Raw genomic sequence first — 130,808 nt, 5'->3', positions numbered from 1 at the left:
TCCTACCCTCCCACAGTACTGCATTGGGAAACATCAGCTTAGCTTTCAGTGCACTAGTCTCAACTGACTGGGCTTAAAACCTGACTTTCTGACTCAGAGTCAAAGGTGAGTATCACCGAGACAGAACAGACACTTCTAACCACTTTGGACAGACTTTTGTTTGTACTAAAAACAGACATTATCTCAAGAACTTGCTTTGTATAACTCACTGTTTGTCTCATCCTTTTTGAAGGGGCGGAGAAGAGTACAGGAGACAGAATTGACATCCAGTGCAGTTCATTGATGTAATTGTGAATTTGTTAGGCTGTAACTTCTTGCTGTACCTCAGTCAATGTGGCTTCTGGTTTTACCACTTGCTGCTATGCAGTCATCAAGCCCCAGGCAGCCTGGTTTATAACTGTTATGAAGATGTGGGCTTACTGTACCTTTAGGAAAGTTAAAAGCTAGCAGAACTATCTGACAGCACCAAGTGTTCTCAACAAGATACAGTGTGGCATGTGGTCCAGCAGTTCAGGTAGCTGGTTGCCTAGAGACAAAAACAAATTCAAATTAAGCCAATCAGTTTAAATTATACCCTGGAAAATATTAAATTCCAATCAAGATTGAATTTAGTATATTCACAATCTGAAAAGCCAATGACACAATCCAATGTTTTGGGGGTAAAAGACTGGAGAAAATTGTACAATTGAGAGGAAAACTACCATGCCACCAGCATGCAGAATAGCTGCCCAGAGAATTGCTCTCTTAAAGGTACCTGTATCGATCAGTAACCTGTGAAGCAGAAATCCCTAAGAAGAAAAGAAGATTTGGTATCTAGCTGGTTTTGATATTTGAATTTTTTCAGTAAATCATAATCGGCGGTGGGGAGGTGGGGTTTATCCTGCTACTGTTGTAGAAGGGGAAGGTATTTGGATTGGTTCGAGAACTGAGTTGTAAATAGTTGTTAGTTAATTATTCTCTGCTACACTTCAAGAAATAAAATTGTTACTCTGACTTTAACTAATTCTTGGCCTCTCGAAGTTTCACAGATGACTGCATCGGATAAATCTCTTCTGTGTTGCAGGCTTAAATTAAGCAGGAGGGATTACCTCAAGCTTGGAGACTTGTCACTAGGATTTGAATGATTTGAGGGGTTTTTGTCCGCAATTTAAAAATTTGCGTCTTGGACTTTGGATTTGAACTAGTTTAGACAGATTTGAAGGTACAAATGTTCCCAGCAGATTTTAACACTTGCAGATTAATGTCCGAGATCCTTAAATAAAACAGAGGTGAGACAATTTGTTTAATTTCAGTGACTTGTGGTTGATAAAATTAAAAGTGAGAGAAATCGTTCTTAAAGCTGCTAAAGAGCTTCTGGGATTTGAAGATGATTCTCAAATTTGCCAAGAAAGTCTAGAAGGAATTAAAAAGGCCACACTTTTAGAATTAGGAAATTAATTTAGTTTGGGTTTAACCAAGGACAAAAGTAAAGCTGTAATTGTAAGGGAATTACTCAAACACTGAGGTGTGTCAGAGAAACAGACAAGTGCAGGGGAGGTAGAGAAACTGAAATTACAACTGAAGAGAGAGAGAGGAAAAAGAGAGAGAAGGTTCTTACCTGAACAAAGAGAGAGGAAAAAGGAAAAGACAAAAAAAGAGAGAGTTTGAACTTGAGATGTTGCGACTGAGCAAAGTCAAGTTAACAAGATGGAGGTTAAAAGAGAAGGTAGTGATATGTACAAATATGTCAAAACTCTGCCACATTTTGATAAAATGATGTTGAAGCCTTCTTTATTTTATTTGGAAACTTGGCTAGGCAGATAGAGTAGTCTAAGAATTTATGGGTAATGCTAGTTCAGACTAAACTGGTCGGCAGCGTTAGTGAGGTATTTGCCGTGTTGTCAGATGAGGGGTCAAGAGATTATGAAGAGGTTCAATATGCTATTTCATGTGCTTGTGAATTGGTACCAAAAGCATATAGACAGCAGTCCAGTTACACAAAGAATGAACCAGGTCAGAGTTGAATGAACCAGGTTGAGTTCAAAAGAATTAAACATAGTCATTTTGATCGATGGGCCCGTGCTTGGAAAATAGATAGGACCATTGAGCTCTAAGAGAGATTATTCTGCTGGAGGAGTTTAAAAACTCACTTCCAGAGATGGTAAGAATTCACGTGGAGGAACAGAAAGTTCAGGAAGTGTGAAGGGCAGCAGAATTAGCAGATGAGTACATGTTGGTGCATGAGTCAAGTTTCCAGACAGAATGTCATCCTGTGAGGGACAGAAGTTGGGAGTTGGGGAGATCCTACAATACGAAATCAAGAGTAGAAAGCACTGGTAAGAATTTACTACAGGATAAAAAAGAAGCCCAAGAGGGTGGAAAGGAGGTGAAAGGCCTCAGGTCTTTCCACTGTGGTGAAGTCAGACCTGGAAAGTCACAGTGCTGGTCATTAAAGAAAGGTGCTGTGAGAAAAGAAGCTAAGCCAGTGGTATTAGTAAAGGTAGTAAAGGAGATCCCAAAAAGAGCCGAGAAGATGAAGGAGAGTGCACAGCCTAAGCAGGAGCTGGGTACGGTGTTGGTACTTGATCTCTACAAAGAATTTGCCTTTAATCAGAAAGAACAGGGGGAGAAGGACAAGAAGTTATAATTTTGAGAGATACAGGATCTAACCTGTCGCTAATAGTGAGGGATAAGCGAATCTGTCACCTGAGAGTGTGGTAATTTGTGGGATATATGGACAGAAATGTAGTGTTCCCCAATGTAAGACAGGTTGGAGTGCAAACTCAAGATTGGGGGAGTTACAGTGAGAGTGATTGACAGAATGTCAATTCCAGGAATTCAGTTTGTTCTTGGGAATGATTTGGCAGGATCCAAGGTTGGAGTGACACCCTTTGTTGTGGAGAAGTCCAAGGAAGTGAGGAGTTAAAACGGAAATATCCTAGTATTTTCCCAGACTGTGTGGTAATCAGATCCCATTATCATAAGTCATAGCACAAAGTGAAGGTGGAGGCCATGCTCAACGAGGACATCATCGAACCAGGCCAGAGCAAGTTAGTTCACCAATCGTCTTAGTTCCCAAACTGGATAGGACTGAACGATTCTGCGCGGAGTACTGGAAGGTCAACACCGTTACAAAATTGGGCTTATATCCAATTCCCACATTGGGGGAGTGTATAGAGAAAGTCAGACAAGCCAGTTACATTACCAAGTTGGACTTAATGCGTGGTTACTGGCAACTACCTTTATCAGAATCGGTGAGAGACATTTCTGCGTTTGTAACCCCAAATGGGCTATATCAATTTAAAGTGATGCCTTTTGGAATCATGAACAAGAGTTGTGGCTGGGTTAACAAACTGTGCAGTTTATTTGGACAATGTTGTGATTTTTAGTATGTTCTGGAAAGATCTTCGAGGAGAAAGTGAGGACTGCAGATGCTGGAGATCAGAGCTGAGAATGTGTTGCTGGAAAAGCGCAGCAGGCCAGGCAGCATCCAAGGAACAGGAGATGCGACGTTTTGGGCATAAGCCCTTCTTCAGGATTCCTGAAGAAGGGCTTATGCTCGAAATGTCGAATCTCCTGTTCCTTGGATGCTGCCTGACCTGCTGCGCTTTTCCAGCAACACATTCTCAGCTCTGGAAAGTTCACATAGTACAGTTGCCAGAGCTCCTTGAATGACAAAACGAAGGAAAACTGGTGCTAAACTTAAATAAAACTGAATTTGTGAAAGCAGAGGTAACATTTTTGGGACATAACATCGGCCTTGGAAGGTTGACCCCACGGAATGCAAAGATGACGGCCATTGAATAATTTCCACGACCGACCTCGAAGAAAGAGATGCCTCAATTCTTAGGACTCAGAAGACTCTATCGAAAGTTTATTCTAAACTTCAGCAGGGTAGTGACACTGTTAACCAATTTGCAGAAGGAGAACACAAAGTTTCAGTGGACAAAACCATGCCAGGAGGCATTTGACCATTTGAAAGCCATATTAATCACCAAACCAGTTGTAGCTTCACCAAACTTTTCAAAACCTTTTAAAGTCGCCATCGATGCTTGTGACATTGGAGTTGGAGTTGTACTCCTACAGGAAAATGAGGGTAGGATTAAACTGCCAGTTGATTACTTTTCAAAGAAGATTAACATCCACCAGAGGAAATACTCCACATCAAAAAAGAACTATTGAGTTTGGTACTGGCCTCACAACATTTCAATGTGTACCTCATGAAAATGTGTTCATGGTTGTGTACATGGGTCACTTAGAACGCTTTAAAGACCGGATTATGAGACTATTTCATTGTAGTCTTATGTTACAGACTTTTAATTAAAAAATCGTCCATGTTGCGGATCATAAGAATATAATCACGGATGTGCTATCGCGGAGTAAACTGATAAAGTTTAGATGAGATTTGTCTTTATTTAATGTGAAATACATACATACAGTTATATGGGAAGAAGTTAAAATGAACTTAGATTAAGGTTATCTGCATGTTAGGGTAATGTATTTAAGCATGAGAGAAAAGAAAAGCTATCTTTTCATTATGATTGTTCATTTTTTTCTTAAGGGGGAGGAGTTATGAAGATATGGATGTACTGTACCTTTAGGAAAGTTAAAAGCTAGCAGAATTTCCTGACAGCACCAAGTGTTCTCAGCAAGATACAATGGAGTATGTGGTGCAGCAGCTAAGGTAGCTGGTTGCTTGGAGACAAAAACAGATTCAAATTAGGCCAATCAGTTTAAATTAAACCCCCAAAAATGCCAAATTCCAAACAAGTTGGAATTTAGTATATTGACAATCTTAAAAGCCAATGACACAATCTGATGCTTTGGGGGGTGTAAGATGAGGAAAAATTGAACAGGTGAGAAGAGAACTGCCATGCCACCAGCATGTAGTGACTGCCCAGAGAATAGCTCTCTCAAAGATACCTTTATTGATTACTAACATAGAACATAGAAAAGTACAGCACAAAACAGGCCCTTCACCCCACGAAGTTGTGCCGAGGATTATTCCTAATCTAAAATAAAATAACCTAACCTACTCACCCCTCAATTCACTGCTATCCACGTGCATGTGCAGCATCGCTTAAATGTGCCCATTCACTCTGCTTCCACCACTAGCGCTGGCAATGCATTCCATGCATTCACAACTTTCTGTGTAAAGAACCTACCTCTAACGTCTCCTCTATACCTTCCTCCTAATATCTTAAAACTATGAACCCATCATGCCAGTCAATCCTGCCCTGGGGAAAAATCTCAGGCTATTGACTCTATCCATGTTTCTCATTACCTTGTATACTTCGATCAGGTCACCTCTCTTCCTCCTTCTCTCCAAAGAGAAAAGTCCGAGCTTAGTCAACCTTTCTTCGGAAGACAAGCCCTCCAGTCCAGGCAGCATCCTGGTTAAGCTTCTTTGCACCTTCTCCAAAGCCTCTATATCTTTCCTATAGTAGGACCCCCAGCTGGACACAATATTCAAAGGGTGGTCTCACTAAAGTCTTGTGGAGCTGCAGCAAAACCTCACGGCTCTTAAATGCAATCCCTCTGTTAATGAAAGTCAAAACACCATATGCTTTCTTAACAACTCTATCCACTTGGGTGGCAACTTTGAGGGATCTATGCACACGAACACCAAGATCCTTCTGTTCCTACACAGTGCCAAGAATCCTGTCTTTAATCCTATATTCAGCATTCAAGTTCAACCTTCCAAAATGCATCACTTTGCATTTATCTAGTTTGAACTCCATCTACCATTTCTCAGCCCAGCTCTGCATCCTGTCTATGTCGCGGTGCAGCCTGCAATAGCCCTCGATACTATTAAGGGCACCTCCAACCTTTGTGTCATCAGCAAATTTACTAACCCACCACTCAACCTCCTCATCCAAGTAATTTATAAAAACTACAAAGAGCAGAGGCCCAAGAACAGAGCCCTGCAGGACACCACTCACCATTGGCCTCCAGACAGAATACTTTCCAACTACAACCACTCTCTGCCTTCTATCAGCCAGCCAATTCTGCATCCAGACTGCCAAATCTCCCTACATCCCATACCTCCTGACTTTATGAATGATTTTACTGCTCCTCGGATGCTGGCTGAACTGCTGTGCTCTTCCAGCACCACTAATCCAAAATCTGGTTTCCAGCATCTGCAGTCATTGTTTTTACCTTTATGAATGAGTCTAACATGAGGAACCTTATCAAATGCTGAAGTCCATATACACCACATCCACTGCTCGACCTTCATCGACCTGTCTTGTCACCTCCTTTAAGAACTCAATAAGATTAGTTGGGCATGACAAAGAAGATTGACGAGGGCAGAGCAGTAGATGTGATCTATATGGACTTCAGTAAGGCGTTCAACAAGGTTCCCCATGGGAGACTGATTAGCAAGGTTAGATCTCATGGAATACAGGGAGAACTAGCCATTTGGATACAGAACTGGTTCAAAGGTAGAAGACAGAGGGTGGTGGTGGAAGGTTGTTTTTCAGACTGGAGGCCTGTGACCAGTGGAGCGCCACAAGGATCGGTGATGGGCCCTCTATTTTTTGTCATTTACATAGATGATTTGGATGCGAGCATAAGAGGTACAGTTAGTAAGTTTGCAGATGACACCAAAATTGGAGGTGTAGTGGACAGCGAAGAGGGTTACCTCAGATTACAACAGGATCTGGACCAAATGGACCAATGGGCTGAGAAGTAGCAGATGGAGTTTAATTCAGATAAATGCGAGGTGCTGCATTTTGGGAAAGCAAATCTTAGCAGATCTTATACACTTAATGGTAAGGTACTAGGGAGTGTTGCTGAACAAAGAGACCTTGGAGTGCAGGTTCATAGCTCCTTGAAAGTGGAGTTGCAGGTAGATAGGATAGTGAAGAAGGTGTTTGGTATGCTTTCCTTTATTGTTCAGAGTATTGAGTACAGGAGTTGGGAGGTCATGTTGCGGCTGTACAGGACATTGGTTAGGCCATTGTTAGAATATTGCATGCAATTCTGGTCTCCTTCCTATCGGAAAGATGTTGTGAAACTTGAAAGGGTTCAGAAAAGATTTACAAGGATGTTGCCAGGGTTGGAGTATCTGAGCTACAGGGAGAGGCTGAACAGGCTGAGTCTGTTTTCCTTGAAGCGTCAGAGGCTGAGGGGTGACCTTTTCGAGGTTTACAAAATTATGAGGGGCATGGATAGGATAAATAGACAAATTCTTTTCCCTGGGATTGGGGAGTCCAGAACTCCAGGGCATAGGTTTAGGGTTAGAGGGAAAATATATAAAACAGACCTAAGGGGCAACTTTTTCACGCAGAGGATGGTACACGTATGGAATGAGCTGCCAGAGGAAGTGGTGGAGGCTGGTACAATTGCAATATTTAAAAGGCATTTGGATGGGTATATGAATAGGAAGGGTTTGGAGGGATATGGGTCGGGTGCTGACAGGTGGGACTAGATTGGGTTGTGATATCTGGTCAACATGGACAGGTTGGACCAAAGGGTCTGTTTCCGTGCTGTACATCTCTTTGACTCTATGACCTGCCCCTCAGAAAGCCATGCTGACTGCCTTTAATCACTCTATGCTTTTCCAAATAGTCATAAATTCTATCCCTCAGAATTCTTTCCAAAACCTCGCTGACCACAGACATAAGACCAACTGGTCTGTAATTGCCAGGGATATCTCTATTCCCCTTCTTGAAAAGAGGAACAACATTTGCCTCCCTCCAATCCTCCAATACGACTCCCGTGGAGAGTGAGGAAGCAAAATCTTTGCCAGCCGCTTAGCAACCTCCTTTCTTGGTTCCTGGAGCAACATAGGATAAATCTGGTCTGGCCCTGGGGACTTATCCCTCTTAATGCTTGCCAAAATTTCCAGCACATCAACTACAACAATCTTGATCTGTACAAGCCTGTTTCCCAGCTCCTCAAAGTTCTCATTCACAACAAGATTCCTTTCCTCAGTGAAAATCGAAGCAAAAAACTCATTTAGGGCTCCCCCTAGCTGCTCATATTCCATGCACAAGTTTGTTACGCTATCCCTGACCGGCCCTACCTTCTCCCTGATCATTCTCTTATCCTCACACATGAGTAAAATGCCTTTGGATTCTCCCTAAGCCTCCTGCTAAACTTCGTTCCTGCCCCCTCCTGGCTCTCCTCAGTCAATTTCTGAGCTTCTTTCTCATAAGCCTGTAATCCTCTAAAGCTGTGCGAGATCCTTGCTTCCTCCACCTTACATAAGCTGCCTTCTCCTTTGGATGAGAAGCTTCTCTGTTCTTGTCATCCAAGGCTCCTTATCCTTACCCCTTTATGCCTGTCTCAGAGGAACAAATTTGTGCATTACTTGCAACAACTGCTCCACATGTCTGTTGTGCCTTTTCTGTGGAACAATTGCTCCCAATCTGTACTTCTCAACTCCTGTCTGATAGCGTCATAATTTCCTTTTCCCCAATTAAGTATCTTCCCTTGGTAACTGCTCCTTTCCCTCTCCAAGGCTATGTTAAATGTTAGGCAGTTGTAGTCACTGCCACCAAAGCATTCTCTCACCGCAAGATCTGACACCTGTTCTGGCTCATTGCCAAGCACCAAATCCAAAATGGCCTCTCCCCTCATCAGCCTGTCTACATACACAGTAAGGAAACCCTTCTGAACACACCTGACAAAAATGGCTCCATCTAAAGCATAACCTGTGAAGAATAAATCCCGAAGAGGAAGAAGATTCGAAATCTGGTTGGTTTTGAAATTTGAATTTTTTTCAGTAAATCTTAACTGGGGGTTTCATTGTACTAGTATTGTAAAAGAGAAGGGTAAAAGATAGTTAGAGGAAGGAGTTGTAAATATTTTGGGTGGCACGGTGGCACAGTGGTTAGCACTGCTGCCTCACAGCGCCTGAGACCCAGGTTCAATTCCCGACTCAGGCGACAGACTGTGTGGAGTTTGCACGTTCTCCCCGTGTCTGCGTGGGTTTCCTCCGGGTGCTCTGGTTTCCTCCCACAGTCCAAAGATGTGCGGGTCAGGTGAATTGGCCATGCTAAATTGCCCGTAGTGTTAGGTAAGGGGTAAATGTAGGGGTATGGGTGGGTTGCGCTTCGGTGTGGACTTGTTGGGCCGAAGGGCCTGTTTCCACACTGTAAGTAATGTAATCTAATTTGTCATTTAATTATTCTCTGTTACACTTTAAGAAATAAATTTGTGCTTTGACTTTAACTAGTTCTTGGCCGCTCGAATTTTCACAGATGGCTACACAAGAGTTTAATTCAGACTTCTCTGTTGCTGGTTTAAATTAAGCAAGAGGGTTTACCCCATGTCATAACATAACAGACCAGGGCTACACAGGAACACCATCTCTCTCTATTGTAATTTGGCACTGCTCATTCTCAAACACTGGGAAGTCCCAAAAATGGGTAACAATTTGGGGAATATAACATGGGACTAGCTGCCAATAGGCATTCTCCCTGGTTTTTCTAGGTTAACACTTGTTGCTCATCCAATATCTACAAACAAATTTAGTTCATTGTTGCTTTAAGGACCTTGTGGTATACAAATGGGTTACTGCGTTTCCTTCACTTTATTAGCTGCAAAGCATTCTGGGGTATCATTAGATTAGCAAATGCAACTTCTTTCTTGAAATAAAGTTTAAAAATTGTCAACATCTGTACTACAACCTGGTAGGCTCAATCAGAAGGTCAGGAGAAATAGGATACAGGGGAACTTAGCTGTCTGGATACAGAATTGGCTGGCCAACAGAAAACAGCGAGTGGTAGTAGAAGGAAAATATTCTGCCTGAAAGTCTGTGGTGAGTGGTGTTCCACAGGGCTCTGTCCTTGGGCCTCTACTGTTTATGATTTTTATTAATGACTTGGATGAGGGGATTGAAGGATGGGTCAGCAAGTTTGCAGACGACACAAAGGTTGGAGGTGTTGTTGACCCCAAATGGACAGGGTTGTTAAGAAAGCATATGGTGTTTTGGCTTTCAGTAACAGGGGGATTAAGTTTAAGAGTCGTGAGATCTTGTTGCAGCTCTATAAAACTTTGGTTAGACCGCACTTGGAATATTGCATCCAGTTCTGGTCGCCCTATTGTAGGAAAGACGTGGATGCTTTGGAGAGGGTTCAGTGGAGGTTTACCAGGATGCTGCCTGGACTGGAGAGCTTATCTTATGAAGCTCTTGACTGAGCTCGGACTTTTTTCATTGGAGAAAAGGAGGAGGAGAGGGGACCTAATTGAGGTATACAAGATAATGAGAGGCATAGATAGAGTCGATAGCCAGAGACTATTTCCCAGGGCAGAAATGACTAACACGAGGGGTCATAGTTTTAAGCTGGTTGGAGGAAAGTACAGAGGGGATGTCAGAGGTGGGTTCTTTACACAGAGAGTTGTGAGAGCATGGAATGTGTTGCCAGCAGCAGTTGTAGAAGCAACGTCATTGGGGACATTTAAGAGACTACTGGAATAACCACAAACTTATGTAAATTGTCATAAAACCCCAACTAGTCAATTGAAGGCTTCTTCCCCCAATCCTATCTGTACATGATTTCAGAAAACTAACAGTGGGCTGCATTGAATGGTCCACCACCCTTCTCTCAGATCGACTGGATGTGTCAGCTTCCTAAAGATGTTCAGATCTGAGGGTAAAAAGTTCCTTATTCCAGCACTTACTCAGAAATCTCAACACCATCCAGGACAAAGCATCTCGCTCGTTCAGCACTCCATCCACCACTGATGCTCAGTATCAGCAGTGTGTACCACCTGAAGGATGCACAGCAGCAACTCACCTTTGACAGCTTCCAAATCCCACCGCAACTTCCACCTGAAAGGACAAGGGCATCGGATACATGGGAACATCACACCCTGCAAGTTACCCTCCAAGACACTCACCATCCTGACTTGGAAATGTATTGCCATTCCTTTGCTGTCACAAGGTCAAAATCCTGGAATTCACTCCCTGATTGCATTCAGAGTTGACCTACAGCACGTGGACTGCAGTGGTTCAAGAAGGCACCATTTGTTGAGAATAATTAAAGTTAGGCAAACATGCTGGCCCAGCCAATAATGCCGACACTCAATGAACAGATATATAGAGAAAAGCTCATGTGGACTGCAAGTGCTATGGGAACAAGTACTCCCCCATAATTCTCCCAAACACACAGTATAAGCTGAAAGAGGAGAAGAATGTGTGTGGGCTATTTACCTCTCAAACCTGATGCGTCATTATGTTCAATCTTGATGAACAACTCCATTTACCCACATGAGTTCTGTAACACTTACAGAAAGACTAGGAGAATGTGAGGACTGCAGGTGCTGGTGATCAAGTAGGTAGCATCCGAGGAGCAGCAGAATCGACGTTTCGGCCATAAGCCCTTCATCAGGATTGAGGCTTCTGGGACGGGGCTGAGAGATAAATGGGAAGGGTGGGGTTTGGGGGAAGGTAGCTGAGAAAGTGATAAATGGATGAAGATGAGAGAGAAAGAGATACATTGGGGGGGGAGTGATGCACTGGTCTGGGGTGCAGTGCCGAGTTGGAGCCTTGGTAGTAGGATAATATGGAGGGAGAGAAAATGAGGAAGCTGTTGAAATTCACATTTATCTCATGTGGTTGCAGAATCCCAAGGTGGTTGGTCCCAAGGCAAGCTCATCCTCCAATTGTTGGATGGAAACGGTTTGGTGGTGGAGGCCCAGGATTGGCATGTCCTTGATGTGGTGTCCCAGAGATGTTCTTTGAAATGATCCGCAAGAAGGCGTCCTGTCTCCCCGATGTAGAGGAGTCCACACCAGGTGCAATGGATGCAGCAGATGACATTGGTAGAAATACAGGAAAATTTCTGACGAATGTGGAAGAATCCCTTGGGCCCTTGGACAGAGGTGTGGGGAGTGGTGTGGACGCAGGTTTGCACTTCTTTTGGTGGCGGGGAAAGTTGCCAGGAGTGGGTTGTGGGCTGATGTGAGGTGTGGACCTGACGAGGGAATTGCAGAGGGAATGATTATTTTGGAATGCTGATTGGGGTGAGGAAGGAAATATATCTCTGGTGGTGGGGTCCATTTGGAGGTGGCGGAAGTGACGGAGGATGATGTGTTATATAAGGAATTTGGTGGGGTGGAAGGTGAGGACCAGGGGTGTTCCGTCCTTGTTGCATTGGGAGGGATGGGTGTTCAAGGACAGTGGTGTGTGAAGTGGAGGAGATGTGCTGGAGGGCATTGTCAACCACGTGGGAAGAGGAGTTGCAATCATGGAAGGAGGAGGACAGCTGGGACTTTCTGAGGTGGAATTGATCATCCTGCAAACAGATGCAGTGGAGGTGGAGGAATTGAGAATAAGGGATGGCGTTTTTACAGGAGGAATGGTGGGAGGATGTATAGTCTCGGTAGCTGTGGGAGTTGGTGGGCTTGTAGTATATGTCTGTGGTTAGTCAATGCCAAATTACAATAGAGAGAGATGGTGATGGAGAGGTCCAGGAAGGGGACAGAGGTCTCCGAGATGGTCCAGGTGAATTGAGGTCGGGGTAGAAGGTGTTGGTAAAGTTGATGAATTGTTCAACCTCCTCGTGGGAGTGTGAGGCAGCCCTTTAGTCATCAAACTAAAGAGTGTCTCGTGGTTAATTCCTAAATCTTTCTTCAAGTCACAGTCGCATTTCTAACTGCGTGACGAGAGTTTGGGATGTGAATAGACCATGGCCTGAGTTGATGTAACTCTCTCTAGAAATGAGAATTGCTAAAGAGATGTCTGCTGATCTTTATGTAGAGGACACAGTGTTTAATGAATCCCAAAAAGAAGAGACATGGAAAGGGAGGGATAGCAGGGTGGGGTCGATTAAGTGAATCATCATTGCTTGAAGCCACTTTAGTCATTTATGTATTGACATCTGAAAATAGAGAAGTGATGGATAGTTTGGCACCAAGACTACAGCCTGGGGTCAGGACAGCTGAGCTTGTTCCAGACAGCCATGCTCACTGTGACTGAGATTAGCTTTCAATTCCAACTTTTAGTTCATTGAATTAAATTTGCCATATTGAACCCAGTTCCCACAGCATTAGCCTGGAGCTACTGGATTACTAATCCAGTGACACTGTCACTTCACCAGCATCACTATCAACTTGTAGCCTCAGTGAAAACTACATTACCATTTCCAACAGGATGAACCAGTAACCCAGTGGAACCTTGGATGTGAGTTATTGTGTTGACATCCTGTTAACTAGTTGACCACAAGAGTGAATATACAGTTATAGAACCATAGAAAATAGGAGCAAGAGTGGGCCATTCAGCCCTTCAAGCCCGCTCTACAATTCAATATGATCATGGGTGATCCTGCAAGTATCCCATTGCCTCCCTCTCCCCATACCCCTTGTTCCTTTTATCCGAAAGGAACACATTGAGGTCTCTTTTGGATATATCTAATGAACTGGCCACAACAACCTCTTGTGGTAGAGAATTCCAGAGGTTCACAACACTCCGAGTGAAGAAATTCTTCCTCATCTCAGTCCGAAATGGCTTACCCCTATTTTCTGTGACCCCAGTTCTGGACTTCCCCAATATCAGGAACATTCTTCCCGCATCGAGCCCATTCAGTCCTATCAGGATTTTACAAGTTTCTATGAGATTCTCCATCACATCTAAATTCCAGTGAATCCAAGTGCAGTCATATGTCAGTCCTGCCATCATGGGAATCAGTCTGGTGAACTTTCACTGGACTCCCTCAATAGCAAGAATGTCTTTTCTCAGATTGGGAGACTAAAACTTTCTACAATACTCAAGGTGTGGCCTCACCAAGGCCCTGTATAACTGCAGCAAGCCATCCTTACTCCTATATTCAAATCCTCTCGCTATGAAGGCCAGCATGCTATTAGCTTTCCCCGTCGCCTGCTGCCCCTGCATGCCAACCTTCAGCGACTGTTCCATCATGACACCCAGGTCTCGTTACACCCTTTTTCCTAAACTGTCACCTTTCAGATAATACCCTACCTTCCTGTTTTTGTCATCAAAGTGGATAACCTCACAGTTATCTACATTATATTGCATTTACCAAGTACTGGCGTACTCAGCCAGTCTGTCCAAGTCACCCTGCAGCCTCCTAGTATCCTCCTCACAGCACTCACTGCCACCCAGCTCAGTGTCATCTGCAATTCTGGAGATATTGCAATCAATTCCTTCATCCAAATCGTGAATATATATTGTGAAGAGCTAGCATCGTATGAAGTATGCGGCACCCTACTCATCACTGCCTGCCACCCTGCAAAGGACTCATTTATTCCAACTCTCTGCTTGCTGTCTAACAGGCATTACCTCCGGTACCATGAGCTTTCATTTTCCTTATTAATCTCTTGTGTAGAACCTTGTCAAAGGCCTTCTGAAAGCCCAAACGCACAACATCTACTGATTCACCCTTGTCCACTCTACTAGTCACACTCCCAAAAAATTCCAGAAGACTTGTCAAGCACGATTTCCCTTGGTGAATCCATGCTGGTTCAGATGCATTCTGTCACCGCTTTCCAAATGCTAAGATATTACACCCTTAATAATTAACTCCAACATTTTCTCCACTTTCAATATCTGGCTAACCAGTCCATAGTTCTCACTTTTTTCTCTCCCTCCTTTTTCAAATAGTAGGGTTACATTAGCTGCCGTCTAGTCCATTAGAACTCTTCCAGAGTCTCTGGAATGCTGGAAAATGATCACCAGTGCACCCACTATTTCGAGAGCCACTTCCTTAAGTACTCTGGGGTGCTCATCAGGTCCTGGGGACAATCGGGGTTGTACTCCCATCAATTTCCCCAATACCATTTCATGACTAATAAGGATTGCCTTCAGTTGCTCCTTCATGCTTGGCTCTCTGTTCCCTAGCATTTTGTGAAGGTTATTTGTGCCCTCCTTAGTGAAGACAGATCCAAAGTATTTGTTCAACTGGCCGGCTATCGCTTTATTGTCCAAAATAAATTCACCTGATTCTGATTACAAGGGACATTTGTCTTCACCAGTCTTTTTCACTTCACATAGCGCAAGAAGCTTTTGAGTCAGTTCTTATGTTTTCTGCAAGCATTCTACTTTCCCCTTCCAAATTAAACCCTTCGTCCTCCTTTGCTAAATTTTAATTTCTCCCCGCACTCAGGGCTTTGTCTGGCCAATTTATGTGCCTGCTCTTTGGCTTTAACATGATACCTGATTTCCCTTGTTAACCATGGTTGAGCTATCTCCCTTGTTTTAACCTTACACCAGATAGGGATGTACTATTCTTGAAGTCAATCATGTGTTCTTTCAATGTCTGCCTTTCCCTATCCACTATCAACCCCTGAGGTATCCTTGGTCACCTTATAGTAGCCAATTCATATCTCATACCATCAAAGTTAGCCTTCTTTAGCTTCAGGACCCGAGTCTCGGATTTAACTGTGTCACTCTCTACCTTAATGAAAAATTCTACCATATTATGGTCACTCTTCCCCAAAGGAGCTCACACCACAATGTTGCTAATTAATCCTGTCTCATTACACAGTCTAGGCCTGTTGTCTAGTTGGTTCATTGACATAAATTGGTCAATGAAACCATTCCTCATACATTCCAGGAAATCCTCCTCCATTGTATTACGTTCAGTTTGGTTTGCCCAATCAGTATGTGGATTGAAGTCACCCATAATAACTGCTACACCCTTACTGTACCCCTACTGTATCTCTAATTTCCTGTTTGATGCAATCCCCAACCTAAGTACAGTTTGGTGACCTGTACACAGCTCCCATTAACATTGATTTCCCTATGGTGTTCTGCAGCTCCACCCATACAGATGGCACATTGTCCAGACTAACCTCCTTTCTTACTATTGTATTCATTTCCCTTTCCTTTCTGACTACCTATCCTGAAAATTGAATAGCCTAGATGTTGAGTTCACATCCTCTTGGTTACCCTGGAGCTCAGTTTCCATGATCCCTAATGACAACATACGCATTCGCAACCGTCTGCACAGTTAATTCATCCACCTTATTACAAATACTCCTCCCACTGAGACACAGAGCTTTCTAGCTCATTTTGTTTTTGGCAATTATTGCCCTTTTAGAATTAGTAAAAATAATGTGGCCCTTTCTGATTTTGGTCTTTGGTTTCTCTGCCTTCCATTTTCCGTTTTCCCCTTACTGCCTTTTCTTTCTGTCCCCAACTTTAATTCCCCCCAAACTCCTGCATTGGTTCCCATTCCTGTCATAGAGTTACAGAGATGTACAGCACAGAAACAGATCCTTCTGTCCAACTTTCCCATGCCGACCAGATATTTTAATCTAATCTCATCCCATTTGCCAGCATTTGCCCATATCCTGCCCAAAACTTTGATTTTCCTGCTCCTTGGATGCTGCCTGACCTGCTGTGCTTTTCCAGCACCACCCAATCATGACCCCCATATTCCTCTAAACCCTTCCCTATTCATATACCCTTTTAAATTTTGCAGTTGGACCAGTCTCAACCACTTCCTCTGGCAGTTTATTCTATACACTCACTAACTTCTACATGAAAAAGTTGCCCCTTTGGTCCCTTTTATGTCTTTCCTCTCTCACCCTAAACCTATGCCCTCTAGTTCTTGGTTCCCCCACCCCAGGGAAAAGACTGTTTATTTATCCTATCCATGCCCCTAATAATTTTATAAACCACTATAAGGTCACCCCTCAGCCCCTGACCCTCCAGCGAAAACAACCCCAGCCTGTTCAGCCTCTCCCTATAGCTCAAGTCCTCCAACCCTGGCAACATCCTTGTAAATCTTTTTCTGAACTCTTTCAAGTTTCGCAATATCCTTCTGATAGGAAGGAGACCAGAATTGCATGCAATATTCCAGAACAATGTCCTGTACAGCCGCAACATAACATCCCAATTCCACAATACTCAATGTTCCGACCAAAAACAGAAAACATACTAAACACCTTCTTCACTATCCTATCTCCCTGCAACTCCATTTTCAAGGAACTATGAACCTGCACTCCAAGGTCTCTTTGTTCTGCAACACTCCCAGAGGCCACTGAGTGTGTAAGACCTGCCTCTGATTTGCTTTTCCAAACTGTAGCACCTCGCTTTTATCTAAATTAAACTCCATCTGCCGCTCTTCAGCCCATTGGCTCATATGATCAAGATTCTCTTGTACTCTGAGGTAGCCTTCTTCATTGGCCACTACACCACCAATTTTGCTGTCATCTGCAGATTTACTAACTATCGGCTTCCTATCACATCCAAATTATTTATATAAATGTCAAAAAGAAGTGGACCCAGCATTGATCCTTATGGCATTCCACTGGTCACAGACTTCCAGTTGAAAAGGAACCATCCGCCAACACTCCGTGTCTTCTACCTTTGAGCCAGTTTTGAATCCAAATGGCTAGTTCTCCCTGTATTCCATGAGGCCTAATCTTGCTAACCAGTCTCCCATTGGGAACCTTGGTAAACTTCTTATGAAGTCCATATGGATCACGTCCACTGCTCTGCCCTCATCAATCCTCTTTGTTATTTCTACAAAAACCTCAATACAATTGAGATATGACTTCCAACGCACAAAGCCATGCTTACTATCTCTAATCAGTCCTTGCCTTTCCAAATACATGTAAATCCTGTCCCTCTGGATTCCCTCCAATAACTTGCCTACCACCGATGTCAGGCTCACTGGTCTTTTCCTAACCATCTTTCTTAAGTCATGGCACCGCGTTAGCCAACCTCCAGGCTTTTGGCACCTCACCTGTGACTATCAATGATATAAATATCTCAGCAAGGAGCCCAGTGATCACTTCCCACAGAGTGCTAGGGTACACTTGATCAGGTCCTTGGGATTTATCCACTTTAAGCATTTAAAGACATCCAACACTTCCTCCTGTGAAATATGGACATTTTTCAAGATGTCAGCATCTATTTCCACACATGCTATCTCTTCCTTGTCCTTTACTGCAGTAAATACTGAAGCAAAGTAGTCATTTAGCATCTCCCCCCCATCTCCTGTGGCTCTACACATAGGAACTGTCAGTTAAATTTAAACCAGAAAATCCAAATGTGTGGCCTGAGCTATTTTCTTAGTTAGAGCATTGACAGAGCTAACAAGCTCATGGTTAGATTGAATAAGTTTCTGGCAACTCACAATTTGTGACAAAATCTTTTTTCAAAGTCCTGCTGACTTCTTGGGTCATGATGGGATGCAAATTTGGTCAATTTCTTATGGTTGGTAAATTTATGAAACTGACTGAGCTGTTTAACCTTTGAACTCAGATGTATTCTCACTCCAGGACTGGTCTTGATTCTCCAACCTGATGTCAACGTCAGTGAGGTGTAAAATCATTATTATTCACAATCCTGCTGAACAACATAACACCATCTTTATACTGTCAGTGTTCAGCAAGCGGTTAATATGGCTTTAATTATTAAAAGGTCTGACCTTACACCTCTTCAGTTAAATGTTGGACTGGACACTAGATGAAAATAGAAATTGCCAGATAAGATGAGCAGGTCTGGCAGCATCTGTGGAGGGAAATCAGAGTTAATGTTTCGGGTCAAGTGACCCTTCCTCAGAACTCTAGTTCTGAGAAAGGTTGACTTGAACCAAAATGTTAACTCTGATTTCTCTCCAAAGGTACTGCCAGACCTGCTGAGTTTTTCTAGCAATTTCTACTTTTGTCTCTGATTTACAGCTTCCACAGCTCTTTTGGTTTTTATCTGGACACCGGATCTTTACTTCAGCCATCTAGCTCCTCAGCTCTGAATCTCTCCTCCTTAAACCTCTCCACCACTCTGAATTCCTTTACTATGGACCTCAAAACACAGAACATAGGAACAGGCCCTTTGGCCCATGATGTTATGTTGAACATGATGCCACGTTAAACGAATCCCTTCTGCCTGTCCTTGGTCCATATCCCTCCATTCCTTGTGTATTCATGTGCTTATCTGAAAGCTCCTCAAAACACCCCTCTCTCCACCACCATCCCTGGCAGTGTGTTCCAGACTCCTCCCACTCCCTATGTAAAGAAAAAGTGGCCCTCACATCTCCTTTGAACTTGCCCCCTCTCACCTTAAATTCAAGCTTCTTATATTAGACATTTCAACTCTGGGAAAAAGATTCTGACCGTCAACCCTGGATAAGCAGCTCATAATTTTCCAGAGTTCTATCAAGTCTCCCCTCAACCTTCGCTGCTCCAGAGAAAACAACCCAAGCTTTTCTCACCTCTCTGTGTAGCCTCATACCCTCCAATCCGGACAGCATCATGCTAAACCTCTTCTGCACCCTCTTCAAAGCATCTACAACCTTCCTGTAATATGTGACCAGAAATGAACATAATACTCCAAATGTGGCCTACCCAAAGTCTTATAAAGCTGCAACATAATTTCCTGACTCTTGCACTCAAAGCCCCGACCAATAAAGGTAAGCATGCCTTACGCCTTCTTTACCACCCTATTGTCTTGCATGGCCACTTTCAGGGAGTTATCTCTACCTCGTTGACCAAGAATTTGCTCTCCAATGTTGAAAGAGTCCTCAAGTTGCTAAAATTTGGTTTGATAATACTGCCGTGAGTCAGCCTGGGAAGGTTAACTATGTGACTGGCGCTACATAAACACACAAATTTGCTGAGACTTTCCATGAGTCTTTCCATGAGTATGATTTGCAAGTGATCTGTTAGTGAGAGACGGCAGAAGGTAGCTCAAAGCCAAGAAAGGTTAATGCTGAAGGATTCTGGTGGATTTGCACAATTTTTTAACGCAGTTGGAGCTGTACAGTAGATTTCAGTGATTCTTGGGCCTTTTCCTCTGTCTGTGAGTTCATCCAGGGGATCTCTGACTTAGTTACAGGTCCATTCACCGTGTTGAGCATCTAGGACAACAAAATATAAGAGAATTTCAGAACTGCGCTCTCCTCACCTTGCAGCATCTAATCAATGAAGCACCATCGTTAATGCTTACTCAAGTTACATTCCTGTTTTAGCCTGGAGTCGACTGGTGAGGATAATCTCAGGCCGAGAATCAAACTGTTTCTTTAAATCTTCACCATCAAGGGTTATCCTCCTGATTCTAGGACTGCATGGTGGCTCAGTGGTAGTACTGCTGCCTCACAGCACCAGGGACCTGGGTTCAAATCCCATCCTCGGCTGACTGTCTGTTTGCACATTCTCCCCATGTCTGGGTGGATTTCTGCCAGGTGCTCTGTCAGTCCAACAATGTGCAGGATTAGGTGGATTGGCCATGCTAAATTGTCCATAGTGTCCAGGGATGTACAGGATAAGTGGGTTAGCTATGGGGATTGCAGATTTGCAAGGATCGGGTGAGGTGATAGGTCTGGGTGGAATACTCTTCAGAGGATTGTTACAAGTTTGACGGGCCAAATGGCCTCTTTCTGCACTGTACGGATTCTAAGATTGAGCTGCAATATCTGTACCAAGATTTGCTCCAGCAACTCTCCAGCGAAGTCTCCATCCCAAGATGATGATGATGTATGCCCATTAAACCCTATCTCAACAACTCTCCCAGGACCTGGGTTCGAATCCACCCTTGGGCAATTATCTGTGTGGAGTTGGCATGTTTTCCCTGTGTCTGCGTGGGTTTCCTTCAGGTGCCCCAGTTTCCTCCCACAGTCCAAAGATGTGCACATTAGGTGGATTGGCCAAGGGAAATTGCCCATTGTGTCCAGGGATATGTAGGTTGGATGGGTTATCCATGGGGAATACAGGGTTACAAGGTGGGAGTGGGTCTGGGTGGGATGCTCTTTGCCGGGTCAGTGTGGACTTGGTGGGCTGAATGGCCTGCTTCCACACTGTAGGGATTCTATGATGGAGGTAAAGGATATGAAAGGGGAGTTAGATTATGAAAGAAATCTTGTTTTGAGCTTGTATCTGTTAATCTGAATTGTCTATTTCTCTACTTCAAATAAGGGTAATGCTGCCTTAAAGTTATGTGACTGCAGAGTTGTTCTCTCATGAGAGAGAGAGATGACTGGTGGTGTTTTGACATATAAGTCACCCTTGACTCAAATACAATGTAAAAGAACAGGTTGTGCCTGCAGTTACTCACCGTGACATGGGATGTATTCATGGTATAAGAGCTTGATTGTGGCATTTCTTGTTTCTGTGGGCAGTAAATTCTCTGCAACAACTTGTGGTATTCTCTCCTTATCTGATAATATGAGACAATGCGGGAAATGCCTGGTGTTAATTAGACCAAAAGAAACACGAAACCGGAAGACAAAACTGGCTGCTAATGTATATTAGCTGGTGTTAAAGGCCATGTTTAATTGTACATCAACCTGTAAGATGTCAGATTGGATATCATGACGTGTTGAACTTTGACTTCCATTTCGATCACAACAAGTACAGACTATCAATAGGAGAGTCCCAGGTTCAGTTCTCCAGCGATGCACACACATTCAGACCATGTTGAATACTAAATCAGTGGGTGGGGACTTTTATTTACCAAAAAAGGGGTCATAGAGTCATAAAGCCATGGCAACAGACCCTTCAATCCACCTCATCCATGCAGACCAGATAACCTAAATTAATCTGATTCCATTTGCCAGCATTTGACCCATATCCCGTTAAACCCTTCCTATTTGTATACCCACACAGATGCCTTTTTAATGTTGTAATTGTACCAGCCTCCACCACTTCCTCTGGCAGCTCATTCCATACACGCAGCGCCCTCTGTGTGAAAGAGTTGCCCCTTCAGTCCCTTTTAAATTTTTCCCCTCTCATCTGAAACCTATGCCGTCCAATTTTGGATTCCCCTACCCTGGGGAAAAGACTTTACCTGATCTATGTCCCTCAATCTACTACAGGAGTCAAACCATTCTGTGCTCAAATGTAGCCTGCTGAAAAGGGGTGACAAAATTGGGATGGCCGATGTATAATTCTTGGCAAGAAAGTGATATCCAAATGCAATTGCAATGGAGGAGCAGAAACTTTCCGACAATGGGTCATGGAGATCCATAATTCTGCTCCCCAAAAAGATTATGAATGTTGCTGGGCATTTGGAAGTTTGAAGACTGATCGAGATAGATGTCTTTTTTGGGGGCGTAAGGATATGAAGGAATATGAAGCAAAGGCACCTGAACAGAGCTGACTTGCAGATTAGTCGTGATCAGACTGAATGGCAAGAACAGGCAAAAGGGGCTGAATGGCCTTCTCCTCTTCTCAATATTGCTAAAACAAATAAGTGTGGCAAATGCACAGACATGGCTTTGTCCTTGGTTATGGTTTACTCCATCAGGGTCAGCTTCATTCTGTCCTGTCCTGTGAAGATTTAAAAAAAATTCTTCGTGAGTAGGTATCACTGGCTGGGCCAGTTGCTAGTTGCTCCTTGAGAAGGTGAGAATGAGCTTCCTTTTTGAACTGCTGCAGTCCAGGTACTGTACGTTGACTCACAATGTCCTTAGGGAGAGATTTCCAGGATTTTGATCCAGCGTTATATTTCTAAGTCAGGATGGTGAGTGGCTTGGAGGGGAACTTGCACTTGGCAGTATTCCCGTGTATTTACCACTCTCGTCCTAAATGGAAAGACACTGATGGTTTGGAAGGTGCTGTCGAGGATCTTTGGAAAATTTCCACAATGCATCTTGTAGATAGTACACAGTTGCTGTTATTGAGCGTTAGTGATGGAGGGAGTGCTTGTGGATGTGATGCCAATCAAGCAGAGGCTGCTTTGTCCTGGATGGTGTCAAGCTTCTTGAATGTTGTTGGAGCTGCACCCAGCCAGTCAAGTGGGGAGTTTCCATCAGACTCCTCACTTTTGCCGTGGAAGTGCTGGACAAGCTTTGTTGAGTTACTCGCTACAGGAATCCTAGCCTCTGACCTGCTCTTGTAGTCTGTATATTTATGTGGGTAGTCCAGTTCATTTTCTCATCAATGGCAACTTGCAGGATGTTGACAATGGGGAATTCAGTGACGGTAATGCCACTGAAGGGAATAGTTGGATTCTCTATTGTTGGAGATGGTCATTGCCTGGCACTTGTAACAAAGTTGGTCAACTTAAACCTCTTTACTGAATAGAGGCATTCACTTTGTGGCACAGATGACCGAGAAATATTTTCTCATATTATGTTACAGGGCTTGTATTCCAGAGGCTTGAGCTAATAATTCAGAGCTGTGAGTTCAAAGCCCACCACAACGACGGGGAAAATTAAATTCAGCTCAGAAATAAATTTTAAACAAAGAAGGTCCATTCAATGATAGTGACCATAGAACTTGTGCTTAGTCATATCGACAAACATGCTCACACTCACGCAGACATAGATACAGGCACACACAAACATTAACATAAACTCTCACACATGCACACACACACGCGCGCACATGTGAACGCACACATAAATGTTAACGTTCATACACACACGCACATGCAAACACGTAAACACTCTTGCACATTCACACACACACAACCGTGCACACACACCCTTACACACACAAACATGAACACAAGCATGCACACATACTCTTACACACACAAACACAAACACAAGCATGTACACACTCTTACACACCACATGAACATACTCACACAAGCGTGCACACACACTCTTACACACCACGCGAACATGAACACGAACACACACCCACACAAGCGCACGCGTGCACACACATGCACACACACACACACATATTAATCCACAATTTCAACTATGTACAGGCACATAGAATACATTTTCACCAAAGAATGCCAATGTGCATTGCCACATAAATCTAACCAGGAATGACTGGAAATGTATCTGCGAATATCTATTCAGAGCAAATCATGTAAGAAAATTTGAAGTTGTCTACCTGTTTGTTTAGCAAGCAGTAAACACAGAAAATGAATACGCCCTGGAGAACATTCAATATGGTGAACAGGTAGGACATAACAATGGTCCCCTCCTTCAACTGAAACAAGCCGAAGACCCAGAAACAGCCGAGCAGAATAAACTGGGCCATTGCTTTGAACGTAAGTACCCTGTGAAGAAACAGGAGTTGACTTTAGGTTAGAGTTTCTCATTAAGCCTTCCAGATATTGATAGAAATTTTTCCATTCCATCTTGAAAATGCCGATTTGCAGAGGAGCATGGTTTTAGTAATAACAATCGCTAAGGTCATGCTGAAATGACCTTATTCCCCTAATATGGACAGGCTATTTGACAATATCAGGCAATCTCAACGAGACAATGTCACACAGATAGAAACAAAACAAGGAACTGTAAATTGCTGGAGATCTGAAACAAAAATAGAAACTGTTGGAGAAAACTGAAGAAGGGACGCAGAAATCGAAATACATATATTTCGAATACGTTTTAGTGGGCAGCACGGTGGCACAGTGGTTAGCACTGCTGCCTCACAGCGCCTGAGACCCGGGTTCAATTCCCGACTCAGGCGACTGACTGTGTGGAGTTTGCACGTTCTCCCCGTGTCTGCGTGGGTTTCCTTCGGGTGCTCCGGTTTCCTCCCACAGTCCAAAGATGTGCGGGTCAGGTGAATTGGCCGTGCTAAATTGCCCGTAGTGTTAGGTAAGGGGTAAATGTAGGGGTATGGGTGGGTTTCGCTTCGGCGGGTCGGTGTGGACTTGTTGGGCCGAAGGGCCTGTTTCCACACTGTAAGTAATCTAATCTAATCTAATCTAAAAAAAATATAATGAGCTGTGTTTCAGCTTTTCAGCTTCTGTGGTGAGATGTATCTTGGAGATCTAGAGAATTTAGTCAGAATCAGAATCATAACCAGTACGCTTCTGAAGAAAAGTCATATTAGACATGGGAAATTCACTTTCTCTCTCTCCACAGATTTTACAAGACATGCAGAGTTTCTCCAGTATTCTCGTTTTTGTTTCTTTCAGTTCTTCTAGCATTTGATATCCAATTATCATCAGGATTACTGGACAAAGATTCTGAGGTGAAACTCTCCACTAGCCCCTTTCCCACCTGATTAAGTACCTTTCCCAGCTTCAAGTAGAAAGGGAATTAATTTCTACCCCATCTCCCTAGGTCTTCACATAATCTTCCTATAGATTGGAAGCAGGTCATTCAGCCCACTGGGTTCATACTGACCTTCCAAAGAGGATCCTATCCAGACCCAACCCCTACCCTATCACATTACCCTGCATTTCCCATGACTGAACCACCCACTCTCCATATACCTGGACGCTGGGTAATTTAGCGTAACCGATCCACATAATCTGCACATCTTTGGACTGTGGGAGGAAACCCACACAAACACGGGGAGCATGTGGAAACTCCATCCAGTCACCCAAGGGTAGAATCGAACCTAGGTCCTAGTGCTAACCACTGAGCCCATTATGTCTTGGGCTATGTCATAGACCATCATGGACAGAGCAAGCTGGATAATTATTGATCTGTGCTGAGAATGAACATGATCTCACAAAATACTCAATCCTAGGATGGATAAATAATGCACGCCCATTTTCCCGTGGGGTGTTAACACCTACCTAGATTCCTTAATAGTTGAAACATCCGCATTTAGACTGGAAATCTTCTCTTTCAGGATCCAGAGTGATATTGACAACAGAATGAAATTCACCTGCAAAATAGGATTGTTCAGTTCACCCTGATAATCCTTTCTCAGAGGTATGGTGATAAAATTCACGTTATTAAGAGGTCATAAGCTGCGAGCAATGTTGAAGAAAAGATTCGATTGGTGTGGGACTCAGTCTGAGTCCTCAATTTTTGTTTTACTCATTCACAGGATGTGAGCATCACTGACGAGGCCTACACTGTACTTCCCATCCCTGAGAAGGCCACGATTGATTACAGCTATCTAAAGTGGGTTTACTGGGCCTTTTCAGAGGGCAATTAAGAGTCAAATATCACAACAGAACAGAGATCCACTGGAGAAACTCAGCAGGTCTGGCAGCATCCGTGGAGAGGGAAACAGAGTTACAGTCTCGAGTCCGGTATGATTCATCTTCAGAATTACTGCTCTACTTCAGTTCTGAAGAAGGGTCTCTGGACTCAAAATGCTAACTCTGCTTCTCTTTCTCTCTCCACAGACACTACCAGACCTGCTGCGTTTCTCCAGAAATTTCTGTTTTGATCTCAGATCTCCAGCATTCAGAGTCCTGCTTTCATACACACGTAAACCAAACCAGGTAAGATCTGCAGATTTCCTTCCCTTAAAGACATCAGTGAAATAACTGCTTTCTTTTTTAATGGCAGTGTGGTATCCTCTTACCTGTGCTATACATAAGTTTTTTTAATTCCAGACTTATTCAACTGAATTTGAGTCTCCCAAGTGTCAACATTTATGGATGTCTGTTCATAAGCTTGGATGCAGGGGAATATAAGGCTGGAAGAGCAGTTAGAATTCGTATTGGGATAACTATTATAGGATGTCACAGTGGTTAGCACTGCTGCCTCACAGTGCCAGGGACCTGGGTTCGATTTCAGCCTCAGGCGACTGTGTGGAGTTTACACATTTCCTCATGTCTGCATGGGTTTCCTCCAAGTGCTCTGGCTTCCTCCCACAGTCCAAAGATATGCAAGTTAGGTGGATTGGCCATGGGAGATGCACAGTTACAGCTGGTGGTTCTGAGTGGAATGCGCCCCAGAGGGTTGGTGTGGTCTTGATGGGTTGAATAGCCTGTTTCGCACAGTAGGGACTTTATATTTCTGTCAAAGGCATGTAGAATGGCTACCCCTGAAAGGGCAACTTCAATAATTAAGACTGTCATTCATAATGAGTTTACGTTTCCAGTATTCTCGCACCTTGCCAACTCAGGGCAACGTCCTTTTGTGCAGGAAGACTGCCAGGTCCACAGAGCCAAGTTGGCAAGGGAGGGGGGAGGGGGGGAGGCATCCAGATCAGAGGCTCCTTTTCACAATGAGCAAGCCCTAGCAGCATCACGTTCCGAGTCTGAGACTCAAACACTGACAGAGCTTCCCCTCCACTCCCTGGGACTGCTCTCTTGGCACTTTCTCAGTTGGCAGCTGATGCCTCCATGTCAAGGGTTTCCAAGCATTCCTCAGCAGCACCCTCCTCTCCCCAAAGGGATGCCCAGATTCTTGAGCGGCCAGCACTTCCTTATTGGTGATGGCGAAGGCAGTTCCCCACCTCCACCGACCCCCAACCGCTAATTTACCTCATGGAAAAGCATACGCTCAGGACCAGTATTTGGTTTTGACATTGAAGCTCCTGGGAATGATAGAATCCCTACAGTGTGAAAAGAGACCATTTGGCCCACCAAGTCAGTACCAACTCTCTGAAGGGAATCCCAACATGGCTGATTCATCTAATTTACACCTCCCTGGACACTATAGGGCAATTTACCTAACAAATGGACAATTTATCATGGAAAATCCACCTAACCTGCACACCTACAGACTGTGGGGGGAAACCAGAGCACCTGGAGGGAACTCACACAGACATGGTTAGAATGTGCAAACTCTACACAGACAGTCATCCGAGGGTGGAATTAAACTGGATCCCTGGTGCTGTGAGGCAGCAGTGCTAACAGTGCTATCTGCTGGATAAATCCTGCCCTATGAAACCAAATCATTTGTCCAAGTGATCAGTTACATAGGATAACCACTGTGCTACAATAAGCACCCACGGAGAGATGACAGTGGAGAGAAGTGGAGATATTATAATGAGACTGAACTAGTAAAGGAGAACTCCAAGCAAATCCAGTGTGGGCGTGGGTACAAATCCCATCACAGTAGCTACTGGAATTGAAATGTAATTGATGCATCTAAAATATAAAGGTATCCCAGTAATATCACCATGACAATGATCGCTGATGGTTGTGAAAACTCATCTGGTTTGCTTAAACCAGTTTAGGGAAGGAAATCTGCCATCCTTACCTGGTCTGGCTGGCACATGACTCCAGCCCCAAAGCAACATCGTTGACTCTTAAAAACCTGTCTACAATGGCAGACCAAGTCACTCAGTTTCAAAGGCAATTAGGGAAATAAATACTGGCTTTGCCAGCAACCTTACAGAAGAATGTAATGTTCTAAAGCAATTCTGAAGGCTATGAGCTGCACAGAGGGGAGTGTCATAGTTCAATCCACCGAAGTGTGGGAATTAGTTTTCTGTATGGTTCCAAATTTTGAGGGAGTCAAACCATATATCAAAACATTTTGTGGGATTCATTTATCTTAAGATGGACCTTCCATTTTGCTATATTTCATTTGATTCCATCCATCTTTCCTCATGCATAAAGCCGTGAGCGAGTCCAAATCCATGACTTGGCTCACTGGCTGCATTATCTGTGAGATGCCAACTGAAGTGTTTGATTGCTCTGTGCTCAATTATGGAGGTCGGATCACAATTGATGCTCACTGGGCTTGACTGGTCAAGCCTGGGTGTGGACTTTGAGAATAACATGCAAAGCTGTAAAAAGATTTGGATGTCTGAGCTGGAAGCAAGGGTCCAGGAGGAGATATTTCAATACCCTGCAAAGGAAGATCTTTCATACATCCAGACGGATATCACTTCTGCTTAGATCTGAGATATAACAAGTACAACAACAACCTCTCTGAGAACAAAGATTAATCCTTAGGACTGTGTAGTGGGCAGCTCAGGAGAAAATAACAACGATCCCAATGGGAAAGAGCAAAGAGGGGATGAAACTGGAGGTGGGGAGTCACCCAATGCAACCCCCAGGAGTAAATGTGACCAGAGTTAACAAGGCTCGGTGCCACATTATTGCCAAGACTTTGGTAAATGCTAGTTTTGGGAAGGTATTTGGCATGACTGTCATTCTGAAAGGATGAGAAACCAAGGGGACACAGATCCTCATTCACCCAAACCTCTCCTATGCTCCCAGTTCACGGGACAGGGAGCCATTCTGTTAGCAGAATTCCCTGGGACCCCAGAAACTTTGAGGAATCTTTTTGCAGCTTTGTTTATTTTTCTGGAAGTCCACACCCAGGTTTGGCCAATCAAGCACAGTGAGCATCAATTGTGATCTGACCCGCATAATTGAGCGCAGAACATTGAACCAGGGATGCATGTGAAATTTCCTTGGTGGAGGGAACAGAATATATGATGGCTCAAACACTTTCTAAAGATAACTTGGGCAAGAAGCATGAAGATGAATTGTCAAAGAATTAGGGCGGGTGCAGAGGAGACTGGCAAAGATGTTGCTGAAATGGAGAATTTTATTTAAGAGGAATTACTCAATCGACTTTTTGATTTGGAACAGAGGAAGCTGAGGGGAGATCTAACTGAGTGTATTAAAGTTATGACCATCCAGTATAACAGATAGGAGGCTGCCTCTCCCCTGGATTGAGAGGTTCATAACCTGGGCAGAGTAGATTTAGAATAAGAGGCAGGCAGTTCAGTGGGGTTCTGAGGAGAGATAGTGGTCAGTTGGAATCTGGAATTCTCTGCCTGAAAGAACAGTGGGGAGGAGGAGGGATCCCTGTTACGTTTCAAACAACATTCATGAATTTTGTACTTGAACTGTCATAATCTGCAAGATGGTAGACCAAGCACAGCTACGTGCTGTTTGATCACATTTGTTGAGGTCTGTTAACATCTTTATTTAAACAAATGGAGGTTGTTAATTAGTTGAGCACCCATTGGTTGCAGAATGAGAGAGGTAAGACTGAGCAAGTCAATCAACTCTCGCCATAAAGGAAAGGTCTATCAGTCTTAGTTTCAATGTTACCTTCTGCCTTACATTCTATTCACAAATGGGATTCTGCTGGAGGGCTATCTGTTGGTCTAGCCTGGCAACATGGGCCAAATGGATACCTTCCATCAATGTGTCTGCTTTCCAAGCTGATGGTAGATGATTGTTCAGCAGACCTTGCAAAAGGTAGCTTTAAAGAACCCCAGTTTCCATGATTTTTGCTTTGAACAAACCTGCCTATGTCTGACGTAATAATACAGACAATAAGATGAGGGAAGCATTCATTAAGGATTTAACAATCAGTTTTGTCTCCACAACTTCTATCAGCTGAGCCCTTACCAAAAGGATGAAGCACAGAGGTCCCAGGAAACTCCATATAAAGCCTCTTTCCAGGTTTAACCAACAGCTGGAATTAAAGGAATAGGTTCAATCCAGTATTACAATTTAAATTAGAATCCCAACACTGTAGAAGCAGCCATTTGGCTCATCAAATGCACACCGACCCTCTGAAAACCATTTCACCCAGACCCACCCTTTCACCCTAACCCCTGCATTTCCCATGGCCAATTCATCTAACCTGCACACCTTTGGAAAGTGGGAAGAAACCAGAGCACCCAGAGGAAATGCACACAGACATAGTGAGACCATACCAACTCCACACAGACAGACACCCAAGGGTGGAATTGAACCCAAGTCCGTAGCACTGTGAGACACCACTGAACTATTGTGCCACCCACAATCTGTTGTACATTTTTTAAAAAACTTCTTGGATCTATCGGTCTTTCCCACTGGAAATTCCTGCATCCAAGTTTATAATATACAAAAAATTCTACACACAAATGATTTATATTTGAATGTAAGAGGGTTGATCAGTAAATTTGTAAATGATACAAAAATTGATGGGGGAGGAGGATATCCTTAGTTTACAGAAGGATATAGACGGGCTGATCAGATGGAGTGATCAATAGCAAGTGGAATTCAACCTGAATCAATGTGAGATGATGCACTTGGGCAGGTCAAACAGGGTAATGGGATACATGATGACTGTGAGGATTCTGGGAAGCACAGAGGGTTAGAGGGACCTTGGTGACCATGTCCCTTAATGTATCGGGACAGGTGGGTAAGGTAGTTAAGAAGGTGTTTGGGATACATGCCTTTATTATCTAAGCCATAGAGTTTAAGAGCAGGAAGGTGACGCTGGAACTGTATCAAGTTTGGTTAGGCCACGGCAAGAGTATTTTGTGCAGTTCTGGAATCCACATTATAGGAGGGACTGGAGAGGGTGCAGAGGGAGATTTATCAGATGCTGCCTGGGCTGGAGAGTTTCAGTGAGTTTGGACAGACTGGGCTTGTTTTCCTTAGAGCAGAGGAGACTGAGAGAGGATGTGATTGAGATGTGCAAACTTATGTGGGACATATATAGGGTAGAGAGGAAGGGACTTTTCCCCTTGATGGAGTGATTAGTGACCAAGGGGCATAGATGTATGGTACTGGACAGGAGGTTTAGAGAGGGATGTGAGGTTACTTTTCACCCAGAGAGGATTGGGAATCTGGAACTCACTTGCCTGTCAGGGTGGGAGATGCAGAAATCCCCACCAGAAGTAATTAATTGCGATGCCAAGGCAAGCAAGGTTCTGAGCCAAGTGCTGGAAAATGGGATTTGAATAGTCCAGTGGCTATTTTAGATTCGCAGAGACTGGATGGGTCAAAGAGCCTTTTTCTCCATGCTGCAGACCTCAAATTATTACAGACTGTCGCACTGTAATTACACCTCCCTGCCATCAGGAGGAGGCATTTGCCAAATATTTCTGACACAATCCCAGTACCATCCCTCCTCAAAGTTTAGTCCATCTGACCGTGTGGTGCCAACAACTGCATTTATATAGCACCTTCACTGTGGCAACGCATTCCCAAAGGTAGCACTGAGCCTCGTCAGGAGAACTTTGTGCATACCATCAACAGGCCAACAAGGTTGGTTTTACACAACATGTTAAAGACGGAGAGGGACTAGAGCAAGGTAGAACATGATCTCCAGAGTTTCAGGATGTTTATGCCGATGGCATGGCCAGTCACTGGTGGAATGGTGAACATTCAGGATGCAAAAACGTCCATATTTCAAGGGGGCACAGAGATTTTGGGAGGTGATACACCTGGAAGAAGCGAGTGGAATAGGGAAGGCTTACAACCTAGAGGAAGGGAACATGTGGGGAATCCTAATTTTGACATTGTTGGAGTCAGAACCAATAGAGGGGGAGTGAAGACAATGCCGTGAGAGAATTGGACACAATCAATTTAGAACATAGGCTGCAGCAACTTCAATTAACAACTCGTTTTCACTAGTGTCGTGTTATGAACCAAACCAACCCCCCTTAAAATATTTTAAGGAGACAGCCTCAACCCTAATTTTTTCTTATTTCAAAGGCAAGTGCCAGGCATTTGTTCCAAAAGCAAATTGATTAGTCAAACTACCAGATTTGAAGCAAAGCACATTTTTTCCCTGACATAGTAGTTAAAATGCAGCAAAAGAAAGAAGTTGGAATAAGTTTGGGAGAAGATTTGTAGCTCGGGTGCTCGTTGTTGTGGTTCTGTTCGCCAAGCTGGAAATTTGTGTTGCAGACGTTTCGTCCCCTGTCTAGGTGACATCCTCAGTGCTTGGGAGCCTCCTGTGAAGCGCTTCTGTGATGTTTCCTCTGGCATTTATAGTAATTTGTACCTGCCGCTTCCGGTTGTCAGTTCCAGCTGTCTGCTGCAGTGGCTGGTATATTGGGTCCAGGCCGATGTGCTTATTGATTGAATATGTGGATGAGTGCCATACCTCTAGGAATTCCCTGGATGTTCTCTGTTTGGCTTGTCCTATAATAGTAGTGTTGTCCCAGTCGAACTCATGTTGCTTGTCATCTGAGTGTGTGGCTACTAAGGATAGCTGGTCATGTCGTTTCGTGGCTAGTTGGTGTTCATGGATGTGACCATTAGCTGTCTTCCTGTTTGTCCTATGTAATGTTTTGTTCAGTCCTTGCATGGGATTTTGCACACTACATTGGTTTTGCTCATGCTGGGTATCGGGTCCTTTGTTCTGGTGAGTTGTTGTCTGAGAGTGACTGTTGGTTTGTGTGCTGTAATGAATCTTAGTGGTCGCAGTAGTCTGGCTGTCAGTTCAGAAATGTTTTTGATGTATGGGAGTGTGGCTGGTCCTTTGGGTTGTGGCATGTCCTCGTTCCGTTGTCTTTCCCTTAGGCATCTGTTGATGAAATTGCGCGGGTATCCGTTTTTGGCGAATACATTGTATAAATGTTCTTCTTCCTCTTTTTGCAGTTCTGGTGTACTGCAGTGTGTTGTGGCCCTTTTGAACAGTGTCTTGATGCAACTTCTTTTGCGTGTGTTGGGGTGGTTGCTTTTGTAGTTTAAACCAAGCTTTTGTGAGTTTTAAAATATATAAGTTTACTTACTCTCACACATCTATCCCAAATGTAAATGTGATGTCTCACAGACTTCTCCCACACACAGGGACAGGGAGGCAGTGGTGATAATGTACTGGAACATTCATCCAGAATCTCCAGGATGATGTGCTGAGGATAGGAATCTGAATCCCACTATAACAGATGGTGTAACTTAAACTCAAGAAAATCTTGGACTTAAAAAAACTATTCTAATGATGACCATGTAAGCCCCACTGCCTGTTGTTAAAAATCTGGTTCAGTAATTCCCATCAGAGAAGGATGTTTGCCATCCTTGCCCAACCTGGCCTACACATGACCTCTGACCAACAATATAGATGAATCTTAACTATGTAATGAAATAGCCTGGAGGCACGATCAGTTCCAATGCAACTAGGGATGGACAACAAATTTCCAATGACACCCATATCCTGTATAGAAACAGAAAAGGTCCTGACAAACTGGAACATTGTGCAAGTCAAAGGTTATCCTCTACTAAAGGTTGTAGTTATCTCAGTCTCTCATTTACAGTCTCCCATGAAAGAGGCTTGGAATTTCTTGAATGGTTTAATCGCTTTGAAGTTGAAGCAAGTTTCCGGTCCAAGATGGCGGTAGAGTAGGACGTTTCAGCCGGAGCATGTCTGCTGGACCCGTTCTTTTTCCTTTCCGTTTTTTTCTCTCTCTTTGTGTTCTCTTCTCTTCTTCTCTCCTGGCCTCCAACACTCTTGGCCTCAGCGCAGACATGACAAGGTGTCCTTTCGGCCTGGCATAGCGGCCTCTTGGCCTGGTGTAGCAATCTCCCATACTAGTCTCCCACCTGGTGTGGCAGCATCTTGGCAGTGCAAAGAACAAAGAAAATAACAGGAACAGGCCCTTTGGCCCTCCAAGCCTGCATTGATCCGGATCCTCTATCTGAACCTGCCGTCTATTTTCTCAGGGTCTGTATCCCTTTGCTCCCTGCCCATTCATGTATCTGTCTACATATAACTTAAATTACGTTAGTGTGCCCGCCTCTAGCACCTCTGCTGGTAACGCGTTCCAGGCACCCACCACTGTCTGCGTAAAGAACTTTCCACGCGTATCTCCCTTAAACGTTTCCCTTCTCACCTTGAACTCGTGACCCCTAGTAATTGAGTTCCCCACTCTGGGAAAATCTTCTTGCTATTCACCCTGTCTATACCTCAATCAGGTACCCCCTCAAACTCCGTGTTTCTAATGAAAATAATCCTAATCTACTCAAACTCTCTTCACACCTTGAGCCCAGCATACCAGACATCATTCTGGAGAAACTTCTCTGCATCTTCTCCAAAGCATCCACATCTTTTTGGTAATGTGGTGACCAGAACTGTACCCAGTATTCCAAATGTGGCCGAACCAAAGTCCTATACAACTGTAACATGACCTGCCAACTCTTGTACTCAATACTATGTCCAATGAAGGAAACCATGCCATATGCCTTCTTGACCGGCGCTGCCACGTTCAGGGTACAATGGACCTGAATACTCAGGTCTCTCTGTACATCAGTTTTCCCAAGGGCTTTTCCATTTAGCGTATCATTCGCTCTTGAATTGGATCTTCCAAAATGCATCACTTCACATTTGTCCGGGTTGAACTCCATCTGCCATTTCTCTGCCCAGCTCCCCAATCTATTTATATTCTGCTGCATTCTCTGACAGTCCCCTTCCTATCTACTACTCCATCAATTTTAGTGTCATCTGCAAACTTGCTAATCAGACTATTTATACCTTCCTTCAGATCATTTAAATATATCACAAACAACAATGGTCCGAGCATAGAGTCCTATGGAACACCACTGCTCACAGTTCTCCATTTTGAGAAACTCCCTTCTGATACTATGCTCTGTCTCCTGCTGCCAGCCAGTTCTCTATCCATTGAGCTAGTACACCCTGGACTCCATGCGACTTCACATTCTCCATCAGCCTACCATGGAGAACCTTATCAAATGCCTTACTGAAGTTCATGTATATGCCATCTATAGCTCTTCTCTCATCAATCAACTTTATCACTTCCTCAAAGAATTCTACCAAGTTGGTAAGACATGACTTTCCCTGCACATCTCCTCAGTGGATACTGATGCAAAGCATTCATTAAGAATCTCACCCATTTTGCCTAAATCCATGCATAACTTTCGTCCTTTGTCCTTGAGTGGGCCAATGCTTTCTCTTGCTCCTTATATCCGAATTGGGATTTTCCTTAACCCTGTTTGTTGAAAATATGTCATGACCCCTTTCAGCCCTCTTAGTTCCTCATTTCAGATTGCTCCTACTTTCCTAATATTCTTCAAAATCTTCGTCTGTTTTCAGTTGCCTAGACCTTATATATCCTTCCTTTTTCCTCTTAGCTAGTCTCACAATTTCACCTGTAGGTGGTGATCTCTCACCAAGGCATGGCCTCAGTATGCCCTCAGATCTTGAGGTGATTCCAGAGCGATCTCCCAACCTCATGAAACCTGAGGTGAAGCCCAGTGTAGTCTGGAACCAGGGCTCTGCGGGGACAGGAGGCTCGGCCGATGTGGACTGGAAGCTAGGCCCGGTGCGAACTGAAGGCTAGGCCCGGTGCGGATTGAAGGCTAGGCCCGATGTGGTCTGGAGCCAGAGGCCACTGCGGACTGGAGGTTGGCCCAGTGTGGTCTGGAGCCAGGGCCCAGTGTGGTCTGGAGCCAGGGCCCAGTGTGGACTGGAGGCTAGGCCCGGCGTGATCTGGAACCAGGGCTTGGCGCGGACTGGAGACTAGGCCCAGTGCGGACCGGAGCCAGAGCCCGGTGTGGTCTGGAGTCAGGGCCTGGAGCACACTGGAGGCTAGATGCCAGGGTAGTCTGGGTTGGAAGACCGTTGTTCTTCTCTGTACCCTCTCCAGTGCTGTCACATCTGTCCTGTAAGGTAGATTTCAGAACTGTGACCTAACCAATGGTTTGTATGGTTCTGACATAACCTCCCCACCCTGAAACTTGATTAACAAACTCGTAGAGGCCCTTCAGCGCAAATTGTCCATGCCGACCATAATCCTAAATTAAACTAGTCTCACTTTCCCACATTTGGCCCATATCCCTCCAAATCTTTTCTATCCACATTACTGTCTGAGCGTTTGCCTCAACAAGTACGTGGACAGGCCTCTACCAAACTCAGTGTAATCCAATCTCTTCTTCCTCACTGTTTTTTGTGCTTTAAAGTTCTCAAAATAATTTTAAGTGAACTTTATTTTTCTTCTGCTCTAGAAAATACAGAGAAAAACGGCAAAAGAAAACTCCAATGCAGAGCAGAGGCAAGATTCACACCATTCTCCTTCCGCTACCTTCACACAATCAAAGATGGAACAATTAAACACTGCAGCCCAAGGGTGCTATATAAATGCAGGTGATAGGTTTCATTTTGCCCACTGACCAAATTAAAGCATCCATGGTGCTCCAATCAGTGATTAAAATGTTCACATTCCAGATCCACTCACTCCCATGTCATCAAAGACCCTTCCCGCCCCGGTCATAATCTCTCCCACAATTTTCCCACAAGCCGAAGATACAAAAGCTTAAAAACACATCCCAACAGATTTAAGAACAGCTTCTTCCCCACTGTTACTGGACTTCTAAATGAACTTCTCAAATTTCATGCTGACCTTGCTCTCTGCACACCATCTTTATAGCCATAATATTGTATTCCTCGCTCTGTTCTCTGACCCGAAAGCACTTTGTATGGTATGACCTGCCTGCACTGCACGCAAAACAAAACTTTTCACTGAATCTGGGTACATGCGATATTAATAACTCAAATCAAAATCAGTCTATGCATTGAAACTGATCCTTGACCTGTGCAATGATTAAATCCTCCCTCCACAGTGCCTTAACTTCAATGCATGTTGAAGACACACCACACTAGGTTATAGTCCAATGTGTTTATTTGAAATCACAAGCTTTCAGAGCACTGTTCCTTCGTCAGATGAAGGTCACTTCACCTAACGAAGGAGCAGTGCTCCGAAAACTTGCGATTTCAAATAAGCCCATTGGATTAAAATCTGGTGTGGTGCATCTTCCGGTTGTGTCCACCCCAGTCCAATACCGGCACCTCCACATCAATGCATAATCACTCAGCTCAGGCACAGAAGACGTCGGGGTAGTCTCTGTACTCACATCCGGTCGGTCCCGTAGCCTTTGGCATTTATCGCGGCAGTCATGATCACGATCACCGCCGGGCACCCGTAGCCGATGGGGTACATCAGTCTCCGGGGAATGACACGGGTACGGGAGAAGTTCACCACTTTGAGATTAAGCACCATGAGGCAGAGCTGGACAGCTTCCAGACACATCCAAAAGAAGGCAGCCAAGAACAAGTAGTGTAATCCGGCGGCAACGATGGCACATAAAACCTAGAGAGAAGCAATGTTCACTCAGTTCGATTGATCAGGTGTAATGAGCTCGTCCCTTTGACTCTTGTCATCCTGTGATGCCCACATTACCAACGATGGGTATGTCAGGGAATTACAGCCGACAGACAAATACAGCTGGTGTGCCACTCTACACTGGGCGCCTGAAATAAATCGTGGTTAGGGAACAGCTTTTCTCACCCTGTGGGTGGTTAGGGTCTACAGTACAGCGGCTCAATTGAAGTTGTGGCGAGGAAATTAAGAGTCTGAAAGAGTGAATTAATTGTCAGATAATTAAAGGGGCGGCGCAGTGGTTCAGTGGTGAGTACCACTGCCTGACAGCGCCAGGGACCCAGGTTCGATTGCAGCCTTGGGCGACTGTCTGTATGGAGTTTGTACATTCTCCATGTGTCTCGTGGGTTTCATCCGGGGGCTACGGTTACCTCCACAGTCCAAAGATAGACAGTTTAGGTGGATTGGCCATGCTAAATTGCCCATAGTGTTCAGGGATGTGCAGGTTAGGCTGATTAGCCATGGGAAATGCAAGGTAGTGGGGGTTGAGTCTGGCTGGGATGTTCTGGGTAGAGTCAGTGAGGACTTGCTGGGCTGAATGGCGTGATTTCACACTGGAGGGATTCTGTGAAAATGGGCTTTGACAACCAAAATCACGCCAGGTGACTTCAGTGTCTCAAGGTATTCCTTCAGAAAGTAGTGTGTAATTAAATGCAAAACATGATAACATCTAGAATTGAGAGGTGGAAACATGTGCTGGTCCTTCACCCTATTTCCACATGCAAGCTGACTCAAACATCTTAATTGGACACTTCACATTTCTCACTACATTCCCAATGGAACTTTCTTTTTCTTTATTCATAGGATGAGGACATCACTGGCTAAGCAGCATTCATTGTCCATCCCTAATTGGGCAGTAACCACATTGCTCTGGGTCTGGAGTCACATGTAGGCCAAACTGGGTAAGGATGGCAGATTTCCCTTCCCTAAAGGACATAAGTGAATCAGATGGGTTTTTCTGACCATCGACAATGGATTTAGGGTCATCTTTAGATTTTTCATTCCAGATTTTGTTTTAATTGAATTCAAATTCTACCATCTGCCTTGGCAGGATTGCAGGGAAATACTCTGGAAAATTCCTCTCGGACTTTCTCAAGTGAGGGGAAGCCAGGACCAAGTGTCATGATAGAGACCCCTGGTCCTTCCCAATCTGTCCAGATATATTTATAATCCTGGAATTCCCTTTCTAATACCTCTGTGGGTGCACCTCCACCACATGGACTTCAAGTGTTCAATGTGGAGTCTCATCATCACCTTGTGAAGGGAAACTGAGCAACGGGCCATAAAGATTCTTGAGAGGACTTGACATTGTAGATGTGGAAAGGTTGTTTCCTCTTGTGGAAGAGTCTAAGAGTTGGCATCATCTCAGAGTTGGTGGTGGGGGAGTCACCCACTGAAGAATTAAGGAGGATTTCTATAGTCTCAGAGGAGAGGGAAGCTGTAGAATTCTTTGTTGCAGGGAGCTGTTGAGGTTGGGTCTCTAAATATATTGAAGGCTGAGACAGACTGATTGATTATCTCAATTAATATTGGGAAGTTGAGGTTAGGTCTTCCCTGCTTTTTCCCTCTAACCCTTGATTCCCTCAATCTGTCTGTCTTAGCCTTCAATATATTTACTGACCCAGCCTCAACAGCTCTCTGCGGTAGAGAATTCCACTGAATCTCTACCCACTGAGTGATGTAATTGCTCCTTATCTCTGTCTTAAATGGGTGACCCCTTACATTAAGATTGTGCCCTTGAGTTTTGAGAATGAAGGCTAATCTCATGGAATTCAGCAGTATGGAAGTGAATCCGGATTTTAGGAATGAACATTGATAAGACAACGTCATCAAGGTACAAGGGGTCAAAACAGCCTTACCGTGTGTTTGTCGATGGAGCTTGCTACCAGGAATAGCAGTTCTGCCAAGAACAAACTCAGACACAAATGTGCCTTGATGGTGGTATTGATGTTTTGAATGGCCTGGCAGCAGAAGAAGGTCACAATTGACACCAGGAGGCACAGCAAGGATAGAGACAATCCAAAATAGGTGATCCAGCTGAGGATGGAGAGGTGGAGCTCGTCCTGAGAAACAATGGATGCAATGGAAGACAAGTTAAATACAAGACATCGGGTCATATCATCCCACATGGCTGAAGTCCAACTTGGTTGTGGGACATTTTCTGAATTTGTAACCCTGTGATATTGTATTCCAAAGAAGAAGTGCAGTATAGCACAGGAACAGACCCTTCGGCCCATCAACTCTGAGCTGACATATGATGCCTTTTTAAACTTGTGTCTTTACATGGTCTGTATTCCTCTGTTCCCTGCCTGTTCATACCTGTGAAGATGCCCCTTAAACATTGCTATTGTATCTGCTTCCATCTCCTCCTCTGGCAGCACATTTCAGAGACTTACCACCCACTGTGGGATTGCCTCTCACATCTCCTTTAAATTTTCAACTTTTGCCTGAACCTGATGCCCCCAGTCATTGAACATTTCTATCCTGGGAAAAATACTTCACCCAGTCTAACCGTGCCTCTCATAATTTTGCAGATCACCCCTCACCCTTCAAATGAAAACAAACCAAGTTTGCCCAATTTCTCCTCCTGCCGAATACCATTCCCACCAAGCAACATCCTGGTAAACCTTTTCTGTACCCTCCCCAACGCCTCCACGTCCCTCTGTTCATGTGGCAACCAGAACTGGCCACAATATTCCAAATGTTGCCTAACTAAAGTTAAATACAGCTGCAAGATGACTTGCCAATTTTTATACTCCATGCCCAGACCAATGAAGGTAAGATGCCATCTGGCCACCCTGTGCATTGGATTACCACTTTCAGGGAACTGCGGATGAGATTTCCTCTGAATGTTGATACTGCTAAGGGTTCTGATGTTTACTGTATACATCCCCCCTGAATTAGATCTTCCAAAACGCATTTCCTTGACAGGATAGACCAAATGGAGTGCTTAAGATGGTTAAAGGATTTGACAGGATGAGTATAGAAAGAATTTCTTTGTTGGGTGGTGTCTGGAACAAGGAGACAATGCCATTAAAATTAGGGACCAACGATTCAAAATGTGATCCCCTTCGTTACCAGCCTCCTTTCCTGAAAGTTTTTTTGATGGAGTTTGTGCAACACGAGCATTTGACACCACATTCCCTTTGAACTGAGTGGCTTGTCCTGCCTTTCCAGAGGATGGTTCATATTCAACGACATTGCTGTGGGTCTGGAGTCATGTCTTAGACAGACTGGGTAAGGATCAGAGCTGAAAATGTGTTGCTGGAAAAGTGCAGCAGGTCAGGCAGCATCCAAGGAGCAGGAAAATCGACATTTCAGGTATGAGCCCTTCTTCAGGACTGGGTAAGGATGGCAGTTTCCAGATGGGTTTTTACAGCAAATTGTTATTATCTCTGAGACTATCTATACGAACATTCTAAACTACCGTCATTACTGTTAAAGTTACAAGACCCTGGAGCAACCTTGTGATGATGTCATTGAGGTGCACATCATTGTGCATAAATAGTACATTGTGGGTGGAGTTTGAACACTATAGGAGAATAGCAGACTACACTATACTACATTAGACCAGAACATTCGAGATTATATAAACATGAACATAGAAGAAAATGGATTGATCATCACGCAATGTAACTCTAAGTCAGACACTAGTATATCTATGATGTTCCCAGGAACCAGAACCAAGGATCACAACGTAAGGATGCAGGGTAAGCTAATTAGGACTGAGATGAGGAGAAATGTCTTCACCCAGAGACTGGGGAGCCTGTGGAATTCACTGCAATAGAAAATTATTGAGACCAAAACATTGAATGTTTTCAAGAAGGAGTTCGATGTAGTTCTTTGGACTAAAGGGATCAAAGGGGAAAAAGCGGGAAAAAGGGACTGATGTGGATAATCAGCCGATCATACGGAATGGTGGGGCAGGCTATAAGGGGTCGAATGGCCCACTCCTGCTCCTGTTTTCTATGTTTCTGTGTTCAAGTCTCAGCTTGAAGACAATTCTTGGCTTTGCCTTCTCCTCAGACAGTTTGTCTCATAGTGTGGCATCAAACCACGCAATAAAAGAATTGCATGTCAGTATCTGCGGGTCGTGATGGTTCCACAATAAATCAGTCTCCCTGCCGCCTCTGCCCTGTGCTATTGGCAGTAACTGGACATGGACACGGCTCAGTGACCTGCATGTGGTTCAGTAGCAATGGGAGTTCAGTTCCTACCGTGATCTCATAGAGAGCCAGGAGCACTGCAAAGCTGGAGAGGACTCTGCATCTGCACTCCGTGTGAGTCGCATTCACGGCCACGAGGAAACAACTTGATGGAGACCAGTTGCCGCCTTCCTCAGAAGATTTCCAAGCAACGCAAACTTTAGCCCCTCGGGCAACACCTTCCTGCAAGAAAGCATCAGTTCTCATTCAGTGTTGCAGAAGCATAGAATGTAATTGGCCAAGGGTCCCATGAGAGCATCCTTCAGGCTGCAGAGTTCTTAGCTGCTGTCAAGGACAAGGCAGGTGTACATTCATGGAAGCTCCTGCAAGGTCCCCACTCACATAGACTCATACAATACAGAAAAGGCCCTTTGGCCCATCGAGGCTGTACTGCCAAATATACAGGCTGTGCATTTCAACCACCAAAGCCTGCTATCCATCCTTTTAAAATGAAGCCCCCCTCCCCACTTTGTTATTGACCCTGTGACTGAGGGGAAAATCTGCTTCCTACCTCCCCTGTCCATAATCTTATACACCTCTCTATCAGGTCCCATCTCCACTTTCTCTGTTCCAAAGAAACAAGCCGAGCTAAGCCAGCCTCTCTCCATTGCTGAAATGCTCCATCACTGAAATGCTCCATTCCAGGGAACGTCCTGGTGAATCTCCTCTGCACCCCCTCCAGTGCAATCACATCCTTCCTGTAGTGTGGGGACCAGAACTGCACACAGTACTCCAGCTGTGGCCTCACCAATGTTCCCGTACAACTCCAACATAAACTTCCTGCTCTCATAATCTGTACCACAACTGATAAAGGCAAGTGTCCTTCTGCTCTATTAACCTGTTCTCCCACCTTTGGGGATAGGTTGATAAATGCCCCAAGATCCGTTTCTTTGAGCTTCCTCATTTCCTGTCATTCATTGAGTTGGCTTAAAGGGAAGAGACAGAGAGTGGTGGTGGAATGTTGTTTTGTCGTCAGACTGGAGGCCTGTGACCAGTGGTGTGCTGTAAGGATCAGTGCTGGATCCACTGTTGTTCATCATTTATATTAATTATTTGGATGGGAACATAGGAGAAAAGGCTTGCAATTTGAAGATGACACCAACATTGGTGGTGGAGTGGAGAGTGAAGGTGGTTATCTCAGAGTTCAATGGGACCTTGATCAGATGGGTTAATGGATGGATGACTGGCACATGGAGTTTAATTTAAATAAATGTGTTGCTCTTTGGAAAGGGGAATCAGGCATGACTTACACTTAAGGTCCTTGGCAGGATTGCTGAATAAAGAGACTTTGAAGTGCAGGTTCATAGTTCCTTGAAGGTGGAGTCACAGCTAAATAGGATGTGAAGACGGTGTTTGGTACACTTCCCTTTATTGGTCAGTGCACTGAGTATGGGAGTTGGAGGATCATGTGGCAACTGTACAGGACATTGGTAAGGCCACTTTTGGAATTCTGTGTTCAATTCTGGTCTCCGTGCGACAGGAATGATGTCGTTAAACTTGAAAGAGTGCAGAAAAATTGACAAGGATGTTACCAGAGTTGGAGGGTTTGAGCTATTGGAAGAGGTTGAATAAGCTGGGGCTGTTTTCCCAGAGCTACGGAGTGAGGGCTGACCTTATGAAGGTTTATAAAATCATGAGGGGCATGGATATGGTGGATGGTCAGGGTAGGGATGTCCTAAAAGAGGGCATAGGTTTAAGGTGAGAGGGGAAACACTTAAGGTGCAACTTTTTCACACAGACGATGGCACATGTATGGAATGAGATGCTAGTGGAAGTGCTGGAGGCTGCTACAATTAGAACAATAAAAGGGATCTGTATGGGTATATGAACAGGAAAGATTGACAGAGATATGCGTCAAATGCTGGCAAATTGTACCAGATTAGTTTAGGATATCTGGTCAGCATGCAGAGTTGGACTGAAGGGTCATGTCGCTATAGAACTCATCCAAAGTGCATTCCCTCACATTTCTCAGGGTGAAATTCCACTTGCCATTGATCTGCTGTTCTGACTAATCCATTTCTATCCTCCTGTAATTTAACACTTCCTCTTCACCATCAACTACCCGAGTAATCTTTGTATCATTTTCAAACTTACTTATCATTCTCCCCCAAATTCTCATCTATGGACCCAGTGCTGATTCTTTTGGTATACCACTGCACACTGGGCTCCATTAACACAAACAGCTGCCTATCACCCACTCTCTGTCTCCTGTCAATAAGACAGTTTTGCATTCAACTTGCCAAGTTGATCTCGGTCCCCCCTGTTTTTACCTTCTTTATCAGTTTCCATGTGGGACCTTGTCAAAGGCCTTGCTGAAACCCATATTAACTCCATCAAACACCCTCCCCTCATTTACACAGCTGGGCATCTCCCCGAAACATTCCATTTGATTTGTCAAGCATGACCTCCTTCTGACAAAGCCACGCTCATTATCTCTGATCAAACCTTGCATCTCTAAATGGAAATTTCCTCCTTCACCATTTCTCCAGTAGTTTCCCTATCATTGATGTGAGATTTACTCATCTATAGTTCCCTAGCTTATCTCTATCATTCTTCTGGTAAACTGGGAAACACATTAGCTGTCCTCTAGTCCTCTGGCACCTCTCCTGTGGCCAGAGGCAATTTAACCATTTGGGTCAGAGCTTCTGTTATTTCCTTCCTTATCCCTACAGCAGCATGGAATAGAACTCACCCAGCCCTGGGGATTTGTCCACTTCTACACCTGATAAATCCTCCATTACCTCCTCGTTTCTTATATTCATCTGCTGAAGAACCTCACAGTCCACCTTCTCAAATTCTGTCCTAGTATCCTCCTTCGCCCAGGTATAGACAGATGAGAGGTATTTGCTTCACACTCCACCAATGTCCTTTGGCTTCACATACAGATTGCTCCCTTGATCCCAGACTTTACAGACTTTACTCTTTCCCTGGTAATTCACTTCCCCTTGATATACTTGTGGAATATTTTAGGAATCTCCTGCATTTTACTTGCCAGTGTTGTCTCATGGCCCCTCTTTGCTTACTAGTCAGGATTTTGTGGGCAGCATGATGGCTCAGTGGTTGGAACAAGGCACCAGGGACTCAGGTTTGATTTGGGTGACTGTCTGTGTGGAGTTTGCACATTCTCCCCGTGTTTGGGTTTCCTCTGGTTTCCTCCCACAGTCCAGATGAGGTAGATTGGCCATGCCAATTTGCATCATACTGTCTCAGGACAGGTGGGTTAGGCAGTAGGGAATGCTGTGGTAGGCTGTGTCTGGGTGGAATACTCTTCAGAGATGGTGGGGACACAATGGGCTGATGGCCTCTATCTGCACTATAGGGATTCTATCATTGATCCCATGTAATCCCACCAGATTGCTTTCTTAAATTTCTTCCCTGCACTTTTGATATTCCTCTCAGATCTTCATTGATTTTCTGTGTTTGTACACCGGTCCTGAATATTCCTCAATATCCAGAGTTTTCTGGGTTTGAAATTCCCCTGAATTTCACCCTAAAAGGAACATGTTGAGCCTATACTCTTGCTATGTTCTTCATGAACTCCTCCCACTCTTCTGCTGTGGAATTACCCTCAACCCGCTGTTCTTAGACTGCTTTAGTCCGTTACTGTCCAATTCTAATCAAATTGGCCTTACCCCAATCCAAAACCCTTTTTTGCAGACCACCTTTCTCCATAAGAAACTTTAAACTTATAGCGTTGTGATCATTCTCATTAAAATGCTTCCCCGTCACTTCAAACATCTTCATTGCCTAGAATTAGGTGCAGCACTACACTGTACCTGGTCAGACCATCTACGTGTTGATATCAAAAGTTCTACTGTGTACATTTCAAGAAACCAGTCTCTCACAACTCTGAATACTGTGATTATCTCAATTAATATTGGGGTAGCTGAAATCCCTTCATATAATAGATAATAAACAGGAGGTATGTGTCGATGGGCATTTCGCACACTGGAAATGAGTTGAAAGTAATTTTCTGCAGGGTCGCGGTGTTGGGACCCTTGCTTTTTCTTCTTTACAGGTCATTCTGCGCGTTTCACTATTGCAAATTTGCTCGAACATGATTGACAAATTGGGGATACTGTTTCGATAGCAGAAACTTTTAAAGCATGTCTCAATTATAACACGATTCCAGCCCCATTAGTGTAAATAGAACTGCTATTACGCAATTTTCTTATAGCCACAGATTGCACGAGAACAGAACCACCGTGTGACAGCAGAATCAACTCTATCTAAATCATACAATCCTGACAAGTGTGGAATCAGGCCATTTGGCCCGTTGAGTCGACAACAACCTCCAAGGAGCAACCCACCCTAAAATGCCCATGGCTAATCCACTTAGCCTGCACATCCCAAGATACCGTATGCACTTTAGCATATGGACAATCCACCTAACCTGCACATCATTGAACATCGGGAGGAAACCAGAGCACCCAGAAGAAACCTGTGCAGACCCAGGGGAATGTGTAAACTCCACAGAAAGAGCAGCCCAATGCTGGAATCAACCCGGGTCGCTGGCACTGTGAGGCAGCAGTGCTAACTACTGAGATACCGTGTCGCCACAAGCAATTTGGAAATGAGGGTTGATGGAAAAATCTCTAAACTTGCCAATGATGCCAAACTAGGAGAACAGGGATTTGTGAAGATGATGATTGACAACAACTGGTTAATGATCTACAGAAATCATGTTGATCTGTTAAAAAAATTCCAACCACTGACCTGTTTCCCTTGAATTCTGCTGAAAGTAATGCTCACATTTCCACTCAGATTTTGGATTCCTTTGTTCCCTTTCGTCACAGTTACCACTCTTGAATAAAACTCGCTGGGCTGTAGATTCTTCAACACATTGCTTTCATCATCCACAACCTCTGTACTGATGACGGAGTCCAAAGTACTGTAGGAGATAAAGGCGAGTGTAGCTTCCAGGACAGAAAAATAAGGAAGAAAGTCAGATTGCTGAACCATTCTAAGTATGAGGAGATCATGCAGAGTGTTATTATGAGCTGAGGGTTATTGGGGGGGAGAGAGTGCAGACAGGCAAAAGGACAACCAGGATCTCATTGAATGATGGAGCAGATTCAAAGGGGCGAATGGCCTACTCCTACCGTTGTGTTACGATCTAAAACTCAGCTGCTGTACTTGCTGGACTATTTTGACTTTAGCTCTGAGCAACGTTTCAATCTTCAACCCCAGTCTTACACACATGTCCTTCTCATCTCTGTAATCCTATCAGATCTAGGAGCAAAATGAGGCAGTTCAGCCCGTTGAGTCTGCTCCACCATTCAATCATGGCTGGTAGGTTTCTCAGCCTCATTCTCCTACCTTCTCCCTTTACTAATCAAGAACCTGTCTCTGTCCATCATAAATACACTTGCCTTCTGGGGCAATGGGTTCCACAGATTCACCACCCTCTGGCTGAAGAAACTTCTCCTCATTATAACCTCTTGAGATCTCTGCACTCCCCTTTATTTTAATCATGCCACAATTAGCAGGCGCACCTTCAGGAACTGTTAGCTCCAAATGCTGGAATTCATGCACATTCATAGCTCTCCTCTTCTCTGCTCCTTTAAGGCGCCCTTTCAAACCAAGCCACTTGGCCACCTGTCCTACCATCTCCCTATGTGTTTCGGTGTCAAAGTACACTCATGCAAAGCATTTTGGGATAGATTACAACTTTAAAGGTGCTGTGTAAATGCTGTTGGTGCCATGAACATGTTAATTTGGCACAGATTTACTCACAAAATTGACTCACTTATTTCTCAAAGGGCTTCCAGGAGGTCATTGATCATAGAATCCCTATAGTATGGAAGCAGACCATTTGGGCCATCCTGACCCTCTGAAGAGTAACCCCATTCAAACCCATTCCCCTGCCCTATTATCCTATTTTTGCCCCTGACTAACTCATATACACCGGAACACGAGGGTCAAGGACACATGGCCAATCCACTTAATCTCCACATCTTTGCACTGTGGGAGGAAACCAGAGCATCTGGAGGAAACTCCGCACAGACAGTCACCCAAAGCTAGAATCAAACCGAGAGCTGGTGCTGTGGGACAACAGTGCTAATCACTGAGCCCAAGGGATGTCTGATTGATGGGATGTCATGATGTATGGCTGTTTACAATGGGTTCCATGGTGTTTTATCAAGATGGGCACAATGTTACGTTTGGTCACTTATTACAACAGTCCCTTGTTAAGTGTCATTGTTGGCAAACATTCACCACGGGCCAAGTTTTAAAAGTGATTTTTGTTATTCACTCAGGTGCACAGGTGTTATGAAGATGTGGGTGTACTGTACCTTGAAGAGAATTAAAATCTATCAGAACTACCTGACACAGCACCAAGTGTTCTGAATAAGGTCACAATGTAATGCTTGGTCGAAAGCTAGATTAGCTGGGTTGCCTGGAGATGAAAAAAAAACAAATTCAAATTTGGCCAATCAGTTTATGTCCCAAAACTAAAACTCCAATCGAGTTTGAATTCAGTGTATTGGCAATCTTCAAAGCCACTGATACAATCCGATGCTTTGGGGGTATAAGATTGGGAAAACCTGAACAATTGAAGGAGAACTGCCAAGCAACCAGCATCAACAGACTGCCGGAGAATAGCGCTCTTAATGGTACGTTTATCGACCAGTGACCTGTGAAACATAAATCCCAAAGGAGACGAAAAGAAGACAGAGGAAGAGAAGATTTGAACATCTGGCTGGTTTTGAAAACTTGAATTTTTGGTAAATCTTAATTGGGGGTTTTATCAGACTCGTATTATAGAAGGGAAGGTAAAAGATAGGTTAGAGGAAGGAGTTGTAAATAGATGTTAGTTAATTATTCTCTGTTATACTTTAAGAAATAAAGTTGTTAATTTTTACTTTGAATAGTTTTTGGTGTCTTGAATTTTTACAGATTACTGCATGGGAAAAATCTCTTCTGTGTTGCTGGTTTAAATTAAGCAGGAGGGTTTACCCCATGATGTAACAAAAGTGAATAAAGCAGAGACATACCAGAGTCTTTGTCACCTAAAACCGTGTAGGGGTCAACTTTCAGAGTGTCTCCTTTGGCTTCTAATGTCACAGTTTTGTTCCCAGTGATGTTGTGCCTTTCAATGAAACTTATTTCAAGACCTGATTGGAAGAAAGGGAAGATGATTTTAATACTGCATATGTATTTTGGTGATGCTATGCTTAAACACAATTATACAGACATGCAGCTGCTCCTAGTCTGATAGATTCAGAAATAATGAGCCAAATTGAGATCCCACCATCTCCATGTCTAGCCCTTGAGTAAATTATGGCATCGTTATGCGAGCACCAGAAGTCAGGTATGAGAGATCCCACTCAGTAACCTCACCCATAAATTGAAATAATCCAGCATAGAGGATGCAATTTGGCCCATCTTGTCTATGTCAACCCAAAGGCACCCCACCATCACGACTGCTCCAGTGAGCTCCACTAAGGTCTACAGGTCACTGTGGTCATAAGAACATGTGCCCCTTTTCCTTTCAGGTGGTCAATGCCAGGGGTTTTGGCAGATGCTGTTGAATGAGAGTTGTGCATTGCCACAAGGTACTTTGTAGGTGGAACGTACTCCGACTGTATTGGGCCTCCAGTAGAGGAAGTGGGGTTTTCCAAATAGTGTATCATCTACCAAGCAAACAGGCCACTTACCCTGAATGCTGACAAACCGATGGAGAGTTGCTGTGACCTCAGTCAAACCAGGCATTTGGAGTATGTTGTACAAGGTAGCGGGGCTGAAGGAGTTAACATCGCAGTTACATTAGCTTTCCCCCAACCTGCTCATGCCAACCAATCTTGGGAGTAGAAACAATTCGTCTTCCATCGGATCCTGATCAGATGTGACATACCTGGCTCCTGATGTTAACTTTCCCTGTTGCAATCATGCAATTAACTACACTTTGTGGTTGTAGGAGTGAACTATACTTTGTAACTGTGGGAGTGAATTACGCCATGTAAATGCTTCTCCTTGACAAGAATCTCTAATGGTCTATCCTGTACAAGTATTAGACATGCCTTTAGCACCCAAAATGGTATTTTAATTCGAATTTGATTGGCTTCCTTTGAAATTTGACCTTGGAGTTGGCAATGGCTCAGGGGTTTTTAATTTTCACCACTTGATTATTTATAAATTTTAGAAAGGGCATTTGTTGGCAGCTTGTGGCTGGCACCCAGAATGCAATACAACAGACAGTATTCTGCCATATTCTTGATCTGTGCCTTGAAGATGGTGGACAGGCTTCAGGGAGTCAGGAGCTAAGTAACTCATTGCAGGATTCCAGTCTCTGACCTAATCTTGTAGGTGGAGCATTTATGTGCATTTTTTTTCACTTAATAAGGCATTTCATTATTAATTAGGAATTGAAAATGAAAGGCAAGATATAATTTGGGTTGAGAAGAGCTATGGAAAGAGATGAGTAATTCATAAGCAGTAGTGATACGGGATTAAGTATTAGTTCCAAATCCTGTTGGTCAACAAGTTATGGGTTTTGTGGGTCATATATTTGGGTCACATGAGCACTGCATTTGTCACTTAATGTTTAAATTCCTGTTGCCATTTCACAAATTGCAAGTGAAGGTACCTTAGTTTTTAATGTCAGGTTTACCCATTAATGAAGCAATTATACCAATGGAGCAATTATATCAAATTCTCATGACATTCCAACAAAAGAATGTAGGAGGGTAGGAAATTTTGTCACAACTTTAGGTCCCAAAGCACCTTTTGCTCTCAATAAAATACTTTTGAAGGGATAATGTGGGAAATGCAGCACACAGTTGCACTCCAATGTTGCAGTGGTGCAGCTAAACTAAACCTTCAGACAGCCACCACTGACGCTATCTTGGATAGACAAATTAGAGTGTTGGTCATCCTGAAGCAGCATTTCATCTCTACCTCCTCCAATCTGGTCTATTGCATTCGCCACTCCCAGTGGGGCCTATTCTACGTTGGAGAAACCAAATGCAGACTGCGAGACCACTTTACTAGGCAAAAGTGAGGACTACAGATAGAGTCATAGAGTCAATAGAGACGTACAGCATGGAAACAGACCCTTCGGTCCAACCCGTCCAAGCCGACCAGATATCCCAACCCAATCTAGTCCCACCTGCCAGCACCCGGCCCATATCCCTCCACATCCTTCCAAATGCCTCTTAAATGTTGTAATTGTACCAGCCTCCACCACTTCCTCCGGCAGTTCATTCCATACACACTCTCTGTGTGAAAAAGCTACCCCGTAGGTCTCTTTTATATATTTCCCCTCTCACCCTAAATCTATGCTCTCTAGTTCTGGACTCCCCAGCCTATTTACCCTGTCCATGCTCCTCATAATTTTGTAAACCTCTACCAAGTCACCCCTCAGCCTCCAATGCTCCAGGGAAAACAGCCCCAGCCTGTTCAGCCTCTCCCTACAAATCAATTCCTCCAACCCTGGCAACATCCTCGCAAATCTTTTCAGAACTGAAAATGTGTTGCTGGAAAAGCGCAGCAGGTCAGGCAGCATCCAAGGAACAGGAAATTCGACGTTTCAGGCATAAGCCCTTCATCAGGAATGAGGAAAGTGTGTCCAGCAGGCTAAGATAAAAGGTAGGGAGGAGGGACTTGGGGGAGGGGCGATGGAGATGTGATAGATGGAAGGAGGTCGAGGTGAGGGTGATAGGCCGGAGTGGGGTGGGGCCGGAGAGGTCAGGAAGAAGATTGCAGGTTAGGAAGGCGGTGCTGAGTTCGAGGGATTCGACTGAGACAAGGTGGGGGGAGGGGAAATGAGGAAACTGGAGAAATATGAGTTCATCCCTTGTGGTTGGAGAGTTCCCAGGCAGAAGATGAGGCGCTCTTCCTCCAACCGTCGTGGTCTGGCGATGGAGGAGTCCAAGGACCTGCATGTCCTTGGTGGAGTGGGAGGGGGAGTTAAAGTGTTGAGCCACTGGGTGGTTGGGTTGGTTGGTCCGGGTGTCCCAGAGGTGTTCTCTGAAACGTTCCACAAGTAGGCGGCCTGTCTCCCCAAGATAGAGGAGGCCACATCGGGTGCAGCAGATGCAATAGATGATGTGTGTGGAGGTGCAGGTGAATTTGTGGCGGATATGGAAGGATCCCTTGGGGCCTTGGAGAGAAGTAAGGGAGGAGGTGTGGGCGCAAGTTTTACATTTCTTGCGGTTGCAGGGGAAGGTGCCGGGAGTGGAGGTTGAGTTGGTGGGAGGTGTGGACCTGACAAGGGAGTCACGGAGGGAGTGGTCTTTTCGGAACGCTGATAGGGGAGGGGTGGGAAATATATCCCTGGTGGTGGGGTCCGTTTGGTGGTGGCAGAAATGACGGCGAATGAAACGCTGTATACGGAGGTTGGTGGGGTGGTAGGTGAGAACCAGTGGGGTTCTGTCCTGGTGGTGGTTGGAAGGGTGGGCTCAAGGGCAGAGGAGCGGGAAGTGGAGGAGATGCGGTGGAGGGCATCGTCGATCAGGTCTGGGGGGAATCTGCGGTCCTTGAAGAAGGAGGCCATCTGGGCTATACGGTATTGGAACTGGTCCTCTTGGGAGCAGATGCGGACACAAAGGAATTGGGAATATGGGATGGTGTTTTTACAGGGGGCAGGGTGGGAGGAGGTGTAGTCTAGGTAGCTGTGGGAGTCAGTCAGTTTATAGTAGATGTCCATGTTGATTCGGTCGCCCGAGATAGAAATGGAAAGGTCTAGGAAGGGGAGGGAGGAGTCTGAGACGGTCCAGGTGAATTTGAGGGCGGGGTGGAAGGTGTTGGTAAAGTGGATGAACTGTTCAACCTCCTTGTGGGAGCACGAGGCAGCGCCGATACAGTCATCGACGTAGCGGAGGAAAAGGTGGGGGCTGGTGCCAGTGTAGTTGCGGAAGATGGACTGTTCCACATATCCTACGAAGAGGCAGGCATAGCCGGGGCCCATGCGGGTGCCCATGGCAACTCCTTTGATTTGGAGGAAGTGGGAGGATTGGAAAGAGAAGTTGTTCAGGGTGAGGACCAGTTCAGTCAGTCGAAGGAGGGTGTCAGTGGAAGGGTACTGGTTGGTATGGCGGGTAAGGAAGAAGCGGAGGGCTTTGAGTCCTTCATGATGGGGGATGGAGGTGTACAGGGACTGGATATCCATCGTGAAGATAAGGCTTTGGGGACCGGGGAAGCGAACATCATGGAGGAGGTGGAGGGCGTGGGTGGTGTCCCGAACGTAGGTGAGGAGTTCTTGGACTAAGGGGGACAGGACTGTGTCGAGGTATGCGGAGATGAGTTATGCAGGAGCAGGCTGAGACAATGGGTCTGCCGAGGCAGTCAGGTTTGTGGATTTTGGGCAGGAGGTAGAAACGGGCGGTGCGGGGTTGTGGGACTATGAGGTTGGAGGCAGTGGATGGGAGATCCCCTGAGGTGATGAGGTTATGGATGGTCTGGGAGATGATGGTTTGGTGGTGGGAGTTGGGGTCATGGTCAAGGGGGCAGTAGGAGAAGGTGTCCGCGAGCTGGCGTTTGGCCTCAGCGGTGTAAAGGTCGGTGTGCCAAACTACTACCACGCCTCCCTTGTCTGCCGGTTTGATGGTGAGGTTGGGGTTGAAGCGGAGGGAGTGGAGGGCTGCACAGATGGTGAGGTTGGGGTTACCTCGACACAGTCCTGTCCCCCTTAGTCCAAGAACTCCCCACCTACGTTCGGGACACCACCCACGCCCTCCACCTCCTCCATGATTTTCGCTTCCCCGGTCCCCAACGCCTTATCTTCACAATAGACATCCAGTCCCTGTACACCTCCATCACCCATCACAAAGGATTCAAAGCCCTCCGCTTCTTCCTTTCCCGCCGTACCAACCAGTACCCTTCCACTGACACCCTCCTTTGACTGACTGAACTGGTCCTCACCCTGAACAACTTCTCTATCCAAACCTCCCACTTCCTCCAAACCAAAGGAGTTGCCATGGGCACCCGCATTGGCCCCAGCTATATTCGTAGGATATGTGGAACAGTCCATCTTCCGCAACTACACTGGCACCAGCCCCCACCTTTTCCTCCGCTACGTCGATGACTGTATCGGCGCTCCCTTGTGCTCCCACGAGGAGGTTGAACAGTTCATCCACTTTACCAACACCTTCCACCCCGCCCTCAAATTCACCTGGACCGTCTCAGACTTCTCCATCCCCTTCCTAGACCTTTCCATTTCTATCTCGGGCGACCGAATCAACACGGACATCTACTATAAACCGACTGACTCCCACAGCTACCTAGACTACACCTCCTCCCACCCTGCCCCATGTAAAAACGCCATCCCATATTCCAATTCCTTCGTCTCCGTCGCATCTGCTCCCAGGAGGACCAGTTCCAATACCATACAGCCCAGATGGCCTCCTTCTTCAAGGACCGCAGATTCCCCCCAGACGTGATTGACGATGCCCTCCACCGCATCTCCTCCACTTCCCGCTCCTCCGCCTTTGAGCCCCGCCCCTCCAACCGCCACCAGGACAGAACCCCACTGGTTCTCACCTACCACCCCACCAACCTCCATATACAGCGTATCATCCGCCGTCATTTCCGCCACCTCCAAACGGACCCCACCACCAGGGATATATTTCCCTCCCCTCCCCTATCAGCTTTCCGAAAAGACCACTCCCTCCGTGACTCCCTCGTCAGGTCACACCCCCCACCAACCCAACCTCCATTCCGGCACTCTCCCTTGCAACCGCAAGAAATGCAAAACTTGCGCCCACACCTCCTCCCTTACTTCTCTCCAAGGCCCCAAGGGATCCTTCCATATCCGCCACAAATTCACCTGCACCTCCACACACATCATTTATTGCATCTGCTGCATCCGATGTGGCCTCCTCTATATTGGGGAGACAAGCCGCCTACTTGCGGAACGTTTCAGAGAACACCTCTGGGACACCCGGACCAACCAACCCAACCACCCAGTGGCTCAACAATTTAACTCCCCCTCCCACTCCACCAAGGACATGCAGGTCCTTGGACTCCTCCATCGCCAGACCATAACAACACGACGGTTGGAGGAAGAGCGCCTCATCTTCCGCCTGGGAACCCTCCAACCACAAGGGATGAACTCATATTTCTCCAGTTTCCTCATTTCCCCTCCCCCCACCTTGTCTCAGTCGAATCCCTCGAACTCAGCATCACCTTCCTAACCTGCAATCTTCTTCCTGACCTCTCCGCCCCCACCCCACTCCAGCCTATCACCCTCACCTCGACCTCCTTCCATCTATCACATATCTATCATCCCTCTCCCACGTCCCTCCTCCCTACCTTTTATCTTAGCCTGCTGGACACACTTTCCTCATTCCTGATGAAGGGCTTATGCCCGAAACGTCGAATTTCCTGTTCCTTGGATGCTGCCTGACCTGCTGCGCTTTTCCAGCAACACATTTTCAGCTCTGATACTCCAGCATCTGCAGACCTCACTTTCTCCTTGAAAATCTTTTCTGAACCCTATCAATTTTCACACCTTTCCGATAGGAAGGAGACCAGAATTGCATACAATATTCCAACAGTGGCCTAACCAATGTCCTGGACAGCTGCAACATGACCCCCCAACTCCTGTACTCAACAGAGTTTCAATCAGAGTGGTGCTGCAAAGGCACGGCTGGTCAGGCAGCATCCGAGGAGCTGGAAAATCGACATTTCGTGCAAAAGCCCTTCATCAGGAATAGAAGCAGGGAGCCTCCAGGGTGGAGAGATAAATGTGTAACTGCTTTCGCAGATCACTTCTAGTCACAGCATTCCTGATCATTTTAACCAAGCATTCTGCTCACATGCCCACTTGTCTGTCCTTGGTATGCTGCAGTGTTCCAGTGAATCACAGCACTAACTGGAGGACCAACATCTCATCTGCAGGTTGGCACTTTCCAGCCTTCTGAACTTAACACCTTCAGGTGTGAACCCACTCCCATTCCTTCCCTTTGTTTTAGTTTTATCTGTTATATTTTCTGTCACCATGTCCCCTCCCCCCAACCCAGTGGAACTGTTTGCTCTTTCCAGTCTGGCAGTTAGACACACCATTGTTCTCACATTCCCATCACTTAATCTAAACAATCAATATCCTTCCTCCCCCAGCACTCCAACCCCCCCACCTCGTATGACCCCCACTTCACATCAGATCCGGTAACAAGTCATCTCGACTTGAAAAGTTAGCTTACTCTCTTCCCATGGATGTTGCCTGATCTGCTGTGATCACCAACATTTTTTCAGACTTTGCCCCTCATTTCAGTTTGAAATCCATAGCGTCCGCTTGGTCGAGTCAAGTAGAGGACAAACATGTGGTTTTTGAACAAGGTCAACCTCTTACCTTAAGCAAGATCGCATGACAGAAACTAGATACAAATTACCTTGGTCTATTGGACATTGTTACAGAGAAAATGAGGAGCCCAAGATGGCTGACCTGACACCATTAATATCCAACACTGCTCTATTATTGTCCTTATGACATCTGCAGATTAACTGAGAACGAATGCACTGACCCTTTTCAGAATCACAATCTTGTACAACAGCAGCAAACTCATCACAGGCAGCGATGAGATAATAGTCTGGATATTTCGTAAGCTGGTGTCTTTAATGGTAGGGGTCATGGAGCGTAAGTCGGAGCATATAAAAATAGATTGAATTCCCAGCCTTCCTCAGCTCACTCTGATAAGATTGAGAGTGGATGGAGGCCAATGTTGATAGTGGGATTACCATGGGAACAATTATCAAGAAACTGCTGCCCATACCTGATCTGACCTACATGTGACCCACTGCAGTGTGGCTGACTCTTACCCACCCTCCAGACCCAGTCAGCTCCTCATTTCAAGCAGATTTAGCGATGGTCATTGAACACTGACCTCACCATCACCACCCATATCTGATGAACGAGAGGGGAAGAATTTTGAGGGGCCAAATGTTCTGCTACAGCTCCTATTTCTCATGCAGACTCTGGAAATGGAGGAATGACTAATTATTAGTGAAATAGGTTCTTCGTGTATGATGTGCAGTACACTTGGGTAGTCCTTACTGAGAGGTAAAACTGGCGTTTTACCTAAAGTGGGCTTTGACAATTTTATGTTTTCCTTCTTCTGGCTATGTTGAGCGGCCACGATGACAGCATTTCCCATCGCCTGCAGGAAGCTGTCGGCTACTTTCCGTCGCTCCGTAACGTCCAGACTCTTCCAAATGGAACGATTGCCGAGCAGGTGCTGTGATATTTCCATGGCCCTCTGTCGAGAAAACCAGCGCATTAGATAGCAAGGACTACTTTAGTGTTTTTCAGAGCATTCAAGGGGTGATGCGTTTACTCTTTTTCTTGAACAATACTTAGGAATCATGTGAAGAATGATCCCTGGAATCAAAATCCACATATCCACACAACAGGCTGAGTGCCAATCAGGATATGAGCGGTGAACTGATCCTGAGCAGAACTAAAAACGATGACATGGCAAAAATTGTGTGATAGACATCCAGACAGGGGTTCAACAGATTTGTTAAAGTGACCGCCACAACTTGCATTTGGATGGCGCCTTTGTCAGGGTGGAGCAGTGTCTCAGTGGTTAGCACTGCTGCGTAACAGTGCCAGGGACCAGGATTCAATTCCAGCCTCTGTATGGACTTAGCATGTTCTCCGTGTCAGTGTGAGTTTCCTCCGGGTGGTCCAGTTTCCTCCCACAGTCCAAGGGTGAGCAGGTTAATTGAATGGGCCATGCTAAATTGCCCATAGTGTGCATCAGAGATGTGTAGGTTAGGCATATTAGTCAGGGGCAAATGTGGAGTAATACGTGAGTGACTCTTCAGAGGGTCAGTGTGAACTCGTTGGGCCAAAGAGCCTGTTTCTACACTGCATGGATTATATGACATCAAAGAAGGTGCTGTACAAACAGACCAAAAAAAGACACTTCAAGCTGAGGAAGACTGAATGTTTTGGCCTTGCCAATGGATTGTATGGAAGGCTAGTGGGCACTTTCACATCGCTATGTTCTTTCAATTGAAGCTGTCCTGGGAAGATGTGTCTGATACATTTGCCATTGAGTATTCTTTGTGGTAAAGGAGAGCTCACCTGCACTGTAACGTCAGCCTGAGAGCTGTGGTTGTGTATCTCCCGGTTGAAGGCGTTAGTCCAATTCATCAAGTGACAAAAAACAGAGGCTGCTTTCTGCTAGTCAACACAAAGAATTGAACACCTTAAGAAATGATGCAATGTTCACAATAGTGTATCACTAGTTTCCTAATGTTCCTCCCCCCCCACCTCATCCCCGACCAAACATTCCAACTCGGCACTGCCCTCTTGATCTGTCCTACCTGTCCATCTACCTTCCCACCTATCTGCTCCACCTTCCCCTCCAACCTAACACTATCACACCCACATGCATCAACCTGTCACCCTCCCAGCTACTTTCCCTACACTCACTCTCCTATTTATCTCTCAGCCCCCTTTTACCCCTCCCGCACATTCCTGATGGAGGGCTTATACCCGAAATGACGATTGTCCTGCACCTCGGATGCTACCTGACCTGCTGTGCTTTTCCAGCACCATGCTTTTCAACTATCACTCTTATAGTAGATTTAAATGGTGCAGACATCTGTAAAATATTCATCAGGATGGGTCACTTTTCTCTCCTCATTTCCACTATCTCCTCCACCAAATACACCTGCAGGGGCACCTTGGTGGAAGTGGTGACATAATGGAAATGTCAGTGGGTTGGTAATTTTGAGATTAATATTCTGGGGCCATGGATTCAAGTCCCACCAAATGATGTCTAATTTCAAGCAATGATTTTGGAGTTGAAAGGCTTTCTCAGTAATGGTGGTTGTGAAGGTATCAACAATTTATTTGTAACTTGTGATTCAGTCTGACTCCAGAATCACAGCAGTGACTTGAAACTGCCCTCTAAAATAGCCAAAGGAACCTCTACTCTGTTCAAGGACAATTAAGGATGGGCAGTGAATGCTGATCTTGTCCATTATGGCGACAGCCAAGAAAAAAACGTTTTCTTTTTTAAGTTGATGGGATGAGAGGAGAGGCATTAATTCTTTGATAGGAGAAAAGTAAAGCACCTTTTAAGGTACCACAATGAGATGGGTTAAACAAATACAACAAACATCTCAGACTGCATGGTACTGTGGCTCAGTGTTCAGCACTGCTGCCTCACAGCACCAGGGACCGAAGTTCGATTCTACCTTCAGCCAACTGTCTGTGTGGAGTGTGTACATTCTCCCTGTGTCTGCAATGTTTCCCTCTGGGTGCTCCGGTTTCCTCCCACAGTCCAATGATGTGCAGGTTAGGTGGATTGGCCATACTAATTTGCCCATAGTATTCAGGGAAGTGCAGGCTAGGTGGGTTAGCCATGCGGAATGCAGGTTACAGGGATAGGGTAGGTGTGGGGGAGGTGGGGGGAGGGAGATGGGATGCTCTTTGGGGTTTCGCTGTGGACTTGATGGGCCAAATGGCCTGCGTCTACATTGTAGGGAATTCTATGACTAGGGCTTCAACTTTCAACTGTCAAAGCGAAACACAAATTGATTAAATTAGCATTCTAGAACTAGTGGTTTGGTAGGGAGTCTTAGAAAAGACAGGGAAGAGACATACAACATAACTTGGGGAAGAATTCCACATGAAAACTTCCTGGAACTAAAAGTAAGACAAGGATGAGAAAGAATTGTCAAAAGTTAGTGGAACAATAAAGCAAACTCAATGTCCTGAAATGCTTAGCATCGTGTGGTAAAGTGCTCTCCATGTAGAGGTAGGGTATAGTACACACTTAGACACCTGTGAGGTAAGCAGTGATGTAATTGTGACCTCACGGGTCTTGTGATAGTACGCTGCTGGGAGTTTGGAAAATGTACAGCTCAGACTATGTTGCTCTGTAGCTTCACTGCCGTGAGCAGATCATTTAAAAGCAACCCAGAAATTTGGCATGACCTCTACAAAGAATTGAGCCAACAATACTAAAAACAACTCACAGGAACACTACCATCTAAAAGCCAGGTCTCAGCACGGGCTCAGACTCTTCGCCTCAGCACTGACCCGATATAACAGTTTCTTGGCATGGCCTGGCAATCTCTCAGTAGCCTGTGGCAATTTATCAGCCTGGCATGGCCTTCCAGTCCCAAGGAGTTGAAGGTCCGGTATGATGATGCTGCTCCTTCAACAAGGGTTATGTTGTCCTTGGTTTATTTTTTTCAGAGGGGTCATAAAGTCATGGGTTCTGAGATGTCTGGGTTTATTTACTTGAAAAAGCTTTTAAGTTTAAAGAAAAACACTTGTACAATGAAATGGGAGTACCCAGTTCTCCCAGCTCAACTCTTCTCTGGTTTGTTTAGGATTTAGCAGTCTGGCTGTTCAGGAGCTGCTGGTCAGATTAAGCTGGGGAAGCCAAAGAAACAAGTACAGTGGAAGGAGGTTCCGTGTTAAATTTCTCTGCCATCTCTCTCTCTCCTGTAAGAATCTGTGACTGATGTTACCTTTTTGCAAAAAGCGATTGTTACAGACAGTTGGACTAGCATCATTAAGTGGGGTTAGCGTATCGGTTTTTCGAATACGTTAAGTTGCTGGAACAGATGAGGTACTGGAAGACTGCAGATTGACTAATGTGGTGCCACTATTTATGAAAGGTGGTAAGGACAAGCCAGGGAGCTATAGACCAGTGAGCCTGATGTCAGTGGTGGGCAAGTTGTTGGAGGGAATCCTGAGGGAAAGGATATACATTTATTTCGAAAGGCAAGGACTGATTAGGGATAGTCAACATGGGTTTGTGCGTGGGAAATCATGTCTCACAAACTTGATTGAGTTTTTTGAAGAAGTAACAAAGAGCAGTAGACATGATCTATATGGACTTCAGTAAGCATTCATAAAGGTTCCCTGTGGGAGACAGGTGAGCAAGGTTACATCTCATGGAATACAGGAGAACTAGCCATTTGGACACAGAACTGGCTCAAAGGTAGAAGACAGAGGGTGGTGGTGGAGAGTTGTTTTTTAGACTGGAGGCCTGTGACCAGTGGAGTGCCACAAAGATCAGTGCTAGGTCCACTACTTTTCGTCATCTATGTTAATGATTTGAATGTGAGCATAAGAGGTATAGATAATAAGTTTGCAGATAACACCAAAATTGGAGGTGTAGTGGACAGCGAAGAAGGTTACCTCAGATTACAACAGGATCTTCATCAGATGAGCCAATGGACTGAGGAGTGGCAGATGGAGTTTAATTTAGATAAATGCGAGGTGCTGCATTTTGGGAAAGCAAATCTTAGCAGGACTTATACGCTTACTGGTAAGGTCCTAGGGAGTGTTGCTGAGCAAAGAGTCCTTGGAGTGCTGGTTTATAGCTCCTTGAAAGTAGAGTCACAGGTAGATAGGATAGTGAAGAAGGCGTTTGGCATGCTTTCCTTTATTGGTCAGAGTATTGAGTACAGGAGTTGGGAGGTCTTGTTGCATCTGTACAGGACATTGATTAAGCCACTGTTGGAATATTGCGTGCAGTTCTGGTCTCCTTCCTATCAGAAGGATGTTGTGAAACTTGAAAGGGTTCAGAAAAGAATGTTGCCAAGGTCGGAAGGTTTGAGCTACAGGGAGAGGTTGAATAGGCCACGGCTGTTTTCCATGGAGTGTTGGAGTCTGAGCGGTGACCTTATAGAGGTATATAAAATCATGAAGGGCATGGATAGGGTAAATAGACAAGGTATTTTCCCTGGGGTGGTGGAGTCTGGAACCAGACAGCACAGATTTAGGGTGAGGGGGGAAATATATAAAAGTGACCTCAGGGGCAACGTTTTCATGCAGAGGGTGGTGCATGTGTGGAGGCTGGTACAATTGCCACCTTTAAAGGCATCTGGATGGGTATATGAATAGGAAGTGCTTAGAGGAATATGGGCTAGGTGCTGGCAGGTGAAACTAGATTGGGTTGGGATATCTGGTCAGCATAGACGAGTTGGACCGAAGGGTCTGTTTCTGTGCTGTACATCTCTATGGTTCTATGACTCTATAAGTTATTCAGTATTCTGTTCTCTTTTGTTTGCGTATCATTCAGTACTCTGTAAATAAATTCTGTTTTGTTAAAAACCAAGGGGTTTTGACCAGCTGCATCACTCCTGTTTAAAACAACTCGCACAGTTCAGGTCTGGGCTACCTCGTCAAATATTTTGAGGAGGTCTGGCCTGGTCCATAACACCAGTGTGGACTGGAGGCAAGGTGATGGCATAGATTGGGTCGGCATGATTGTTGTTCTGAACATTTGAACACTGGGTAACACGGTGACTCAGTGGTTAGCACTGCTGTCTCACAGTGCCAGTAAGCGGGTTCAATTCCAGCCTTGGGCGACTGTCTATGGGGTGTTTGCACATTTTCCCCATGTCTCCTTGGCTGTGCTCCAGTTTCCTCGCACAGTCCAAAGATGTTCAGGTTAGGTGAATTGGCCATGCTAAATTATCCATAGTGTTCAGGGATATGCAGGGTGGTGCATTAGTCAGGGGAAGGGTCTGGTGGGTTACCTTTCGGAGGGTTGGTGTCGATTTGTTGGGCCAAATTGCTTGTTTCCAAACTGTAGGGATTCTATTTTACTTCTATATTTTTCTAATTTGTTCCTATGATCTGTAATGTTTGAATTTTTGTTTCTTTATTTTCTGAATTTTCTTTCCCTAAGGTCTTGTGCTGAAGAATCTGTACCTAGGTAAGTTGTACCTCAGATGGCGCTATAAGTGGTAACTTTTAACCTTTTCATTGTACTCAAGTGAGTGCATGTGACAATAAAGCATGAAAATGGATCTTTGCAGGTTAACCTCTGAGGGTAAAAGATGGACTGGGATCACAAGAGTTTCTCAGTTTGTGTTGTATTGTGCACAGCATTGAACATTGTAGGAAAGATGTGAATGCACTGGAGAGAGAGCTCAGGAATGATTTACAAACACAGTTCCAGGGATGAGGAACTTCAGTGATGAGGATAGATTGAAGAAGTTGGGCTTGTTCTCCTTGGAGAGAAGGACGCTGTGAGGAGACCTGATAGAGGTTTCCATCATCATGGATCGGGTAGATAGGGAGAAACAGTTCCTGCTCGCAACAGGTAACAAGAATGAGAGAGGGCATGGATTTAAAATGATGTACAAGCGAAGCAAGAGTGATATGAGAAAAAAACTTTGCCACTCAGCAGCTGGTGAGGGAATGGAATGCACTGCCGGGAGGTGGATGCAGGTTCAACTGAAGCAGTCAAAAAGACATCGATAGCTATTTGGATCAAAATGTTGGGCTAGAGTTGTCCAGGGAAAAGCCTGGAGTTTGGCATTCAGTAATGATGCGCATTTGAAGAACCAGTGCAGGTACGATGGGCTGAACGGCCTGCTTCTGTACCATAACAATCCTCTGATTCTGCGGTTTGCATTCTGCACAAAATGAGACTTCAAGATAGAAACTAGGAGGAGGCCATTCAGCCCTTTGAGCCTGCTCCACCATTCAATATGATCATGGCTGATCATCCAACTCAGTCCCCTCAGTCTCCCTTTGATCCCTTCAGCCCTAAAATTTATATCTAACCCCTTATTGAAAACATTCAATGTTTTGGCTTCAACCACTTTCTGTGGCAGAGAATTCCACAGATTCTGAGTGAAGAAATTTCTCTGTATCTCAGTCCTAAATTGCCCAGCCCATATCCTTAGACCATGACCCCTTGGTTCTAGTCTCTGCAATCACTGGTAACATCCTTCCTGTGTTTACCCTGTCTAGTCCTGTTAGAATCTTATAGGTTTCAGGAGATCTCCCCTCATTCCTCGAAACACCAGTGAAAATGGACCTAAGTGATCCAGTCTCTCTTCATAAATCATTACTGCCATCCCAGGAAACAGCCTGGAGGGAGATAGTACCTCAAACATGACTGTAGGAAGCTCTTACCTGTGATCCAGAGTCAGACTGGCATTCTGGAGAAATATTTCCTCGTTTCTCATCTGAAAGACATTTAAAAGGATGTTGTGAAGAACAAATGGCATATTTAAACTTCCAAATCTTCAGTGGTCACAGCGTTAGGCATTTCATTCCACTTGAGAGAGACGACTAATAATCTAGCCTGAGCAATCTTCCATAAACAGGAGGAAATGAACCACTACAGCGAGTATCGAGGTTCTATCCCTACCATTGATACCTTGGCCAAGATATCCAGGCAACTGAACAATCCAATGCTCACATCATGAAGCGCATTAGAAAGGACAATGTTAACGAGAAAGGAGTAACTTTATATTTGATGATCATACAACTCTACACATTTTTGTTAAATCTCTTGCTGATAGGAATTATTTTAATCATGTTTCACATTACTACGAACTCCATTGAGTGGACATTTGGGTGTTTGTGAAATCTTGTAGCTCACTATTTCAACGAATATGCCAACATGTATACGATGACCAAATACAAATGTTGCCTCTGGTGACCAATAGCCATGGTGCCGTATTTTTCTGTGCCTTATGCCACCATGCACATGGGCGGCACGGTGGCACAGTGGTTAGCACTGCTGCCTCACAGCGCCAGAGACCCGGGTTCAAATTCCCCCCTCAGGCGACTGTGTGGAGTTTGCACATTCTCCCCGTGTCTGTGTGGGTTTCCTCTGGGTGCTCCGGTTTCCTCCCACAGTCCAAAGATGTGCAGATTAGGTGAATTGGCCATGCTAAATTGCCCGTAGTGTTAGGTAAGGGTTATATGTAGGGGTATGGGTGAGTTGCACTTTGGCGGGTCGGTGTGGACTTGTTGGGCTGAAGGGCCTGTTTCCACACTGCAAGTAATCTAATCTAATCTATGCAGGATAAAGCTGAAAAGAAAGAGTTGTTCACTCTCTGCCCTTATTTAAAACAAAATTTTGGCACTTTTGCCCAGGGCAATGGCATGTGGCAGCACACTACTGCCTCACAGCACTGGAGACCCATATTAGATTCCATCCTTGGGCGACTATTGGTGTGGAGTTTGCACATTTTCCCTGTGTCTGCGTGGGTTTCTTCCAGGGTCTCACAATGGACTGGATGGGTCAAATGACTTGATTCCACACTCTGGGAATTCTATGATCCTGTTTACATCAACCCTCCAAAAAGCATTCCATCCTATCCCTGTAACTTTGCATTTCCCATGGCTCACCTACCAAACAGCACATCCCATGGCACTATGGGCAATTTAGCATGGACAATCCACTGTAACCTGAACATCTTTGGATTGTGGGAGGAAACCCACACAGGTATGGGGAGAATATGCAAACTCCACATAGTTTGCCTGAGGGTGGAATTGAACTCAGTCCCTGGTACTGTGAGGAAGCAGTGCTAATCACTGAGACACCCAAGAGATATCCAACTGATGGGATGTCATGATGTGTTGCTGTTTGCAAGGTGCTTTACTGACTTGTGAAGGAAGTTATGGTTGTCCACATATTACAGTGATCCCTTGTTAACTGTCATTGTTTGCAAACAGTCCCCGACGTAAGCTTTAAAAGTGATTTCTGTCATTCACTCAGGCATACAGGTGAATAAAGCAGAGACCTACCAGAGTCCTTGGCACCTATATCTGTGTAACCATCAATGGTCACTGTGGTTTCCTCAGCTTGTGATGTCGTGATTTTACTCCCAGTGGTTTTGTAGCTTTCAGTGAAACCGACTTCATGATCTAATGGGAATAAGGGAAGAATATTTTGTATTTTTGTGATGTGATGCTTATAATACACGAATTACACACAAAAGTACAGACACATAGCTGCTCCCCCTCTGTAATGGAGTTTGGAATAATGAGCCAATTTGAAATCCTACCACTCTAGCATGTAGGATTTCCGAATCTGATCCCACCTACCCATGATAGTTATCCCCAGTGCCAGACGTCAGTTATGATTGTTCCCATCCCACTTAGCACTCCCTCGCCCACACACCCTTCAACCTTAAAAATGTGCCCCCTCGTCTTGAAATGCCCCATCCTTGGGCAAAGACAATAACCATTAACCTTATTTTTCTATGAGGTTGCCTCTCAATCTCCTACAATCCAGTGAAAAAGTCCCAAATATCCAGCCATTCTTTATCACTCAAACCTACCATACCTGGCAACATCCTGTTAAATGTCTTCCAAACCTGATTAAATATTCTACTCAGTGCTAGGAACTACGAGAGAACCTTGCCTTTTGGGGGGGGGCAACACTGGCCCACCTCAAGTATTAATGGAATATCCCAGATTAGACTCAAGGTGAAACAAATCCTGTCTCTAAACCTTCGATGATGTGGCAAAGTTGCCCAACTTTCGACTGTGGTCCATCAGAATGGCAGTGCGAGGCTACTGCAGATGTTTGCTCTGCTAAAGTAACACTTCAACCTTGTTAACTCAGTATATATCACCTCCATTTACTGCAAACAAAGAGTTCTATAGAAGCTTACGCACAAAAAGAGACCGTTCGGCCCATCTTGTCTGTATAGTGGTGATGGCACAGAGACCTGTTTCCTTACTCTTTCTATGGTGGAGGTGATGGCACTACCTGCCCTTCAGATTGAGAACAGAATATTATCTGATAATTAGCATGGACTCACCATCTGTAATGTTGAGGTCGATGATGACTTGTTTGTTGTTGGAAGGCTCAGCATACTCTAAGCGGCAGCAATACTTGCCACTATCTCCCAAGCTCACATTGTGTATGGTTAAGGACACCTCTCCATTCTCTAGGTCACCAGTGAACTGGTATTTCGAATTCAGAGAGGTGGTATGATTTTCTTTCATTAAAATCAACTGGGAGTTACAATAAGAAAGGGGACAGCTCTTCCGGTCACAGCATATTGCTGATGGATGATTTGAAGCAGTGAAATACAGGGTGATGGAGGATCTCGCTTTCTGGGAGAAGAAGAAATTCGCTGTAAAGAGAATGAAAATTATGGTCATGTACTGTGGAAGAGAGTGTATTATCAAAACGGCTAAACGACAATCAAACCAAATGGCTTTTAAGATCACAGTCTGCAGGTGTAGCCAAAACAAATACTGTGGTGTCAAACAATCCCTTGTGCTATCATGTAGTCTGGCACAAAGGAACAAGGCAAGGCCATTGCTGGCAACTTGAGAAGAGGAGAAAAAAATAACACTGTAAAACTGATGAATAAGGCACACTGGTCCCAATTCATCTTCAAAATGAAGAGGAGGCGATACCCTAGTGGTATTATCATTGGACTGTTAATCCAGAGGCCCAGATAATTTTCGGGTTTGAATCCCACTATGACAAATAGTGGAATTTGATTTTTTTAAAAATCCTTTCCCAGGATGAGGACATAATTGGCCAGAGGGCAGTAAAGAGTCAACCATATTGCTGTGGGTCTGGAGTCACATTTAGGCCAGATCGGGTGAGGATGGCAGTTTCCTTCCCTAAAGGACATTAGTGACCCAGCTGGGTGTTTCCTGACAACTCACAATTGATACATGGTCATCATTAGAGTCTCAATTCTAAATAGTCATCAAATTCAAATTCCACCATCTGCCCTGACAGGATTTAAACCTGTGTGCACAGAACATTACCTGGGTCTATAGATTAACTGTCCAGTGATAATATCGTGCGGGCATTGCTTCCCAAATAAAACAGAACTCAAAATTAAAGGTCTAATGATGACTGTGAATCCATTGCCGATTGTTGGGTAATACCCATCTGGGTCACGAATGTCCTTTAGTGAATGAAATCTGCCATCCTTACCTGTTCTGGCCGAAACCCACAGCAACATATAATTGATTCTTAACTGCCCTCTGGGTAATTAGGGATGGGTAATAAATGCTGATCTAACCATGAATGAAATTTTGAAAAATCATATCCAAATCAAACTGGGGCTTCTAGTCCCTGTTTTTCACCTCTGGTTTAGCTGATCTTCAGATTAATATGGTCATTGTTTTGTATTTATTAATACCGTTGGTTAGCAACAAATTTAATCAGTGTCCGACTCAAAATTAACAACTTATCTGACATTGGACAAGAAAGTTCTAAATGTTTATCACTCTGTGTTGGAGTGAAAGGTGGTTTCAATGTTCTACTCTTGGTTCGAGCTCTACATTTTAGATTAGATCCCATGATCCTAGACTTCCTGGCCCATCAGTGTGTTCATCCCCTGCCTGTTCTTAACTCCAATCATATAGATCCTCTGAGCCAAGCTTGTTCTTTCCTGTTAGAGCATAGAACAGTACAGCACAGTACAGGCCCTTCAGCCCTCGATATTGTGCCAACCTTTGACCATACTCTAAGAACAAACTAACCTACAAACCCTATATTTTACTATCATTCATATGCCTATTCAAAGGTCCCTTAAATATCTCGATGTATCTGACTCTACTACCACTGCTGGCAGTGAATTCCATGCACTCACCACTCTTTGTGTAAAAACAACTACCTCTGCCATCTCCCCTAAACCTTCCTCCAATCACCTTAAAATTATGCCCCTTCATGTTAGCCACTTCTGCCCTGGGAAAAAGGGCTATCCAATCTTTCTATGCCTCTCATCATCTTGTACACCTCGATCAAGTCACATCTCATCCTTCTTCACTCCAAAGCTCTAGATCCCTGAATCATTTTTCCTAAATTATGCCCTCCAGTCCAGGCAGCATCCCAGGATATCTCCTCTGCATTCTCGCTGAAGCTTCAAAATCCTTACTATAATGAGGCAACCAGAACTGAATACAGTATTCCACATGTGGTCCAGCCAAAGCTTTATAGAGTTGCAACATGGCCTTGCAGCTATGAAACTCAATCCCCTGTTATTGAAAACTAACAGATCATATGCCTTCTTTACAACCTGATAAACTTGGGTGGCAACTTTGAGGGATCTATGAATGTGCATCCCAAGTTCCCTCTGTTCCTCCACAGTGCCAAGAATCCTGCCTTTAATCATGTTATATGCATTCAAATTCAAGCTTCCAAAATGAATCACTTCAAACTTTTCCAGGTTGAACTCCATCAGCCATGTCTCAGCCCAGCTCAGTATCCTGTCAATGACCTGTTGCAAACTACAACAGCCCTCCACACTATTCACAACTCCACCAACCTTCAAGTCATTGGCAAGCTTACTAACCCAACCTTACATTCCTCATTTAAGTAATTTATAAAAATCATAAAGAGTAGAGGTCCCAGACCGATTCCTGAAGAAGACCACTGGTCACCGAGCTCCAGGAGGAATACTTTCCATCCACTTTCACCACCCTCTGTCTTCTATGAACCAGCCAATCCTGTATTCAGACAGCCAAACTTCCTTGTATCCCATGCTTCCTTACTTTCTGCATGAGTCAACTATAGGGAACCTTATCAAATGCCTTGCTAACATCCACATACACCGCATCCACTGCTCTACCTTCATCAATGTGTTTTGTCACATTTGAAAAAATTCAATAAGGCTTTTGAGGCATGACCTGCCACTCACAAAGCCAGCTGACTTTCTCTAATCAAATTATGATTTTCCAAACAATAATCAATCCTGTCTCTCAGAATCCTCTCCAATAATTTGCCTACTTCAGATGAAAGACTGAGTGATATGTAATTCTCAGGGTTATCCCTATTCTATTTCTTGAACAAGGGAATAACATTTGCTACCCTGACGTCATTTGGTATTACTTCAGTTGTCAGTGAGGATGAAAAGATCATCACCAAAGGCGCAGTAATCTCTTCCCTCGCTTCCCATAGTTACCATGGGTATAAAGGTATCAATTGTTCTTATTTCAAATTCTCTTTAAACATTAACTCTGCAATATGGAAGCAAAACATTTAGCCCATTGAGTTGATACTGACCTTCCAAACAGCATTCCACCCTATCCTTGTAACCCCACAATTCCCATGGCTGACCCACCTAGCCTGCACATTCCTGGACACTATCGGCGATTCAGCATGGCCAATCCACCTAAACCGCACATTCTTCAACAATTTTCCATGGCTACCCCACCTCATCAGCACATTCCTGGACACAATGGGTAATTTAGCATGACCAATCCACCTAACCTGCACATCCCTGGACACAATGGGTAATTTAGCATGACCAATCCACCTAACCTACACATCTTTGGACTGTGGGATAAAAATGGAGTATCTGGAGGAAACTCACAGACACAGGGAGAATGTTCAAACTCCATATAGACAGTCTCCTGAGGGTGGAATGAACCCAGGTCGCTGGCGCTGTGAGACAGCAGTGCTGACCATTGGTCACTGTGCCACCCTTATCTTACATTAGCAAAGTCAGCCCAACACCTTCCATTCCTGCATGTCCTTTCAAAAATTCACAGATTCCTGAATGTTTATGTCTTGACTTGACCGGCTTGCAACTATGTCGATGACGACTATAACATCATTTGTATTAACCTCTATTTATATCGCTAATTCATTTACTGTCCCTGATCTCAGGCCAAACTTGAATTACATCATCTGATTGGTGTGACTGTCTCCTGGAAAAAAAAAGCATCGTTTGGAGGCTGATTGAAGATGTGACTTAGTATGGTGATGAAACGTCTGAAAATGAACCTTCCAGCTCAGCGAGCAAACCTACATCCAGAACCCTAACGTGAGCTACAAATCTTTTCAAAACTCACTGGAACAAAATGTCTGAGTAATGTTCCTCCTCCCTGATATTGGAAAAATTCTGTAGCTCAGACTCTAGTTCCTCAATTCAGTTCCTTGAGCTGCAAACATTCAATACAAATGTGTTCTCCTGGATCACTTTGGTGTCCAGTAGTTCTTACATACTGCTGCAGCAACACATCACCCATCACTATAATTTAATTTCTCTAGATCCCTGCTGTTTATACTTTATTGTAATTTGCTCACAACAGAGTCAAGAATATATGAAACAGCTCTTTTTTTTCAAAAATAGAAAGCAAAAAAAATTGACTTTAATTCTAGATCTTACTGTAAAGATCATAAATACCAATCTTACCCACCAGCCAGTTTCTTTCCCTGCACTTGCATCACATTGAAGTTCATCATTTCACCACTGGCCTTACTCTAGGTAACCTCTGCATCTTCTATCTTCTGCTCACCTCCCATTCTTTACTTTTTGCAATTAATCTGAATTGAAGCACCTCTTTCCCCCCATACACAAATTTCCCCTTTGAACTAAATATCCGGATATACTTTGTAGAGATTGTAACAAGGTCAGTCAGGTGGTCCTCATAGAATCTGAATTCCCTGATTGGGGCTGTTAACCTGGTCTAATCAGGGAGCCCAGGCTGACAGATAGGAACAGGAATGTCATGACTTGATGTTGGGATACTGGTCGTTGTGCAGCTATTTCAATCTCTGAATAGATTGACAGTAAAAATAGGTTAATTTATTTTTTAAAATTTCGAGCTGAGGGTCCTCTTGTGTCACAGTGGTCGTATTCCTACTCCTGCAAAGGGAGGCATGGGTTCAAGTCTTGACTGCTCCAGATGTGTGTCATAACATCTCTGAACAGGCTTTTTAGAAAAATATATCAATTGTTGTAAAAATTAAAGCTCTACTTCTATACGTCTTATTTAAACATGTTGGATGGAAGTGAAAACAAAAAAAAAAATCAGGAGATGAAGCAGTCCTCTTATGACACAGAAGTAGAGTCTCTATCCCTGAACAGAGAGACTGGGGTTCAAGTGCCACCTGCTCCAGAGATGTAATAACATCTCTGAACAGGTTGATTAGAAAAATAGGTTAAATTAATAAAAATGAATGGGGCCCACTTGTGGAACAGTGGTAGTGTCCCTCGCAATGAGCCTGAAGGTTCAAGAAATAAACAGGAGGGTCAGACATCCTGTTTCACTCTGAGAGTGGGCTCTGATGGAGCTGAATCAGTGTCAAGGACTCTCTACATTTAAATCAAGGGTGACTCAGTGATGGGGAATACCAGCCTCTGTGGAGTTATTTTCTTCTCACTTGGTCTCTTTTACACTCAAGTGAAGTCTGAATTCTACACCTTTGTGCATAGAAAGGCTTAGCTATTGTGAACCTTTTCTGCTTAGTTTCTATATCTGTTCATGACATTGCTATGATTCAATCAGGAGGATGCTTAAGGTCCCCTTGGGCCTTGACTTTCCAGATTTACATCATTTCAGTAGTACCTTGTTCTGTCCTAATTGACCATGCCTTCACCAATTCACTCAACCTAACAAAGTGCCTTTGCAATTTCACACTACCATCTTTGTTTTTTATAACACAGACCATCTTTTCTGATCTTCAAATTTGCCTTTTATACCATTATAGAGGATTTTAGAGTCATAGAGTCCGACAACACAGAAACAGACTCTTCAGTCCAACGGGTCCATGCCAACCATAATCCCAAACTAAATTAGTCCCACCTGCCTGCTCCTGGCCCATATGCTTCCAAATCTTTCCTGTTCATGCACTTATCTAAATGTTTTTTAAGCCCACATCCATCACTTCCTCAGGAAGTTTATTCCACAGACAAACCACCCATCTGTTTGCCCCTCGTGTCTTTTTTTAAATCTCTCTCTCCTCTCACCTTAAAAATGTGCCCCATCGTCTTGAAATCCCCCATCTTAGGGAAAAAACAACTACCATTAACTCTATCTATACCACCTAATTATTTTATTAACTTCTGTCAGGTCATTTCTCAACCTCCTATGCTCTAGTGAAAGAAGACTCAGCCTGTCCTTAAAACTCAAACCATACCAGCAACATCCTGGTAAATCTCTCTGTATCCTCTCCAGCTTAACATTTTGCTTCCTTTTACTGGGCAACCAGAACTGGATATCGTCCTCCAAAAGAGGCCTCAACAATGTCTTGTACAACCTCAACATGACGTCGCAAATCCTAAATTCAAAGTTGAAGGCAATGTAGGCAAGCGTGTCACACATATTTTTAACCACGACACTTCAAAGAATTATGTACGTGCACTCCTAAGTCTCTCTATTTTACAACACTACCCAAGGCTCTACCATTAATTGTGTAAGCCCTACCCTCCAACACAGTGATTACTTGAGGCTCCAACACAGACTTTCACAGAATGTAAGCAGTGTTGCTCTGCTGATATGATTCCACACCAAATGACCCTATTCTCTGTCTCCTTCCACCATTTATTGCAAACTTCCACCACATCGGTACATTGTGATTGAAAGCATAAAATAACTGATACAGTTGTATGCTTTTGCACTGTTTCCACTGCATAAAAGGAATGGGCACTATGGAGAAAAGGACTCCAAACTAAAAGAGCTAAAAGCTAAAACTAAAAGTTTCATGTCTTACCATATCCATCTGTGCTTTCATTCCAGATAGTCCAAAACAGCAATGCTAGGAAACAAAATAAAAGTAATTCCTAATTATATGTGAACAGTTTTTGGAAAATACATTAATAAGGGAGTGAATCAGGAAATGAGATTTCTTGTGGTGCACTGAGTTGTTTAGTTTTCGTGGGCTTCGTGATTTTTTTTCCTTTTAAACAGCAGGTGGAATGATTTCACCAAACAACAGCAACTGCAACTTGCATTCACGTAGCAGCTTTGACAGCCCCCAAACTATGTCATGGATGCAGGCACAGAAAGGGATATCAGGATGGATGAGCTTTAAGGAGATTTGGAAAATGAGAAGAGAAAGGTAGAGAGACAAAGATGGAAGCATTCCACACTATTCAGCCTATCCCTGAAAGGACTTTTAAAAAAATTTTGCCCAGGATGTAGCTGTTACTGGCAAGGCCAGCACTTGATGCCCATCCCTTGAACTGAGTGGCTTGCTAGGCATCCAGGAGAATTGCGAAAAGTCAAACATTTTGCTGTGCGTCTGCTGTCACAGTAGGTTTCATTCCTGAAAGGACACTTGTGATCCAAAGAGTTATTGGTTTAACCAAAGTCACAATTAGTTGGACTTACTCTCAATAGTCCCTTGAAGGTGGAGTTGCAAGTAGACAAGGTGGTGGAAAAGGCATTTGGCACATTCACCTTCATTGGTCAGTGCACTGAGTATAGGAATTGGGATATCATGTTGCAGCTGTACAGGACATTGGTTAGGCCACTTTTAGAATGCAGCGTACCCTTCTGGTCTCTCTGCTATAACAATGATGTTGTGAAACTTGAAAAGGTGTAGAAAAAGATTTACAAAGTTCCTGCCAGGGTTGGAGGGTTTGAGCTGTAGGGAGAGGCTGAATAGGCTGGGGCTTTTTTCCTTGGATCGTCAGAGGGTAAGAGGTGACCTTACAGAATTTCATAAGATCATGAGGGACATGGATAAAGTAAATAGGCAAAGTCTTTATCCTAAGATGGGTGAGTCCAAAACTAGAGGGCATTTGTTTTAATGCAAAGGGTGGCGCATGTATGGAATGAGCTGCCAAAAGCAGTAGGGGAGGTGGTACAATTACAATATTTAAAAGGGTCTGAATAGGAGGAGTTTTGAGAGATATTCAGGCAAATGGGACTAGTTTAGTATAAGATATCTGGTCATCATGGATGAGTTGGACCAAAATTTCTATTTCTGTGCTGTATTACTTTGTGACTGAATTAATTCAGGGATATATAGTCATAGAGTCAGAGAGATATGCAGCACAGAAACAGAGCCTTGGGTCCAACCCGTCCAATCCGACCAGATATCCCAACCTAATCTAGTCCCACCTGCCAACACCCGGCCCATACCCCTCCAAACCCTTCCTTTCATGTATCCATCCAGATGCCTTTTAAATGTTGCAATTGTACTAGCCTCCACCACTTCCTCTGACAGCTCATTCCATACACATACCATCTTCTGTGTGAAGAAGTTGCCCCTTAGGTCTCTTTTATATCTTTCCCTTCTCACCCTAAACCTATGCTCTCTAGTTCTGGACTCCTCCACTCCAGGGAAAGGACTTTGTCTATTTATCCTATCCATGCCCCTCATGATGGAACTTTTGAACACTTCATGACCATTATCGAGCTTTAGATATAGATTAGGTTAGTCAAATTCAGTTCTAGCAACAGTTCAAGTGGAATTTGAATCCATTTTGATTCGTCCGAATCTCTGCACCACTAACACAGAAATATTAACACAATGTCACCATCTCCTCTCATTTAATGTTACAATGTGGTGATTTATAGAATCAACAATTTTTATCAAATTCCTGATTAAACTATGTCTCTGTTCTTTTCAGCATTTAGGAACAATGTGCAATCTTAAGTTTAATTTATGTTTTATATTGTGCATGTTAGGAAGAGGGATGAAAGGCTTTTTGCCCAAAATGTCGATTTTCCTGTTCCTCTGATGCTGCCTGACATGCTGTGAGCACCATTCTCATCTTGATTCAAGTTTCCAGCATCTGCAGTACCTACCTTCACCCAGGGGAAACATAGTTTATATTTCATGCTTTAACATTGGTCTTCTGAGCTTGATGCCAGGAGAGCTGGAGGTTATTCACATACAGGACATTGTTAATGCAACCCTGGATGTGAAAAGATGTGGCTTCAGTAGTTTTGAGCATTGAATAAAGATAGTAAATAAACTCTGCTGTTGTCTAGCGACAAGGATCTAGGAACATATAGGTAAATACAAAATGGAGTCAGTCTATCATAGACACATAGCAATAGGTGCAGGAGTAAGCCATTCAGCCCTTTGAGCCTACCCCACCATTCAATATGATCATGGTCGCCCATCCAACTCCCTTGTGCATTCTTCCTTCCATACACCCTTTGGTCCCGAAGAACTCCATCTAACTCCCTCTTGAAAACATTCAATATTTTGGCATCAATCACTTCTTGTGGCAGAGAGTTCCACAGGTTCACCACCCTCTAGGTAAAGACATTTCTCCTCATCTTCATTCCTAAATGACCAACCCTGTCTTCTGAGACTGTGACCTCCTGGTTCCAGACTCATCAGGAACACCCTTCCTTTGTTCACCCCTGTCTAGTTCTGTTAGAATGTTATAGGCCCCTTTGACATTCCCCCCACCCTTTTAAACCTCAATGAATAAAATCGCAATCGTTCAATCACTCTTCATACACATGTCCTGCCATTCCAGGAATCGGTCTGATAAACCTTTGTTGCCCTCCCTCCATAGCCAAATCATCCTTCCTCAGATAAGGAGTCCAAAACTACACACAATACTCCAGGTGTGGTCTCACCAAGGCCCTGGACAATTGCAGCAAGACATCCCGGCACAGTCAGTGTGTGGATATGCCAGAGACAGGAGATTGCGATGTTAAACTCTCCCGTAAGGAATCCTATAAAACTACTGGAGTCTGAGTTCAGGGAATCGATTGTGTGCTCTGGAGTTATTTAGTTTCCAGTTACTTTCATTGTCTCAAGGAGAGGTGCAAGCTGATGGAAGGCATGAGGTAAATGCATAGAAACTCACCAGAAAGAAACCAATTGCATGTATGAGCAAGAGCTGGTGTAAAGATCATGATGAATGCTTGTTAGGGTTGAGGAATTTGTATTGATATTGCTGGGAACAGAGACAGTAAAAATTGTATCCTTTTCTGGGTATCTGAAATGAGAATTTTCCAATCCTTTTTTATCTTTGTCAAATATTTAAAGTACTTGTTTTCTTGTTTGATAAATAGTTGCTGCTTGTTATTAAAAGTACACCAGCAGACTCTGGTGATTGTGCTCAGTATTTTACAGTTTTTCTAAAAAGAAGCTCTGTCAGGGTCTACCAGCTGTCATTCTGGGATCTGTCCTGTCAAGATTTAGCATGAATTTCGATCATGACACTGGAGATAATGATCATTTTGCAATGTCTTCAAAGGTTGTGCTGCTTCCCCTGTACGTGACAACCAGAAATGAGTCAGGCAGTAAGATTTCCTCCCAGCACAATTGTGCAACACCTGACAGGGTTATGATCAGCAAGAAGGAACCTCTCTTACAGGTTCTGTTCAAAGGAAGTGTTTGGTGGATCTGATTATGAAGATCGCACAATTGTTGCAATGCATTTCTGTAAATACACCCAAGGCTTAGAATCATAGAATCTCTACAGTGTGGAAACAGACTACTCAGCCAGTCAGGTCCACACTGACCCTCTGAAAAGCATCCCAGCAAGAGCCCGCAACCCCACATTTCCTATAGCCTACATATCCTTGGGCACTGTAGGGCAATTAAACATGGCCAATTTACCTAATCTGCATGTCCGCAGACTTGGGAAAGAACTGGAGCACCCAAAGGAAACCCGCACAGACACAGGGAGAATGTGCAAACTCCACACAGACAGTCACGCGAGGCTGGAATTTGAACACAGGTTTCTGTGGGGATTCTATGATTCTTAATCCACTGATAATATCACTAGGCCGTTATCTCCCCTTATCATCCTTTCTATGCTGATCTGAGGGCTGTCAGGAGCAGGTGGTGGAGGATGGAGCACAAATAATTACCACAGACAAACCTGACTTAGTGTTGGTTAGTTAGGTGATAGTTCAGTCTCAATAACTACGAGTTATATTTACTGTTAGATATGATAATAGGAGTTAGAGAAATCTCATGTGTCTCCAATAGGAGACTGTACTAGAGTCCTCTGGCTATGGTATGGTCCCTACTATGAAATCTGAGGGTTAGCCATTGAATATTAACCCAATGTATCGGTTTCATGCTAAGGCTGCAGTGTATGGCTTCTGTTTGAGGACACTTAGTTCACCATTAGAATCCTAGGCAGCTCCACGTTTTTAAGAGTGGGAAAGTGAAATCACAGCTGAAGCAGTCTACTCAACATCTGTACTGCTTCTCTGCTAGAGGCTCACAGTCACTCCCTACCCCCTCTGTTCCCCTTTAACTGATGCAAGGGGACAACAAACAGCTAGTACCTATGTTGAAAATAGGCAGAAAATGCAAGAGCAAGAGCTTGAACTTGTATAGTGCCTTTCATGACTTCAAAGAATCCCGAAATGTTTTGCAGCCAAGGGTGTGCTTTTGAAGTGAGAGAGAAAGCGAAAGAGTGTGTGAGAGAGAGAGAGAGAGAGAGAGAGAGAGACAGAGAGAGAGAGAATATAATGCACAGCAAAGTTCCTCAGTCGTCCACAACTGGACCTGGAGTTGCTGGTTGAGGGTGAACAGATTTGCCATGGAAAATTCATGGTAAATACCAGAGAGAATTATACCCTGCACGGAGCGGCGCATGAACCTCAACAGAAAGTCAGGAGGCAGTCACCTTTGAACTCATCCTTACACTGAGGTCCCATTCACCAATCACCCTTGTGTTCACTGACCTTTGGTCCCCCGCTGAAATAACACCTCAGTTTAAAACTGTCAAATAAAAGCAGCAAATGCGTTATGTATCGTCAAGCAATGCCTGTGGAGGGAGGGAGGAACAGCTAAGGTTTCAGGTGGACAACCTCTCAGGGGAAATGAAAAGCTTTAAGTATAAATTTTACCAGGGAAAGGGGTGGGGAGGGATTTGAATGAAAAAGTGGGACAGTGATGGAGAGGAGGAAAGACAGACCCAAATGATAAAAAGACGGTGGTCATGCGGTTTGGTTGACACAGAGGACATACAAGTGGGAAAAGTAGAGTACACGACAATTCTCTGAAAACTGGCGACAGTGAAATTTCTAAACTGGATATCGTGCCTGGAAATTGCAAGTTCAGTTTGAACTTCACTGGGACAGTGGGTAAGAGGCTGAGGGACAGAGAGGTGACCAGAAACTCAGGGTCATACTAATGTTTGTACCTGGCTGAAACCATTCGCAAATTGAACAACTTCTCCTCTGACGTCACTCACTTCCTCCACGTAATTAAAAATCACACAACACCAGATTATAGTCCAACAGATTTATTTGGAAGCACTAGCTTTCGGAGCGCTGCTCCTTTGTCATCCTTCAGCTGATGAAGAACTACCTGATCAAGGAGCAGTGCTTCAAAAGCCAGTTTTTCCAAATAAACTTGTTGGACTATAACCTGATGTTGTGCAAACTTTAACTTTGTCCACATCATTCCTCCATGTAAAAGGTGTTACTTTAGGAACGTGTATTCTACTATGCCGGCCTTCTTGCAGGGTCTGCAGTCCATTCTTTGTCAGGCTTAAGGTGTCCTCCCTCACCAATTCCAGTTGACACTTTTAAAAGCCCTCACTTCCAACTGGAAAATTTCACCAACATTACTTCAAATTGCAACGATTCCCCTCTCTTTTGCACGATCCATCTCTAATTCTTCCCTCTATTTCCTTCACTTCTTTGACACCATTTTTGTGTTTGGGCGCTCAAGGATGATCAGTATTGACTTACTGATTCACAAGGGAAGCTTGGTGGCACTTCCTCACACCCTCTGGCTTCCTATAAGGTCTGTTTCTCTGTCGCCATCATATCTGATTTGACGATCCCAATGTCTACATTGCTGCTTTGAAAAACTCTCCACATCCCCTGACCGAAGACCTCCGTCTGACTCAGCCCCCGATTGTTGCCATTCCAACTCCCGCACTGCTGTTCCCACCTACTTTCCCAAAAGGCACAAGGGTAACCTTGGTCCCCACTTTTGACTCCACTAGCCTCTTTATGAAATGAATCATCCTCTGTTATCTGAGTGGGGCCAGCACCAAATGTATCTGCTCTTCCGTTCCTCCTTTCAGTGTCCCAACACCATTCCCATACATCCTTCTCAGGCCTGTGTAGACAGGCTACTGAAGAAGCCATTGGGTACGCTTGCCTTTATTGGTCAGTGCATTGAGTGTAGGAGTTGGGCGATCATGTTGCGGCTGTACAGGACAATGGTTAGCCATTTTTGGAATACTGCATTCAATTCAGGCTGCCCTGCTATGAGAAAGATGTCGTGAAATTTGAAAGGGTTCAGGAAAGCTTCACCAGGATGTTGCCAGGAATGAAGGATTTGAACAATAGGTAGAGGCTGGATTGAATTAGAATTCCCACAGTGTGGAAACAGGCCCTTCAGCCCAACAAGTCCACACCAACCCTCCGAAGAGTAACCCATCCAGACCCATTTCCCTACCCTATATTTGCCCTTGACTAATGTGCCTAACCTACACATACCTTTGGACAATTTAGCATGGCCAATTGACCTAACCTGCACATCTTCGGACTGTGGGAGGAAGCTGGACCACCCGGAGTAAACCTGCACAGACCGGGGGAGAGTGTGCAAACTCCACACAGTCACTTGAGGCTGGAATCAAACCCGGGTTCCTGGTGCTGTTAGGCAGCAGTGTTAATCATTGAGCAACTGTGCCACCCAAGGCTGGGGCTTTTTTTCACTGGAGCATATGAGGCTGAGGGGTGACCTTATAGAGGGTTGTAAAATCATGAGGGGCATGGATAGTGTAAATAGGCAAGGTCTTTATCCCAGGATAGGAGAGTCCAAAGCTAGAGGGCATAGGTTTAGGGTGACCACCACTTCCTCTGGAAGTTCATTCAACACATGAACTCTTCCCCGTGCAAAACAATTGTCCACCAAGGCTTTTTCGAATCTTTTTCTTCTCACCTTAAAAATATGCCCCTGTTTTTAAATCCCCCACCCGAGGGAAAAGACACCTGCCATTCATCTTATCCATGCCTCTCATGATTTTACAAAGGTCCCCCCCCTTCGACTTTTACATTCTAAAGAAATGTGTCTTAGCTTGTCCAACCTCTCACTATAGCACAGACCATTGAGTCTTTTCCCAGGGCTGGGGAGTCAAGGACAAGATGACATCAGTTTAAGATTAGAGGGAAACGAATAAAAAAGAACCCGAGGGGCAACCTTTTTTACACAGAGGGTGGAATGCGTACAGAACGAGCCGCCAGCAGAATCGGTTGAGGGGAGTGTATTACCAACATTTAAAAGGCATTCGAACAAATACATGGATAGGAAATGTTTAGAAAAACATGGGCCAAGTGCAGGGAAATGGGATAGTGTGGTTGGACGTTTTTTGTTCGGCATGGACCAGTTCGGGCCAACGGGCCTGTTTCTGTGCTGTAGAACTCGATGACTCTGGGACTCTATGACGTTGGGACTTATTACTAACTCACAGAATTGCTGGAAAAACTCAGCAGGTCTGTGGAGAAAACAGAAGGGTCACTGGCCATGAACCATTAACTCTATTTATCTCTCCATAGATGCTGCCAGATTTGCTGAGTTTTCCCTGCGATTTCTGTTTTTGTTTCTTAATTCCAGCATCCACATTTCTTTTTGTGTTTGCTAACTCACAAGGTCATATATACACCCTGTGGATGTTCTTATGGCTTAATGTCTCAAACATCTCGGATGACTGTCTCCAAGTAGAATACATACAATGGCTGATCTTTCCGTGTAGTAAAGACTCTAAAATTGTCTATGATTCTGAACAACAGATCAATATTAGTTGAAGTGTTTACATAGGGGCCAATACTGTCCCCACTGTGCTCTGGCTGATTATCAGGTTGCAATTTGAACGGATTGACAGATGACAGTGAATGAGCTAATTATTTGAATGGGGTCCTCAGAATCAGAGTCAGTGACCACGTGGCATGGTGGCTCAGTGGTTAGCAATGTTGCCTCACAGCACCCGGCTTCCGGGTTCGATTCCAGCCTCAGGTGACTGTCTGTGTGGAGTTTGCACATCCCCCCCTTTGGGTAGGCAGGTTTCCCCCGCAGTCCAAAGATGTGCAGGTTAGACGGATTGGCCATGCTAAATTGCCCCATTGTGTCCAGGAATGCACAGGCTTAGTGAGTTAGACATGGGAAATGCAGGGCTATGTTTAGAGAGGTGGGTCTGGGTGGGATGCTTTTGAAGGGTTGGTATGGGCTGAATGGCCTGTTTCCACACTATAGGGATTCTATGCTGCAGTGGTATCAAGAAGATATGCCCCTGTTATGAGGGATTGCAAGGAATGTTAAACTTGTCAGCTTGCCTGTATCACAGAATTGAGGAAAAGGAATAAATCAATTCAAATCTGTGATGATTTCTGAACCTTCGCTCCACATCTCTATTGGCCTGAACCCCAGGTATTGCAGCAGTTCAAGAAGGCAGCTTTCATCATCTCCTGAAGGGCAATAAATACTGGACTTGTCAGTGTTACTACCATGAAGGGGAAACAAGAAACAACCATTTTCCTGTGTAGGGAATATACTGAAGGCATTATGTAACATTGTAAAATAGACATCCATCATTTTGCAGGTAATCTCAGATAATGGAAGTAATTGGACCAAACATACCATGAGATGCAAAACAGTACCAGCTCTTCATCTTCCTTGTCATCCTCGCACTGAAGCACCCTCACAGATCTGCAGATATTTGAGAACAATCATCACAACACTCACATTTCACAAGTGCAATTGCAGCAACATCGAGGTGTATTGATAATATTAATTCAATTGCAGTTGGTTGTTTCTGTCTTACCCCAGAATCAGAGGATTGTAAGTTCAAATTCCTCTCAATTATGTCACTCCAGCACAGCACAGAGGGAGTGGTACTGTTGGAATTGTCTCTTGGATGTGATGTCACATTAATTAATTGATCGACCATCTCAGCTCAGCATGGAGTAGGCTCTACCCACTGTCCCAGTTCGGGGTAGAGTGAGCATCTTCTCACCCATCATGGCTCAGTATCAGCCCAGCATGGCATAGGCTCTACCCACTGTCTTGGCTCAGTATAGAGTGTTCCTAGTGCAACATTTGGTTCCCCTGGACAATAGTTGACCCTCAAGCAATGCCAACAACTGATGATTGTCACAAGACAGGATCTGAGTAAATCATTCGGCCCATCGAGTCCACTCCGCCATTCAATCATGGCTGATGGGCATTTCAACTCCACTTACCAGCATTCTCCAGTAGCCCTTAATTCCTTGTGACATCAAGAATTTATCAATCTCTGCCTTGAAGACATTTAGCATCCCGGACTCCACTGCACTCTGTGGCAATGAATTCTACAGGCCCACCACTCTCTGGCTGAAGAAATGTCTCCACATTTCTGTTCTGAATTGACCCTCTCTAATTCTAAGGCTGTGTCCACGGGTCCTAGTCTCCTCCCCTAACAGAAACAATTTCCTAGCGTCCACCCTTTCCAAGCCATGTATTACCTTGTAAGTTTCTATTAAATCTCCCCTTAATCTTCTAAACTCCAATGAATACAATCCCAGGATCCTCAGCCATTCCTCGTATGTTAGACCTACCATTCCAGGGATCATCCGTGTGAATCTCCGCTGGACATGCTCCAGTGCCAGTATGTCCTTCCTGAGGTGTGGGGACTGTTAGGACGGACCAAAACTGGACACAGTGCTCCAAATGGGGCCTAACCAGAGCTTGATAAAGTCTCAGTAGCACAACGGTGCTTTTATATTCCAACCCTCTTGAGATAAATGACAACATTACATTTGCTTTCTTAATCACGGACTCAACCTGCATGTTTACCTTTAGAGAATCCTCGACTACCACTCTCAGATCCCTTTCTACTTTGATTTTACGAATTTTCTTACCATTTAGAAAGTAGTCTATGCTTTTATTCTTTTTTCCAAAGTGCAAGACCTCGCATTTGCTCACATTGAATTCCATCAGCCATTTCCTGGACCACTCTCCCAAACTGTCTAGATTCTTCAGCAGCCTCCCCACTTCCTCAGTACTACCTGCCTGTCCATCTAAATTCGTATCATCAGCAAACTTCGCTAGAATGCCCCCAGTCCCTTCATCCAGATCATTAATATATAATGTGAACAGCTTGCAGCCCCAACACTGAACCCTGCGGGACACTGCTTGTCACCGGCTGCCATTCTGAAAAAGAACCTTTTATCCCAACTCTCTGCCTTTTGTCAGACAGCCAATCCTCAATCCATACCAGTAGCTCACCTCGAACACCATGGGCCCTCACCTTGCTCAGCAGCCTCCCGTGTGGCACCTTATCAAAGGCCTTTTGGAAGTCCAGATAGACCACATCCACTGGGTTTCCCTGGTCTAACCTACTTGTCATCTCTTCAAAGAATTCCAACAGGTTTGTCAGACACGACCTCCCCTTACTAAATCCATGTTGACTTGTTCTAATCAGACTCTGCTCTTCCAAGAATTTAGAAACCTCATCCTTAATGATGGATTCTAGAATTTTACCAACAACCGAGGTTAGGCTAATTGGCCTATAATTTTCCATCTTTTGTCCTGTTCCTTTCTTGAACAAAGGGGTTACAACAGCGATCTTCCAATCATCCGGGATTTTCCCTGACTCCAGTGACGTTTGAAAGATCTCAACCAATGCCTCCACTTTTTCCTCAGCCACCTCTCTCAGAACTCTCGGATGTATCCCATCGGGGCCAAGAGATTTATCAATTTTAAGACCTTTTAGCTTTTCTAACACTTTCTCTTTTGTAATGGCAACCATACTCAACTCAGCCCCCGACTTCCTTTAATGCAATAACCACCATTTAAAATTAATATCTCAAAACCTGCTATTCACATTACCATGTGAGCAAATACATATGTGCACACATTGTAAGCCAACATGTTATTTATTCTGTACCATGGCAACCAGTTTGAATCTTGTAAACAGGCTTTTATTTAGAATCTCTGCAGTGTGAAAGCAGGCCATTCAGCCTATAGTGACCCTCCAAACAGCACCCACCAAGCCCCTGCTCCCTCACCCTCTAACCCTGCATACCCCAGGGCTAATTCACCTAGCCTGTGTATCACTGGACATGATGGGCAATTTAAGCACAGCCAGTAGCACCTAAACTGCACATCTCTGAGCTGTGTGAGAAAACCAGAGCACACCCACACTAACATCGAGAGAACAGATAACTCCACACGGACAGTCACCTAAGGCTGGAATCAAACCCAGGTTACTGGCATTGAAAGGCAGCATTGCTAACCACTGATCCACTACGCAACCACATTTCTTTGCTGTTCAGGCACTGATTAAGGTATTAGTTTCCCGACTGAGAAACCGTATCAGGGAAGGGAAACTACACAGATCTGCAAAGTAATTTCAGAGCCACTGCATTGGAGTGACTGCACCCCCACTGCTTCTATGAGTTGAATAATCAGTGGGGGTCAGAGAGAACACCCCCCAGATATCTGCTTGTGCTTCTTTCAGGAGAACCTTGAGAGGAATCCCAGAGGTTGATAGCATGATGAGGACAGTGATGGAATTTTTTAAAAAATTGATTAAATGGACTATAAATCTCATTGAAACATGTTGGATTGTTAAGGGGATTGAGGGGGTCAATGCTGGGAGAATATTTCTCTCATGGGAGTGTCTAGGGTCAGAGGGTACACTCTCAGAATTAAGTAGCTCTAATTAAAGGCTGGGATGAGGAGGAATTTCTTCTCTCAGTGGGTTGTGAGTCTTTGGAAATCCTGCAGGGGTAGGAGGATTTATCTTTTACATTCCAAAAAGCACAGACCTGTCCGCTTCATAAGGGTAATTTTAATATTCAGTGAAGTTAGCAGTTCACTTATTTTAGGACAGTTAATCTACACAAAGTATTCTTCCTCAATTTGTGGGACTACAAACTGAATATGTATCATGACCCCAGTTCTCTGATCTGTAGGAGGAAGGAATCAAATGATCAGCAACCAAACTTACAGTTTTGTAGAAAATGTGAATTTTCGGAGTGGCTAGTGTAATCAGTTGATTTCGCAGTCTCCCAAAATCTCCTGGGAAGAGATCCCCTCCTCAGTGCAACTTGTGACAGTGGAGATGTGAGGATATCTGCAAATTAATTCCGTGTATTACATTCTACGCAATAAGAATATCAGTCTGAGAATCACATGATAGGTGTTTGTGAAGTGATCATAATCTGTCCAACTCAGATAAGAATAAACATCAGCTGTGATGCAAGATTACTTGTGAGTTGTTATAGTATTTGTTATGCAAAGGGAAATGAAAATGCTTTTTTTGTCCAGTTTTAACAAAGTCCAATGAAGATAATTGTCAGCAGATATTACGTATATGGGATGCAGAGTTCCCATAATCAAATGCATCCAGCTTCTGTTGCAGAGTCATACAGAGATCTACAGCACAGAAAAATGCCTTTCAGCCCATCAAGTCTGTTCCAGTCAAAAATAGCAACCTAACTTTCTCATCCCATTTCCCAGCACTTGGCTCACAGCCTTAGCATCAAAAGTGCACATCTAAATCCTTCTTCAATGCGATGGGGGTCTCTGTCTCTCCCACCCTGACAGGCAGTGAGTTCCAGATTCCCACCGCCCTCTGGGTGAAAAACATTCCTCACATCCCCTCTGTGGTCCTGCCCAATCCCTTAAACCTATACCCCCCTGGTCATTGATCCTTCCAACAATGGGATACATTTCTTCCTATCTGCTCTAAAAAAAAAACCCTCATAATCTCATACATCTCTGTCATGTCCCCTCTCAATCTCCTCTGCTCCATGGAAAACAACACCAGTCTGTCCAATCTCTCTTCATCACTGAAATTCTCCAGCTCAGGCAACATCCTGTTCTAACATCATACTGACCTTTCCATTCTGTAACACTCCAGTCAGAATGCTTCTTACAATGTTTTAAAATTGCGTTTTGTTTTAATGGACACTGATGAACAATTTCAGATATTGCTACCAAGTAGCTTCAGCTGACGTTCACAAATTCAATGCAGACTGTCAATGATTTCTTCAAACTAACTTAGACCAGACTTGTGGGTCACTTTTAAATAACAGCAGCAGAGTTGCTCTTGGCAGCACAGTGGGTCAGTGATTCACACTCCTGCCTCACAACACAAGGGGGCTGGGTTCGATTCCAGTCTCGGGTGACTGCCTGTGTGGAGTTTGCGCGTTCTCCCAGTGTCTGTGTGGGTTTCCCTCGGGTGCTCTGGTTTCCTTCCACAATCCAAAGACGTGCAGGTTAGATGAATTGGCGATGCTAAGGTGTCCATAGTGTTCAGGGATATGTAGGCTAGGTGCATTAGTCAGGGGATATGTCAAGTGATACGGTAGGGGCATATTTTTGGGTGGGATACTCTTCGTCGGGTCGGTGTGGACTTGTTGGATCAAATTATCTGTTTCCACATCGTAGGGATTCTATGAAACACTGCGGATGCTGGAGATTTGAAACAAAAATAGAAAATGCAGAGAGAAACTGAAATCGCCGTTCAGCCTTCTCTCTAAGGGGAACAATCTGAAATTCTTCAGTCTATTCTCATCACCGAAGTTCCTCATCCTTGGAACCAACCACTTCTGCATTCTCACATCTGTTCACATCACTCCTACAAAGTAGCTCCCAGTACTGTGCACAGCTTGGGCTGACAAATGTCTAATACAAGATCAGCATCACTTCCTTGCTCTTGTATCTATGACCCTATTAATAAAACTGAGAACAACTTATGTAACATGACATTGCAGTATAAATGTACTTGCCTCATCTTCAGTCTCTCTCTCACTTTGTATAATTTAATCAGTTATGTTTGGGTAATATACAGTAACATTAGTAAGGAAAGAAACCAGACTAGGTTTCTGTGTGTGATTGCAGATCCATGCAAATAATTAATCTTGTAAATATACTTCAATTATCCGATCCAAGAAGAACCTATTTCTGGTAAATGTTACTCGGGTGACCATGTAGGAAACCTGAATACCATCAGCTGGAAATCCTTCCCCAGAAATTGCAAGAAATTGTCACTATCACAGAGTGAGCTGGCTAAGGCTCAGGTCATTTACATGTGACAATGAGGTGGCTCATCTCCAACCCAGAATTGCAAAGGTACAGGCACTCGTACAGTTTCTCAGCCTCAACGCAAAATGTAAAATGATGAGATTCTTAGGTGTGTGGGGAGGTCTTTAGTTGATCATGATCTTCAATGTTGGAAGTCCCCTGCTTACTACAGAAGAAAGGAAAGGTGGTATGGACCAAGAAACACAATTCAGTTTTTGAGAAACTGAAAGGCATTTTAGAACAAAAGGACTAGGAGCAGGAGTAGGCCATTCGGCCCCTCGAGTCTACTCTGCCATTTAATTCTGATCGTAGCTCATCTCACCTTGGCCTCAATTTCTACTTTCCTGCTCATAACCCTTCAATAAGACCATAAGATACAGGATCAGAATTAGGCCATTCAGCCCACTGAGTCTGCTCCACCATTCGATCATGACTGATATGTTTCTCATCTCCATTCTCCTGCCTTCTCCCTGTAACCTTTCATCCCCTTTCCAATCACGAACCTATCTACCTCTGTCTTAAAGGCACTTAATGACCTGGCCTCCACAGCTCTCTGTAGCAATGAGTTCTAATTTCTTCTTCAGACCCCCTCCCCTCCCCGACAACTTCGCCAACACTACCTATCCCTCCCCCTTTGTGTCTTCTGAAAACGTAGCACCTATGGCCTCAGTTTCTTTGTCCAGGTTGGTAATGTATAATATGAATAGTTGTGCTCCCAACACTCAACCCCTGCGAACTCCACAAGTCACTGGCTGACATCTGAAAACCCATTTCTCTCTACTCTCTGCCTTCTGCCAGTCAGCCAATCCTCTATTCATGCCAGTATCTTTCCCCTAACACCATGTGCTCTTATGTTATTTAGCAGCCTCATGTGTGGCACCTTGTCAAAGACCTCTGGAAATCCAAATCACATCCATTGCCTCTCCTTTGTCTAATTGGTTTGGTACCTCCTCAAAGAATTCCAACAGATTTGTCAGGCATGACCTCCCCTTGATAAAGCCATGCTTACTCAGCCCTATTTTACAACGCACTTCCAAATACTCCACTATCTCATCCTTAATAATGGACTCTAAAAATCTTAGCAACTGCCAAATTCAGGCTAAGTGACCAATAGTGCTTTCTGCCTTCCTCCCTCCGTTATTAAACAGGGGTGTTACATTAGCCATATTGCAGTCCTGTGACATTCTTCCTGACTTCAGTGATTCCTGAAAGATCACCATCAACGCCTCTACAATCTCCTCAGCTATCTCCTTCAGAACTCTGGATGTAGTCTATTGGTCTGGAAAAGGAGTCGGGGAATGGCAAGAGAGGTTATTTGAAATTGGAGAGTTCAATGTTGAGTTCATTCCAGCTCATTCCTTTCCCAGACCTTTCAGCTTCCCCCACACCTTCTCTGTAGTAACTGGCCATAACACTCAGTTAAGCTCCGAGTCTCTTAAAGCTCTGGTTTGCTGCTGGTGTCTTCCACTGCAAAGTATCTATTCAGTTCCTCCACCATTTCTTTGTTCCCCATTACTAGTTCTGCAGCCTCATTTTCCAGCAGTCCATTTTCCACTCTTGCCTCTGTCTTATATGATGGATTATTAAAAAGTCCTTTGTGATTTTCTTTCAGATCACGAACAAGCTTACTGTCATATTTCATCTTCTCCCCTCTGATTACTTTTTAAATTACTCTTCTGGCATTTAAAGGCTTCCCACATTTTGTTTTAATGCAGACTCTAGCTTCCTTTGTCAGCTCCGGTTTCCGCATCCTCCTCTTACTATGTTCCTTCTTCTTTAGGAGGAGTTTCTGCTGTGTCTCCTGAATTACCTCCAGCATCTCCCACCGTAGCTGTTCCACAGTCTTCCCTGCTCGGCTTCCCTCCCATTCAATTCTGGCCAGTTCCTCCCTCATGTCTTTGTAATTACTTTTACTCAATTGCAAAACAATTATGTCTGATTCCAGATCCTCCCTCTCACACCTCAGTTTGAACTCTAACATTTTATGGTCACTCAAACCATAAATTGGAGGAGCAACACCCAATTTTCCATTTGGGCTGCCTAGTACCAATTTGCCAAAACATGATCAGTGTTTTCCAGATGCGAATTAGCCTGAATCCATCACAATGAGGTGGAAGCTCTTAAAAAACATTTTCCTTTCATTTCAATGTTGTAGTTACAGGTTAGCTCAGCCAGCTGGATGGCTAGTTTGTGATGCAAACAGAAAGACATCATTTCCCACAGCGGCTGAGATCATCAAGAAAATCTCACCATCTCAACCTCACCCCAATGTGACCCTCAGGTTCAACTCACCACCAGTTATCTGTCTCCAATTAGAAAGCAGTCCCGTGGGACAATGGCAGTTTTACCTAGTAACAAAGTCTCCATCAGGCACAGAAAAAGCCTCAAGGAACAGCTGGAGTATTGTCATAGCATTGGGTTAACAACATTGTGGAGTTATGTAGAGTGACTTCAACTTATTATACCACACAGTCACAGCTTGTATTGCCATTTTAATTTATTAACTTTGTGCATTTCTACAGCACAGTGTAGAATTATACTGTTCATTCACATTGTTATTAATTTGGAGAAAGCCAGCCTAACTCTGATACACAAAAAAAAAACAAGTGCAGGAGAAACCCTCCATCATATCAATCCCATTTTGCATTTTACATACCTCAATTAGATTCCCCCCTCATTCCTCTGAACTCTAGAGAGTACAAGCCCAAGATATTCAACAGCTCCTCGTACAGCCCTTTCATCTCTGGAATCAAATTGGTAAACATCCTCTGAATTGCTTCCAGTTCCATGACATCCTTCCTCAAGTAAGGGGACTGGAACTGATCACAATATTCCAGATGCTGTCTCACCAATACCTTATATGATTGGAACTGAAAGTCCTTAGTTTTTACAATCCAGTACTTTTGCAATAAATGCCAGGATTCCACTTGCCTTTCTTATCATCTGCTGTACCTGCATGTGGACTTTCTCTGAATTATGCACAAAGTTGGTGGCACCGTGCCCAGTGATTAGCACTGCTGCCTCACAGCACCAGGGACCTGGGTTCGTTTTCAGCCTCAGGCGACTGTTCATGTGAAGTTTGCACATTCTCCCAGTGTCAGTGTGGGTTTGCTCCAGGTGCTTCTGTTTCCTCCCACAGTCCAAACACTTTGGGGCCAGCGACCATAATTCTATTTGTTTTAAAATAGTGATGGAAAAAGATAGACTAGATCTAAAAGTTGAAGTTCTAAATTGGAGAAAGGCCAATTTTGATGGTATTAGGCAAGAACTTTCAAAAGCTGATTGGGGGCAGATGTTTGCAGGTAAAGGAATGGCTGGAAAGTGGGAAGCCTTCAGAAATGAGATTACGAGAGTCCAGAGACAGTATATTCCTGTCAGGGTGAAAGGAAAGGTTGGTGGGTGCAGGGAATGCTGGGGGACTAAAGAAATTGAGGGTTTGGTTAAAGAAGGAGGCATATGTCAGGAATAGACAGGATAGATCAAGAGAATCCTGAGAAGAATATAAAGGCAGAAGGAGTATACTTAAGAGGGAAATCAGGAGGGCAAAAAGGGGACATGAGATAGCTTAGGCAAATACAGTTAAGGAGAATCCAATGGGTTTTTACAAATACATTAAGAACAAAAGGGTAGCTAGGGAAAGAATAGGGCCCCTCAAAGATAAGCAAGGCGTGGAGCCACAGGAGATGGGGGAGATACAAAATGAGTATGTTGCATCAGAATTCCTGTGGAAAAGGACGTAGAAGATATTGAATGTAGGGAAATAGATGGTGACATCATGAAAAATGTCCACATTACTGAGGAGGATAAATCCCCAGGACCTGATCAGGTGTACCATAGAACTCTGTGGGAAGCTAGGGAAGTGATTGCTGGGCCTCTTGCTGAGATATTTGTATCATCAATAATCACAGGTGAGGTACTGGAAGACTTGAGGTTGGCTAACGTGGTGCCACTGTTTAAGAAAGGTGGTAAGGACAAGCCAGGAACAATGGACCAGTGAGCCTGATGTCGGTGGTGGGCAAGTTGTTGAAGGAAATCCTGAGGGACAGGATGTACATGTGTTTGGAAAGGCAAGGACTGATTAGGGATAGTCAACATGGTTTTATGTGAGGGCACAGCAGCAGATGTGATCTATATGAATTTCAGACTGGCATTCGAAAACCAGGGGACTGGTTAGCAAGGTTAGATCTCATGGAATGCAGGGAGAACTAGATATTTGGATACAGATTTGGCTCAAAGGTAGAAGACAGAGGGTGGTAGTGAAGGGTTGTTTTTCAGACTGGAGGCCTGTGACCAGTGGAGTGCCACAAGGATTAATGCTAGGTCCACTATTTTTCATCATTTATATTACTTACTTACAGCATGGAAATAGGCCCTTCGGCCCAACAAGTCCAAATCGACCCTCCGAAGAGCAACCCACCCAGACCCATTCCCCTACGTTTACCCCTTCACCTAACACTATGCGTAATTTAGCATGGCCAATTCACCTAACCTGTACATCTTTGGACTGTGGGAGGAAACCAGAGCACCCGGAGGAAACCCACGCAGACACGGGGAGAATGTGCAAACTCCACACAGCCAGTTGCCCGAGGCAGGAATAGAACCCAGGTCCCTGGCGCTGTGATGCAGCAGTGCTAACCACTGTGCCACTTGTGCCACCCCTATAAATGATTTCGATGTGAGCATAAGAGGTATAGTTAGTAAGTTTGCAGCTGACACCAAAATTGGAGGTGTAATGGACAGTAAAGAAGGTTACCTCAGATTCCAACGGGGATTTTGATCAGATAGGTCAATAGGCTGAGAAGTGGCAGATGGAGTTTAATTTAGATAAATGTGAGATGCTGCATTTTGGGAATGCAAATCTTAGCAGGACTTATACATTTAATGGTAAGGTCTTAGGGTGTGTTGCTGAATAAAGAGACCTTGGACAGCAGGTTAATAGCTCCTTGAAAGTAGAGTCACAGGAAGATAGGATAGTAAAGAAGGTATTTGGAATGCTTTCCTTTATGGGTCAGAGTATTGAGTACAGGAGTTGGGAGGTCATGTTGCGGCTGTACAGGACATTGGTTAGGCCACTTTTGGAATATTGCGTGCAATTCTGGTCTCCATCCAATCAGAAAGATGTTGTGGCAACTTGAAAGGATTCAGAAAAAATTAACAGAGGTGTTGCTAGGGTTGGAGGGTTTGAGCTATAGGGAGAGGTTGAATATGTTGGGGCTGTTTTTCCTGGAGCGTTGGAGGCTGAGGAGTAACCTTACAGAGGTTTATATAATCATGAGAGGCATGGATAGGATAAATAGACAAAGTCTCTTCCCTGGGTTGGGGGAATCCAGAACTGGAGGGCATAGGTATAGGGTGAGAGGGGAAAGATATAAAAGAGAACAAAGGGACAATCTTTTCACACAGAGGATAGTGTGTGTATGGAATGAGCTGCCAGAGGAAGTAATGGAGGCTGGTACAATTGCAACATTTAAAAGGCATCTGGATGGGTATATGAACAGGAAGGGTTTGGAGCGATATGGGCCGGGTGCTGGCAGTGGGACTACATTGGGTTAGGATATCTGGTCGGCATGGACGGGTTGGACTGAATGGTCTGTTTCCATGCTGTACATCTCTATGACTCTATGATTCACTAATGACCTTTAATGAAGAAAATATGCTTTTTTTACCTAGTTAGTGTGACTCCAGAACAACAGCAAAGCCTCTTAACTACTCTCTAAAACAGCCTGATCAAGCCATTCAAAGGTAATGAGTCCCACATCCCATGAAAGAATAGATTTTTAAAATACTCATTTGGAGAACAACTTGAAGGAGCAAGCCTTCACATCAAGGTCTGCTTCCTAACCTCATTAATAATATCCATCTGATTGTCCTAACTTGTACCTAGTTGCTGATATCAAATTAACAACACGTTGTTAAGGTAACAGCCTCTTCTTGTTATAGTACCAGGTGGTTTTCCTTTACCAAAACTGGACCAAAGAAGTTTGAGTCAGAGTGAAGATGGTGGCTGCAAACATACATTACACACCTTGATGAGCAGTGGTGAGGACCCATTTTGCAACAAACACCACTGTGTATTTCCCTTCAGTCTGTAAAACAATGGTTCACCACTGCTCTCTACCTCTTCCTGTACCTTGGCCAGTCCCACACTCAAGGTGCCATTGCCCCAGCAATCCCATGGACTTGCACTTTGCTCACAAGTCGAACACGTGTCACTTTATCAAATGGCTTTTGCAAAATTGATTCATGGGATGCGAGCATCACTAAGCTTTCAATCTCCATCTCTAGCTGCCTTTGGGATGATGGCGAACTGCCTTCTTGCACCACCACACAGTCCATTTTTAAATGCTGCATTGGATACACAATCCTCATTGTTGCATATTTGGGCTATGTCACAGGTGAGACTTGGATTTCCGAACTGAAAATCACAATGTTAGGCTCCTTCCAGAATACTGGTCTCCATTTTTACCTATCATGGCGCTCCCCAATCTTTTTCCACTGAGCATCGATATCCAAGTTCAATGACCTCTTAAACTACACGTTCTAACTCTAGCCCTGACCACTGAGTGAACCACTTCTCAAAAAACATCACAGATTCCCTGGTTCTTAAACATTCGCCCCCTTCCTAACTGAGTTCTCCATTTCTGCAGCAAAATGCAAATAAGTACAGAAATAAAATCCAAACAAAGAAGTTTCATTTTGACCAGGACTCTCAGTAAGTCATGAGTGAATAAATATACAGCATTGCAGTCTCTGGGAGAAGGCTAAACGCAGGTGCACAAATCACAAGCTGAGACATTGAAAAGAACAAAATAATTTCAGCAGAATGCGCTGGACTAATTTACTTAGTAAGTCATTAATATGACTGGGTAAGTCATGAATACCTATTGACCAATATACCTGATATAATTGCTTGATATACAGTTCTGATGTAAAATATTCCCACAATATAATCTTTTCTAGGTTCCTGCTACAGATTTGCAGCATTGATTCAGAAGAGAAAACAATCAATAGCTTTTAAGTGTGGAAACAGGCCATTTTGGCCCAACAAGTCCAGACTGACTCTCCGAAGAGTAACCTCTAGTTTCTGAACTATCTGGGAAAACGACCTTGGCTATTCACACAATCCATGCCCCTCATGATTTTATAAATCTCAATGAGGTCACCCCGCAGCCTCCAATACTCCAGGGAAAATTGCCCCAGCCCATCCAGTCTCTCCCTATAGCTCAAAACCTCCAAACTTGGCAACATTCTTTTAGATTACTTTAGCTGCAGTGTGGAAACAGGCCCTTCGGCCCAACAAGTCCACACCGACCCACCAAAGAGCAACCTGCTCAGACCCATTCCCCTCCATTTACCCCTTTACCTTACACTAAGGGCAATTTACCATGGCCAATTCACCTAACCTGCACATCTTTGGACTGTGGGAGGAAACCGGAGCAAACCCACGCAGATACAGGGAGAACGTGCAAACTCCACACAGACAGTTGCCCGAGGACAGGAATTGAAACTGTGAGGCAGCAGTGCTAACCACTGTGCCACCATGCCATCCTTTCAAGTTTCACAAAATCCTTCTTAAAGCAGAAAGACCAGAATGGCTGAACCAATGTCCTGTACAGCTGCAACATGTTATCCTACACTCAATGCAATGACCAATAAAGGCAAGTGTACCTGATGCCTTCTTCACCACCCTATCTACCTGAGAATCCACTTTCAAAGAACCATGAACTCACACTCCAAGGTCTCTTTGTTCAGCTGCACTCACCAGGACCTTACCGTTAAGTTGAGGAATAAATATTGGTCAGTAGGAAAGACATCCCTACTCTTCTTTGAAAAGTGGACAAGGAGTCACTTACACTCACCTGAGAGTGCAGGTGAGCTTTTGTTTCAAAATACACCCAAATGGTGACACCTCAGACAGTACAGTACTCCCATAGAACTGAACTGGAAAACATCAGCTTTGCTTTCAGTGTACTAGTCTCAGAAGACTGGGTTTAAAATCTGACTTTCTGACTCAGAGAGAAAGGTGAGTATCATTGAGACACAGCCGACACTTCAAACCACTTTGGAGACATTTTTGTTTGTATTAAAAACAGACATCATCCCAAGAACTTGCTTTGTCTAACTCACTGTTTGTCTCTTCTCTTTCAAAGGGGTGGAGGAGAGTCCAGGAGACAAAGTTGACATCCAGTGCAGTTCAGTGATGTAGTTGTGAACTTGTTGGACTGTAACTTCTTGCTGTACCTCAGTTAATGTGGCTTCAGGTTTTACCACTTGCTGCCATACAGACATCAAGCCCCAGGCAGCCTGGTTTATATCTAATGTGAAGATATGGGTGTACTGTCCCTTTAGGAAAGTTAAAAGCTAGCAGAACTATCTGACAGCACCGAATTTTCTCAACAAGATACAGTGTGGCAGTTATGGTAGCTGGTTGCCTGGAGACAAAAACAGATTTGAATTAGGTCAATCAGTCTAATTATACCCCGAAAAGTACCAAATTCCAATCAAGCTTGAATTTAGCATATTGATAATCCTAAAAGCCAAGGGCACAATCCAATGCTTTGAGGGTATTATACCAGGAAAAACTGAACAGTTGACAGGAGAACGGCCTTGCCACCAGCATGAAGAGACTGCCCAAAGAATAGTTCTCTTAAAGGTACCTTTATCGATCATGTGAAGCAGAAATCCCTAAGATGAAAAAAAAATTCGAAATCTGGCTGGTGTTGAAATTTGAATTTTTTCAGCAAATCTTATTCATGGGGTTTTATCAGAATCGTATTTTAGAAGGGGAAGGTAGATTAAAGGAAGGAGTTATAAATAGTTGTTAGTTAATTATTCTCTGTTATACTTTAAGAAATAAAATTGTTAATTTTACTTTAACTAGTTCTTGTCTTCTCAAATTTTCACAGATTATTGCATGGGATAAATCTCTTCTGTGTTGCTGGTTTAAATTAAGCAGGAGGGCTTACCCTGTGTCGTAACAGTTTGGGGGGTCGTCATTGGGATTTGAATGGTTTGTGGGGTTTTGATCCGCGAGTTGAACAGTTTGGTCTTGGAGTTGGGATTTGAACTGGTATAAATAGATTTGATTAGATTTGGGGGTACGAAAATATCCACCAGAGTTAAAGACTTGTAGGTTAGTGACCTAGATTTTTAAATGAAACGTAAATGAGACAATTTGTTTAATTTCAATGACTTGTGATTGATTAAATTGAAAGTGAGAGAAATGGCTCTTAAAATTGCTAAAGACTTTCTGGGATTTGAAGATGATTCTCAAATTTGCCAAGAAAGTTTAGAAGGAAAGAAAAAGGCCATACTTTTAGAATTAGCAAATAGGTCAGATTTGGGTTTAACCAAGGAAAAAAGTGAAGCTAAAATTGTAAGGGGATTACTCAAACACTTAGGTGCGTCAGAGAAACAGACAAGTGTTGGAGAGGTAGAAAAACTTAAATTACAATTGAGGAAAATGGAGTGAGAAGACAAGCAAAGAGAGAGAGAGACAACATTCTTAACTGAACAAAGAGAGAGACAAGAAAGGGAGAGACAAAAAGATAGAGAATTTGAACTTGAGATGTTTCAATTTAGTCAGCAAAGTCAAGATAACAGGTAGAGATTAAAAGAGAAGGTAGTGATATATATGAATATGTCAAAACTCTGCCACATTTTGATGAGAATAATGTTGAAGCCTTCTTTATTTCACTTGAAAAATTGGCCAGGCAGATGGAGTGGTCCAAGGATTTATGGGTAATGGTGGGCTAAACTGGTGGGCAGAGCTAGTGAAGTATTTGCCACTCTGTCAGATGAGGGATGAAAAGATTATGAAGAGGTTTTTTTAGATTAGATTACTTACAGTGTGGAAACAGGCCCTTCGGCCCAACAAGTCCACACCGACCCGCAACCCACCCATGCCCCTACATTTACCCCTTACCTAACACTACGGGCAATTTAGCATGGCCAATTCACCTGACCTGCACATCTTTGGACTGTGGGAGGAAACCGGAGCACCCGGAGGAAACCCACGCAGACACGGGGAGAATGTGCAAACTCCACACAGTCAGTCGCCTGAGGCGGGAATTGAACCCAGGTCTCTGGTGCTGTGAGGCAGCAGTGCTAACCACTGTGCCACGATGCCGCCCTTAAATAGGTTAAATAGGCTATTTTACCTGCTTATGAATTGGTACCAGAGGCATATACATAGCGGTCCAGAAGCACAAAGAAGGAACCAGGTTAGACTTATGTTGAGTTCAAAAGAATTAAACATAGTCATTTTGATCGATGGGTGTGTGCTTGAAAAATAGATAAGACACTTGAAGCTCTAAGAGAGATTATTCTGCTGGAGGAATTTAAAAACTCACTTCCAGAGATGGTAAGAATTCACGTGGAGGAACAGAAAGTTCAGGAAGTGGCAAGGGCAGCAGATTAAGCAGATTAGTACATGTTGGTGCATAAGACAAGCTTCCAACCAGAATTTCGTCCTGTGAGGGACAGAAGTTGGGAGTTGGGGAGATCCTACGAAACCAAGAGTAGAGAGCACTGGTAAGAACTTACCGCAGGATAAAAAAAGAAGCCCAAGAGGGTGGAAAGGAGGTGAAAGGCCTCAGGTGGTAAAGTTGGACATGTAAAGTCACAGTGCTGGTCATTAAAGAAAGATGCTGTGGGAAAAGATGTGGGAAAAGAAACTAAGCCAGTGGTATTAGTGAAGGTAGTGAAGGAGACCCCAAGAAGAGCCGAGGAGTTGCAGGAGATGCACAGGGGCTGGGTATAGAATTAGTACCTGATCTTTACAAAGAATTCACCTCTGTGGGTAAAGTTTACTCAGAAAGAACAAGAGGAGAAGGACAGGAAGTTATAATTTTGAGAGATACAAAGATCTAACCAGTCGCCGATAGTAAGGGATGAGTGAATAGGCACTCTTTCTGATCTGATACCAGAGAGTGTGGTAATTTGTGGGACAGATGGACAGAAATTTAGCATTCCCCTGTAAGAACAGGTTGGAATGCCAACTCAAGACTAGGAAAGTTAGTGGGAATGATGGACAGAGTGCCAGTTCCTGGAATTCAGTTTGTTCTTGGGAATGATTTGACAGGATCCAAGGTGGGAGCAGCATCCCTTGTTGTGGAGGAGCCCAAGGAGGACCAAGAAACTGAGGGGTTAAAACAGAAATATCCTGGTATTTTCCCAGATTATGTGGTAACCAGATCCCATTATCATAAGTCACAGCAGGAAATGAAAAGTAAAGAGAAAGATGAAGGAGTTAAGGTTCAGTTAGCAGATACCCTGTTTGAAGTAATGGTGCAGGAAAAACCTGAATAGGCAGAGGGTCAGATAGAAGTGCTCAGTCCTGAGAGGCTAAGGGACTTGCAACAGCAAGACAATATGATGAAAGATATATATATATATGTGTGGATGCGTACTCCAAAAATGAGGCAGAGAATATTCTGGAGAGTTATTATCTGAAAGGTAGAATCCTAAGATGGAAATGGAGACCACTGTAGGTTAGTGCAGAGGAGAAATAGACCAAAGTGCACCAGATTCTGTTGCCAGTAGCATACAGACAGGAAGTGTTATGGGTAGCACATGAACTACCTGTAGGAGGTCACCCAGGGGTGTGAAAGACTCAGGCTAAAGTACAAAAACATTTTCATTGGCTGGAATGCACAAAGATGTGGTTACTTTTGTCATATATGCCAAACATGCCAAATGGTAGGTAAGCCACAGGGCGTAATTAAACCAGCCCCTTTGTTGCCAGTTCCTGCATTTGAAGAACCTTTCATGCGGGTTATAATTGTGTAGGTCCCCTCCCGAGAACTGAAAGTGGGAACCAGTACTTGTTAACCCTAATGGATGTGTCTACCAGATTTCTAATGGCAACTCCACTATGGAGTATCAAGGCAAAAAGGATAGTAGAGGATTAGTAGCTTTCTTCACACAGTATGGGCTACCCAGAGAGAGTCAGTCAGATTAAGGGTCAGATATTACTGCGTATCAATGTGAATCCCAGGGATCTTTAGAAAGGTGGCATCAGATCTTGAAGGCCATGTTGAGAGCATACTGTCAGGACAACCTGAATGATTGGGATAAAGGTATCCCCTTCTATTGTTTGCCATTAGAGATGCCCCAAACAAATCTACTCAGTTCACTCCCTTCAAGCTCATTATCAGTCATGAAGAGAGAGGCTCTTTGAAATTAATTAAAGAAATATTGACAGAACCAAAGTCAGGGATCTCATTTTATACTATGTATTGGAGAAATTAATTGGAGTAGGTGAGTTCACTAGACAGCACCTAAAGAGGGCACAGTATAGAATGAAACTGGTGGCAGATAAAAACTGAGACTCAAACATTTCCCTCTAACCAATGATAGGAGATTCCTTCAAAGACAGGTTTAGTGGTCCCTATCAAATTGAGAAAATGTTGAGTCAGATGAATTATCTCATAAAAATACCAGATATGAAAGAAAAGGTATTGAGTATGTTGTAAACATGCTGAAACCATGATATACCAGAGAGAAAAAAAAACTGGAGAAACAGGTGTTAGTGACAGGATCCAAGGTGGGATTAAAAATGAAGAAGTCCTTGAGGAGTGGAATTGGTTGGTAAGCTATCCGTCTCAGGAGCATAGAATGTAATTGAAAGATTTGTTACTGCAGTATAAATACATGTGTAAGAATCAAATGGGGAGGACGAATGCTGCTGTACATGAACTGGATGTAGGGAATACTGCTCCAATAAAACAACACCCCAATCATCTTAATCCTTTCAAAGCCAGAGTGGTCCAGATGGAGGTGGAGGCCATGCTTGACAAGGACATCATCGAACCAAGCCTAAATGACTGGAGTTCACGAATCATCTTCGTTCCCAAACCAGACAGGACTCAATGATTCTGCATGGATTATCAGAAGGTCACCACCATTACAAAATTGGACTCGCATCCAACTCCTAGATTGGGGGACTGTATCAAGAAATCAGACAAGCCAGTTACATCACCAGTTGGACTTAATGCATGGTTACTGGCAGGTAACTTGATCAAAGTCAGCAAAATAAATTTCTACATTTGTAACCCAAATGGGATATGAACATAAAGAATCGAAGTGCTGCATTTAGCTCCCCGGTTAAAGTCTATCATTCTGTTGCTGTTAATTTAGATTCCTAGGAGGCAACAGTGTTTGAGGCAGGATGGACATGTAATTCTCTTGAACTACCACTGATAACCCCTTCTCCAGACAGCATGGTTTCAAATCTTATCATGGCATGTTTGAGAACTTGAATTGGGTTTTAATAGAATAAAATGAAGTAACTACAAACATGCCACAAATTTGTGCAAGTTGTTATAAAACCCCAACTAGTCCATTGAAGACTCCCTCTCCCAATCCTATCTGTACATGAATTCAGAAAACTAACAGTAGGCTGCATTGAATGGTCCACGACCATTCTCTCAGATCAACTGGATGTGTCAGCTTCCTAAAGATGTTCAGATCTGAGGGTAAAAAGTTCCTTATTCCAGCACATACTCAGAAATCTCAACACCATCCAGAACAAAGCATCTCGCTCGCTCAGCACTCCATCCACCACTGCCAATAGTCGCTCCCTCCACCACTGCCAATAGTCGCTCCCTCCACCACTGATGCTCAGTAGCAGCAGTGTGTACCAACTGAAGGATGCACAGCAGCAACTCACCTTTGACAGCTTCCAAATCCCATCACAACTTCCACCTGGAAGGACAAGGGCATCGGACACATGGAACACCCCTGCAAGTTCCCCTCCAAGCCACTTGACTTGGAAATGTATTGCCATTCCTTCACTGTCACAAGATCAAAATCCTGCAATTCACTCCCTGATTGCATTTGGAGTTAACCTACAGCACATGGGCTGCACTGGTTCAAGAAGTCACCACTTTATTGAGGATAATTAAAGCTCGGCAAACATGCTGGCCCAGCCAGTGACGCCTACAGCCTATGAACTAACACATAGAGAAAAGCTCGTGTGGACTGCAAGTGCTATAGGAACAACTACTCCCCCATAATTTACCCAAACAGTCAGTATAAACTGAAAGAGGAGAAAAATGTGTGTAGGCTATTTACCTCTCAACCCTGCTGTGTCATTAAGTTCAATATTGATGAGTGGCAGTCCAACTCCATTTACCCACATGGGCTCCGTAACACTTACAGAAAGACTTCTCCTTTAGTCATCAAACGACAGAGTGTCTCATATCAAGTGCCTGAACCTTTCCTCAAGTAACAGTCACATTTCTAACATTTGTAATCAAACTGTGTGACAAGAGTTGGGAATCTGACCAGACCATGGCCTGAGTTGATGTAACTCTCTCCAGAAATGAGAATTGCTTCAGAGATGTCTGCTGACCTTTACATGGAGGACACAGTGCTTAAAGAGGACCAAAAAGACACATGGAAAGGGAGGGATAGCAGGGTGTAGTTGTTTAAGTGAATCATCGTTGCTTGAAGCTGCTTGAATCATTAATCTATTACAATCTGAAAATAAGGAAATAATGGACAATTTGGCACCGAGACTAAGAAAGGGAGGGATGAGAATAATGGCAGACAGAACAAATTTGAAAGCATGGAAAATATCAGAGGCAATTCAAAATGCTTTAAAAACTATTTTTGTCTGTCAACAATGACAGGGAAATCTAAAAGAAAATTTGGTTGTGTAAATATGAAGGAATCTGGTGCTAGTCAAGTAAGATTAAATATTGCTCAGAATGTATATTTGTATGATAGAAGATTCTCTATTAAGATATTAACTGTTATTTCACCAAAATGTTGATAAAACTGTGCTTCTGGAATGTAATAAATATAGATTTCAATTTAAATTTTATATAATTGTTCTATAACACACAAAACATCCACAATTTCAAAAAATGCATAAGTATATAATATACCGATCTATTGCCCAACCAGCTAATATTCAATGATATTAGAATTTAATATCATTAATTCCGTGTTTTATATTCATATATTGCATATTCATTGCATTATTAAACATCAATCATATGTTACCACATATTAAATGATATTTACCAATATCATGCAATAATATGTTATTTCAAAGATGTACATATAGGTCATTCTGCTGTAATGCACGATTTGTGAATGCGAATTTGCTATTACTGGGGCATGAACTGGGGCACTGTTACTATCACTGAACGTTTAAGCGTGCATCAGTTATAATACAATTCCGGCCGTATTTGTTTCAGTGGTGCTGCTATTATGCTATTTTTTTATAACACGGGATTGCATGAGAACGAAACAACCGTGTTATAGCAGAAATGTCTGTATAGAGGTTGTATCACCAATTAAACTCTTAGTTTGCAAGCAAGCGTCAGTTGTGTTCTTTCAATGTCTGCCTTTGCTAATCCACCATCAACCCCTTAAGTATCCTTGGCTCGCTTATCCTAGCCAATGCATGTCTCATACCATCAAGGTTAGTTTTCTTTAAGCTTAGGACTCTAGTCTCAGATTTAACTGTGTCACTCTCCACCTTAATGAAAAATTCTACTACATTATGGTTACTTTTCCCCAAAGGAGCTCTAACCTGAATGTTGCTAATTATTCCTCTCTCATTACATAATACCCAGTCTAAGATGGCCTGTCGTCTAGTTGGCTCCTTTACATAAATTGGCTGTGTCGAGAGTATGCTGCTGGAAAAGCACAGCAGGTCAGGCAGCATCCGAGAAACAGGAGAATCAATGTTTCAGGCATAAGTCCTTCATCAGGAATGCAGGGGAATCAACGTTTTGGGCGTAAGCCCTTCATCAGACCTGCTGGGCTTTTCCAGCACCACACTCTTGACTCTGATCTTCAGCATCTGCAGTCATCACCTTCTCCTCCATAAATTGGTCAAGGAAACCATCCCTCATACATTCAGGAAATCCTCCTCCATTGTATTACTCTCAGTTTGGTGTGCCCAATCAGTATGTGGATTGAAGTCACCCATAATAATAACTACACCGTTACTGTATCCCTACTGTATCTCTCACTTCCTGTTTGACACAATCCCCTACCTTACAACTACAGTTTGGTAATGTGTACACAGCTCCCGTTAACATTGATTCCCCTTTGGTGTTCCGTTGTTCCACTGATACAGATTGCACATTGCCCAGGCTATCCTCCTTCCTGACCATTGTGTTAATCTCCCATTCCTTTCCGTCTGTCTATCCTAAAAATTGAATAGCCTGGATGTTGAGTTCCCATCCTCTTGGTCACTCTGGAGCCAGGTTTCTGTGATCCCCAATTGCAACATACCCATTACCAACCATTTGCACAGTTAGTTGATCCATCTTATGACAAATACTTCTCACATTGAGACATACAGCCTTCAGACTCATTCTTTTTTGTCAATTATTGCCTTTTTAGAATTAGGATATATATAGAACATAGAATATTATAACACAGTACAGGCCTTTCAGTCCATAATGTTGTGTCAACCTGTGGAATGAATTTGAAGCCCATCTATCCTATGCTGTTCCATTTTCATCCATCTGTCTATCCAATGACCATTTAAATGTCCTTAAAGTTGTAAAGTTATCTACTGTTGCAGGTAATGGGGTCCACACCCCTTCTACACTCTGAGTAAAGAAAATATCTCTGACATCTGTCCTCTATCTATCTCCCTTCAATTTAAAGCAAACTCCCCTCGTGTACCATCAGTATTCGAGGAAAAAGGCTCTCACTGTCCATCCTATCTAACCCTCTGATTATCTTAAATGTCTCAATTCAGTCACCTCTCAATCTTCTTCTCTCTAACAAAAACAGCCTCAAGTTCCGCAGCCTTTCCTCATAAGACCTTTCCCCCATATAGGGCGACATCCTAGTAAATCTGCTCTGAATCCTTTCCAAAGCTTCCACGTTCTTCCTATCATGCGGTGACCAGAATTGTATGCAATACTCCAAAGGCGGCTGCACCAAAGATTTGTACAGTTGCACCATGACTTCCTGGCTTCAAAACTCAATCCCTCTTCCAATAAAAGCTAACACACCGCATGCCTTCTTAACAACCTTATCAACCTAAGTGACAACTTTCAGGGTTCCATGTACTTGGACACCAAGATATCTTTGCTCATCTGCACTACCTCGAATCTTACCATTAGCCCAGTACTCTGCATTCTGGTTGCGCCTTCCAAAGTGAATCACCTCACACTTTTCCACATTAAACTCCATTTGCCACCTCTCAGCCCAACTTTGCAGCTTATCTATGTCCCTCTGTAACCTGCAACATATAGCAGCATTATCCACGACTCCACCAACCTGAGTGCCATCTGCAAATTTATTAGCCCATATTTCTACACCCTCATCCAGGTCATTTAATAAAATGACAAACAATAGGCCCCAAAACAGATCCTTGCAGTACACCACTCATTACTGAATTCCCAGATGAATGTTTCCCATCAACCATCACCCTCTGTCTTCTTTCAGCTAGCCAATTTCTGATCCAAACTGCTAAATCACTTTCAATCCCATGGCTCCGTATTTTGTGCAATATCCTACCTTGGGGAACCTTATCATATGCTTTACTGAAATCCATTTACACCACACCAAACAGTTTACCCTCATCTACCTGTTTGGTCAACATCTCAAAGAACTCAATAAGGCTTGTGAGGCACAACCTCCCCTTCACAAAACCATGTTGACTATCCCTAATCAACTTATTCCTCTCAAGATGATCAGAAATCCTATCTCTCTGAACTGTGTCCAACACTTTACCCATAACCGAAGGAAGGCTCACTGGTCTATAATTACCAGGGTTTCCTCTGTTCCCCTTCTTGAACAAGGGGACAACATTTACAATACTCCAGTCTCCTGGGTATATTCCTGTAGACAATGATGACATCAAGATCAAAGCCAAAGGCTCTTCAATATCCTCCCTGGCTTCCCAAAGAATTCTAGGGTAAATCCCGTCGGACCCAGAGGGCTTATCTGTTTTCACACTTTCCAGAATTGCTAACATCTCCTCCTTGTGAACCTCAATCCCATCTTGTCTAGTAGCCTGTATTTCAGCATTCTCCTCAACAACATTGTCTTTTTCTAGTGGGAATACTAACGAAAAATATTCACTTCATGCTTCTCCTATCTCCTCAGACTGCATGCACAACTATCCTTGACAGGCACTAATTTTTCTCGAGTCATTCTTTTATTCCTGATACACCTCTAAAACGCTATTGGGTTTTCCTTGATTCGACCTGCCAATATTTCTCATGTCCCCTCTTGGCTCTTCTTAGCTCTCTCTTTCGGTCTTTCCTGGTTAATTTGCAACTTCCAAGCCCTAACTGAGCCTTCATATCTCATACTAACATAAGCCTTCTTTTTCCTCTTGACAAGAGATTCAATTTTTTTAGTAAACTACTGCTCCCTCGCTCGACCACTGCCTCCCTGCCTGACAGATACACACTTATCAAGGACACGCAGTAGCTGTTCCTTGAAATAAGCTCCACATTTCCGTTGTGCCCATCCCCTGCAGTTTGAACTATATTCTTAGTTAGGGTATTGACAATGCTAACAAGCTCATGCCTGGATTGAATAAGTATCTGTCAGCTCATAGTTTGCTACATTTGGAAGTCCTGCTGGTGTCTTTGGGCATGATGGGATACAAAATTTGGTCAATTTCATATGGTTGGTAAAGTTATAAAACTGACTGAGCTGTTTAACGTTTGAACCCAGATGTGCTCTCACCGCAGGACTGACCTCGAATCTCCAACTTGATATCAACTTCAGTGAGGTGCAAAATTATTATTATTCATAATCCCCCCCCAATAAACTAGTCCCATCTTTATACTGTCAATGTTCAGCAGGAGGTTAATATGGCTTTAATTATTAAAACGTCTGACCTTATTCTTCTTCAGTTAAATGTTGGGCTGGACACTAGATGAAAATAGAAATTGCCGGATAAGATTAGTAGGTCTTGTAGCGTCTGTGGAGGGAAATCAGGGTTGATGTTTCAAGTTGAGTATCCCTTCCTCAGAACTTGAGTTCTGAGAAAGGTTCACTTGAATCGAAACATTAGCTCTAATTTCTCTCTACAGGTGATGCCAAACCTGCTGAGCTTTTCCAGTAATTTCTACTTTTGTCTCTGATTTACAGCTTCCACAGCTCTTTTGGGTTTTTATCTGGACACTGGATCTTTACTTCAGCCATCCAGCTCCTCAGCTCTGAATCTCTCCTCCTTAAACCTCTCTGCCACTCTAAATTCCTTTACAATGGTTCTCAAAACACAGAACATATGAACAAGCCCTTCAGCCTACAATGTTGTACCGAACATGACGCCACATTAAACTAATCTCTTCTGCCTGTCCATATCGCTCCATTTCTTGCCCATTCATGAGCTTATCTAAAAGTCCTTTAAATGCCCCAATTGCACCTGCCTCCACCACCATCCCAGGCAACGTGTTCCAGAATCCAACCACTCTGTGTAAAATAATTGGCCTCTCACATCTCTTTTGAACTTGCCCCCTCTCATCTTAAATACATGTTCCTAGCATTAGACATTTCAACTCTGGGAAAAAAGATTCTGTTAACTGTATCTGTGCAGCTCCCTCAGCCTTTGCTGCTCCAGAGAAAACAACCTGAGCTTTTCCGGCCTCTTCTTATAGCTCATACCCTCCAATCCAGGCAGCATCCTGCTAAGCCTCTTCTGCACCCTCTCCAAAGCCTCCACATTCTTCCTGTAAAGTGTGACCAGAAATGAACGTAATACTCCAAGTATGGCCTAACCAAAGTCTTATAAAGCTGCAACATCACTTCCTGACTCTTGCACTCAATGCCCCAACTAATAAAGGTAAGCATGCCAGATGCCTTCTTTACTACTCTGTCTACTTGCATGGTCACTTTCAGGGAGCTAGCTCTAACTCTTTGATCAAGAATTTGCTCACAGTGTTGAAAGACTCCTCCAATGGCAAAAATTTGGTTTACTCCTGTGAATCAGCCTGGGAAGCTTAACTATGTGATAGGCATTCCACAAATGCATAGTTGTTGAGACATACAGGGTGGCTTTCCATGAGTATGATTTCCAAGCGATCTGTTAGTCAGAGACAGCAGAAGGTAGCTTAAAGCCAAAAAAGGTTAATGCTGAAGGATCCTGGTGGATTGACGATTCTTTAACCCAGTTGGAGCTGTACAGTAGATTTCAGTGACTCATGGGCATTTTCCTCTGTCTGTGAGTTCATCCAGGAGATCTCTGACTTAGTTATGGGTTCATTCACCGTCTTGAGTAGCTAGGACAATAAAATATGAGAGATTTTCAGATCTGCGTTCTCCTTACCTTGCAGCAACTAATCAATGAAGCACCATCGTTAATGCTTCCTCAACTTACATTCCTGCTTTAGTCTGGGGTCGACTGGTGAGGATAATCTCAGGCCGAGCATCAAACTGTTTCTTTAAATCTTCACCATCGAGTGTTATCCTCCTGATTCTGGGGCTGCACGGTGGCTCAGTGGTTAGCATTGCTGCCTCACAGCGCCAGGGACCCAGGTTCAATCCCACCCTCGGGTAACTGTATGTGTGAATTTTGTACGTTCTCCCCATGTCTGCGCAGGTTACCTCCCACTGTCCAAAGATGTGCAGGTCAGGTGGATTGGCCATGCTAAATTGTCCGTAGTGTCCAGGGATTTAGAGGCGAGGTGGATTAACCATAGGGATTGCAAGTTTACAGGGATAGGGTAGGGGGAGGGGTCTGGGTTGGATACAAGTTTGTTACAAGGGGTTGTAACAAATTTGACAGGCCAAATGACCTCTTTCTGCACTGCATGTATTCTAAGATTCAGTTGAAAATATTTGTACTGAAAATTGCTCCAGTGCAGCTCTCCAGCAGAGTCTTTATCCAAAGATGATGATGGCACAGCGACAAACAGTATACTTCAAATGCCAGTCTGTCTGTCCATTAAACCCTATCTCACCAATTCTCCTGGGACCTGGTTTCGATTCTACTCTCAGGCAACTCTCTGTGTGGAGTTGGCATGTTTTCCGTGTGTCTGCGTGGGTTTCTTCTAGGTGCCTCAGTTTCCTCCCACAGTCCAAAGATGTGCAAGTTAGGTGGATTGGCCATGGGAAATTGTCCATAGTGTTCAGGGATGTGTAGGTTGGATGGGTTATCCATGGGGAATACAGGGTTACAGGGTAGGGGTGGGTCTGAGTGGGATGCTCTTTGCTGGGATAGTGTGGACTTGATGGGATGAAGGGCCTGCTTCCACACTGTAGGGATTCTATGATGGAGGTAAAGGATATGAAAGGGGAGTTAGATGATGAAAGAAATCTTGTTTTGAGCTTGTATCTGTTAATCTGAATGATCTATTTCTCTACTTCAAAGAAGGGTAAAGTTGCCATAACCATACTGACGGTAGGGTTGCTCTCTCATGAGAGAGAAAGATGACTGGTGGTGTTTTGACATACAGGTCACCCTTTATTTCAAATACAATGTAAGAAAAGAACAGATTGTTCCCATGGTTACTCACCATGACATGGGATGTATTCATGGTATAAGAGCTTGATTGTGGCATTTCTTGTTTCTGTGCGCTGTAAATTCTCTTCAATAAATTGTGGTATTCTCTCCTTATCTGGTAATGTGAGACAATGCAGGATATATCTGGCATTAATTAGATGAAAAGAAACATGAAGCTCAAAGACAAAACCAGTCGCTAATGTCAGTGTTTAACTGTACATCAACCTGCAATATGTGAGATTGGATAGCATGACGTGTTGAACTTTGACCTCCATTTGTGTATGTCAACCACAGCAATCACAGACTGTCAACAGGAGTGTCCCAGGTTCTGTTCTCCACAATGCACATGTTGAATGTTAGATCAATGGGTGGGGACTTATATTTACAAAAGACGGTAGGCGCAGAATCATAGAGCTGTACAAAATGAAAACAAACCTTCGGTCCAACTCATCCATGCTGACCAGATATCTTAAAATAATCAAATTCATTTTGCCAGCATTTGGCCTGTATCCCACAAAACCCTTTCTATTCATATATCCTTCAATGCCTTTTAAATGTTATAATTGTACTCACCTCCACCACTTCCTCTGGCAGCTCATTCCATGCAGGCACCACCCTCTGTGTGAAAAAGTTGTCCCTTAGGTCTTTTTTAGGTAGTTCCCCTCTCACCTTAAACCTATTCCCTCCAGGTTTGAACTCCCTGACCCTGGGGAAAAGGCCTTGGCTCTTCACCTTATTTATGCCCCTCAATCTATTACGGGGGACAAACCATTCTTTGCAACCTGCTGATAAGGGATGGCAAAATTGGGATGGCCGATGTATATTTCTTGGCAAGAAAGTGATATCCAAATGCAAGTACAATGGAGGAGCAGAAACTTTCCGACAATGGGTCATGGAGATCCATAATTCTGCTCCCCAAAAGATTGTGAATGTTGCTGGGCATTTGGAAGTTTGACGACTGATCGTGATCAAAGTCTTTTTTGAAGGGGGGTCAGGCTTTTAAGGAATAAGGTGCAAAGACACCTGAACAGAACTGGTGTGCAGACAGTTGTGATTGGGCTGAATGGCCTTCACCTCTTCTTAATATTGCTAAAACAAATAAGTGCAGCAAATGCAAAGATATGGATTTTTTTTACCCTTGGGTCTGGTTTACTGCATGAGGATCAGCTTTATTCCTTATTGTCCTGCGAAGATTTTAAAAACTTTTTTCATGAGTAGATGTCACTGGCTGGGCCAGCATTATTGTTCCTAGTTGCCCCTTGGGAAGGTGACAGTGAGCTTCCTTTTTTAACTGCTGCAGTCCATGTGCTGGAGGAGGACCCACAATGTTCTGAGGGAGGGATTTCCAGGATTATGATCCAGTATTACATTTCCACATCAGGATGGTGACTGGCTTGGAGGGGAATTTGCAGTTAGCGGTGTTCACATGTATCAACTGCCCTTGTCTTTCTAGATGAAAGACACTGTGGGTTTGCAAGATGCTGTCTGAGGATCTTTGGTAAATTCCTGCAATGCATCTTATAGATAGCACATACTGCTATTACTATCACTAATGGTGGAGGGAGATAATGCTTCTGGATGTGGTGCCAATCAAGTGGGCTGCTTTGTCCTGGATGGTGTCAAGTTTCTTAAGTGTTGTTGCAGCTGCACCCATCCAGGCAAGTGGGGACTTTCTAGCACACTCATGACTCTGCCTTGTAGATGGTTGATAGGATTTGTTGAGTTAGTTGCTGCTGGATTCCTTGCCTCTGACCTGCTCTTGTAGCCTCTATACTTATGTGGCTAGTCCAGTTCATTTTCTTGTCAATGGCATCTCGCAGGATGTTGACAGTGGGGGATTCAGCGACAGTAATGTCACTGAAGGGAATGGTTGGATTCTCTGTTGTTGGAGATGGTCTTGGCCTGGCACTTGTAATAAAGTGGGACAACTTCAGCCTCTGTACTGAATAGAAGCATTCACTTATTATGATATAGAGCTTGTGTTTCAGAGGCTTGAGCTAGTAATTCAGAACAATTAGTTCAAAACCCACCACAGCAATGGGGAAAATTTAATTCAGCAAAGAAGTAAATAAGAAGATCCATTCAATGACTGTAACCACAGAAGTTATGCCTAGTCATACTCAGCCTTTAACATGCACGCATTCACATGCACAGACATGCTCACACTCCCACATACATCATCACTCACAAACATTAACATACACTCTCACACACTCACATGCACATACACACACACACCCACAAACACACTCTCACTCACACACTCACACAACACACATCTCCACTCTCAGATATATACAGAAACACATCCCCACACTCACATGCTCACACACACCTACACTCATATACACATAGAAATGCAAACCCTCCACACTTACAAAACATACACACATCCACAAACACACTGTCACTCACACACATATGCACACACACTCACATACACACAGACACAAACACATCAATATGCACCACATATAGATCATATATGTGTAACAATGCACACACAAACCTACACACACTTGTAAATACAAACACGCACATGTACACACACACAAGTTCACATTAATTCACAACTGCAACCATATACAGACACATAAACATACATTTCCACTGAAAACATCTATGTGCATATAAATCTAATCAGGATTTATAAATCCTGGTTATAAATCAAGTAAATCTAACCAGGAATGACTGGAAATGTATCTGCAAATATCTATTCAGAGCAAATCACGTAAGAAAATTCGAAGTTGTCTACCTGTTTGTTTAGCAAGCAGTAAACACAGAAAATGAATACGCCCTGGAGAACATTCAATATGGTGAACAGATAGGACATAACAATAGTCCCCTCCTTCAACTGAAACAATCCGAAGACCCAGAAACAGCCGAGCAGAATAAACTGGGCCATTGCTTTGAACATAAGTACCCTGTGAATAGACAGGAGTATATTTTGGGTTAGAGCTTCTCTTTAATCCTTCTAGCTGTTAAAAGAATTTTTTCCATTCCATCCTGAAAATGCTGATTTGCAGAGGAGCATGGTTTTAGCAATAACAATCACTCTCCAAGGTCATGCTGAAATAATCTTATTCCCCCAATTTGAACAGGCCATTCGACTATGACAGGCCATTCTAACAAGATGATCCCACTCACAGAAAAATAAAACAAGGAACTGTTGATTGCTGGAGATCTGAAATGAAAACAGAAACTGCCGGAGAAATCTGAAGAAGGTGTGCAGAAATCAAAATATATAATGAACTGTGTTTGTGCTTTTCAGCTTCTGTGGTAAGATGTGACCTCACATATCTAAAGAATTTAGTCAGGATTAGAAACATGACCAAAACACTTCTGAAGAAAACTCATATCAGACATGACACATTAATCCTCTTTCTCTCTCTCAACAGGTTTTACCAGACCTGCAGAGTTTCTCCAGCACTCTCTGTTTGTGCTTCTTTCGGTCCTACTAGCGCTTGATATCTAATTATCGTCATGGATTACTGGACAAAGATTATGAGGTGAAACCCTCCACTTGCCCCTTTTCCACCTGATTAAATTTTTTTCCCAGTTTCAAGAGGAATGGGGATGAATTTCTACTTCATCTCCCTGAAAGTTCATCGAGTCCCTACAGCATTAAAGCAGGCCATTCAGCTAATTCGGTCCACACTGACCTTCTATGGGAAAAATATCTGCCAAAAGATCCAAAGTTGTGCAGGTCTGGTGAATTGACCATTCTAAATTGCCCACAGCGTTAGGTGAATTAGTCAGAGGGAAATGGGTCTGGTTAGGTTACTCTTCGGAGGGTTTGTGTAAACTTGTTAGGCTGAAGGCCCTGTTTCCACACTGTAGGGAATCTAATCTAATCAAAATCTTGCTCACCCACAGCATGGTTAAAAACACAGAAGCTGGCCTATGAAACACAGAAATCAAGCCTGCCAACACATACAGAAACTACCCAGAATGCCCCAGTCTTGGCCAAACTGGCGAACATAGAAACCAGACATGGCCAAGCTACTCCAAGACCAGAGAATACACTTCCCAACAGCTTTCACAATCACTTCCCAGCCCAGATTAGCACTGCTGTCTCAACAACCTTAGGGCAGGCTCATTTCCCACTGAAACTGATACCGCATAAACAAAGAGGCAGACTCAGAAGACTTCGCTCCCAGGAGGAACACCTGAATGCCAGGAGAAGGGACATTTACACATATTCACACAAATGGGAAATATAATGAAGAATCCGCTGGAAGACATTCTCACACACTCACGGAGATGGCTGGAATCTCCTGTGTCAATTACAAATGAATTGCTGCGGCTGGACGCTTGGTTAACTTCCATTGAGTTTATTCTTGTTTTAATCACTTTACAATTTTCACTATTGTATTGTAACTGCTTTACAATTACCACCTTTGTATTGTATCCCTCTAAAGCATGCCTGCACTGTCTGTTCTAGTGGGCGGCACGGTGGCACAGTGGTTAGCACTGCTGCCTCATAGCGCCTGTAGACCCGGGTTCAATTCCCGACTCAGGCGACTGACTGTGTGGAGTTTGCACGTTCTCCCCGTGTCTGCGTGGGTTTCCTCCGGGTGCTCCGGTTTCCTCCCACAGTCACAAAGATGTGCGGGTCAGGTGAATTGGCCATGCTAAATTGCCCGTAGTGTTAGGTAAGGGGTAAATGTAGGGGTATGGGTGGGTTGCGCTTCGGCGGGTCGGTGTGGACTTGTTGGGCCGAAGGGCCTGTTTCCACACTGTAAGTCTAATCTAATCATTCCGGCCATCTGTACAGAGAACCAGCTTGGTCAATTTCTCTTCCACAATATTGCTTTGTTAAATTAAACTGCTTGTCAATTTCACCGCGATCCTCATTTGTGGTCACTGATGCATTGCGCTTAATTTCTCCGACACCTTCCAAAGAACATCCTACCCAGACTCACCCCCTACCCTATCGCTGTAACCCCTGCATTTACCATGGCTCATCCATCTAGCCTACAAATCCCTGGACTATAGAAGGAAACCCACGCAGACCCAGGAAGAATGTGCAGACTCTACACATCGCCCAAGGATGGAATCGAACCTGGGTGCCGAGCGCTGTGAGGCATCAGTGCTAACCGTTGAGCCCAGAATGTCACAGACTATGTCATGCACTATCATGGACAGACCATGTTGGACAATTGCTGATCTGTGCTGAGAATGAACATGGTCTCAAGGAACTCTCAATCCTAGAATGGATAAATACTGCTTTATGCATTTTCCCGTGGGGTGTTAACACCTGCCTAGATTCCTTAATAGTTGAAACATCTGCATTCAGACTGGAAATCTTCTCTTTCAGGATCCAGAGTGATATTGACAACAGAATGAAATTCACCTGCAAAATAGGATTGTTCAGTTCACCCTGATAATCCTTTCACAGAGGCATGGTGATAAAATTCACGTTTTTAAGAGGTCATAAGCTGCGAGCAATGTTGAAGAAAAGATTCGATTGGTGTGGGACTCAGTCTGAGTCCTCGATTTTTGTTTTACTCATTCACAGGATGTGAGCATTCACTGACGAGGCCTACATTGTACTTCCCATCCCTGAGAAGGTCACGATTAATCACAGCTATCTAAAGTGGTTTACTGGGCCTTTTCAGAGGGCAATTAAGAGTCAAATGGCACAACAAAAACAAAGATACACGGGAGAAACTCAGCAAGTCTGGCAGCATCTGTGGAGAGAGAAACAGAGTTACAGTCTCGAGTCCGGTATGATTCATCTTCAGAATTACTGCTCTCCTTCAGTTCTGAAGAAGGGTCTCTGGACTCAAAATGGACTCTGCTTCTCTCTCTCTCTCCACAGACGCTACCAGTCCTGCTGTGTTTCTCCAGAAATTTCTGTTTTGATCTCAGATCTCCAGCATTCACAGAGTCCTGCTTTCATAGACATGGAAGCCAGACCAGGTAAGATCTGCAGATTTCCTTCTCTAAAAGACATCAGTAAAATAATTGCTTGCTTTTTTAACAGAAGTCTGGTTTCCTCATATCCATGCTATACATAAGCTATTTTTATTCCACATTTATTCAACTGAATTTATATTCCCCAAGTGTCAACTTTTATGGCTGCCTGTTGATGAGCTTGGATGCAGGGGGATAAAGGTCTGGAAGAGCAGTTGGAATTTGTGTTGGAATAACTATAATAAGATACTAGTGGTGTACCACAAAGATCTGTTTTGGGGACACTGCTGTTTGCCATTTTTATAAACAACCTGGATGAGGGCGTTGAAGGATAGGTCAGTAAATTTGTGGATGACACTAAGGTTGGTGGAATTGTGGATAGTGCCGAAAGATGTTGCAGGCTACAGAGGGGTATAGATAAACTGCAGAGCTAGACGTGAGAGGTGGCAAAAGGAGTTTAATGTAGAAAAGTGTGAAGTGATTAAGAGTAAGATTCTTGGTAGTGTGGATGAGCGGAGAGATCTTGGTGTTCATGTACATAAGTCCCTGAAAATTGCCAGCCAGGCTGATCGGATTGTTAAGGAGGCATACGGTGTGGTAGCTTTTATTGGTAGAGGCATTGTATTTCAGAGCCACAAGGTCATGCTGCAGCTATACGAAATTCCAGTGCAGCCGCACTTGGAGTGTTGCATGCAGCTCAGGTCACCGCATTATAGGAAGGATGTGGAACCTTTAGACAGGGTTCAGAGGTAATTTACTAGGATATTGCCTGGCACTGGGGGCAGGTCTTATGAGGAAAAGCAAAGGGACTGGAGGCTGTTTTCCTTAGAGAGAAGGTTGACAGGTGACTTATTGAGACATATAAGATAATCAGAGGGTTAGGTAGGGTGGACAGTGAGAGCCTTTTTCCTCGGATGGTAATCGTTCAGATGAGGGGACAAAGTTTAAAATTGAGGGGTGATAAATACAGAAGTCAGAAGTAGTTTCTTTACTCAGACATGGAATGCACTGACTGCAACAGTAGTAGACTCGCCAACTTTAAGGACATTTAATGATCATTGTGTAAACATATGGATGAAAATGTCAGATAGATATGCTTCAGGTTGGTTCCTCAGGTCGGCGCAATATCGAGAGCTGAAGGGCCTGTCCTATGCTGTAATGTTCTATGATCTATGTCATAGTGGATAGCACTGTAGCCTCACAGCCCCAAGTTCGATTCCACCTCAAATGGCTATCTGTGTGGAGTTTGCACATTCTCTCTGTGTCTGCATGGGTTTCCTCTGGGTGCTCTGGTTTCCTCCCACAGTTCAAAGATGTTCAGGTGAAATGGATAAGCAATGGGAATGCAGGGTTACAGGGATAGGGTAGACAGTCTGGGTGGAATGCTCTTTGGACTATTGGTATGGGCTCGATTGGCTGAATGGCCTGCTTTTGCACTGCAGGGATTCTATTTTTCTGTCAAGGGCATGTAGAATGGCTATCCCTGAAGGAACAACTGCAATAATTAAGACCCTCATTCATAATGCGTTTACACTTCCAGTATCCTGGAGCCTTGCCAACTTAGGGAGAGTGCCAGCTCCACAGAGCCAAGATGGTAAGGGGCAGGGGGAGGTATCCAGATCACAAACTCCTGTTCCCAATGAGCAAGCCCCAGTAGCAGCAGCACGTTCTGAGTCTGAGACCCAAACACTGACAGAGCTTCCACTCCACTCCCTGGTACTGCCCCTTTGGCGCTTCTTAGTTGGTGACTGACGTCTCCATGTCAAGGGTTTCCCAGCATGACTCAGCAGCGCCCTCCTCAACCCGTGGGAATGCCCAGGTTCTTCAGAGATCAGTCCAGCCTTATTGGAGATGGCGAAGGCAGCTCCCCCTACTCACCCACTGTCTCCCCCACCCCAAAATGTTTACCTCCCAGAAAAGCAGAGGCTCAAGACCATTATTTGGTTCTGCCATTGAAGCTCCTTACAATGGTAGCATTCCTACAGTGTGAAAAGAGGCCATTCTGTCCACCAAGGCAGTACCAAAAATCTGAAGGGAATCCCATCTGTCACTGCACATGGCTGATCCATCTAACATACACCTCCCTGGATACTAAAGGGCAATTTACCTAACAAATGGGCAATTTAGCATTGCCAACTCACCTAACCTGCATAGCTGTGGACTGTGGGAGGAAACTGGAGCACCCAGACGGAACCCACGCAGACATGGGCAAAATGTGCAAACTCCACACAGTCACCCGAGGCTGGAATCGAACAGAATTATTGGTGCTCACTAACCCCTGAGCCACCATGCTGCCCTTTACCCCTTGGGTAAATCCTGCCTCATGAATCCAAATAATTTGTCCAGGTGATCAGTTACATATGATAACCACTGTGCTACAAGAATGAACACAGGACGTATACATATAATGGTAAGGTGCTAGGAAGTGTTGCTGAACAAAGAGACCTCAGAGTGCAGGTTCATAGCTCCTTGAAAGTAGAGTTGCAGGTAGATAGGATAGTGAAGAAGGCATTTGGTATATTTTCTTTTATCGGTCAGAGTACAGGAGCAAGGAGGTCATGTTGCGGCTGTACAGGACATTGCTTAGGCCACTGTTGGAATATTACAAGCATTTCTGGTCTCCTTCCTATTGGAAAGATGTTATGAAACTTGAAAGGGTTCAGAAAAGATTTTCAAAGGTGTTGCCAGCGTTGAGGATTTGAGCTATAGGGAGAGGCTGAACAGGCTGGGGCTGTTTTCCCTAGAGTGTTGGAGGCTGAGGGGTGACGTTATGGAGGTTTACAAAATTATGAGGGGCATGGATAGGTTAAATAGGCAAAGTCTTTTCCCTGGGGTCAGGGAGTCCAGAACTAGATGGCATAAGTTTAGGGTGAGAGGGGAAAGATATAAAAGAGACCTACGGGGCAACCTTTTCACGCAGAGGGTGGTACGTGTATGGAATGAGCTGCCAGAGGAAGTGGTGGAAGCTGGTACAATTGCAACATTTAAAAGGCATTTGGATGGGTATATGAATAGGAAGGATTTAGAGGGATATGGGCCGGATACTGGCAGGTGGGATATATGTTCGGCATGGACGGATTGGACCGAAAGGTCTATTTCCATGCCGTACATCTCTATGACTCTATGACATACAGAGACATGATAGTGGAGAGAAGTGGAGATAGTATAATGAGACTGAACTAATGAAGCAGAACTCCAAGCAAATCCTCTGAGGGCGTGGGTACAAATCCCATCACAGTATCGATTGGAATTGAAATGTAATTGATGTATCTAAAATATAAAGGTATCCCAGTAATATCACCATGACAATGATCGCTGATGGTTGTGAAAACTCATCTGGTTTGCTGAAGCCACTTTAGGGAAGGAAATCTGCCATCCTTACCTGGTCTGGCTAACACGTGATTCTAGCCCCACAGCAAAGTGGTTGACTCTTAAGTGCCCGTCTTCAATGGCAGAACAAGCTATTCAGTTTCAAAGGCAATTAGGCAATCAAATACTGGCCTTGCCAGCAAACTTACAGAAGAATGTAAAGTTCTTAAGCAATGCTGAAGACTGCAAGTTGCATGGAGGGGAGTGTCATAGTTCAATCCACTGAACTGTGGGAATTTAGTTTCTGAATGGTTCCATATTGCAAGGAAGCCAAATTACATATCAAACATTTTTGTGGGATTCATTTATCTTAAGATGGTACTTCTGTTTCGTTATATTTCATGTGATTCCATCCATCTTTCCTCGTGCACAAAGCCATGGGTGAGTCCAAATCCATGACTCTGCACACTGGATACATTATCTATGAGATGCCAACTGAAGAGTTTGATTGTTCTGTGCTCAATTATGTGGGTCGGATCACAAATTGATGCTCAGTGGGCTAGATTGGTCAAGCCTGGGTGTGGACTTGGAGAAAAATAAGCAAATGCGCAAAAAGATTTGGAGGTCTGAACTGGAAGCAAGGGTACAGGAGGAGACAATTGCAACAGAAGATCTTTCAGATGTCCAGAAGAATATCACTTCTGCTTAGATCTGAGATATAACACATAAAACAATAACCTCGCCAAGAATTGAAGATTAATCCTTGGGAACGTGTAGTGGGCAGCTCAGAAGGAAGAAATAATTGAATCAAATGGGAAAGGACACGGGGGGGATGAAACTGAAGGTAGAGGGTCACCCAGTGCAGCTCCCAGGAGTAAACGTGACCAGACTTAACAAGGCTAAGTGCCAAATTATTGCCAAGGCTTTTAAATGCAAGTTTTGGGAAGATAGTTGGCACAACTGTCATTCTGAAAGGATGAGAAACCAATGGAACACAGATCCTTGTTCACCCAATCCTACCCTGTATTCTCAGTTCACTGGACAGGGAGTCATTCTGTTAGCAGCATTCCCTGCGACTCCCCGAGGAAGCAACATCGAACCAGGGATGCCTGTGAAATTCCTGGGACGGAGGGAACAGAATATATCACAGCGCAAACCCTTTCTAAACATAACCTGAGCAAGAAGCATGAATATAAATTGTCAAAGAATTAGAGTGGGTACAGAGGAGACTGGCAAGGATGTTGCCAAGATGGAGAATTTTAGTTAAGAGGAACTACTGGATTGGCTGTTTGATTTGGAACAGAGGAAGCTGAGGGGAGATGTAACTGAATGTATTAAAATTACGACTGTCCAGTATAACAGAAAGGAGGCTGCCTATCCCCTGGATTGAGAGGTTCATAACCAGGGCAGACTAGATTTAGAATAAGAGACAGACAGTTCAGTGGGGTTCTGAGGAGAGATACCTCATCCAAAACGGAAGGTAGGAACATGGACCTTGCTACATTTCAAACAAAATACTTCAATTGGTACTTGAACTGTCATAATCTGCAAGATGTTAGACCAAGCACAGGAAGGTAGTGTTTGATCACTTTTGTTGAGGTCTGTTAACATCTTTGTTTAAGATTAAGAGAACAAAATGGAGGCTGTTATTTACTTGAGCACTCCCTGGTTGCAGCATGAGAGAGGTAAGACTGAGCAAGTCACTAAACACTCTCCACAAAGGAAATGTCTACCAGTCTTAGTTTCAATGTTACCTACTGGCTTAGATTCTGTTCACAAATGGAATTCTGCTGGAGGGCTATCTGTTGGCTTAGACTGGCAACATAAGCCGAATGGACACCTTTCATCAATATGTCCTTTTTTCACTGATCAGCAAACCTTGCAAAAGGTAGCCTAAATAAACGAATTTCCATGATTTTTGCTTTGAACAAACCTGCCAATACCTGACCAAATGATACCGACAATAAGATGCGGGAAGCGCTCTTTAAGGATTTGACGATCAGCTTTATCTCCGCAACTTCCATCAGCTGAGCCCTTACCAAAAGGATGAAGCACAGAGGTCCCAGGAAACTCCATATAAAGCCTCTCTCCAGGTTTAACCAACAGCTGGAATTAAAGGAACAGGTTCAATCCAGTATTACAATTTTAAATAGAATGTCTATGGTGTGGAAGCAGGCTATTTGACTCTCTGAAAGCCATCTCACCCAGGCCCACCACTTTACACTATCCTCTTGCATTTCCCAAGGCTAATCCTCCTAACCTGCACACTATGGGCAATTTAGTGTGACCAATCCACCTAGCTTGCACATCACTGGACTCTATAGGTAATTTAGCATGGCCAATCTACTTAACCTGCACATCTATGGACTGTTGGAGGAAACCCAGACACAGGGAGAATGCATAAACTCCATACAGACAGTCACCCGATGCTGTAATTGAATGCTGGTCCCTGGCACTGTGAGGCTAATCACTGAGCCACTGTGCCACCCAGGACCTGTTAAACATTTGTTAAAATCATCTTGGATCTGTCGATCTTTCCCACTGGAAATTCCTACAACCAAGCTTACAAAGTATGCGTATATTTACAAGTGATTTAGACTTGAATGTTGGAGCGCCGATCAGTAAATCTGTGAATGAGACAAAAATTGATCTGGTGAGGAGGATAAGCCTTAGATTACAGAAGGATGCAGATGGGCTGATGAGATGGATTGATCAATGGCAAATGGAATTCAATCTGAATCAATGTAGGTGATGCAGTTGGGCGGGACAAACAGGGCAAGGGAATACATGATGAATGTTATGACTCTGGGAAACACAGAGGGTCAGAGGGACCTTGGTAAGCATGTCCACCAGTCCCTTACTGCATCGGGACAAGTGGTAAAAGTGGTTCAGAAGGTATTTGGGATCACAGAGTCACAGAGATGTACAGCACTGAAACAGACCTTTCGGTCCAACCATCCATGCCGACCAGATATTCCAACCCAATCTAGCCCCAACTGCCAGCACCCGGCCAATATCCCTCCAAACCCTTCCCTATTCATATACCCATCCAAATGCCTCTTAAATGTTGCAATTGTACCAGCCTCCACCACTTCCTCTGGCAGGTCATTCCATACATGTACCACCCTCTGTGAGACAAACTTGCCCCTTTGGTCTCTTTTATATCTGTCCCCTCTCACCCTGAACCACTGGACCCATTTTTTTTTCCTTTTATTCATTTTTTTCTCTCTTGTGTTCTCTTTTTCTCTCCTGGCGTCTGACAACTCTTGCCCTCAGCGCTGACATGAAGAGTCATCCTCTCAGTCTGGCATAGCAGTATCTCCACCTGGTGTGGTAGCCTCCCGCCTGGTGTTGCAGCATCCTGGCAGTAGGTGGCAGTCTCTCGGCCTGGCGTGGTCTCAGTCTGATCTCCGGTCTTGAGGTGATTCCAGATGATCTCCCAGCCTTGTGAACTCTGAGGTGAAGCCTGGTGCAATTTGGAGCCAGGGCCCTGCGCAGACTGGAGGCTAGGCTCGGTGTGGTCTGGAGGCAAAAGTGAGGACTGCAGATGCTGGAGATCAGAGTCAAGATTAGAGTGGTGCTGGAAACATACAGCAGGTCAGGCAGCATCTGAGGAGCAGAAAAATCAACGTTTTGGACAAAAGCCCTTCATCAGGAATAGAGGCAGGAAGCCTCCAGGGTGGAGAAATAAATGGGGGTGGGAGGGTGAGGGGGGGTGGGGGGCTGGGGAGTGGTCTGGAGGCAGGGCCTGGTGCAGACTAGAGGCTAAGCCAGTTGTGGTCTGGAACCAGGGCCAAGTGCAGACTGAAGGCTAGGCTCAGTGCAGTCTGGAGCCAGGGCCCGTGTGGACTGGAGGCTCAACCCGGTGCAGACTGGAGGCTATGACTGTGTGTTCTGCAGCCAGGGCCTGGTGCAGACCCGAGGCTAGGCTCGGTGCAGACTGGAGGTTATGCTCAGTGCAGACTGGAGGCTAGACTTGGTACAGACTGGATTGAAGACCATTGTTCTGAACTTTGATTCTGCAATACTGCATTTTTTATTTCTTTATTTTCCAAGATCTTGTGACTAAAGAAGCTGCACCTTGGTACCTCTGTACCGAAGATGGCGCTGTAAGTGGCAACATATAAACCTGTCATTGTGCTAATTTGAGCACATGTGACAATAAAGCTAATTCAAAATCTAATATATCTGATAAAGGGAAGAACTCAGAGCAATCTGTAAGGTTTCTTCTCATCAATTATGTCGGATGTTGATTCCAACACCTTGTGCGGTGGCTGACCATCTTGAGGGTTTGAGACAGTCATGGTGTCATAGTGTTATAGAGTCATAGAGCATGGAAACCGACCCTTCGGCCCAACTGGTTCATGCTGACCATGGTGTCCTCTCAGCTAGTTCCAATTGCCCTCATTTGGTCCAAATCCTTCTAAACCATTCCCATCCAAGGACCTACTCAAATGTTTTTTAAACGTTGCTACCTTAATCACTTTCTCTGGCAGCCCCTTTCTTACATGCACCACTCTCCATTCCTTTGGCTGTGAATGAGACACAAAAAGAAGGCGAGACCACCCTTTAAGATTGGTTTTGGGAGAAATGCATTTGGTCGGCATCAGTCTGGAAAGTTCCCTTTTGAGGTGAGGTGTGCTTTCAATTCACAGGAGAAGCTGGGTGATCTTCAGGCAGCCATCTTTCCCAGCCTTCTCTGTTCAAGTTTAAAACTGCCAAACTTAGCTTGAAGTTGAGAATGGAATGTGTCAGCACCAGATACAAGTGAGTGAAGAATCTCATGGCAGATGTGCAGTATACTCTGAATGTTACCATGTATAATTTCCAGCAGTTTAGGCGTGAGGGCCATGGGTCTCAGCTGATTGGTCCATTTCCTTTATGAGGGATACCTCAATGTATCAGCATGTGTAATCTGGCTCCAATCCAGTTCGTCCATCAATCCTTCATGCTCTGCTGTGATCGTTATATGTGTGAGACAAGGGAAAGTTTATTGTCAGCAATTGGATCTCTGAGGCAGACATTCATGGGCTTGGGATACACTCCAGAGGGTCAAACATGAGGTCGAGACTTGAGCTCTCGACACGGTGAATGTGCAGCTGGGCAGCCCCAGATGAGACGTTAACCTCAGGTCCTCTCCACAGAAGATTGCACTGTGGAAGATCTGCCACACAGAAATAGGCCCTTCAGCGCATCATGTCCAACTGGTCCAAAACACCCACTTTGCTATTCCGATCCCACGTTCAAACACTTGGCCCTTGTACTCCTGATATCCTGCACAACGTTTACTCTCAGCCAACACCTCAAAATTGATGTTCCAGTTGTGAGGTTTTGCTACGTAAAATTTTGCTACTGCATTCCCTGCATTGCAGTAGCGACACCACCTCACAGCAGTAATTAACAAACTGTAAATGGGGTGTCCATGTTGTATATTGTATGCACCTCAGATCAATACAGGGTGACACTAGTATCTAAGTGTGTGAGAGGTTTTATTTTTCAGGCTATTAAAATATCTCTGTGTTCACTGTAATCATGCTTAAGGTGTAGCTTCTGTGGTGTCTGTTACTTTGCTGAATACCTACCCAGGCTTAACCAATCAAACACAGTGAGCTCAGATCATAGAGCTGCAGAGATCTACAAAAATAGGCCATTTGGCCCATTGCATCTGCAATGGTAAAAGACAACTACCTCATTATTCTAATCCCATTCTCCAGCACTTGGCCCATAGCCTTGTATGCCTTGGTATTAAAATGTGCATCTAAATACCTCTTAAAAGTGATGGTGGTATCTGCATCTCCTACCATTACAGGCAGTGAGTTCCAGATTCCCACCGCCTTCTGAGTGAAAAAGCTTTCCTCACATCCACCACTAAACCTCCTGCACCTGAATTTAAATCAATGATCTCTCCATCGAGTTTCTTCCAGCCTAACCTGTTTAAGCTCCTTATAACATTATATATCTCAATCACATCCCCTCACAATCTCTTCTGCTCGATGGAAAATAACTCCAGTCTGTCCAATCTCTCTTCATCACTGAACAGTCCAGTCCAAGCAACCTTCTGCACCCTCTCCAATGTGATCGCATCCCTCCTGTAATGTGGATCCCAGAACTGTACACGAGCTATGGCCTAACCAACGGTTTATATGGCTCCAACATAACCCCCATTCCTTTAAACTCAATTAATAAACTCATGCAGTCATACAGCATGGAAACAGACCCTTCGGCCCAACTCGTCCATGCCGACCATAATCCTAAACTAAACTGGTCCCACTTGCCCACATTTGGCCCATATCCCTGTAAACCTTTCCTATCATGTACCTGTCCAAACGTAGCCCTTGACAAGCTCTTGGACAGGCCTCGCCCAAACTCAGTGTAATCTAATCTCTCCTTCCTCACTTCTGTTTCTGCTTTAAAGTTTCCAAAATAATTTTAAGTGAATTGTATTTTTGCTTGTGCTCCAGAAAATACAGAGGAAAATCACAAAGAGAAACTTCCAACGCAGAGCAGAGGCAACATTCACACCATTCTCCTTCTGTTACTTTCACACAATGAAAGATAGAACAGTGAAACAACGTTTACTCTCAGCCAGCGCCTCAAAATTGATGTTCTAGTTGTGAGGCTTTGCTACGTAAAATTTTGCTACTGCATTCCCTGCATTGCAGTAGCAACACCACCTCACAGCAGTAATTAACAGTCTGTAAACTGGGGTGTCCATGTTGTATATTGTATGCACCTCAGATCAATAGAGGGGCTATATAAATGTAGGTGACTGACTTGCCCACTGACCAAATTGAAGCATGCATGGTGCTCCAATCAGTGACTAAAATGTTCAACGTGCACTGACCGCAACTGATTCTCAGATTCCAGATTTCATTCGATCCCTCGTCATCAAGGACTCCTCCGCTTAAAAGCTCTCCCAAACTCTTCCGTAGGGTGGAAGATACAAAAGCTTAAATACACATGCCAACGGGTTCAAGACCAGCTTTTTCCCCACTGTTATTCAACTTCTGAATGGAGTTCTCAAATATAATGTTTATCTCGCTCTTTGCGCCCCATCTCCGAGCCATAACATTGTATTCCTCGCTCTGTTCTCTGACCCAAATGCACTTTGTATGATATGACCTGCCTGCACTGCACGCAGAACAAAACTTTTCACTGTATCTGAGTACATGTGATATTAATAACTCAAATCAAAATCAGTCTATGCATCAAAACTGATCCTTGACCTGTGCAATGATTAAACCCTCCCTCCACAGTGCCTTAACTTCAATGCATGTTGTCAGAAGACACACCACACCAGGTTATAGTCCAATGCGTTTATTTGAAATCACAAGCTTTCAGAGCGATGTTCCTTCGTCAGATGAAGGTCACTTCACCTAACGAAGGAGCAGTGCTCCGAAAGCTTGTGATTTCAAATAAGCCCATTGGACTAAAATCTGGTGTGGTGCATCTTCTGGTTGTGTCCACCCCAGTCCAACACCGGCACCTCCACATCAATGCATAATCACTCAGCTCAGGCACAGAAGATGTCGGGGTAGTCTCTGTATTCACATCTGGTCGGTCCCGTAGCCTCTGGCATTTATCGCGGCAGTCATGATCACAATCACCGCCGGGCACCCGTAGCCGATGGGGTACATCAGTCTCCGGGGAATGACACGGGTACGGGAGAAGTTCACCACTTTGAGATTAAGCACCATGAGGCAGAGCTGGACAGCTTCCAGACACATCCAAAAGAAGGCAGCCAAGAACAAGTAGTGTAATCCAGCGGCAACGATGGCACATAAAACCTAGAGAGAAGCAACGTTCACTCAGTTCGATTGATCAGGTATAATGAGCTCGTCCCTTTGACTCTTGTCATCCTGTGATGCCCACATTACCAACGATGGGTATGTCAGGGAATTACAGCCGACAGACAAGTACAGCTGGTGTGCCACTACACTGGGCGCCTGAAATAAAATGTGGTTACGGAACAGCTTTTCTCACCCAGCGGGTGGTTAGGGTCTACAGTACAGCAATTCAATTAAAGTGCTGAAGAGGAAATTGTCATGAAATGGTCTGAAAGGACTAAACCTGCGAAGCGTCTTAAATGCCCACACTACATTGTCAGATAATCAAAGGGTGGCTCAGTGGTTATCACTGCTGCCTCACAGCGCCAGGGACCGGATTCGATCCCAGCCTTGGGCGACTGTCTGTGTAGAGATTGCACATTCTCCCAGTGTCTGCGTGGGTTTCCTTTGGGTGCTCAGGTTTCCTCCCACAGACACAAGATGTGCTGGTTAGGTGGATTGGCCGTGCTGAATTGACCATAGTGTCCAGGGATGTGTAGGTTAGGTGGATTAACCATGGGAATTGCAGGGATATGGAGATTGTGGGGGTTGAGTCTGGGTGGGATGTTCTGGGGAGAGTCAGTGTGGACTTGGTGGGCTAAATGGTCTGTTTCCACACTGGAGGGATGTTATGAAGATGGACTTGGGCAACCATAATCATGCATTTCATATGTCTCAGTGCTTTCCTTCAGAAAACAGTGTGTAATTAAAATGCACACCATCTTCACAGCATGAGAACATCCAAAACTGAGGGGTCGAACATGTGCTGGTCCATCACCTTAGTTCCACATGCATGCTGACTCAAACATCTGAATTGGACACTTCACATCTCTCACTACATTCCCAATGGAATTTTATTTTTCTTTATTCATAGGATGAGGACATCACTGGCTAAGCAGCATTCATTGTCCATCCCTAATTGGGCAGTAATCACATTGCTGTGGGTCTGGAGTCACATGTCGACCAGACCAGGTAAGGATGGCAGATTTCCCTTCCCAAAAGTGACCATAGTGTCATAGTGCCAGTGGATTTTTACGACCATCAACAATGGATTCAGGGTCATCATTAGACTCTGCATTCCAGATTTTGTTTTAATTGAATTCAAATTCGACCATCTGCCTTGGCAGGATTACAGGGAAATAATCTGGAAAATTCGTCTCGGGCTTTCTGAAGTGAGGGGAAGCCAGGACCAAGTGTCATGATAGAGACCCCTGTCCAGATATATTTATAATCCTGGAATTCCCTCTCTAATAGTACTGTGGGTGTACCTCCACCACATGGATTGCAAGGGTTCAAGGTGGCGTTGCATCATCACGTTGTGAAGGGAAACTGAGCAACGGGCCATAAAGATTCTTGAGAGGACTTGACGTTGTAGATGTGGAAAGGTTGTTTCCTCTTGTGGGAGAGTCTAAGAGTTGGCATCATCAGAGTTGGGGGTGGGGGAGTCACCCACTGAAGAGTTAAGGAGGATTTCTATACTCTCAGAGGAGAGGGAAGCTGTAGAATTCTTTGCTGCAGGGAGCTGTTGAGGTTGGGTCTCTAAATATATTGAAAGCTGAGACAGACAGATTGATTATCTCAATTAATATTGGGGTAGTTGAGGTTGGGTTTTCCCTGCTTTTTCCCTCTAACCCTTGATTCCCTCAATCTGTTTGTCTCAGCCTTCAATATATTTATTGACCCAGCCTTGACAACTCTCTGTGGTAAAGAACTCCACTGAATCTCAACCCTCTGAGTGATGTAATTCCTCCTCATCTCTGTCTTAAATGGGTGACCCCTTACATTAAGATTGTGCCCTTGAGTTTTGAGAATGAAGGTTAATGTCATGGAATTCGGCAGTATGGAAGTGAATCCGGACTTTAGGAATGAACATTGATAAGACAACGTCATCAAGGTACAGGGGGTCAAAACAGCCTTACCGTGTGTTTGTCGATGGAGCTTGCTACCAGGAATAGCAGTTCTGCCAGGAACAAACTCAGACACAAATGTGCCTTGATGGTGGTATTCATGTTTTGAATGGCCTGGCAGCAGAAGAAGGTCACAATTGACATCAGGAGGCACAGCAAGGATAGAGACAATCCAAAATAGGTGATCCAGCTGAGAATGGAGAGGTGGAGCTCATCCTGAGAAACAATGGATGCAATGGAAGACAAGTTAAATACAAGACATCAGGTCGCATCATCCCACATGGCTGAAGGCAAACTTGGTTGTGGGACATTTTCTGAATTTGTAACCCTGTGATATTGTATTCCAAAGAAGAAGAGCAATATAGCACAGGAACAGACCCTTCGGCTCATCAACTCTGAGCTGACACATGATGCCGTTCTAAACTTTTGTCTCTACATGCCCATATCCTTCTGTTCCTTGCCTACTCATATATCTGTGAAGATGCCCCTTAAACATTGCTATTGTACCTGCTTCCACCACCTCCTCTGGCAGCACATTTACCATCCACTGTGTAAAAACATTACCTCTCACATCTCCTTTAAACTTTTCCCTTTCGCCTTCATCCAATGTCCCCCTAATTGAATATTTCTATCCTGGGAAAAATACCCTCTCCAGTCTATCAGTGCCTCCCACAATTTTGCAGGTCGCCCCTCATCCTTCAAATGAAAACAAACCAAGTGCCCAATTTCTCCTCCTGGCTAATACTGTCCCAACCAGGCAACATCCTGGCAAACCTTTTCTGTACCCTCTCCAAAGCCTCCACATCCTTCTGTTAGTGTGACAACCAGAACTGTCCACAATGTTCCAAATGTGGCCGAACTAATGTTTCGTACAGCTGCAACATGATTTGCCAATGTTTATACTCCATGTCCAGACTAATGAAGGCAAGCATGCCATATGGCTTCCTGACATCCCTAGCTACTTGTTTTGCCACTTTCAGGGACCAGACTCCCTCTGCAAGTTAATGCTCTTGAGGGTTTTGGTGTTTACTGTATACATCCCTCCTGCATTAGATCTTCCAAAACACATTTCCTTGACAGGATAGACCAAATGGAGTGCTTCAGATGGTTAAAGGATTTGACAGGATGTATATTGAAAGAATTCCTCCTTGGGTGGTATCTGCAACAAGGGGACTATGACATTAAAATTAGAGACAGATGATTTGAAATGCAGTCCCCTTCTTTACCAAAGGATACTGTAAATCAGCCTCCTTTCCCCAAAAACGTTTTGATGGAGTTTGAGCAACACGAGCATTTGACACCACAGTTCTCCATGAACTGAGTGGCTTGCCCTGCCTTTCCAGAGGACAGTTAATATTCAACCACATTGCTGTGGGTCTGGAGTCACATGTAAGACAGACTAGGTCAGGACAGTAGTTTCCAGATGGGTTTTTACAGCAAATTATTATCTCTGAGACTAACTTCAGGTACATTCTAACATACCTGCATTGAGGAGTTATTACACACCTCAAGAGCATGTGGAACATGAACTCAGGCCTCCTGAATCAAAGGTATGGATACTACCACTATGGTAACAAGTGCTCCCTCCAGTCTAGCTATATTGCTGAGGTATTTATTGAATACAAATTGCACCAACTATCCTACATGAGATGGGCGGGGTTTCCACCAGGACTTGATTTCACACGAAGGCACAACACTTCCAAGTTCCCCAATCACAGGAAGATGCGGAAATATGGCTCGAATGGGTCACCTTGGGAGCCTTGCTGCTTTTTCAATAAACAGGTGAAACCTCCAATAATATCAGAAGATCCTGGCCGTCACTTCTGTTAAGGTTACAGGACCCTGGAGCAAACTTGTAGTGATGTCTGAACTGCATATCATTGTGCATAAATAGCACATTGTGGGTGGATTAGAACAATGTAGGAGAACAGCAGACTACACTATACTACATCAGACTAAAACGTTAGAGATCATATATACATGAACACAGAAGAAGATAGATTCATTGCCATGCAATGTAAGTCAGATACTGGTATATCTATGATATTCCCACTAACTGTGGGAATCTAATCCAATAAAAAAACAGAACCAAGGATCACAGTCTAAGGATACAGGGAAAGCTATTTATGACTGAGATGAGGAGAAATATCTTCACACAGACACTGGTGAGCCTGAAGAATTCACTGCAACAGAAAGTGGTTGAGGCCAAAACATTGAATGTTTTCAAGAAGGAATTAGATATAGTTCTTTGGGCTAAAGGGATCAATGAGGAGAAAGTGAGAACAGGGGACTGATGTGGATGGTCAGCAATGACCACATTGAATGGCAGAGCAGGCTCGAAGGGCCGAATGGCCTACTCTTGTTCCTGTTTTCGACGATTCTGTGTATAAGGCTCAACTTGAAGACAATTCTTGACTTTGTCTTCTCCTCAGACAGTTTGTCTCATAGTGTGGCATCAAACCACGCAATAAAAGAATTGCATGTCAGTATCTGCCGGTTGTGATGGTTCCACAATAAATCGGTCTCCCTGCCGCCTCTGCCCTGTGCTATTGGCAGTAAGTGGACACGGACACGGCTCAGTGACCTGCGTGTGGTTCAGTAGCAGTGGGAGTTCAGTTCCTACCGTGATCTTATATTGAGCCAGAAGCACTGCAAAGCTGGAGAGGACTCTGCATCTGCACTCCGTGTGAGCCACATTCGTGGCCACGAGGTAACAACTTGATGGAGACTCGAAGGTATCCAAGCGACGCAAACTTTATCCCCTCGGGCAATACCTTCCTGCAAGAAAGCATCAGTTCTCATTCAGTGTTGCAGAAGCAAAGAATGTAATTGGCCAAGGCTCCCATGAGAGCATCCTTCAGGCTGCAGAGTTCTTATTGCTGTCAAGGACAAGGAGCTGTCCGTTCATGAAAGTTCCTGCAAGGTCCCCACTCACATAGACTCATATAATACAGAACAAGTCCTTTGGCCCATCGAGGCTGTATTGCTAAAAATACAGGCTGTGCATTTAGGTCAGCTAACAACTTCTGGGTTTCCTCAAAGCCTCCTACTTTTCATTTTACAATGAAGGCTCCCTTGTTAGTGGCTCTTCAACTGAGGGGAACAGCTGCTTCCTTTCCCCACTGCCCAAGCTAGTTCAGAGACATGGATAGAGCAGGGCCAGGAATGTATGTTGCAAATTCCAGGGTTTAGCTCTTTCATTAAGAACAGGGAAGGTAGTAAAAGAGGATTTCCTTTCTGTGTGGATTTCCTTTAGATGGTCCGCGTCCTCCCACAGTCCAAAGATGTGAAAGATTTGGATCATCTGCCTGAGAACCTCATTGTGGCTTGGATTAAACTGAGTTAGCTTTATTGTCACATGTACTCCCCTGAGTACAATGAAAAGTTTAAAAGTTTGTGGGCGGCATGGTGGCACAGTGGTTAGCACTGCTGCCTCACAG

The 130,808-nt window shown here is 44.0% G+C and overlaps 1 protein-coding gene across 1 annotated transcript; it reads right to left on the bottom strand.

The window, feature by feature from the left end:
* Positions 1-18,519: 18,519 nt before the first annotated feature.
* Positions 18,520-84,940, bottom strand: LOC132835879 (adhesion G protein-coupled receptor E3-like). Its single transcript, XM_060854976.1, has 18 exons — positions 84,885-84,940; positions 81,533-81,601; positions 72,716-72,760; positions 66,066-66,383; positions 65,044-65,163; positions 63,418-63,470; positions 57,601-57,699; positions 56,590-56,767; positions 48,569-48,688; positions 46,287-46,486; positions 41,583-41,753; positions 39,225-39,428; positions 37,061-37,296; positions 29,825-29,891; positions 25,337-25,428; positions 23,689-23,857; positions 20,951-21,052; positions 18,520-19,757 (listed from the first exon to the last, which is right to left on the bottom strand). Exons 2-18 carry the CDS (start codon positions 81,573-81,575, stop codon positions 19,641-19,643), a joined length of 2,334 nt encoding a protein of 777 aa, XP_060710959.1. The 5' UTR covers positions 81,576-81,601; positions 84,885-84,940; the 3' UTR covers positions 18,520-19,640.
* Between the last annotated feature and the right edge of the window lie 45,868 nt (positions 84,941-130,808).

The sequence above is a fragment of the Hemiscyllium ocellatum genome, chromosome 45 (genome assembly GCF_020745735.1).
Source record: "Hemiscyllium ocellatum isolate sHemOce1 chromosome 45, sHemOce1.pat.X.cur, whole genome shotgun sequence".
Lineage (NCBI taxonomy): Eukaryota > Metazoa > Chordata > Chondrichthyes > Orectolobiformes > Hemiscylliidae > Hemiscyllium > Hemiscyllium ocellatum.
This window is presented reverse-complemented; position numbering and strand designations above follow the sequence as displayed.

Bases quoted from the DNA above. Each gene is read 5' to 3' on its own strand.
- LOC132835879 (XM_060854976.1), bottom strand. From the start codon at position 81,575: ATGACAAGGAAGATGAAGAGCTGGTACTGTTTTGCATCTCATG. The intron at 48,689-56,589 runs GTAAAACGCCAG...TCTTCCAATCAG, and splicing joins ATTGTCAAAGCCCACTTTAG to GTCTTGAAATAAGTTTCATT. The intron at 41,754-46,286 runs GTCAGTGGTTGG...GCTTTCTTGCAG, and splicing joins GCAGAATTCAAGGGAAACAG to GAAGGTGTTGCCCGAGGGGC.